The sequence below is a fragment of the Leuciscus leuciscus genome (genome assembly GCF_965113295.1).
Source record: "Leuciscus leuciscus genome assembly, chromosome: 14".
Classification (NCBI taxonomy): Eukaryota; Metazoa; Chordata; class Actinopteri; order Cypriniformes; family Leuciscidae; genus Leuciscus; species Leuciscus leuciscus.
The window spans coordinates 18,581,349-18,703,244 of NC_138738.1; the positions used below are offsets into that span (position 1 = coordinate 18,581,349).

Genomic DNA, 121,896 nt, shown 5'->3' on the forward strand with positions numbered 1-121,896 from the left:
AGTTTCATGACGTTGGTATTTTAGATGTCACTTGCAGCTAGTAATACTACAACTGAGTCATTTAGTCCAGTTTTAGATTTTTCTCATTTATTATATATATATATATATATATATATATATATATATATATATATATATATATATATAATAAATTAGGCGTACAACTTGATGCAATCGATAATGAAAAAAAATCAACAATGAATTTCAATATCGACTAATCGGGTCTGTGCACTGTCATCGGAAAACCACCATGACTTAACTTGACAACATTTTTATTGACAAAACGCATTTGAAAGATAGCAGAGAGAGGTCAGACTCGCTGCAGCGGGGAAGGTGCATTTGTCCAAAACATTTGAATGCTTTACAGTAAGCGGCGTGCTTTATTAAAGGTGGGGTATGTGATTTGCAAAACGGCCTGCAGATTTTGAAAATACACAACTCAAATGGTCCTACCTTCTTTCCTTTGACTCCACCCATTCAAAGAACATGGACATGGATGGGGGAGGGGGGGATGGTACGACCGTTTGATTGACGCACTTACTGTCCAATGATTCTAGGTGGTCTTGGAAATGATTGGCTGGAGTTTTTCAAGTCCTGCCCGTTCCACAGATGATTAAATTGCTTAATTTTTATTTCAGTGCTTCTAACTCAGTGGCTGTAAGTGGGTTAGGAATAGGATTTTAAGTGATTTTGAAAAAATGGCCAAAAACGAGAATTACATACCCCACCTTTAACTCATAAGCATGGTTTTAGGTGGTTTGCACTGTCCGGTGCTTTGACAAACTGCGTATGATGTTTACAATACAATGGAAACATGTTTTCTCCAGCGCATAACTTACATTTGACCCCGATATCCTAGTCTGAGACTGTAAATTGAGAAGAGTGTTTCCTTTTTGCCTGCTCATCCTGACGCGTGCCTGCGTTAAACTTTACAGAATTCGCTAAACGAGCGCCAGCTTTTAACAAGCTAGCGCTCATTTAGCGAATTCTGTAAAGTTTAAACATGTTTAAAAATAAAGGTAGCAATTTCATTTGAACAAAAAAAAAAAGTTGTTGGGGTAGATTTAAATGTAACATTTTTGTGCATTAGTTTTTCACAATTATTCACAATTTAGTGATTTTAACTTTTGCTTTAAAACTGGACAAGCAGCAGGTGTTTATATTTTAAACCATTTTTGCACATAACTTATAGCATAAACTACACAGAACCAATTAGGCCTACTATATTTGTTTTCATAGTCGTTTACACATTGTTTGACAGACATTGGACAAGATGACATTTTTCTTTTTCTTTTTTGTCCATAAAATACAGTGCCTCTGTGCAACATTAAGCTGTCCATAATTCACTTTTTTTTGTTTAAAAGTAGCTTCTGTGGTACCATTGAAGTGTAAAGACAGTATTATTTAAAGCTGATTATGTTAACATCTTTTGACCTTAACATTCCAGCTTGCCCAGTAGCCCAAAAACACCCAGATCCGCACAGCTGTGAGTGAGGGCTGCCACTGTTTTGGAACATGGGACATGTGACTGTTTCCCACAGGTCAGATTCTTAAAGAGAATGACTGAGTAAAACAGACCCAAAGCCATCATGAGTCATCAATGTTTTTGCAACAAGCAAAACAAATGCACATGTGTGGAGTATAAACCAGGCTTTTATCCTTTTAGCTGCTATACTCAACAAATAAATTTCACTCAAAACCATCCAACACAATTCTCCGTTTAATGGCATGTCTGCGCTTTCAGCCCTTTTTTAAGCCCTAATGCTGCAGGACAATGCCTTAAACCCTTTGTTTGACCTTTTGTAGTTTGTTTTCATTCCCTCTCTTTTTTCCATTATCCTAAATAGGACGATGATATAACTCAAACCATAATGAGAAATTGACCAGCTTTGAGGCCTTGGCTGGATATTTCTCTGTAGTGTCAAGGGCAGTGATCTAGGAAGCCCTGGCCCCAAACAGCATCCATGCAGAGCTGCAGGACAGCTGTAATCTCACGCTCTCCCATCTCTTTCTAGCCAAAAATTTGGAACAGAGCAGGCAAGCACCCTAGGAAAAAAGGCTTTTACTGCTGAGCTCTTTGGATTCAGCATGATCCTTCTTAGCTCTCGCTGGAATACCTCGGATCATCCCAATCTATCCAATAATGCGTCAGTTAGGAGTTCTTTGAAAATATGAATTTGTATTTTTGGTGTGCTTAATCCTGTTTGTCAGGGTTTAAGCTTATAATGGCACAAAACAACCAAGGCCCCTAATATAGCCAGTAATAGTCTTCTATTTCGTGAAGTCTTCTGCCCATGTTTGGTGAGGGGGGCTACACTGGAAATCTTTGACTTACTTTTTCCACACTTCTCTGGGGTGCCGCATCTCTGACTCATTTCAGTATATGACCAAGCTCAGAAATTAGAAACAGATTACGTAAACATGCAAACAAAGCTAAGAGTTCATTAAGTTTTTGAATACAGATGAAGAAATTTCTACTTAATACATTAAAGGGACAGTTCACCCAAAAATTAACACATACAATGACAAGGAATTGTGACCAGGGTCTACCCGCATATAAAAAGGGTCTCATGCATACACAACATATACAACTCATGCATTTTTTTTTTTTTTTAATCTTCGGAATTTATTGAAAGCATTAGATGACTAATAGACCAAAAAATGTAAGCTGTTATTCGCTGATAATCTCCCCCTCTGCTGTACCTCTCATTTGCACTTGCACATATTTGTGCATGGAAATGTCTCACACTTAAATTTATATTTCTTAAATTTCACTTAAATTTGACAGTTATTGTATGGCTTTAGAGGGTTTGGAATATAACAAATACTTTCCAGTGTGCTTTTTAAGTTTTGACAGATTTTAGTCTCCATTTACTTTCATTGTTTTGAAAAGAGAAGTGTGGACATTCTATCAATCTTTTCTTTTCATGAAAGAAAGAAAGTCATATGGGTTTGGAATAAAATGAGCATGAGTAAATTATGGCACAATGTTCATTTTGGGGTAAAATATTAAAAGTAATTTAAAATGTGAAGCACAATACAATTATAGTATAACGACGATGTGGTATATGTACTATAATTGTCATACTGTAATTTATTCATTATTTTTCTATGTTCTAATTAATAAATAAATAAAATTGAATATTTATTTTATTTATTAATAAGGCATAGAGACACAGTAAACAAATCAGTAAAAAACAAATCAGTGTTTACTGTTCAGCTAAATAAATCTCCATTAGACTAAATGAGTTCTAACTCACAATACGGATCTAAATGCAATATAATGATTTGAAAATAGCAACAGTGACTGAACACGAGTGAATGGCTTTTTTTTGGTAATTTTCTAGCCTTTGATCTCTATAAGATGAGAGTGGGGCACATAAAGTAGACATTTATTATTTTAGTTCATTCATTAACATTAAAGGAACTAAAGGACTGTTGTTTGCCATCGCTGATGATACAACTAGGATTCTAGCCAAACTCTTTTATTCCGTTTCACAACGGCACAAAAGGAACGGCTTGAGAACATCTATTGAATGAAAACTCCCACTCCCACTCTCACTCTCCCATATGAAATCATTACAGAGGTTATAGATGAGGACCGCTGACGCAGTCAAAGAAAGGTCCAGGAAAGTAAAACAAAATAATAGCGACTGCCAATTCTCACTAACACAGAGCCGGCGCTTGCATTTGACTCCAAATGATCCAAATAGTTTAGAGACAAAATGTTCTGATGAGTGTAACCGAGGAGCAGAAGCTATGAGACCGAACAAATCAGATCATTAAGCTCAGAGAACAAACCTCACACTTGTGAATCATTTTCCACAGAGACTATTCAAAAGAAGCCCAGAATCATATGGTTAACCTCAATGCAGCCAAAAACTTCTGAATGTTTATTAATGACTGATGACTCACTATTTCATTGGAATTCATTTCTGTGTAAGAAACTTATTGACTCTGTCTGGTTTGGCCATGTTCGAATCCACACCTTTGACCAAATATAATCTATGATAATAAAATAATTGATTGTGTGTGTGTGTGTGTGTGTGTGTGTGTGTGTGTGTGTGTGTGTGTGTGTGTGTGTGTGTGTGTGTGTGTGTGTGTGTGTGTGTGTGTGTGTGTGTGTGTGTGTGTGTGTGTGTGTGTGTGAGAGAGAGAGAATTTGGGGTCAGAAAGATTTTTTGGTAAAGAAAAGAGTACTATTATTCAACAAGGTTGCACTCAATTGATCAAAAGTGACAGTAAAGAATTTTACATTCTTACAAAAAAATTTGAACTTTCTATTCATCAGATAATCCTGAAGAGCACCAAATCAGCATTACAAAATGATTTCTCAAGGATCATGTGACACTGAAGACTGGAGAAATGAGTGTTGACAATTCAGCTTTGCTGTTTTAAATTGTAATATTTCACAATATTTGTGCTTTTTTCACTATTTGTGATCAAATAAATGCAGCTTTGGTGAGACTTTACCGACCCTCATCTCAAACTGGTTTCTTAAACATGACAATGAGTTCACTTTACTCAAATGGCTTCCACAGTCACCAGATCTCAATCCAATAGAGCACCTTTGGGATGTGGTGGAACGGGAGAGTCGCAGCCGACAAATCTGCAGCAACTGCCTAATGCCATCATGTCAATATGGACCAAAATCTCTGAGGAATGTTTCCAGCACCTTATTGAATCTATGCCACAAAGAATTAAGGAAGTTATGAAGGCAAAAGGAGGTTCATCACGTTACTAGCAAGGTGTACCTAATAAAGTGGTGAGTACATGTGCAAGAATATTCTTAAAATGATTAATTATAAATGTATTTTTTTAAATGTATTCGTTTTTTAACACTGGCGTGTTGTATCAAATGTGTTGTAAAATCACTATAAAACATGGAGTCTAATAGCTTACTGCTTTAATATGACTCCGTGACATTCACATATTCCAAGAACACTGATGTTGCTTTGAAAATAACAGCTGCTTTTGACGAGAGCGTCCTTTGCCAGACATCAGCTGGATGACACAGGGAGAGGGAGAGAGAAAAAAAATAAAAAGAGAGCGGGGAAAGAAGTGTCTACTGGCAGGTGTTGGCAGCACGGTGTGAGGGATAAAGACTTCCTGCCAAGTAGATGATTTGGGTCAGTAGGTAATTGCATTCCTGGATCACAGAGGGCTCGGTGGCAATTAATCCCGACTGTGAGCCACGTGAGCTGGGGAACACGTTCACTGTACAGAGGCAACTGTGGTCAGAGAGAGGGCCTGTCTGCTCCACCCAGGAAGCCGACATTCTTGTCCCCAGAAGAGACAGTGCCAAACACAAACTATATTCTTTGCATCCTCTTGTGGTAAGAGAGCACAGCAGGTGTGTGTCCCTCTCGGCAATAAAACTTTCTGACAAATATCATGCAGAAGGACAAACGATTGGTTTGTGTCCACCAAGTTCCAGAGAAAACAAATCAAATCAAATGAGATGAGATGAAGTATCTTTTCGTTTGTGAAATGCTTATTTAATAACCATTTCTCATTGAAAATTACAGCAAAAATAACTGGGCCAATTACAAATAAAAAAAAAAATATTTTTTTTTAAATGCTAGTGTAAGAATTGCATATTTAATGTATTTTTGAACAAATGAATGCACCATGTCATTAACCCAACTATATTATGATACACACACTTATGTTCAAAAGTTTGGTGTCTGTTAGATTTTATAATGTTTTTGAAAGAAGTCTTTTATTCTCACCCAGGCTGAAAAAATACCCTAAAATCAGCAATATTGTGAAATATTACAACTATTTAAAAGACGTTTTCTATTTTAATATCTTTTAAAATGTAATTAATTCCTCCTGTGATGGCAAAGCTACATTTTCAGCATCATTACTCCAGTCTTCAGTGTCACATGATCCTTCAGAAATAATTATAATATGCTGCTTTGGTGATCAGAAGGAATTGCTACACAAAACCTTAAAAAAATCTCAAATGCTTGCAATGACTTCCGTCACTATTATAATAGGAAGTTATCATGTTTTTCCACTTTAGAATACTGATCCAAGTATAATCCCTTCTAAAGGGTTTTGTAATACTTCAGTCATTAGTAGGGGTTACCATGATCTTCACTTCAGAATTAATTATACATTATGCATTATTCACATTAATTATGAACCTGTATATAGTTCTTAGTAGTCCTCTGGGAGGTAAGAAAAAAAAAAAGTAGTTACTGATTATCTAATAGTGAACTACTGCATTCAACTGAGTGCTATTATATTTACTTGAATATTAATAGTGCATTACTCATTTGTTCCTGTGTAGTTATTAATTAATGATGGAAAAGTATTTTAAGTATTTCCAAAGGTTTTAACTTAGCATGATTCCATCAAATGTATTTCCATTTTATAAGACAATACACCCTTTCCACGCTTTCCCTTCCCTATGTTTGAGACAGACCCCTACCAAATTCAATGGAAAGCCAATAATGGAAGGAGAATTAGTTTAAAATGCCAGCAATGGCAAATCAAAAGGGTCATTTTATTCTCTATAGACCTCAGAACACATTGCTCCTCTATTTAATAACTCATTATAGCTCTTTCTAATTCCTCTCTGGCTCCACTTTTTTTTTCATTGTACTTTGCAATAATAACACTTTCTATTATTGCACTTTAAGAGGTTTTTAAATCAATCCAAAGATTAGTGATTTTTGGGAACTCAATGTTAACTTTGCAATTAGAGAGTGACAGCAGACACTAAACCTGTGAATCTTAATTTATATTACATTTTTGAACATTAAAGGTGCTCTAAGCGATGTTACGCGTTTTTTTAGGCCAAAACATTTGTTGTCACATCCCGCAAACATCTCCTCACTATCCGCTAGCTGCGTGTCCCCTGAACACACTGTAAAAAACGTGGTCGCTGTAGACAGCCCAGGCTCCACAAACGGCAACAAAAAAAAACTGGCCCAGCCTTGGCCACGAAACATAACAAACAGTGTTCCAGCCAATAACCGACAAGAATGATTTGGGGGTGGGGGTTGGGGGGTTAGTGTGCGTGCACATGAAGGGGGGTTTGGGGAGTGGAGGAGAGAGAAGCATGAAGAGGGAAGTTAGCTAGAGGAGAGATGTCCTAACAACGACTAACGTTAAAATGGTATATTCTTGAGAATTTTGATATGGCCGACACACGACCAAAGAGACGACGTTCTGATGAACAAATAACAAAGAATAGGGAAAAGGACAAGGAACGTGTAGTCCCGAATTTACATCGAAAAGCATTCAAAAGGAGTTTTTTTGCTGGACAGGTGGATAAATCCAGTTTGTTTTTTCTAAATGGTTCATGACTGTTTCAGGAAGCACGGAAGGGAGGGGGAGGGGACAGGATGAGGAGGAGGGAGGGTCGAGCTAGCTTCCGTTTTGTTTTACAATACTTCGAACATCGCTTAGAGTACCTTTAAAAAAATAATTTAAAAAAACTATTTTACACCTGATATTAAGATGTGTTTTGGTTGATCATATCCCAGATGAGACACATACCTGTTTACACCTGGTGTTTTAATCTCTCTCTTTTTTCCCACTTTCAACCACTTCAGGCCTGATTTATTCGAGGGGAGGGTCTATGTAAATGTATGTTTTGTTTTTTCAGATCTTTTGATCTAATGGACGCAATTTACATGTGAATGCGCACGCTCTGATAGCTGCAACACCACGCTGAATGTGATGAGTGCGTGTTAGAAATCAGGAATGGTGAGAGAACATTGTGCTTGGTATGTTTTTCGTCCTCAAACAAAAGGGATTCAGGGATGTTTAGATGAATATAAAAGAGAGCTCACATATACACTTTTCTTGAAAATATTTAGCTATTAGGTCTATTTAAATGCTTCAGTTTGTTTTCATATTAAACTAATATAATATTAAAACAAATTGAAGCATTTAAACTAATCACTTTAAATACTTAAATTAGTTAAATACTTTTTACTATTTATTATATTTGATTAGGCCTATATTTTATTATATTATAAGCCTAATTGTTTAGGATTGTTTAGGGCTCCTTGCCATTAAAAAGTTTGAAAACCCCTGATAAAGAAAATATTGGAAATTCATAAGCAATAAACACTCATTTAATTTTGATGGTTTAATGCTGCCTGTAGCCAAATAATTGACTGTACAAAAACACTTTATTGTTCTCCCAAACCATGTCAGTGTAACTGCTTTTTTAAATTATTTTTTTATACTATATTATATTACTGTAAAGAATTGGACTGTCCAGCAGGAGATTTTGTAAATGATTTTAAATGATAAATAATGACTGGTACTCGAATCTGGTAGCCTACAAAATTCTCAGGTAACCTAAAATGTGCTTCATTTAATGACTTCTTAATTAAAAAATATGATTTAATACCACTAAGTTACATCAAGGGTCAAATAACATAGAAATGGCTGCATGATGAAACCATTTTTTTGTGTGTGCGTTTTACATACGCTGTACAGGTCTGGTATAAAGAACGTTTTTGCTCAGGTGGCGATAAATGTCCGCCCAATACGCTAAATGCACGAACGCTGCTGACGTATTTCCGGTAGAATCTCAGCCAGCGTCTTCTGCATAGCGCGTTCTAAAGCGAAGTGTACTAGCTGCAAAACTTTCATAAAATTAATTTTCTTAGAAACGGAGACAACGATTTTAGAAAACGATTCGCTAGTCGGATTTTGCATGATATGAGAGAACACTCACCCTCAAAGTTGTTGATGTCCCTTGAAATATATCATTTAAAGCCCTTCTCTTTCTTTCTCTTCGGTGTGACAGCTAACTACCTCACAATATTGTTAACATCATTCACGTTAACTGCTGGAAGTTCTTGTAAACAGCGAGTATAATTTGCCATTATCTCCACCGAATGCAAAAATGGCTTCCGACGCAGCACCGGATGTAACTGGGCGGGCTGAGACAAAATGCGGAAGCGATCGTGCATAGAGCCTATAGAGAAAAGTTTCGCTCAGCAAGAAAAAAAATTTGTGGGAACATTGGTCTTAATGCCGACAAAGTTTAAATCCCATCTGGCTAGCGCGCTACCCATAATATTTACGCATTAAGGCAGTAGGTGGAGAGCAGGTGGTCTTTTATGGCTTTTACGCTTTCGACCACATGAGCGAAGCAATCCGGTCGAAATGTGTTTTCGACTACCTCTGGAAGTGGTCAAAATTGGACAAGCTCAAAATGTTTTAGACCCTGTCTAAAAGTGTGTACACCTGTATTTAGCATCGTTCACTTGTGATCCGATCGACCGAAACGCATCTTAATACCAGGTTTAAACAGGGCCCTACACAGTATAAAAACCAAACAGATCAACACAGGATAAAATAAAGAAACCCAAAACAACATTTGATGACCATGAAACCTGTATTGTAACTGCATTACAGAATGTGCATGACAACATTGGTTAAGGTTATGAAAAAAAAGTACAATTTACTAAAATAAAAATAGTAAAAATAATTGTATTTCTATAATATTTTAAAAATGAATGAATTATTTCAAAGATTAATTGCCAGGGGTTATTTCTTTCAAATATAATTTTCAAGTTTATTTAGGGCTGATGTGATCAGTTTTAGCTCTTAAAAAGCCATAGGACTCATTTTCACACATAAAAATGTAAATGGTTGGTTCACATTTTTTCCACAGCTACAACCAAAGCAGTGAATTTGCCACTTTGTTTAGCTCTAAAAAGCTCCATATTTGTGATTTAAGCCTGAAAATGTTTTCCAGAAATGGGTCCATCTCGCTGATCCATCCTAAAGCCAATGAGGCACAGGAATGGCTGGCACAGTGCTGGTGCAGAAACAAATAGCACAGCTACTCTGGTTGCGTCTCTCAGCAAGATATCATTTAACAGGCCAAGATCTACCTCTCCTCTGAGGCTATGATCTAGGCTTTTGGGTTGCTATGTTTTTAAGCCAACAAGCCTCATAACAAAATAGCAGGACTAGTAAAATGGCATCTGTTAGTATGGCACATGCAACCTTTTGAGCCGGGCTCCATTAACATACAGCCTGTGCGTCAGAAGAAATTAATCTGCCAATGACCTCTGATACCAAAAGAACAGGGCTGAGGCTGAGCCCCGCAGGGGTGGAGGATAATGCCTTTTTTGGCAGATCACAAAACTGCGCTTTTGCAGCGAGGGGTGATAATGATGACTGTTAGATATTGGCACTTTTAATCTGACCTAAAGACTGCGTGGCTCTACGTCAGATTAAAAAGTGCTAATGGGCTCTATGATTATGACCTTTTGCTTTCTGTATAGTCCCACAAAGTATGTATTAAATATAAAAAAAGTCAAAAATCCACATGAGCTGTTTGATTAAAAATAGTATAAGTAAATAGGCCATAAGAGGCCATATGCTATCGTGATGTAACTATGTAACCATGTATTGTAGGCAAAAACCAAAGCTCTGTGGCAAAAAGCAGCTTTTATAAAAAAAAGTAATGTAAATAAAAAATTAAATAAATAAAAACATGGAAATATAATAAAAAAATAAAACAATTACAATTATTAGCTGTAAAATAACAAATAAAAAAATAACCTAAATGTAGCCCTTATAGCTCCACAAGCAATTAGTGCTTAAAAAAATCAAATCTGATGGGCCCGTAACATGGTTACTCTTTTAACACATTTGCACATTTCTTTTAATCGTCTTGCAAGGTGGTTAAACATAAACATTCAGCTGTAGTGAACAAGAATTTGTCATTGCCATGACCCCATAGCCATGTATGTATGTCTATGTGCGAAATTTTTAAGTGTATTGCATGTACAATGGAAACACTGGAATTCAGCTTGTAAGGAAAAGTATGGTTTTAAAGCAGGGCTGCCAACGCAATTGACACCCTTCTCATACTCATTCTCTTTAAAAGATAATTGCGACTTTTTATCTTACAATTCAAACTTAAAAAGTCTTGTGTCTTGTGAGACAATCACAATCGCAAGTTTGCATCTTGCAATTCATGCTTTTTTCTCGTAATTGTGTTTACATCCCACAATTCTCACTTTATATCTAATAATTCTGATAAAAGTCAGAATTGCAGGAGAGTCAGCTCACAATTCTGACTTTTTCTTACAATTGCGAGTTTATATCTCACAATTGACTTTATTTCTCGCAATTGCACGTATACAGTATATCATGCAATTCTGACTTTATAACTCGCAATTGAATCGAGATCGGGATTGAATCGCAAGCTTATGAATCAAATTATGAAATTCGCTTTACGTTTCAAAAAAGCACACCTATACATTCAATTCAATGCAGTTTCCAGCTAAACAGTGGCAGTAAAACACCCAAAAAATACACAAATCATGATTACAGGGGCATATTACTGATTAATAAAGACTTAGTTTTGCGTGGTTCCTTGCACAATACTATGTTATGACCTCAAAGCACTTCCACCAGTGCATGATTTGCAATCTAATACATATATATTGGCACTTCTGACATAGTGAACTTGAACAAATCACTATAAAAGTGCTCAAAGACTTATAGAAGCAAGCTAAAATGGCATGATTGCTTTAGCAAATGCGTTTTTATCTAAGTGTCGCAAAACGTGCAACAAGCAATTTAAAATCCTTTTTCAGAAATGTCACCACAGGCTCATATTTCCAATGAGCCTGGGTTGAAAGAAGTGTCATAAAGTAAATATTACAAATTTCTTGTAAAATAAGAACCTAACAACAAGACCATTCATTACGAGGGAGGTTCCACTCTTCTTTTAAAACAAATCCCCTGTCCGCCTTTTAAAAGGAAGGTTAGCAATCCAAACAATTCCAATGTTTAATGGAAGCACTTGTTATTGCCCTCACACTAATAAAAAAAAAAAAATCAAATGTTAACCATCAGCTAACAAGATGAGTCACCACACATTTCAGGGCATGAATGAATAAAACAAAAGTCAAGAAAGACTTTGGTAGTTGAGATAAAACAAAGCGATGATTTGTGAATAATAAAATGTTTTGACTGACGCCAAGTGCTCCAGCTGCTGCTTGCACTGGCTCCAAACTGAATTAAGACAAGACAACTCTGCCTGAAGCCAACCAGCACTGGATATGAAGACCCTTCAGTACTGTTGAGCGAAAAGTAATGAGATTATCACACCGTTCTATCATTAAAGTCGAGTTTATCTCACCTCACGGCTATGGAAAATCCCATTAAGGTCTACCTTTTCGCTGCCACAACTATGGTGTGGTACCAGAGGAATGTGAAGGTGTAAAAAGCTAGGAAGTATCTAAACTGTTGCCGTACTTTTGGTCAAGAATAAAGGAGGTGGGATGCTGTGTGATTAGACATTTCTATAAAACCGAGCAGAAATACTGGTAGATTTACCAACTGCAAAGTAAAATTCCAGAAGGTTGAGGCAGGGGTGTCCAATCCTGCTCCTGGAGGGCCACTGCCTTGCCGAGTTTGGCTTCAAACCCAATCAAACATACCTAAAACCAGCTAATCAAGAGCTGTCTCCAAAATCTCCCCCTATACCCCTAAATAGGGCACTATTTGAGGGGACAGCAATTTGTAGTTGTATCCGAAACCATAGCCGACTCTATCGAGTGCACTCATTCAATCCCATATTGCATCGCAATGAGTGTACAACAGATACACTCAACGGCTAGAGAATACCCAAAATGCACTGTGATGGTCACGTTGAATGAATTCCTGTGTCTCGCCAGAAGATGGCGCGTGAATCATCCATCCATCCATTTCCAAACCGCTGGTCCAATGAGGCTACAGCATAATATCATACGGCTATAAATTCCTTTTCAATTGATTATAAATTTGTTCAATTAAGGTTTACACATGCTAGTTTCCACGACAGAGTTCAAGATAAATGTTTTCATCACTACTGGAGCTGCCAGTTTGTAAAGTTTCAAATGATCCGGCGTACTCAGGCAAGCTGAGGCAAGTTGCAGCTACACTCTGCAGGACAGTGACCCTCCAGGAGCGAGTTTGGACACCCCTGGGTTAAGGCTTAAGGTTACTACTTAACTGGTAAGACTCCACAGATATGTTGTAATCCAAATGTGGTGACAGTGAGCTATGCTTCATTTGTATTCACAAATACCTTAACCAAACAAAGATAACCTAAATTTTTGGCGCAAGATATTATCTTCCATGAATAGAAAAGGATCCAAACCCATGCAACTTCCAGGATATGACACCTCTTTTTAACCTCTCTTTCTAACAACCAATAGAAAAAAGGGTAAAAAAAAAAAAAAAACACAGCCAGACAGCACCATACAAGATGATGGTAACACTTTACAATAAGGTTCATTAGTAAACATTAGTTAACTACCTCAGTTAACATGAACTAAGAATGAAAAATACTTCTTCAGCATTTATTAATCTTAGTTAATATTATATATATACATTTTGTAACTTCAGACCACTACTTTAAAGCCAGACCTGGTCTCTTAAAGGATTAGTTCATTTTCAAATGAAAATTAGCCCATGATTTACTCACTCTCAAGCCATCTTAGGTGTATATGACTTTCTTCTTTCAGATGAATACAATCAGAGTTATATTAAAAATAATAATATAATCTCTTCCCAGTTTTATAATGGCAGTGGATTGCAACCAACAGATTGAAGCTCAAAAATGTGCATCCATCCATCGTAAACGAACTTCACAACTCCTGTGGGTTAATAAAGGCCTTCTGAAGCAAAGCGACGAGTTTGTGTAAGAAAGATGTTCATATTTAAAACTTTATGAAGTAAAATAACTAGCTTCCGGCCAAACGAACATACGGATTCCACTTAAGTGTAAAGCGCAACTGATGAGAGTAATGCGATGTACTGCTGATATTTACGCTATGCCATGACGCACTACGCTACTTCTGACGTCATAAATTTCGTAAGTTGTGCATTTGGGGCAAGTATACTGCGTATGGTCGTTTGGCCGGAAGCTAGAATTTTACTTTGTTACGTGTTAAATATGAATATTTTTCTAACGCAAACTCATCGTTTTGCTTCAGAAGGCCTTTATTAACCCCCTGGAGCCGTGTGGAGTTCGTTTACGATGGATGTATGCACGTTTTTGAGCTTCAATCTGTTGGTTGCAATCCACTGCCATTATAAAACTTGGAAGAGCCAGGATATTTTTTTATATAACTCCGATTGTATTCGTCTGAAAGAAGAAAGCCATATACACCTAGAATGGCTTGAGGGTGAGTGGATCATGGGCTAATTTTCATTTGAAAGTGAACTAATCCTTTAATGGGACTGATACCTGCTTAATGTTCAAGTGAAAAATCCAGTTCATAAGGAAGGAATTACAATCTCATGCGTCATTACTTCACTAAACATGCAGCCAAGTATGCTAGGCTTGAGGGAGATGAGACGTTCAACTATGTCAAGCTATGTCTGTGCAAAATAACTGTACTTAGTTAAACTTCATGGTGGTAAAAACAATAGTATTTATTGTATGGATGACATATAATGTTAGGGGGCTAATGGTCCCCGGGAAGTTTGAGTATGTGACTCCTATAGAATAGTGGCCTATATAGAACGCGGTTAGAGAAACACAATGTCCTGCCTGTACAAATGCATTCCTTCTTAATGTAAATAAAACGTCCCACAACCCTGCATTTGAGCTTTTTAAAGTTTCCCTTTAAAGGAAGTATAGCTCAACATACTTGACAGTAGTTCTTCACACCATGAGTAACACATTCCACAAATATATCTCCTCAGCAAATATTACCAAACAAAGACAAGAGTCACATAACCATATAAAATGCAAAGCTATCTCAGAGCACAGCACAATAAAAAACCAATCAATAAAGCCCAGAGAGTTACAGTGAAAGCAAGTGCACAAATATGTTGTGCAAAGTACTTTAAATGAACTGTACATTTGTATATGACAAAATATACAGATAATTCAAAAATGCCACACAAAAAAATACCAACAAATACACCCAAGAAAATGAAGGCCATAACCAAAAGCCTCTACTGCTTGTTTAAAGATATACTTCCGCTGTGTAGAGCGCATCTGCAAAGGGTAGAGCAATGTGCCACAAGGAGAGGAGAGGAGAGGAGAGGAGAGGAGAGGAGAGGAGAGGAGAGGAGAGGAGAGGAGAGGAGAGGAGAGGAGAGGAGAGGAGAGGAGAGGAGAGGAGAGGAGAGGAGAGGAGAGGAGAGGAGAGGAGAGGAGAGGAGAGGAGAAGAGAAGAGAAGAGAAGAGAAGAGAAGAGAAGAGAAGAGAAGAGAAGAGAAGAGAAGAGAAGAGAAGAGAAGAGAAGAGAAGAGAAGAGAAGAGAAGAGAAGAGAAGAGAAGAGAAGAGTATACTCACAGCATCCCGTGTGTCTATGGACTAGAGAGAAGCCCTCAGTGAGGAGGACCTACAGCCAGGCCCTTATGCTGTTCAAATGACTCATAGTGCTTCTTCCTGCTGCACTGTGGAGTCATGAGGAGGTAAACATTTCCAAATATGGAAATAAAAAACGTGAAAGATTGGGGGCAAAATTTGATTCGGCTTGCTTTTTTCGGTCTGGAATGCCACTCTTTTTCACTGGCCAGAGTCATATAGAAGCCAAGTTTGTGGTTCGTACCATTTGCAGAATAACAATGATAATTGCTGTGAGTTATTTAAGAGGGGGGCTGACACACTTACAATGGCCTACAAGAATAAGACAAACCACAGTATCTAAAAGTAGTCTCGAATGCCTACAGTGAGGACAACACAACTGAACCACAAGACCCTCAGACAGCACTATGCTGCTGACCCACATACACAACTGAACTTGATACAATGCATACCACACCAAATCATATTTATGTATGTACGTGGAGTAAAATGTATCAATGAATATATTCATATTTAAATAGTTACAACTTTTTTGACTATATTAAAGTCACTCTGAAACAGAAGTGGTCAAATATATTTTCTTCCATATAGTGGCATACAAATGGGTGAAACAAATTAACAGGGAAAAAATGTATGACGGTGACTTGGTTCTATCCATCAGTTGCTGATTGGATATAGGTAGAACTGAATGCGAGTTTGCAGTTGATTCTAAGAAAGGAGCAGGGTTTAACGGACCAAGATTGGAGAAGTCCAAGATACGTCACCAGAACCAGAAGATCGAGTTACGACATTTTGATTAAAAATTATATTACATTATTATTTTTGTATGAAACATACATGAATGAATCATTCCCAATAGATCAATAACATGCATTAAAAAAAATGAATTGTCACACAGAGAGACTTTCCCTGAAATTTCCATCTGATCTATACACAAAGCTTTGGATAACTACTTTTAAGTGCATCCATTTTTTTTTTCCTGATGTAATTGTCATGAAAATATTGTCCCAATGCAAAAAAAAGTAAATAAATGAAATGTTTATTTTAATTAAAAATATATTATTATTTTATTATTATTATTTGTATTATTTTGTGGCAAAATATGAGCCTCCTTGTGAGATTCACCCAGATATCTCCTTTTGTGTTAGTGAAATGAGGGTGAGTAAGAGACAAACTATCCCTTGTCAGCATGGAATCACTCCTTTGTTTTATCAGCGCTCTGAGCAAAGGGATGGAATGGTTGTCCTGCGCTACTTCCATGTACAGAACATATTGCAGGGACTGACCAAACATGGACACTGGGAGTGACGCTCTGGATCTAGAGCACTTAGGCAGCCAATTTTTAAAGTTTTTCATAAAACAAAAACAAGCAAAACACCTGATTCCTGTATCACCTTTACAGAACAATCTTCGGTGCCACAACAGCTTTCTATAAACAAGAGATCAACATTCATACAGGTCAGTATTCATTGGGACTCACATATAAGCAAACTGAAGTGCATAGTGGTTCAGAATGAGTGCACAAAATATATGAGCAGTGAATGTCTAGCTTGAATGTACAACAAAGGACTGTCAGAACGACAGAGAGCTTCAAGTGCTCCATCCAAATCGGCTAAGAGGTATTGCTTTCCACTCAAAAGCCAAAAAACGATGTATCTATTTCACATCAAAAGCCCATTTTCCTGTGAAAAACGGTTGTTCATTTTCTGACAGAGATCATTATTAGACCTGTGAGTAAACCTGTATTCTGTGTAGTGTGATGATTATTATCATTATCAGCTTTTTGGGAGAAATACAGCATCCTGTTTTAAAAGAGCAGAGCGTTTTCTGAGAATGCTGTGTCGTTTAACATCTTCTGCTGATAAGCTGTAGCTGTGACTGTGAGTTTGGTTAATAAGGCACAACAAGACAAGACCAGATCTGACCCTATAAAGCAGTCAACACATTAACAGATAACTGGCTTATGCTCAACACACACAGGTCACGGGGAGTCACTTGTGCGCAGATGTTTCCATCCATATACCGTCGCCGTGCCAAGCTTAATTTGAAAGCCACAAAAAAAACTAGGTTACATTCATAGACGAATAAACAAATCGTGAAATTAATCTCACTGATTGCCTCACGTGAAGAGCAGAGCTCCGTGATATCACAATCATAAAAGATAGCATATGTAATTAAAACATATTCAAGCCCTGAATGTCTAATCTTTTGCAGACAAGAGAATTGTTTATACAAAACAGAAGTCTTTAGAAATTCAACACAAAGCAAATGATGGTTAGTCCAGGCAGAGAAGGCTGGTATTTCGTTATTAGTGCATTTCGACAGGGTTTCACTTAGCAGAGCTAAAATAGCCCTTTAATGCCTGAAACCACAGAGGGGATTGTAGAAGTAATAATAACCCATTTACGGGGGGGTAAACAGTGTCAGAGAGAGTGACTTCAGGTGATTAAAGATGCCTAATTAACTGTGGCCCAGCGCTCACTCAGAGGAGAGCTGGCCGGCACAACCCACAACTGAGCACATCACTGTGGGACTTGGATTATTTTTGCATATATTTTTTAGATGTATCCCTGTATAAAATGTGATGGGATTCCATGCTGATACAATTTAGGAATAGATACTTCAGGCAACATGTGGTCATTTGAGATTATCAGCTTTGTCCATTAGTCATGCCTGCTTGGTCAACTAACGGAAGCCTAAACTTCCGAGTGCAGATATCCTGTTTCTAAAAATATCATTTAATTGTCTTATACAAAATTACTTAAATGTAATAGTACATAATAAAATAACTTAAATGAATGAATAAATAAATAGTAAAAAAATTATTCTGCTCTTTTTCAGATGGACTTTTAGTATACAATATTACATAAATGTAATATTACATGTATGTAAAAAAAAAAAAAATTACTAAAAAATAAAAATAAACGTAAAAACATTATTAAATAAATGTGTTATCATTAATTCTTGATGCATCTCAGAATTACTCTGCCCTCTAGATCAACCATAGCAAGGCTTATTACTTAATGACTAAATAATTTGCAAATGTTGCGCTCTTTCAAGGAACATCACGTGTCTACAAAAAAAATAAAAAAAATTCTGAGCTGGATGAATCACAACAGCCAGAAAATCATCACTCCTATTGTGCTTACAAAAACAGCTTGGGGTGTCTGAGACTCCAACTACAAAGAAAAGCACACTAAGACAAAGAAAAGAGAACCTGGCCTGAAATGGAATGGATTTTTTTTAAAAGTTGTTTTTTTGTTTTGTTTTTTTTACATAGGAAGCAAACGTATAGTTTTAAGAATGTTTAGAAAAAACGAGACCAAACTACTGATTCCAAATTAGATGTAAATTATTTTTGCCTTCTGTAAGTCTGTAATATGGCCATATATAAAGAGGTGTCATTATCTTGCTGCATCTTAAGAGCTAGGCTAATCATAGCAGTTTGCATACGCTCAACCAAGTGTAGAAAAACACTTATCTAACTGTTATTAAGGATGTGAATATTTTTTAAATCAAGTCAGTGGGTTGTCAGAACAACTATAGTTGATCTGATCTAATAGTTCATAACACCCTCCTGATGACGAAAATTACATCACGTGGACGGTGCGCGGATCGTCGCGGAACGCGGACGGCCGAAGAAGACTTTGGACTTTAAAAACGTCAAGCTTCATAAAAGAATGATGACTTAACCCTTGTTTATACTTTCGCCTGGCTCCACACCGCACCTCCCTAACCGGACACGTGTTTATACTTGACACGCTCGCCGTTGTACTATTCTTTGATTACTATTCTTCTTATTCTTTTGACAAAGAATCGTGTAAAAGATTATTGTGACATTAAAACAAAATATATGGATATGAGAGCAAATGTATGTAACAAAATTAAACAACAAATAAATGAATACTAAATATTTTCTACTTTCATGAACAGATTTTTATTAAACTTGGACCTTTATTTTCAATAAAAAATAATCTATTGTATGCTAATTTTGTACATGCAAGCAATTAATTTAAACAAGCGCAAACCGGGTGCCGATAAGGTACAGATGTATACATGCTCAGCAAGAAACACCTCGAAGTTGTGCATCTACGGAAGCAGAGGTGCGCACAAATTAACAAAAAACACATAATTTTTTGTATCGCCACGCGATTATGTCATTTTTGCCGTGTGCACCTTCACGCATGTGTGGATGTAGCCACGCGATTATGTCATTTTTGCTGTGTGCACCTTCACGCATGTGTGGATGTAGCGAGTATAAACCAGGCTTCACAGGACAAGGGAGGATGCGGGCAATACATTCCTATTTGGTTGTCAACGGACAGTGGACCAAAGGAAATTTGAAGGTTCTATAAAAGAGAGAGATTAAACACTTCATCAAAAATAACCAGGACAAGAGTAACAGCGTTTAATCCACATAAATCGAGTAGGCCTGTCCGGCCGTGGTAATAAGCATACGATGCTCGTGTTTCTAAATGTGTGTGAACACATCTCAGCTGTCCTTCCTCTTATCGGCTCGCTCCTTCCTCTTTCTACCTTTGGCTAAAACACTGCATGTCCTTTTTACGGCTGCAGGTGTCTTCTTATCCTTGTATGCTAATGTGGCAATCTGTCTTTCTCCTTGTGAGCACTTGAAGGGAATGTGAGGAAGCTTGATTACCCAGAGTTCAGAGGGAGATCAAAGTCACAGCGCAGCTGACTTTTAGTCGAGCAGCGTTCCTTATACTGCTGTGTCAATGAGTGCAGTGAGAAATGAGCACAAGCCTGCTGTAAATCATAACCGCGCGAGCGACCGCTGCATCATCCGTCTCGCGGTCCGGAGCCGGTTCCACATCACATCCTAAAGGACAGAGTCACTGTACACTCATTCATCCACCTCTCATCCTGCATGTCTGTTTCCTGTGTACTTAAACTACACAGATCCGTCCTCACTATGCCTCTTGGAAATTGGAGTGCAACAGTAGAAAAATGGAGCAGAAGTGCAGCTGTTCTATCAAACTACTGAATTTGTCAGAGGACTGAGACACATTGGAAATTATAGCTTTGTTCAAAACTTGTTCATGGAGCAAATTACGCTTTCAGATGGAATACATTAATGTCAGACTCATTTAAACAAAGTCAAATCTGATTCAGCTGTAGGCACAAGGCCGAAGTTACTGTAATCACAGCAGTGCTGAAATCCAGGACTGGGATATTGCTTTTATACAAAAGTTAATATTCAGTAACTGAAATTACAGATAAAACGTGGCTAGTTATTTCACTTATTTGTGCTCCGCAAACAAAAACATTTCCAAAAGAACAAGGGATGTGGCAAAATCTCAATTCTGGCCAATTCAAGCTGACAATTATTTCAATGTTATGACTGAAAACGGATAAATGGCTGATTATTATTATAAATTAATATATATATTTTAAGAAAAAAAAAAAAAAAAAAAAAATTAAAGCAATATTTTTAGGCATCACAACATTATAATTTAAAGTATTACAGTTGGATAATCGTTTTGAGATTTGTGTAATTAAAGATTAAATATGAATAAGCAACAAATGACAGCAAAGGTCATTTAAATGTAAAAATAGTTGGCAATGAGCATCAAATATTGAATAGAGCTGCTCCACAAAAGTCTTCTGCACCATTCAGCTTGGGTAATGTTTTTAGTGCCCAAGAAACCTTTCTAATCATTAACGTTGAAAACAGTTGCTGAATACATTTTTTTTTTTTAAACAAACTGACCTTTGAACGTTGTAATAATTGTGTATTATATGTGCGATGCCTGTGCTTTGTCCTAGCTGTGACAACGCACTTCTCGTATGGTGTGTGTCCCTCTTTACAGGCCTATTAAAAATATTAGCTATTAAAACCGTCAGCACTTTTAAACATATTATTCTAAACAGGCACTGAATGTAGCTCCCAATAAATATTATTTTACAATGGAAAGGCTCTGGGGTCTAGGACTTGATACAATGAGTGAACTGAATTGTTCATGACATCAGGATTAACTGTTGCATAAATCCATTATATTATATGCTCACTATAATTGCTTTGTTTCTTTGTGTATTTATAACTTTCGGTTGTCACTCTTGCTCCAGACAGCACCTGATGATGGAGTCTCCATAGCAACAGAAAGAAGGCACGATATTTTGATCCTACAGTAACCTACAGTCATACGGCACAGAGTCAATATTCATAGAAAGTCTGCACTAATGGCAAACCGACAGTCAAAGGAGTGAGCATGGAAGACTAGGCTCAAAGGCAGGATTCATCTTTTAACTTTAAGCATCACTAGCCTGTCAGACATGTCCTCTTTTTTAATGCCTGCTGTTGGGTGAGATGTAGTTTGGAGTTAAAACTTTTTGGGGGGAGGATGGGGGGTGTCAGAAATTATTCAGTTTGATGGCTGGGATGCCTTGATGTTATTGATTAGAGATTCATATCAAAGTAGAATTCTGAATGTTGTCTTTGTAAGGAAACAGATAAATATTTGAGCACTTACTGTAGCTACTTTTAAGATGAACAATGTCTATATTCTAGACATTTTGGATGACTTGAAATGGAGATATTTGCTTTTCTGACAAGAAAATGTCTTTCAGGAGAGAATAATTATGTTCATACTATTAGTTGCACACAGAATAGCGTAGTCCATATTGGACTAAATGCTCAGATTACAGCATTGGATTTATGCTTTACCAAAAGATAAATCATTATGAACATCAAAATCACATTTACTTTCAAAAGTAAATAGAAACACATTCTATTTCAGCAATTAAACCCATGAATGAAGGATCAATCGGCCGCTACAAAGCGCAACTCACAACAAATTGCATATTCAACTGCAAATTCACAAGATTGTTTAAACACTGTCAACACTGGGTGCATCTTAACTACCTCCATAGTGTGGTTTAAGGAGCGGTTTAAAAACAACAGGCTCAAATCACCCAGACTGATATTCAAACCATCAAGTGTATTTCTGTTTCCACCTGCACCCAAATTACCAGAGCTTTCATGCTATGGTTTCAATAGCCTAATGTAAATATGTGAGTGTAAAAACCATAATACTGAAACTTGAGACATGGACCAAAATATAGATCTATAAAATAAAATTATCATTTGTGTGTGTGTGTGTGTGTGTGTGTGTGTGTGTGTGTGTGTGTGTGTGTGTGTGTGTGTGTGTGTGTGTGTGTGTGTGTGTGTGTGTGTGTGGACAAATATCAACATTTGCGTCAGGAACATTGTAACATTGTGTGTATGTATATATGTATGTGTATATATTGTGTGTGTTTGCAGAGAATTCAAGGTAGCCTACATCTATCTCGCAGAGCTACATAATCCATCTGTCCATCAATGCAAAAGACTTTTAAATCACAATATTGTCAATGTAACATTCAGGTATTCCCTCTATTAACCTGTAAACAAGTACACATAATCCGTTACAAAACTCCGGTGTAAGTTGTGCAGCATCACACTGACATTTGAATGTAACAACGCAAGCAAAGCACATGGCCATCACTAATCTTTCATATCTGTTGCTGTTGTAAGCAGAAGCCACGTCTCTGTTACAATCCGAACCCTCCTGCCTATTTACTTCCGCATTCTTCAAAAGAAACACAACAGCGCAAGAATGTTTCTGAATCACAACACGAACCCGTTTCAGAAGTTCATTTGCAACAAGTATCTACTAATCGTATTCAAAGTACGCCGACACTTTCTAAATGTCCGCTCAAATGTTACGGCTGCGATGTAAATACAAGAAACAGAGTTCGCCCCCTCCTTCTAGCAATCCCACGCCCTCCATTTCAATGGCACAGCTCGAATCTCTCACTGAAGAACATATAGTTGTCAAAAAAAATGTTCGAGCTGTGAAGCTCTCGCGCATTAACAACGCTGCGCTGTCCCGGGCCTGCGATCGGCGTTTCAGCGCATGGAGCCGCCCCTCGAAAGCTTTAATAGTTATCTTACCTCTCTTTCTAGGAATCACAGACTTTCAAATCCCCACTTAAAGTGAAACTTCTTTTTCCCAAATCTAGGAGAGTAACAGGCAGTGACGTCAGAGGGCGAAATTCCAGCCGGCAGCACACACACTTACACACAGTCACAGAAATTTGCCCATGTATGGCAGTCTCAGTCATGCAGCTCTCATGCAATATCTCTTCGTCATAACGGCCGGGTGTATTTACATTATTGTGCAAACAGTGTAATAACTGTGATTATTTATCATGTGTTGTGTCACCATTTATTAAAGCCTGGATGCTGTCCTCTTTGTGGCTGCTGCAAGCACTGCATTTAAGGGATCAGTGTTACATTTTGTTACAAATATATCAAATGAAATGCTTATTTTGATTCATTCAGCCAGCTGTAGTCTGAACAGAAAGACATTCAGTGGGCCAACTTACTGTAAAAACTTCAGAAGGGAGAATGCAAATAAAATTTGACTAAAATGTGTTAGAGTGGAAGCATTGTATATACATATATATATATATATATGTATATGTATATATATATAATGTATATGCGTGTGTGTGTGTGTGTGTGTGTGTGTGTGTGTGTGTGTGTGTGTGTGTGTGTGTGTGTGTGTGTGTGTGTGTGTGTGTGTGTGTGTGTGTGTGTGTGTGTGTGTCCTGGTAACATTATGGGGACAATATCCGAAATCCTTGTCCTTGTGGGAAAATGTTGTGATCCCAATGAGGAAAACAGCTTATAAGTCATACTAAATGATGGTTTATTTTAAAAAATAAAATAATAATTTATGTAAAAATAATGTTTTCTGTGATAGGTTTAGAAAGGGGATATAATATACAGTTTGTACAGTATAAAATCATTGTCTATGGAAAGTCCCCATAAAACATGAAAACACAACACATGCGTGTGTGTGTGTATGGGGGGATGGGGGGTTTATAGCTGTGGTTTGAAATGTTTATGTTAAACATTATTTTTATTCTTAAATAAGAATCATTTTAAGGTGTGTGTGTGGGGTGGTGTGGGGTGGGGTGGGGTGGGGTGGGGTGGGGGGGGGGGGGGTTATTCTCCATTATTCTCCTAAATGAAATGAAATATGATATTGCTATGATGGTTACCCTTTCCTTTTTTCTTTTTCTTTTTTGATGCTGCTAAAACTATAGCTGTTAGTAAAACAAGTGAACAGAAATGAAATCACATTTTATTAAGGCAAAGGTCAAAATATAATAAAGGGAGATTTTAACAAACAAAAAAATTGTTCTCAGGACAACAGTATAATATTTCATGAATTTCAGGTCGACTGGTTGGCAAATGTATACTATTTATTAATTACAATATTTGCAGGCACAAAGAAAGATTTGATGTTTGTTTATATATATATATATATATATATATATATATATATATATATATATTCATTTAATTTTGTTGCTGTTTTACGCATGTATTTATTTATTTATTTGCATTTTTATTTAACTTCAAATTGTGCTGAAAACCCACAGTGACAACTTGCAGTGTGACAACATGCCCCAGTGGGCCAATGTGTGTCTAATGAACTCTTATATTTCTTCCTCAGCAATATCGGTGGAAATCTTCAAAGCTATTTTTGCAGCCAAAACTTGTGCTTATACAGAAACGTGTGCTTATACAGAAACATTATTTTCTATATATGGCATTTGGGTTGGGACAAATCATACAAAGCATCAAAAAGCACTTCAGAGATGAATTTCAGAAATATTCCTGGGATAATGAATAAGACAAATAAAAAAAAAAAAAAATTATTCATTTAGTTTCTTTAAAATGGTTTAAAATACTTCTACTAGGGGGAGCAGAATACTCACTCATCAACCAGAGATAATAGTAGACACGTGTACGTAGTGTAATTCAATAATATACCTCACAGATAAGTCGATGATCTGTTTAGTCTAATCTCCTTTCACACTTCATTCGACAGGACGCTTGATTCTCTCAGACACAGCCTGCCCTTCAACACCCGCCAACACTCAACCACATTCTGCAGTTTGCATTCAAATCTGAAAGTTTGCATGTTCAGCTGTCAATGCAAATATCATAGCAGTGCTTCGCTTCTTTATTTGATTTCTTTCTGCTAGGGAATGTACCACAATAGCTTTGAATCATGATGACAGTGGTGTCCACACACGCTAAAGGTAACAGTTTGAGATAAACCTCATCGTCATCTGAATAACATGGTTCATCCAGACTTTCGCCAGAATAGTTTAAATGTAGTAATTTTGGGTCCTACAAAAGATAAACAAGATGAAGCCCTAGAATGGGACTATTGCAACTAGAGGGGTTTTGTGGGTGTGACAGAATCATACATTTGGTGTGAATTTAATGAGGGTCTCCTGGTTGTCTACAGAAATGGTGTTTCGGTAGAATGAAAATAGACTTGTGTTACACCACAATACAAACTTTGAGTCTAGAAAAAGGAGTCTTACCACAAAATAAACCCCAAATCCTCATACTGTAAATTCAGTGAAATCGGCATAGTTTCTATTTTGGCTGTTTTGGTAATGATTGGCTTCTCATCGTCACCAATAAGCACATCATAACTGGAATGAGAGTTGTGTTTTAGAAAGGGAAATATTGTCAGGCAAGGACACTGGTGGCCTGATATTTCTTGTACATAGAAAGTGGAAGTGCAGTCACTTGAAGCTCTTATCTATCTCTTCATCATAGTGACTCATAAATATTCACACTTGAGTTCATGATATTTGTTCACAAATAGTTAACAGATAAATAGTTCACAGTATTTGACACGCTGCTGACAACTTTTTGTAGTGAATATAACTACCATCCAAATGAAAATTATGATTTGCATCAGTTGGCAAACATGCTATGATCAAGTTAATGTAAGAACAGTTTCATGTTCTTAATTGCTTTGCGTGTTTTATTCTAAGTCTCTCATATTATCCTTCAAGGTACTTAAATATAAATAGCGCTGCTAAATTAATAAATGTAAATGACTCATTAAAAGGTTCTGTTAAGACTTAATCTTACCTTAATATATATTTATATATAGCTTGGTTAGAAATGACTGAATAAAAATATTGGATTCATAATTTATTTTTCTTTGTGTTCAAATGCAATTTCATATTTCATCATCAGTGCAGTGAGTGATGAAAATGATGCTACAACTGTGGGCCAAATTTTTTGTAAAAATATATACACTCAATCATTTTCACACAATAAATGTTGAAGTGGTTATTTCAATATTAGTTTAGATTAGTGTAGTTTTAGTTATCATCATTCATTTTTTATGATGGATTTTCATATTTTGGGTCTGGGACAAGAGTAAAACAATACATTTATACAGATAAAAGCCATTTGAAAAGTAGAAAAGGATGAAGGTATGACATTTATTTATTTATTTAGCGGCACTATTCTTTAGTTCTTTGCACACACACAAAAAAATATTTTAATTTACCTTAATTTGCTTTCTTTACAAAATGTTGTAAATGAAGTGGTAAAGTGTTTTTTGCGCAAACAAAGCACGCGCGTCGCTTCATAAAATTTAGGTTAAACCACTGGAGTCACATGGATTACTTTAATGATGTCTTTACGACCTTTCTGGGGCTTGAAAGCGGTAGTTGCGTAGGAAGTCAATGGAGGGACAGAAAGCTCTCCGATTTCATTAAAAGGATCTTCATTTGTGTTCCTAAGATGACTAATGTCTTAACGGTTTGGAACGACATGACGGTAAGTAATGATCTAACCCTTTAATGTGACCTTAAAAAAAACAAAAAACAAAGATTTAATCTGTTCATTTGAATAAAAATCAACCCCTGAGACTCCTGTATCTCTTCAACAATGAAAGCAAATCATCAATTCATCAACAAACTGATCGAGAAGTGAATAAAGAGCAGTAAATGTAAACAGTTTAGACAGAAATATGCAACTAAGTCTCTCTGTATGTGTACAAACTCAGCGCTGATGACTATAAGTGAAATCCCTGACTTGAAACACTGCGTCGACTCGCTTCAGAGGTTGTCTACAACTGATTAACTTGTGCTGCAAGCACTTTGTAAACTGTTTTGCACACCATCCATGAAAAACAGAGGCAGAAAGAACACAACCAGAAGATCAAGCGCTGAGATAAATCAGACGATTGTGCCTTGTTTTGCCGTGACTGGTTCTGCATCCCCCGGCGTGCAGGTTCCAGGGCACATTGGAAAGGTAATCTCATTTGTACTGTGTGACAGCTTATTTGCAACTTTGCTTACTGGCAATTTCCTAATGGGCCCCATGAGTAGTGTCTGGCTCCCTCTCCTTCTTTTTTCCTTCTCTCTCACTCGCTCTCTCACAAATTTGATCAAAAACACACTCTAAAACAAATCTGAAAACAATTACCCCTGCCCCAGCATGAAATCCCAGTGTTTTCCAGCTGTCAGTCAACTGGCAATTAACGTATTCGCCTATGAGTACACTTAACACTTTAAGTTCTCAGAATTACTACAAGTATGATAAGAGACGAGTTTCAAATGTTTTACTTTTGTGAGTCATATTACTACTTGTGATGAAAACAAGCTGAAATTAGATGTCAGTGCTCCGAAGCGTGTGCTACAGCGATACGGTGAGAGAGCAGATGCGCTGAAAGACGAAGAGGGGGGGGGGGGCACAAAAACAGTTTTTGTACATATTTAGAATACAAGCGACAATCTATCTTTTATATCACCTCTCGACACGAGGCTAACGCTCCCAGCGTCGGATATCCTGTTGTACACACAAAACGTTAGGGCCGACGCATTCTTCTTCCCGCACCACTTCCTCTGTTGCATGAGATAAACCTCAAGCAGCTGTGGAGGAAAGAGAGAACATGTTTTAGAATGTCAACGTGACAGTGACCTGCTTCGCAGCAGGCTGACCATGACAGAAACAGAGTGAACCTACTTCACCTTTTAAAGCTCACAAACGTGTAGCCGAACAAGATTTTCAGTCCTCGAGGAAAAAGGAAATTCTTAGAGTGGATTCGTAGGCCTCTCATGCATCTTTAATGCTGTCAAATTGCAAAGATGGTTTCAGGAAATGTCAAGAATGACAAAGGCGACTGTGCTGTATTTTCTCTTTAATAATGTAAAAATCCCACCGCTACGGCGAAGCTTCTGCATTAAGCCGGTTAATGTGCAGGTGCTCATTCAACTAAATCCAGTGTTGTTCTTAAATTATTCATCGTAATATGTCCGGTATGAAAGCATGTTACCACAGGATGATGTGCATACCTTCAGTAAACTGCAGCTAAGTTAGAGTGAGCGGTTTGGATCACACAACTTCAACCACAAAAACGAGCTTTTCAATTCTAATGGAGATGCTAATTTGAACACAACAGGCCTATCGTTTGCCAGACATTAGCATCAAAAGGCAAGTGTGAGAAAAGGTAGAAGGCCCACAAACCAAGCACAAAACCCATATCCTCAAGCAACTAATCAAACAACTGCACATGTAGATCTAAACCCAAGATTACACAAGATAATGAATTCTAATTTGAGTGTTTAAGCATGTAAATATTCATCAGGATAGCAGAAGCAGATACAAGCCTGCGGCCGTGGCTTTTGATTCTGAGCACAGAACAGAAGGAATTGGTGTTTGCTTTGGAGACACTTAGAGAGTTATATATATATATTTTTTAAGCATGGCAGATAAAGTTGCATTTACTTTGCAAAGTCAGGGCCTTTATCAAATCCATTTTGGGGCATGAAAGTTGCAGAATGCGGTTATTCGTTGGCCTCATTCTAAAAGATGGCAAATTAGCACAACAGATAAACTCCATAAGCCAAAGGTCTCCGGCAATTAAACAATGATGTGTCTAAATATGGATTTTGTGACTTTAAACCACAGGCAAAATCCAGCTTATTGTTAGCAGTAGTATTGTTTTTTGATTTATTAGACATATGAGCCAGGTAAACTAAGAAAAAAAAAAGAAGCACATTTTCATTTGCAAGTTATTTACTATGCGATAATTATGATATTGTTCATTGTCATGGATGTTTGTGTATGGCCAGCTTATGAGGAAGTGAATGTCAAAGATGCTTACTGATGAAAATTGTCATAAAAGGGGCCATAGGTGTTATCTCAGCCCACCAAATCTCAACAATTAACTTAAAAAAAGAACAAATTCAGTAAACTGAAACTGGATCTCACCAGTTGTTTCATCATAAGCAAGCATCATTGAAGTCGGTGGCTGACCCTGTTATTTCACTGTTGCAGTGAAACAAGAATTGAACTTGTGAACTCTTGGTCTTATGTGCAGCCCATATTCAGATTCACAAAAACTGAAAGGAGAAGGTGTTGCATCTGACCTTGGCTCTGTATATCAGTCAGTAAGGTGTGCATAAAAAGTAGTAAGAAAGTGTGCATAAAAAGTAGTAAGAAAGTACTATAGAACTAAATAATTGAAAGTAATATGTATGAAGTCTGCTTAGAAAACTAGTGTAACTGGAAGTTTGGCACTGTTAGCGTGGCCTATAAAAGAGTTGGAAGGAGAAAATGGCCAAAAAAAGTTTGAGAAAACCCTGATTAACTGCATTTGACATGCTTGTAGAAATGAAAAGCAGAATGTGGTTTGTCTGACGTGAAAAGAGGCAGTAAATGCAGCAGGCAGCGTGAGACACTGAGCTGATGAGACAGTGTGTCTGACAGTTTGTCTCTCTTTACCTTCTTTCAGCACATTACTCCATTTATATTATACTCACCTGAGTGGTTTTACCCTGCAAATCTGTGAAGAGTTGGTTCTGGATATTGCGAGGAAAACAAGACAGCACGTAAACCGAGTGAAGCCTTTAAATTTTGCAGGACAGATGCTGTGGTCAGAGCAAATGGCCTTCTGGTGATGAGATAAGGTCATTTCTTTCACCGTCTGATACGATTTTCTGAACAGCAAAAAGTCATTGATGGTGTTCCATGAGCTGTTTCTGAACAATTAAATGGTAATATTACTAAGAAATGACAACATAACTGTGATACAATTAAAAAAAATCTTTGTATGCACTACAAAATATTTCAAATATTGTCTAAATATTGGTGAGTTTCCGCCGCAATCTTATCAGTGTTCCTACTAACAGCTCCATGCAAAGACAGCAACAACATCCATATTATCTCTAAAACAGACTCACAGATAAGTGATAGGTTCAATGAACCAAAGAGAAAGGAAGAAAGAATATAGGTTTGTGGATAATTTTGGAATGTGTGAATGTGTGTTAGGAATGAACTCATATTCTCACCCTCATGTTATTCAAAACCCATAAGACTTTCTTTCTTCTGCTGAACACAAAGGAAGATATTTTGAAGAATGCCTGTAACCAGACAATTGATGTACCCCATCGACTTCCATAGTAGGAAAAAAAATGCTATGGAAGTCAATGGGGTACATCAACTGTCTGGTTACAGGCATTCTTCAAAATATCTTCCTTTGTGTTCAGCAGAAGACATAAATTCATACAGGTTTGAAACAACTTGAGGGTGAGTAAATGATGACAGAATTTTCATTTTGAAGTGAACTAATCGTTTAATTCATATTTGAAACACAAATGAAGATCTTCTTAATACACTCAACCAAAACGCTGATGCTTCAAAAAGTTCATAAAGAGATGGTAAAAGTAATGCATAGGGATCGAGCCATTTCATCCAAGTCTTCTGAAGAGTCACGATCGCTTTATATGATGAACAGATTTCATTTAGGCTTTTATTCACATATAAGCATGCCTAGAGCACATGGATTACATTTACAATGTTTTTAAGAATTTTTAGTGCCAACATTTTGGTTTCATGCATGAACATTCAATGGAGGGAGACAAATCTCACGTTTCATTAAAAAAATATCCTCATTTGCGGTTTGAAGGATAATCGAATGCCGCATGGGTCTGGAACGACGTGAGGATGAGAAAATGACAGAATTTTCTTTTTTGGGTGAATTACACATTTAATTGAATTAGGACAATAAAAAGCACAAACTGCCACAATAGCAATTCACCTACAAGTTAAGCATAAGCTGACAAAGTCATCGGTGAATGATTTGATAAAGGTCACTGTAGCACAGACTGCCAAATCTTCAGTCTGAGACCCGAGACTCAGAGGGAGGTGCTCCGCCCACTCGCCCTGTGTGATGTGAAGTCAACTCCCAGGCATGTGGGAGTGTTTATGACAGCACTAATTAGCGTCTCTAGACATGCAGCGTGCACACACAACATCTATATAGGGAGATAAAATATTTAAAAGGTGGTGTTTATAATGAGACACGACGGAATTGAGAGAGCCGTGCCTTGCCTGAGCAAAAAAAAGAGGGATATAAGCCAACAACTTTATCAGGAGCAAAACAATTTGACTGATGTTGTCTTTATTCACCATCTTACAGCTGCATAGGCTAAAGAAAATAGTTTTCTGCACACATGCACAGTTGCCAACCACATGGTTCGGCACAAATCACTAATGACACTTAATATTACGTAATTGTGACCGTCCACTTTTCCAGCATCCTTTGGTTTGGAAGTACTTTTCCAATTCCTTTTCCCATTCCCATAGGCATTCAAGAATTGATTTAAATCACAGCATTCGATTCAAAGCAAAAAAAAGTGCTTGAAAAATAGACAATGAATGACTGCGAATGACATGATCAAATCAGAAATGATGATGCAATATATTGGCTGTAAATCATTGATTATAATTAAGAAATACCATTTGAAGTAGGTGTTAGTGTCAGAATAGGAATCTATTAGAATGTAGGCATACTGACAATTCGCAAAGCTTTGTGGGATTGACTGCCGCGATTCCCACTTAACAGCAATTATTCTGATTGGTGGAGCCGCCACAGGATTGTGGGTAATGTATATGAATGAATCAAAAAGCATAAACCTCGGAGATCATGACAGGTTTGCCTCGAAAAGTTTATATGGTATCAGTGAAAGTTAATTTCTTTTGGGATAAAAACAATATTTTTTTTGTTGTTAGGTTTGTTTTTCCTAGGGAGTAACTTAGGAATGTAGAACTCTACAATCTGTTGCAAGTATCAATTTCCTCAAAAAAAATTAAAAAAATAAAAAAATGTGTCTTTTAAATGCTATAAACTTTAAAGGCTCAAGGATGAACATTCTTTACGCCTTACATAAAGGCTCCAGAACACCCACATACACACTTATAAATATATCATTATTTGATGATCATTCAGTCCGAGAGTAAATCTGAAGAAATGGGTCAAATGGTCAAGAATTGTTAAAACAAGACATGAATACACAAACACAACACACACACACACACACACAAAAGTGATGTCTAGAGAAAATGCATTCACAAAATAAGCATGTATGGCATAAATAAAAATAAAAAATAAATAAATAATAATAATACATAAATATGTAATATCAAGAACATCAGGTGTGTAAGAGATACAGGCAGCTGTCAGAACACATTTTGACATAAACCATATTTTCTGATCCCTTAAGCGCATCTGGAGACTTTGAACTTTGACTGAACTTTCAACCTCAAATGTTAAATGAATGTGAGCTCCTTCTATTGTGCAGCCACAGAGAAAATCTCACTGAAAGCAGGACAGCACTTTCTGTAAGACACTAACAGTGTTTGGACAACAAGCCTGAGGCAATATGTGTTGTCATTTTTGTAAGCTTATAATGTTAATGTGTGACAAGCACCATTCAACTTATCTTCTTCTCAATATCAATCAATCACATATGGGTCAAACTAATTTAAAAAGGGGTATGGATGCTTTTAAGAAATTTTTGTGTACCTGAAGCTCAAACAGTAGAGCATGGCACTAGCAACACAAAGGTCAAAGGTCGGCAGTGTTTAATGTCACTGTACAGAAAAACAATTCATAACTTTTATAGTAACTTTTATTAAGATCCTTACAATGCTTAACATAATATAAAACAGAAAGATACATAATTATCTTATAATTATGTTATAAAAATTATGTTATAAAAAACCAAAATTATGTAATATATACACACACATACATATCTTCTCCTCGGTGCGGACCCCCGGCAGGTTCACAGACCCCTGACTGGGAATGATGGCCTTTTGATTTGCAGTAATACTTAAAGGTCAATATCTTTAAGGTGTTGGAAAAGTGACATTAAGGGGATATTTCACCCAAAAAATAAAACTCCTGTCACCATTTACTCAGCCTAATGTCATGCCAAACTCTTGTGACTTTCTCTCTTCCATGGAACACAAAAGGAAATATTTAGAGATGCTCTCTTCCATACAATTTGTGAAAGTGGATGGGGACTAAGGAATGTCCAGCTCCTAAAAGAAGTCTTCTATAGCCATACAATAGGATATTAGTCTTTATTCACTGAAAATCTTGCCTTGCAGCTTTGGCCACCATTCACTTTCATTTAATGGAAAAGAGCAGCATGGACTCTGCTTTAAATAACTACTTTTGTGTTTCAAAGAAGAAATAAAATCGTACTGCTTTCAAAAGACACGAGGGTAAGAAAATTATGATAGAATTTATTTTGTGAGAGAACTAAACCTTTAATGTGTTGTAAAGTTATCGTCTAATTTTCAATCCCATGCAGACAAGATACTATTGTCTACTAGACACTGTATAGCAGGGGTGAAGAAATGTGACATCTGGAGTGATGTAATATCAGCTTCCATTGCTGGACGAGTTATAAAGAGCAATATCCTGTTCCGTGGATTGAGATGAGCTTAGGTAGATTAATGCTAGAGGACTGAAATGTTTGTTGTATAAAACCTCAGTTTATACAACAATGTGTCACAGCAGTATATGAAAGACTGTAATCTGGCAGATGGCCCGGAGCCCAAGCGCTGCTCCATATTAATGGGAATATCACAGGGTTTAGAGTTCATGTGACTCAATGAGATTTCAGATTGCACCTCAGAAAGAGAGAGAGAAAGCAAAGGAGGACTGGGATTATCTGTAGGGTTCCCCCCTCCACACCAAAAAAAAAAGAAGAAAAAAAAGGAGCACGCCCCATAATTTTAGCATTCAAGGAAAGTGGACCAAGTAAGCACCAAACAATGTACGCTAGATCACTGTTGGCCTATCAGCTTAGAGTGCCACTGATGCCCTGTGGACCTCTTCTGTAGCGCTGAGCACGCTCAGTCGACTCGCTTCAGATCTCTGCTACGCCGATCCTCCTCCACACACTCACTCGCAAACGCATCCAACAAGAGACAGCTTCCGCTCGCCAGGATATTCTGGGGGTCGCCGACAGCCTGTGAGACGAAAGAAAGAAGAGACTGCGGGAATCAGCACCTGCTTAGCCAATCCAGCCAGGCATCTTCAACATCTGCCAGCGTGTACGGTCTGCTCTGAGCCCCTCTGCCTCGTGCCATCTTTCCCGGCAATCCCAGCTCCGTCGCCCGCCGATCCTCGTGTTCTGCTGAAGAGCTGTCACAACCTGCTCCACTTTCTTCTCTCTCGTTGAATTCCGGATGTCCTCCGTTTCCCCCGAGGCAATCAGTGACATTTCAGATCTTTGACTGTTAAAAAAGAGACTTCTGCCTCCCATTGGCAACTTTTGGACAGACCAGAGGCGTTCCACTTCCTGCTCCAGAGATTGAGACGTGGTGAAGCTGGGGGTTCCTCGCTACCGCTGAGTAATCCCTCATCTCCCAGCATGCCCCACTCCATGCAGCAGAAACACGGTGAGAATTTTGTTTTACTACCTTGTTTCTTACCCTCCTGCATGACCTCACACTCACAGCAGCTCTGTGTTTTCTCTTTTTTTTCTGCTGGGGTTGCAGTAAAGTAATCCAAAGGAAATTAATAAAAAGCAAACACATTAACAGGGAAGAAAAACGAAAGAGATGCCAGCAAAGCAATTTCCTTATTTGACACGCTCAGTGAACCAACACTGAAACTCTAGGAGAGGTCAGGGTTCAAAATGATTGGTCTTTGAATTTGTTTCATAACTCTTTTTGTAGAGTTAGTAGAAATGCACTTGTACTGATTAATCAGTAGTTGGAGGTTAGTAATGCCAGATACCTGGTCACAAATGAATAAATAGCAGCTGCAACATTCTACTCACTTTGGTGCAATCCTTGAAAGCCTCTAAGGTCATGACTGCTAGATTAACCTTAAAGGGACAGTTCACCCAAAAATAAAAATAAATGACAATTTACCCTCACGTTCCAATCCAGTAGGGGTTTCTTTCTTTTGTAAAACCAAAATGAAAACATTCTGAAGAACTGTTTTTGCCTGTGCAATGACAGTCAATTTTAACTTTCATTGTATAAAGTGAACCAAAGAGACATTTTCCTAAATATATTATTTTGTTTTCCACAGAAGAAACTAAGTCATACAGGTTTGGAATGACACGAGAGTGGGAATTTTTATTTTATGGTGAACTATCCCTTTCAAAGAGAAGTCCCTGAAATGTACGCTCTGGAAAATTCACAGGAAAAAGCCGGAGCTTGCCCCATTACTCAAGATAAAATGAATTTTTAATATGATAAGAATGTAAAATGTGTGAGCAAAATGAGCAGGCACCAGAGAGGAGAGAGAAGCGGAGAATACAAAGAAAGTGCCTGAAGCTGTTTGGACTCGGCACCCTCTCTTAATCTTAGATCGAGTGTTTTCTCTTCTTGGCATTTGCTCAAACAGTCTAAACAGAAAATGCTTGACCCTCTTATTTATTCATTCTGATGTAATTCACAAGTATTTGACATCATTTTAAAAAGAGGCTCCCTCCCCTTACATATTTTCTGCCAAGTGTACTTTATTACAAGTGGGCTTAGACAAATTTCAAAACATCGCTTACTGTGATAAGGTAGCAAATCAAAACGCACAAGATCTGGGTGTCCATTCATTTGCATAGGGAAAAGATAATGCAATAACTGTTGGAAAAATGAAAACAACACGATTTGGTATCTGCAATAATAACAGCTCATGAATCAAGTGGAGATGTCTCAAGTTCCAGCAACATGACAGTGAAAGTCACAGGTAAGTGTGGGAGGAGGGAAAAAAATAATCTATTTTAGCTGTTGAATACATTTTTGAGCTCTAAATACATATAGTCTGTACATGCACAAGCTTCCTTAATTTGTAAATGATATTAAAGCTGATGTTCTAGCAGAACTAACCAAATAAATCAGACAGATAGTAAGCATGTGCACACATTTCTACAGCTGCATAACAACATCATCATAGTGTTTCATAAGCATCATTTAAACCAGGAATCTGTGTACATAGGTTATTATGTGCTTTGCAACATGAACTTAAAATAACACGGTTTTACATTAAAACACGAGCATGGTATGTGTCTATTTTTATATATAAATATGTATTTAATATAATGGACATAATGATAAAAAGAGACGTAAAAGGATCAGCTCTCAAGCTATGTCGTGTGTAAAACAACTTATGTTCTAGAGAAACATGAACGCAACAGCACTGAAGATGCACTTACTAATGTACAGTACGTCTGTAAGATCTCTCGCCTAATTCTCTGGACTGGGACAGTCACGAAGCTGATTAAAAGCCATGGAGGAAATGGTCATGTTTACAAGCTTAGTGAAAGCTCATTTTCCACTCATGTGCTCACATCAGAAACGCTGCTCCAACATGGTCTCATTCATAAAGACTTCCTAAAGGACCTTTGGTGCTGAAGACGACTCTCTGTTACGGTCTGCTGAGTTCACATGGTGGGACAAGTCCTCTGTCTGAATACTCTCAATTCTGACTAGTCAAAGTTCACTTGACTCTCTCCAAACAGCAAATAATAAGTGTTGGAGCCCCACAAGGCTTATACTGATGATTGTAGGAGTCGCAACCTTGATTTGCCAAGACAAATTTCTATGATAATAAACTAATAAAATAATTGAATTCTTCAGCTTATTTGCTTATCATCAACTGTAGTGAACAAATCCACAAGCAGCTGCTCATTGGACAAATAGCACTGATCTGACATTGATTTGATTTTTCTATGTTGGATAATCACTGTTTTGTCACTCTTTTGTCAGTGATATCAAGGCCAGGTTACTCAGAAAATACCTTTTTTTCGACTCACTTTTTGTACAGTACATGCCTTTATTTCTGTTTCTGTGTATAGATAGGCTGTTTCTGAGGCAGGCAGAGACCAAAGTGACATACATTCGATTTTAGGTATATGCTTTTTAATGCAAAAATCACAGTGTATTATGGCCATATATCAGCACGGCTGTGATTCAGCCACAGGCATGACCCAGCTAACATTAAAGTTTTGCTAATTTTCATATTAAGTTATGAAAATGTTATTTCTGAATGTTCTCTGAACGCTCAAAACGTCCACTTTTTTTGTTTGAAAAAAGTTTTTCCTCGATTATGCAAACATTAAGTCAACTTTCCATTTTACCATTTTGCAAACATCATGGGAACTTTACTTTTGAATGTTCTTTGAAACATTTAAAAATTGATAGATGAACAGAAACAAAAATTTGCCCTGTTTTGGGCTAATGAATTCAAATCAGCATGGGAACTTTTTCTCACAGGAAACTCCTGATTACACAGATTCCTATCCAGAATAGGAATTCTGTAGTGGAAGTAATTTTGTAGTGGAAGTAAGCAATCTTCTGTACGAGACGTCCGATTCATATAATGACTGAATGTAAATAACTAAGTATTACAACATATTTGCACTACAAACCAGTGTTTATAAATACGGTAATAAATTAAAATTATATGATAAAAAAAAATTGTAAGGGTGACTAAAAATAAGATGAAATTTCGACCGCTTTGTGACCGCTCTCTCTCTCTCTTTTTTCTTTTCTTTTTCTTGCTTTTAAACAACAGTTCAGTAAACAAGAACACTCTAAAAAAATTATATGATCAGTAAGTCAGCAACTTTATTACAGTACTTTAACTCATCAAAATATTTTAAGCACTTTAAAAAATGTTATGTTATACAAAATTCTATTGAATTTTTAATAGTTTAATATAATTTAAGTTTAAATGACTTTCAACAACAAACCAACAAACAAAAAAAAATGTAAGGCAGCAATTGAACTTACATTTTTAAGTTGAAATAGGTGGATTTTTTACAGTTAAGTTAATATTGAGTAACTTACATTTTAGACACAATATTGCTAAACGAAATTGTTGAGTTAATGACCAACACCACTCTTCCCACAATGACCATAGATTCTTGCCATAGCAGCAAACATGCCGAAAGAGCACAGCTTTACAGTGTGACATTGACTCTGGCTGATCTGTTTGCTGTAAACATTAGCAGGGCAGTTTAAGGGAGTTGGAGTCATATCCAGCGCAAGTGAGTGTTTATGGGTGGCTGGTTTCATAGCAATCTGAAAGCTGGCAGAACAAAATACATATGTTAATGCCATCTGGACCTCCAGTAGCTGCACTAAAACGGAAGAACAATATGTTCAATCAACCCTAACTCACTAAGTTCAGATCACTAACATGACTAGAGTTTCATAAACTCACCCTCATTTTGATAAGTTGACATTTGGGATTTAAGGGCAGCTAACAATTTTGTGTTCCCAGAACTTGGTTCCCAGAACGTTCCCAGAGGTTCTCTTAAGGTTACGGGAATGTTCCGGGGAATGTTCCTTTTAAAATAACCTACAGGGAACATTCCTAGAACATTCTTGTTTGGTTCCCAAAAAAATAACCAATACGGGAACATTAGGGGAACGTTCTGTGTTTGCTGGGGCACTCATTTTTAATTCACACATACAGAACACTAACCCAAAAACCATAAGCTTTCTAGATCTTCTCTAACATGATCATACATGATTAGGTGCTTTGAAACTTCTCAGTCAACGACCTGGTTTCACAGACAGGGCTTATATTAAACCAGGATTAGGCCTTAGTTCAATTAGGGCATTTAAGCAGCTTTTATAAATATGCCTTAGAAAAAAACATTGCTTTGTGAATCTTGAGACCAAACAATGGCAGTGACATATTTTAAGATATCTTAGTGCAAGTTGCTTTCAGTTAAAACAGCTTAAACATGCATTTTAGTCTGGGACTATTGTCTGTGAAACCAGGGGAACATGTCTAATATTGAAGTTCTTCAAGAGGTTGGAAATGAAATAGGCTACACTACCATATTACCAGAAAGCTGGTATTACTAGTTCCAGCAGAGATTTGTGAGGTTACCTGGCAACATAGAATGCATGCCCTCTGTTTCACATCTAAAATCTGATCATGTGTTTTACGAAAGTGATACCCTTATACAATAATAACAATAATCGAATAGTTTTTACAGTTCAAGCTGTCATAAAACTTTGACGTGCGAAAAATGATCCACCGTAGATTTTCCACTTGAGCACACTTACAAATAAATTTTTAAATATGTGTTTTTGCAGGGATTTTGTAACTCACCCAACAAAATATACTTCTGCAAATCATACCCCAAAATCCCATGTAAATTGATATGTTATTAAAAATTTCTGGAAATACATGTTTATCTACCTCTTGGGTTTTTAGAATTGGTCAAAGTTGGAGACCATCCAAATAAAATCAGGTTTTAGAGGGGCTGATTTCTGGGACTGGGCGGAATTGCTTTCATCCACGCCAAAAGCCCCTGCATCCATGTTATCATGGATTACACTCCATTTGCTCCCTCTGATGGATAGAGGGAGAGAGCCAAAAATAGGCAGCACAGAACCACACCCCTCAACAGGCCTAATGGATATTCCACTGAGGCATTTCGGACAGATTGGATTTCCTGATATCCTGACTGATTTAAGAAATGTTTGAGCAAACCAAAGTCTACACTTTAACTACAAGTAAGCTATGAAAAAAAACTGCCAGTGATGTTCAATAAAGAGATTTGGTGCATTAACAGGCAGGCTTGAACTGATAGATGAATGAAAGCATATTAAAAGCTTTAAATAACTAACGGTTACTTTTTCTTACCTTCCATATAAAAGACACTGCTCTCTGCATGCTACTAATTTTAGAATTACTGAAATGAATTATGGTAACCATGCATATATATATATATAATAGCAGAGAATTCAGTATTATCATGACCATCTGAATGATTAAAGTGGGAGAAAGGCCGCACTATGCTTAAATATATTTTTATTTTTATTTTTTTATGTTTCGGCGTGTGCAAATAAAAATAAAAATATATTTAAGCATAGTGCGGCCTCTCTCCCACTTTATGTATTATAATTATCTAGGCCAGCACTCTTAAAGTTGACAATTATACACATTGAGTGAAGCCTGCTCCTATCCACATTTACATCTGAATGATTACAAATATATATATATATATATATATAAATCATAAGGCTCTAATTTGAGCATGTACCTTTAGAATAGCTGCAAAAGGAAAGTAATATCATGAATAAGATCTCTTTAATATCTCAATAATTAAATCTAATAGAAAGTCAGAGGTTTCAGAATGATTGTGCAGAATGGTACTTATCAGATTCTTCAAGCCAAAATTTTCTTTCCATGTACAGTAAATATTGTAACCACCGGCTGCAGTACGCGAAAGTTGTCTTGTTTGTGCTTCTTTTTATTTTAAGAGAAACATCAGACAAAGTTGGTACTTAAATGGCGCATAATTGAGATCTCCATGAACTCCTCTGGATGAGCTCCAACCATGTAGCATTTTTATTCCCAGTAGCAGCAAGTTCCATTTTCACCAAATGATAAGAAGCACTCTCTTTGGCATAAAAATGTAGTCCAACATATTTCTCCAAATCCCAATTCTACAAGAGAGCATGATATCGCAAGCGCGATTCTTAAAGGGATTAGGCCGTTTGAGAAATTAGTCTTGCGCCACACTTTAAGGCAAGGTGTGGAAGGAAGAAAATAGCACACATTAAAATGAATGGATTCGAAACATCTTCTCCCTGAGATTAACGCCTCATTAAATCTGGAGGAGTGAGAATACATAACCTTAAACCACACAAAATGTAAGCCTTCAGAAATACATAATATATTTTTAAAGGCAACAAAAACAAGCGCATCTTAAAGGAATAGTTCACTTCAAAATTAAAATTCTGTCATCATTTACTCACCCTCAAGCTGTTTCAAACCTGTATGAATTTATGTCTTCTGCTGAACACAAAGGAAGATATTTTGAAGAATGTCGGTAACCAGACAGTTGATGTACCCCATCGACTTCCATAGTAGGAAAAAAAATGCTATGGAAGTCAATGGGGTACATCAACTGTCTGGTTACAGGCATTCTTCAAAATATCTTCCTTTGTGTTCAGCAGAAGAAAGAAATTCATACCGGTTTGAAACAACTTGAGGGTGAGTAAATGATGACAGAATTTTCATTTTGAAGTGAACTAATCCTTTAAAGCATGTGTTTGTGGCATTCGGATTGCGCATCTGAATGCTAAAGAGTACTGCTCTTTCTCTGATAATGATCAACCAGCTCCCTTGACACTTTAAGACAATGACAACAACAAATGGGCTGTTTCGAAAACTAGTTCATGATAGGTTTAGAGGGTGCTAAAGGGGTGGGATTATGAAAAAGGGAGTCATATTTTTGTACATTTTGGTGCCCTGCCTTCTAGTCCGCTCTGTGGTCTCTGAAGCACGACTAGAAATTAGAAAAGTATGAGTCATTGTTATTGCTTCAAATGGAGGCTTCAAAGGTTGAACGTGATCTATGTGATGTTTGTAATTGGAGGACAAAGCAGACGCTCTGAAGAATGGCTCAGTCTTAACCTACAAAGTGAACACAAATACAGAACGGGTGCGTAACTTGCACCAACTGACATTTCAGAGGTCTTTTTTTCACTCTTTTTTGCAATCCACCAGGTGGCGCCGGACTCAGAAAACATCCTGTACTTGAGGGGAAAAACAGAAAAATTCCAAAACACTGAATTCTTTCTCTCATTCTTGTGTTCGCCCCCTTTTTTCTTTCTGGCTCCTCATCAGCTCCTCCTTCCTTCACCCCATCTAGCTTTTAGGCTGCTATATATCTCTAAATTGCCCAAACTAGATGCACTGGCCCCGTTTAGACTTTTTTCAGTTGTTTTTTGCCAGTTTATTTTCTAAATAAACTAATAGAGCCAGTGTTGGCAAGGTTAGAAGCACTACTGAATGCAAAAGTGTGAAAGAGGAAGAGAATACATCGAAACACTTGATGGCATCATGGCAACATTATTTCAGGATGTAAGGTGATGCAGGTGACTAAACCCTTTTCCTGAAGAAGATTATGTGTAAATGCTGTAAAGACACCATGTTTACAATTTTAGAAACACACACTAACATCCTGTGCTATAACACGTTATATTCATCGCCATTCCGATCGCAAAGCTAAAAACTACTCTACACTAATGTGAAAAATTTCCACTTGAGTTTTGGCATACTAACCTCATAAACTAACACTCGAAAACTCTATTAGCCCTCCAAGGTGTGATGTAAACAGTTTCCTGCCTCTGTCTCTGAGTCACTAAAGATCTTTCCCCAAGTGACTGTGCTAATTTCCACGAGGACCGCTGCTTTTGTAGATGAATTTGTTCCTTCAAAAAGTCATTTTTCAAATCTGTGGAAAAAGAAGATGCCAGTGCTTGAGTAAACGAATCTCACAGTCACACTGTAACACACCAGCTTTTTTTCTGAAAAGGTCGAATTTCACTTTTTTTTTTTAAATCTTTAAAAGCATAATTGTTACACTGCTTATTCTGATGCTTTCATTCTCTTTTTAACCTCATAGATATTGTGTTAAAGGGATAGTTCTCCCAAAAATGAAAATTCTGTCATAACTTCCTAACCCTCATGTCGTTCCAAACCCGTAAGACCATCATTCATCTTCGGGACAGAAATTAAGATATTTTTTATGAAATCCGAGAGGTTTCTGAACCTGCCATTGGCAGCAACGTCATTGCAACTTTCAAGGCCCAGAAAGGTAAAAGACATTGTTAAAATAGTCCAAGTGACTACATTGCTTCAACCTTAATGTTATGAAGCGACGAGAATACTTTTTGTGCGCAAAAAAATCCCCAAATAATCAACAATCTCTTCTCTCCCATATTCACGTAGCGTAACAGCGCAGCACTTAGTTTCAGGTTCTACGTCAGAACGCCGGCTCATTATTGGCTGACGCTGTTCGCGTGAGCACCATGACACATGCGTTTGATGCTGATAATGACCAATATTGATATGTGAGTGTGTGTATATACATATACAAAATCATGCAGATTACCTCTTTTTACTGTGTAAATCTTAAATAAATTCATTGTCATTGTCATGATGAATCAATAACTACAAATTTTATAGCATGACACGCACGTCTTCAGCAAGTTGGTCGAGGATGCGTATGGCGTCAATGTGGCAGCTGTGTGCCTTAACCCATCCCCCAACCCCCCCCCCATGCCAGGCCTTACTTACAGACTGCATACCCACACATCTGTAATGTTACTGAGGTAGACAAAGCGGCAGTACCTCCACCACTCAACACCCCTCCTCCCCTCCCCACCCCACCCCGCCTACTGCTGTTTGGGCTGTGACATCCTGTGCTGATCAGCTCACATGCAAAACCTCGAGACGACATGGCCCACGCCTCAGTCTAAATCTGATCTGCCTCATATATGTCAGCGTTTGCATCTGGTGCATGAAACGAACTTACTAAATACAACTAATATAATTATTATTGTCTTTGAATATAACAAGAATATCATTGTGCCAACTTTTCATAAACTATGAGAATGTGAATGGTAAATTTGATGTGGGAAGAAAGTCGAAACATCAGATCCGACCACAGAGAGGCTGGTTTTCTCACCGCAGTTGAAGAGATGAGTATGAAGCACTGTAGGCGTTAAATACATACCAGCTTTGTCTCTTCTGGTCGAGTCTTGCTCAAATGTTAAAGAATGGCAAACGACTCAGTGTTTTCAGTCTGCAACCTCCAGACATACATCATATGAGGAAGCGAGGTTCGTCATAATAACCGGTACAATACTCCCAAGGGCAACTAAATGCTTATAAAGATTGAGGTTTGTTCCAGAGATAAAGTGTACTTGAATTATAGGCCTTGACACTTTAAATACAAATTCTTTGCTTTATTTGATTCTAAACATTTGATAATTCATCTTTGTAGGAGATGTTAATGGACCTGGTGATCAAATGTCATCCTAATATGACAAAGTTCAAATCTCACAGTCTTTTTCAATATCTGTTATAAATGTCAGTTAAGTATAAATTCACCTGAGCAATATTTGTAATTGTGCATTATGATAGTAGCTTGTGTTGAAATTATTTGGAGAAATGTTATCAAATAATTGTAGGCCATATTTACATCTTATGGAGACCAGTGCGGTTGTCATGGCTTTGTGAGCCAAGCGTGAAGTCAAACAGATACAAGAGTGAATGATAACAGTACCGACACTTCAGGGTTTCTTTCATCACAGCCAGGAATCTGCCAATCTTCTTTCAGTACAGTCAACTTAGAGCTTGGTTTACAGATTATATAAATTTTTACAACTTGGATTATGAAAATGTATTAAAATGTATACTTGTAACATAATTCCAATAATAGTAAGATATACCAAAATAACTACCTGCATCATTGAGCATAGCGCAGAGGGCATTAAATGATTGTACAACAGCACATTCATTCAAAGAGATACTATATTCTAATCACACTTTACATCAGTGTCACGACTCTAAACTCACAATATTACTCATATTTCAGCATATCATGTTGCAACAATAAAGTATATATTACTTTATAAATTACTATATATATACAGTATACAGTATATATATATATATATAGTAATTTATGGAAAAAATGCAGTAATTTTTACATGCGTATATACATACATGCACATTTATACATATATTTATACATATATATCCATAAATATCCAGTCAGCTGTGCTATGTAGATGATGCGATCGCTACCAAATGAGTTTAAGGACCTATCAGCCTGCGCTAGAGTTTCATGCCAGAACTTGGTATATATACACACACACACATGTGTGTGTGTGTGTGTGTGTGTGTGTGTGTGTGTGTGTGTGTGTGTGTTTGTGCATATTAATGTGTAAAGTAATGTGTTATATAAAGTAGAGTGTGATACCAGTAAGAACTAAGCCTTAAATTGCTGATCTTAAAAAGTGGTTGTCCATGTGACATGTCTTCTATTCTCTATGGAAATTTAGAAAAAAAAAGGCTTCCTTTAGAATTTTTATTCACAACCCAAAAGCAGTCTTTTTATATTAAAGAACTAAGAGGACCTCAGTGCACTTGCTAACAGCGGATCCGCACCGTGTTACAGCTCCGTTGCATCATTCCTCTGATGAACACGGTTGGCTCAAGACTTCGCTGACAATGAAGGCTGAAGATGGCAAAAAAAATGAAAAAACTAAAAAGTTGCTATCAGATGGGGGTAAAAATTTGCCGCTCATGTAGAAAAGACTGTGGGGCAGTTTCCGGCGCTCAGACTAATGTTAATGGGCAGCACATCGTGCCTATTCAGCATCATACGGTAGTTGTTTTACAACTTGTAAGTAAAAGTTGGAGCAGAACAGACGCGCACTGCTAGTAACACTGATTACTGTTCAAACTGACTGGAATAGTGACACAAGTCTCTCATATTTAAGAATAAGTATTGGTAATCTCTTACCTTCGCTAGCTCATTTCCCTTTCTAACACAAACTGAAATCACTCACATGGTGGTCTGGGAACAACCCAATGATGTCACCCTGACAATGTGTCTTTCGTGCCTGTTGCTCAGTAGCTGCTAACCGTTCATTTACCAAAGAGTATTGATCAAGGCTCCCCTACCTAATCCAGCTTTTCTAAGTGGGTCATTTATTTTTGTGTGGAATTCGTTGGCTAAAAGTTTGCCAAGGTTTTGCAGTAATTATCTCATGCGCATGTGGTTGGGCACTGCAGGGGGCCATGCTAAATTACACATTTCTCTACAAACTCCTGGATGATTTTACGGCCGTGCGTTATGCAAAACCACATCGGAGGGCCTTAAACAACCCTCCAGTGGATTGAAATAAAGTTGACGCTGCTCTTTGTTTTGAAGCTCAACATGCTCTTTGTTTGGCAGTGCTGAATCGGTGGTTGTTGTGAAGGAGGGCCTTAACTATTTAAGAGACTTTCCCCTGTTGGATCACGAACACCTGGGGTGTTTTTAGTGGGGCGCCGGATCCAGATGGGTGGATATCCGTGTGATTCCATTAAGGAAGAGATTTTTTTTTTTATGTGAAGGTTGAAAAAAAGTATCCAAGTGATGCTGTAAATAATTACCAACATAAATTGGCAGAAAACCTCAAATCCCGTTCCTCAGTTCAGGGTGAAAGCTATTTTCCATAACTATACACTAAAATAATGGGTCAATGGGATGCTTATTTTTTATTATAACTATTCATTTATTCATGAACACATAAAAATGCATTTTATACATTAGTCACATGTCTTCCTTTGTTCTGTTTTCCCGCCACTCCTTTGTATCCATGGTTACTGTCATCATCAGTTCAGTTTTGTCACCTGTTTAGTCATCATCGTCATTTGTATCACCTGTGTTCTGTTAATAAGTGTTCATCTGTGTTTGTATTTAAGTTCCATCTATTCAGTCAGTCTTTGTCCGATCTACGTTGTATTATGTGTGTGTGAACCCTCTGTCTGTCTTCTATGTACAAGCTTGATTTATATTGTGAGTAAAAGTTTGCATTAGAACTTTTGACTCTTCTTCTGCCTGCACCACAAGTAGTTTGGCATAATCTTAAAAAAATTATTTTAACTAAACTGTTTCAATGCTAAATTACATAATAAAAAAATATATATATATGCAAAGTCGAGAGATAGAGAGATCTTATATCAAAGAGAAGACCTCTGCATATCCATATCATGACCGTGAGTCAATAATTTGACTTTAAGGTTAGTTTAGGTTATAAAATGTCATGTGGTGTGACTCACAAAAACGTTAATAATAATTAATCGATATTTCTTTTAAAAAAAGCTAGTATAAGCTTTACTGAAAATAATGATTTGTAAAATAAAAATGTGTAACATTGAAAATAAGATGTATACACTCGCATGCATTCAAGGTGAATATGCTATGACTTTTGGTAACACCACGTGACATTTTTATAGGTCAGTAAATTGGTATGAATGTTTTTACAAACTATATGAAACCAACATGAATACAAAGAGTGAACAAGATTAAAAATGTCATCATGGACAGAACAATATTCTATACCCTTAAGTGCTTGACATCAGCTATAGAATGAATGAAGAATGAATCTTTGTTAAATTTGACCCGTTGTGAGAACAGCTTCATGTCAGAAAGAAATCTATCAAGATAAGTTTGTCTTAAGTATTCCTATTCCATCTTCAACAATTATATGTTCTCTAAACTAACACACTTGAATCAAAGCTGGTAAAATATATTAGTGGGTCAGAAAAATCAATTTATTACGTTGATTCAATTTTCTCCTCAGGCCAAAATAACAAAGTAGGTCAATCAGTGTTAAACTGAGGAAAGTAAATGACTTCTGCCTCTTCACAACACTAAATGCTTTTTATGTGGGTTGTTGTTGAAATTAAATTTTACATTGTGGGCTGTCACGAGAAGGTCAAATATATTCATGCTTTCGCTTTATGCTTCTATTATGACTGCCTAGGCATGATCTTCACAAGAAAGTATAGAGGCGTTCCATCTTGTGTGTCGGTTCCACCTCTGTTCTAAAAAATCAGCCCACACAATCCGGGGTACAACTAGCCAAGGTAGCACAGAGGCAAAACTATTTTTGGAACATGTTTTCCTGTCTTGTAAAATTCAACAATAGCGACACATTTCTTTCAGGGGTAATTATGAGGTAATCATTTCATCTCAGATTCTTTTGAGAAGGCTTGAATATTACTGCATATTAATGAGCAAAATTTTGTGAACGTTACATGTTGTAAGAGTAAAAGCACATTGATGATCATTGGCACACATTTCAATATTCTTTGTGTGAGTATATATATATATATATATATATATATATATAAATCCATCTCTCTCTGAGTATTATTGTATAACATGTTATATTACTTATGTATATTAGGTGAAGATTCATAGTGGAATGAAGTCCAAACTTTTTAATAGTCTTTGTTTTGAAACAAAATTCCAAGAGTAAGAAAGGAAAACTAAATGTCAGGTTCTGTCACTTTTTCACTTTCTTGATCTGATCTCCATCTCACTACTTTGCGAGATCTTCTTCCTTTGAGTCACGCTATGGTGTCACAAGAGTTCAGCTGTTTTAAAAAAAAAAAAATTTCTTTTGACGTTCCACCATTTCACGTAGCCAATGAATGCAATGCTGACAATCTTGCTATTCAGCTAATGACAACAACAACAAAAAAAAAAAACACACTCACAATTACATCAAATGCTTTGCTATGCAAAGCACGAGTCAAGACTAATGAAACCCAAAAAGATAAATATCAGGAAGAACGATAAGAACAAACCTGAACTTCTTCACTTCGGGTCATTTACAGTTTGATTTGTTTACAAAAAGAGCATACCCTAGTCACAAAAATAGAAAAAGTTATATATTTTTAAGTACAGACATTTTTTTATATTAAATATATTTATTATACATGTTCTACCCTGTTGCATAAATTTATAAGGAGTGTCCTTTTTTGTTGAAATATAAACGGCATACATGAATGTGCATGGGCCTAAGAAACAGGTAAACAACAATCACAAAAATGAGGTCTTAAAAAGTCAGATTGTATCAATAAAATCCAATAATAAATAAGTTACTATCCAGTACTTGATGCATAATGTGCGTGTTGGTCTTCATGACAATCATTAAGTCTGTAAAATCAGTTGTTGTTTTTTTTTTCTGACTTATAATCAGCAGAATATTACGGAATATTATGGCTGCAAAAAGTACGGAAACACCAACTAAATCCAGACCAAAGCATTTGATCTGTTAAGGGGGAAACATGTGCACTGATATTCTTCCTTTTTCCACCACAGCCCAACAGATGCTCCTTCTGTGTCAGGGTATAAATGGCTCAAGGGAGAACGGACCAGCTCCCCCAAGCTGGAGCCACAAACGGAGTTACCCAGGTGAGCATGTCAGAAAGTCAAATCACTCAGCAGTCAATGCTTCAAACCAAAAAGTAAATGCAAAGTGAATTAAGTCATCAAGATTTAAGAAATCCAGTTAGTAAGTGGCTTAATTTGTTCTTCCCATCATCCATTTTATAACAGTATTTGGTTATGCACTTTGAAACTTCTACTTATTGCATTTCCCCACTATTTCCCTTTAAAATAAACTACTTTATACACACACACACAAAAAAACAGATGTTCCTGATGACATTTCTCTTGACTGCTCAAGCTTAAAACTACAGGTGAGAGTTGTGTAAAAAGTAGTAGGTCAGAGTTGTCCAGTTACAGTTAGCTTTACAGAAGTATGAGAACAAACGTGATTACGGCACATTGAACTCCTTCTACATTCACTATTCAGCTCATATTTTCTGATTATGCATTCACATCTCAGTAGATTGATGCCCACACATGTACATGCCACAAAAGAACAAGTAAGCAAATCAAAGTCTTGACATCAATATTTAAAAATATATATATAAATATATTTTATTATTATTTTCTTCGTCATTATGGATGAATTCCACGAATTTACAATACACAGAAGCAACAAATATAGACCATATGGTTATTATAAATACTTATAGAAAAAAAATCAATGTGGAGCAAGAAAGGGGTTTTAAAAGTATATAACTTGTTCTAAGCAGTTAATGCTGATAGTTTTTCCACAGTAACAATTTAACAAGCAATCTACATCATGACTAATGTAAACTCATGATGATACACCATGAAGCATGAAAGGACATCATCTCAAAACATTCTCCCTGTGCTGTGCTGCAAACAGGCCTGAAATGTAAAAATGTCAAGAGCAAAACAGATTCCAAGACTACGAGCCAGCCAAAATTTACAACCCAGCGGTAAAGTTCCTTGCATTCCAGAGTCTGTTATATATAGCCTATATTACATACTAATATAATTAATTGCAGTGTCAATAACAAAGTGAGATTATAAACTGCCCCAGGGAATATTCACATATTAAGTTCATGTTGTTGAACAGTATTGCTCAGCACTTTGACTTAAATCACCTGAAAGCCAGAATATGTCTAATAAATTACAGACGATATAGGCTAGGCTATTTGCTCAAATATAGGCTAATGTTAAAAATGAGTGCTAAAAACAGAACATTAAGTATTTATTTCTCACACAAACATCGAAGTTAGTGCTCTATATGCCAGTGTTAGCTGAACTTTAAATATCTGACGCTGCTTATCCATTATATCCGATGGATCAAATTAACTACTTTTTTTTATTTTTTTATCAGGTACTCTAAATTTGAAATGATATAGGGATACTGCAGAAACTACTGCTGTACCTGAAAGTGAGAACTCAGGGAACGTCACATAGACACTTTTCGAGTGTTTTCTGAAAGTTGGATGAAAAACACGACGCCTGATGTGCGTTTGCCCCAGCATTGACTGTACGCGTTTAGTGAAAAAAAAAAAAAACGGGACACATGCATGCAAAATACCAAAACAGACATGCCGTCTCCTTATGCTTAATGACAGACGATTCTTTAAAAAAAACACCTTCTTACCAGATGACAGAATAAACCATGTCCATATAATAGCACTAATAATAATAACTAACTGTAAAAAAAAAAAAAAACGAGAGAAACTTTGAAGAGGTAACGACCAAGATGTCAAAATATGCAGAGCTTTTTAAAACCCCTGAGTAATTTTCAAATAACTAAAACTTCTCCTTCTCCATTTTTGCAGCATTGTTTCTATATATATATAAAATATATCAAATGCATTCTTAAAAATATGATGTGTGGCCTAAAGGCTTTAATGAAAGGAGGCCCGAGGTTAATCGGTGATCAGGAGCTGTCATTTCGGTCTTTGCAGCTTAATTTCAATGGACGTGTTCAGGTTACCAGTTTATAGAAGTTTCGACACTTTAGAACAGTAGTTCACAAAACTGTATTCAACTTTTGCTCAGAACATAATTAAGTACAACGGAATACCGTAGTAGGTTAACGCATAAAAATAAATTGGACAAACCACGATTAGCCTACGTATCGTGAAGCAAAAATAACATCATATTCGTGGGTATAAACAACAAGTGTTTGTACGAACTGTTGTTTTTGTGTGCTTCTGTCTTCTCTCGTGGCGGATATGGATACTTTACCAGTAGAGAATGCGGCATCAAATATTATAGAAAGCGCGGCTCCAAAAGCATGGCTCAGTAATGCGGAGTTGTGCGAAAGAATGAGATTAATTCGTCAGTCAGTTGTTGCCTGGCATCTTCACGAGACAAGAGCTCGCGCAAAGTGCTGTAAGGTTCACCGCCAACTGACAATTAAATAACTAATACTGCTCAATTCCGAAACAAAGTGGCTTTAACAAATATTTATCTATATTCCTCTGAAGCACAACCACCTAAACACGTTTATCGACGTTATATGCCAAATAACCGTTCCTAAGGGTATAGTTCGTCAGTAGCATGTCGCTTATAAACAGACAAACCAGGACGAGAACAAAGCAGTTAAGAGCCAAAGTTTACATTTTCTAACAAATTAACGATATTCCAGTTAAGCCAGCATTCAAGCACAATGTCTCAATGTTCATATACAGTATATAATCCCGGTCAAACAAACCCTTGTGCACACTGGCCAGCAGGTCCACAGATTTGAAGAGGTAACATAATAGGAAAACGATATCACTTAGAGAGAGAAAATAACACAATAAATCATAATAAAAAAAAAAACACTGTGTCCGTGTGAATAAGCGATCCAGATATGTTCTGTAAAGACTAGGTTATGGCCGTGGGTTTAATACAGGGAAAGGCAACGAATGGACACTTTGCTTATGTCATGGAATAGTAAATTAGTTCTGAGTATTTTGAGGCTGGGCTAAAGAGACAACGTACGTAAGCCACTTTCTCTGGCCACGTGACCGTCTCTGTCTGGACGCGTCCATCAGAAAGGAGAAATTAAACATTGAATGCAACTATTTTCCTCAATCGTAACGGAAATATGATGCTTTAATTTACATTTTAAACATCGAATTTAGAAACACTGTAGTTTATTATTGAAGTGCAATAGTATGAAATTTAATTATTGACGATAACTAAAGAAATACAAACTTAAAGCAAAATCTTACACACCCCTGTCCTCTAAAAATGGTATGGTCGCCAGCTCAAATTCCGAGAATTGAGCTCTCCTGATTCTTAGAACTGGGGTTCTTAGAAGTGGTGATGCAAGAAGTTTCTAGGAAAGCACTACCAGGTGATTTTTTTACATTCTTTTCCTTCTGGCGCGCTGTTGCCATTACTCACACATGTTCATTAGGCTGTTTTATTGGATTTTATGGTTAAATGTTTATCTCGGCTGATTTGAAGGTGTTTTTGTGGACAGTTTCTAGAGCGGAGTGTTTATGTAGTGGGTCTGTCTGGTGAAAATGCTTTTGACAGTTCAGGTCGTCCTGCATGAACAGAACCACACTGCTCTGTCAGTCCTCACTGCGGAACATTGGGGTCGTAAATAGGACGTGCAGCAGAGGGTTGAACATTTAGACGCGGTACGCGTTTTTTTTTTTTTTTTTTTTTTGCCCAAGCGACCAAACAAGACTGCTTACAAAGTTGACTAAATAGCACATGGGGGTTAAGATAATACAGTAGAGATTGTGCACTGCGTGGTTAAAAACAAAGATAAAAGCGTTAACGAAGACATCCGACGATTTCACTCCTTTTTCTCGGCGCATGTTTTAAAAGTAGTTTGCACTCGCGCTCGCTCTTTCTCTTGACGTCTTGGTTTTGTTGTCCTGTGCCAAAACCTGTAAACATTGTGATTTCAGTGTGTGTATGCTGGTATAAATCATATCCTAAGCTTAGATATGGTTTCTGATTAATTGTAATGTGAGGTCTGTGATCAGTTGTTGAGGCTATTTGCTCATTACTGTCATCACTGATATTGCCATTATTGTTTTTTTTTATTATAATTTTTTTTTTTATCTAAAGTGCACAAGCGATCAATATATATTTAAAAAGTAGCAGAGACTTTTGAATTGTTACTTGTTATCGTGTTTTAATAAGATCCGTCAGTGTTTGTCGGTAGAGATGCAATAGAAAAGTTTGCATCGTTCGGTTCGCTGTCACTTTGTAGCAGCACGAGCATAACAGTCTGCACAAGTTTCTCTCTTTTCATGTTTCTTTTCTTTGTATACATTTGTGTTTTTTTCACCAGTGTGTTGTGCGTTTCATTTTAAAGTAAGTTGTAATGTTCTCGTCAGAAATGCAACAAAATAGAAAGATGTAGAGATGTATATGGATAAGACCGGTTTTAAAAAGAAATCGACTATATTTAAAGTGGTCACAAAGTGCTGATTGACATTGAGCAGTGCTTATAAATCTTGCCGCTGTTTGTGTGTTTTGGATCGGGCTCTATTCCTGGAGTGAGCACATTTAGTGGCGTTACATCGAGTAAAAGTGTTAAATAAGATTTAATGCTTAAGAAGATCTAAACAGAGTAAGAATGCGCGATATGTGAGAGCTCAATTAACCACGAGCGCGTGCGCTCTGCCATACGACACTTCTCTGTGTTCGTGAGAAGTTGACGTTCTGTTTATACGTTCTTAGTGATTTAAGACAGTTAAGTGCGTGCGAAATTGCCAAATATGACTTGATATGCGAGTTGCAGGTGTTGTCGTTTAGTGCCGCTGAACTTCAAAACGGTTACTGGGTGACATCTCGTGGACGCCAAACTTTTCTCGGAAAACGGATTTCTTAAACAACAAAAGTAAAAGTAGTTCAGAACGTGCAATCAGAGTGGCTACAAAAGTTCTGGTCTACAGAATACATCTTGTAAAGAGCTGGTGTATTCAGGTGTTTGTGGTTTCTGTGTGTATTTTTTTTATTTGTTTGACTAGTGGTTAAAATCCAGATCCCTTTCCCGGTCATGGGTGTTTTGCCTCCTCACACAGAGCATTACAGCTGCTTTGGCATCATGACAGCGCGCGGTCTGGGATATTGATATTATGTAGGCTCAAATGGAAACGTAATCTCTAATACTGAATGTTCAACATGTGAGAAATGTTCGCCTAACTATTTAAAGGCGTCCAGTGAAACTATATTTGTGTCAAGGCGCCAGATGTGACTGGGAGAACCGTCTGAGGTGATGCGTTCAATGTCTGAACGTTGGAGAGCAGAATGTGTTGTCTCAATTAATCTATTAAAAAAATAAACTCTTCTACAGTATTAACATCATTCTTTGTTTTGTGTTTGTTGTCTATTCCACTTTGTCTGTTATTACACCCATTCCTCAATAGTGAAGTGTATCGGTTCACAGTGTTGTAATAAACAACCTAATTTTCCCATGACTCATTCGAGTTTATTCTCCTCCACACATAAAGTCTTTAAAATCGCAGGGAAAGCAGCTATTTTCTTCAGAAGGCAAAAGCTGTGTAAATGCACACTTCAGTGAACTAGGGACATAGCAAGATAAATATGCATTTTCCGAGAAAGTGAAAACTTGATTAAGGTTCCTATAAATGTGGTCAGATAAAATATATTTTTTGGTAGGATGAAAAACGATTCTCAGACGTGACAAAACCACTGCACGTGGATGGACGTCAGAACTCTAACTAAATATTTTCATCATTTGTCGCCACCTACCGGAGAAAGAGAGAACTATAAATGTAATTGATTTTCAGATTAAAGGGATAGTTCACCCAAAAATTATAAGTCTGTCATCATTTACTCATCCTCGTGTTATTCCAAACCCTAATGGCTCACTTTCTACAGTGGAACACAAAAGGAGTTGTCAGGCAGAATGACAGCCTCAGTCACCATTCACTTTCATTTTATGCAAAAAAAGTTGCAATCAAAGTGAATGGCGACTGAGGCTGTCATTCTCCATAACGTCTCCTTTTGTGTTCCTTTGTCAGAGGAAAAGCAGAGGAGGTACACATTGACAATATTTTTTTTGGATTTTTTTCTTTTTTTTTTGATGCATAACATGATTAAAGCTATATTCTTAATAGATGTTTTGACATGCCTCCCTAAAAAAAGCAAAGAACAACAGCAATGCCTTTGTTTCTAAAGTTTCTAACAGCTAATATAAGCTTTAAAAGATTCCTGTGATGTTGGAATAATACCCAACTTTTCTGATTTTAGCACGTTGTTCAGTGAGCACCGATTACATCATTCATGGTTCATTGTGTTTCCCAACAGATCTCGAAAAAATGGCTTGTGCAGCCGACAGCTGCATCCAATTCACGCGTCATGCAAGTGATGTCCTGCTCAACCTGAACCGACTGCGCAGCAGAGATATCCTCACAGATGTCACAATTCTGGTCAACAGACAACAGTTTCGAGCACACAAAACGGTCCTTATGGCATGCAGGTGCATTTGAAGACTATTTGTATTTATGTTACATGCTTGCCTATGGTGGAAATATGTTAAAGTGTGACTAAAACTAAAATTATTTCTTCACAGTGGGCTCTTTTACTCAATCTTTACTGATTCACACAAATGTAACCTGAACGCCATCAGTCTGGACCCAAAAGTTGACCCAGAGGGTTTCGCAATCCTTCTGGAGTTTATGTACACTTCACGTCTCGCACTGAAGGAGAGCCTCATCATGGCCATCATGAACACAGCCATCTACTTGCAGATGGATCATGTTGTTGACACCTGCCACAGATTCATCAAGTCCAGGTATGTTTTGCTTTGTTCATAAATGACCCCTTAGTGCTTAAAAATACAGAATGCTAAACGGAATGTTAAATAGTTTTTTGAGAGAAAACCCAGGTCTTTAATTTGCTCAATATTCCCATGCAGTGACTCCTCCATCAAACTTCCCAGAGAGGACTTTCTGGTCAGCCCCCTGCTTTTACCTCAAGACGTTCACAGTTACAGACCCCACGAGGTGATGGATAACGTTTCTGGACGGGCAGCGACATTCAGAGATGGGAGACCCTATGGCGTCTGCATGTTTAACGGGGTCAACGCTCCCAACAACTCATACCTGTACAGCCAGTTTCCCATGCAAGGTTTCCCCTTTCCTCTTTGCAAGCTTACAGACACCAAGAACACTTTCTCAGACTTCTCAAAGGGAGGCATCATCCATCACAAACACTGCTCTCCGGTCGACGGTAACAACACTGTGCTGGCCGACTTCACCCGCAGCGCCACCGTCGGGAGCTCAAGCTCCGCTTGCCATGCAGGCTCATACTCCTCAAGGGAGCTGGGAAGAGATGCGGAAATGAAGCAGGAGACCTTGGAGGGAGTGGTTCATTCGATCGGGATGAGCTCCAGGAAACATGGCTTTACCAGTCTGGCCCAAGAGCAGCAGAGGGAGACTGGGAAAGAGCAGAGTTCCTTGGCAGAGGACCATTTGAACCACCAACACTACTCCATGGGCATATCCTCCAATGGACGCAAAACCTTGATGAGCAGCCCCCAGAGCCCCCTCAAATCAGACTGCCAGCCCAATTCCCCAACAGAGTCGAGCAGCAGCAAAAACGCCGCCCTCGCACAGGCCTCGCAACCTCCAACCTCTCAAGGTACACAAGACCCTAAAGCTCGCAACTGGAAGAAATACAAGTTCATTGTACTCAATCAAAGCTCCAAGGAGGAGGAGACCAATCCTCGTGACCCTGGAATGCACTCCCCACCGAGGCCGGGCTTGTCTGCTTTCCTTCACCACGTTGACTCTGAACATCCCGACTCGAAGGCAACGACAAAAATTAGCGAGCAAGGCGAAGACTTCACTGTGCCTCAGGCCAGTCGCCTGAACAACATCATCAACAGGTGAGTTTTTCCAAAGGAAATCTGAAACTCTTTAAGGTTTAAAGTGTCATCCTGTAGTATGTGTACAGAAACAGATTAGAAGATCTCGTTTCCTAATGCAGTAAAGTTTAGAACTGCCGGTTTGTGAGTATTTTGTGAAACTGTTCTCCACCCACCACCTCCACAAAGCCAGATTGAATTTTTCTTCATCCATTCCAATCCTCTTAAAGCACACAGAGGATTTACCTCTTAGCAGGAATGTGTGAAATTCATTCAGTATCCTATAAAAATTTGAGTGAATTCCTCTGCATAAAGACCTAAAATGTGGTGTTCTCCTCATCAGAACTCTGGAGGGATCACAGAGGAACAGCGACAGCCACTCTTCTCTCTATATGAGCCATTTAAAATGCTCGTCTTGCGGCTCCCAGTCTCCACAGCACTCTGACATCTGTCCCAACACGTCGGCCTCACGTCTGGCCGAGGAGATGTCTGAGATGCACTCTGAGTACTCTGATTCCAGCTGTGGTAAGAAACTCTCCAAAATGGTTTCCTAAGAACCTGTTTGTGTCTTCCAAAACCAACCTAAAACCATTATTCCTTTGCCTCACAGAAAATGGAACCTACTTCTGTAATGAATGCGACTCCAAGTTTGCAGAGGAGGAAGCCTTGAAACGCCACACGCTTCAGGTCCACAGCGACAAGCCATACAAATGTGACCGTTGCCAAGCAGCATTCCGCTACAAGGGAAATCTTGCCAGTCATAAAACAGTTCACACCGGTAAAAATAAACAGCTGCTGCTACAAATGTAATTTTGGCTTTGACGTTCGATGTTTTGCTTAACCTCCTTTTCATTTGCGTTGCAGGAGAGAAACCATATAGATGCAATATCTGCGGAGCTCAGTTCAACAGACCAGCAAACCTCAAAACCCACACACGGATTCACTCAGGAGAAAAGCCATACAAGTGTGAGACATGCGGCGCTAGATTTGTGCAGGTGAGTGCTTCGAGTTAGTCAATTGTAGAGACAGAGAAAAAGAGATTTGAAAGAATAACATAACCTTTTTTTGAACAGGTTGCTCACCTTCGGGCTCACGTTCTGATTCATACCGGAGAGAAGCCATATCCATGTGAGATCTGTGGCACTCGTTTCCGCCATTTGCAGACACTGAAAAGCCACCTGCGAATACACACAGGAGAAAAGCCCTATCATGTAAGAATACGTACAGCCATATCATAACTAGATCTATAAAGTGCAAAAGCATTCATTCTCGTCCTAAATTCTGTTCTTGCATTTGTTTTTCAGTGTGAGAAATGCAACTTGCATTTTCGCCACAAGAGTCAGCTGCGGTTACACCTCCGGCAGAAGCATGGCGCGATCACCAACACCAAAATCCAATATCGCATGTCCTCGACAGACCTACCGACTGACTTGACGAAGGCATGCTGAGCAGGCACTTTGGGGCAGACCTGACCATGGCATTATATGACCTGACTTGTACAATCATTCAAAATTTTAGTGCCACACTGTGTTAATCGGACAAGAAGAAAAAAAAAACTGGCATGAAATGCCAGTCTAAACGGGTTTCCTCTACATTTGAACATAGAACAACAATATGATCTCTTGTAGTCACTTTATTGTTTATATTTACATATGAATATATATTAATGTTGGGAGTGTTTTTACAATTTGAGTTATAAAAAGCTTTATTTTGTTGGAAGAAGGATGGAATGTAAAACATTTAAATCTGGTTTTTGAAAATACAGTATTTTCTAATGAAAAAACAAAACATACTTTTCTGAAGGTATGGGGGATTTTGATCGAGGTTGGAATATTTTAAGTCAAACACATTTCTCGCAAAGCAAAGAATTGTGTGTCTATAGATTTTTATATATAAATGTACAGGTTACACTATGTTGGAACAACCTCTGACTTGTAAGAGGATCTCCTAACTGTGACTATAGCATTGAATATCTTACTTGGTTTTTGTCGTGTACTTTTGAGAATGATGGCTGCTCTCTCAAATGGAAAACATGCATGAGGTGGGTTGCCACTGATAAACTTTTACTATGTAGGAAACTGCATAAATATTGTGACAAAGTGTAATTACTTTACATCAAGATTGCTCTCTGCTGGCAGAGCCGATCTGGAATTACATGATAACATATGCATTCAAAAGTAATAATGATAATAATAAAAAAAAAGAAAAAAAAAAAGGTACTGCTATGTTATGATCAAGGAGATATTTTGCTTCAGATGTATTTGTATAGAAACGTGACTTTTTATTTCTTTTGGCAAGTGAAGGTTTACAGTTTTGTTGTTGTTCTAGAAGCTACATTAAAAGGTTATACTATTGTCTTTATTTTCTTTTTGTCTGTGTATACACTGTGTACTCAAGGTGCCTTTCTCAATGGTGTCTGAATTTCTTTTCATTCAGCCCAGCTCTACTAAGGTACAACTGAAGGGCAACATGTGTCCTTTTTTTTTTCTTCCTTTTTGAGTGTGTAGACATGCAAGAATGTGTGACAGAAGGACGCTGTGACTGAGTGTGTGTGCATGTGTGCTTTATAGATGCTTTTCACACACTTTATGAAAAAAAAATGCAAATCATTGCGTGAGCTATACATCTTCAGGACTTGTTTTGGGATTGGGCTTTTTTAAATAAAAAAATGCATTAAGCTTATTGTAAAATATAGATGTATGAATGTAAAATAAAAGTATTGGATTTCTATGTCTAACACTTGTGTATAGCCTATTTATTTCATTTTCAAGGCAACATGAAAGTAAAAGACAATGAAGACCTTTGTCAAGGGTCATTTTTTTAAAACCAAATTTCAAGTGCATTCACCATTCTCGAGATAATTTAATCATCTAATATTTCCATTTTATATATATATATATATTCATATATTTTTAAAAGCTTAGCATTATGGGAATGCTTGCATGCTACAACAAAGACCGAATTGTTAGAGAGTCGAGACAATAAGCAGGGAACCAAATCACCACAAGCTTGGGGTAGTGAAAAGCAACACTGGAAGCTCTACACCTCTGTAGTATCAATTCCTTTTACAGGACTAGAGTACTATGAAAGAATGAACTAACCCCAGTAGGAGTGAAACACTACAAAACAGTTGGGCTACAGAGTTTGTTTTTCCACAGACATTTGCTTTAATTTACACCAGTACTGATTCACAGTCAACAGGTGACAGCTCCATCTAAAACACAACCAGATTTACACCAATTCAACATGCTGATATATAATGTACACATCATAGTGCACTACATACTGCATAGCAGCATCATACAATGCAGGTCTGCCACATAGTCATTATGAGAGATTGGGGAGGGGGATCAGAAAACTATCCATTACAAACCAAAGGTATTAGATCCTCTTGTGTTACTCTGGAACAGGTCTGAGATTCTTTTGCTTCCTTCTTAAAAACCAATAAAACAAAAAAGCAACAATATAGCCCAGAATGCAACGCATGCACGTTTTTTTCTACTATGGTGGGGAATTTCCATTGACTTCTGTAATTTTTATACTGAGTAAATACCTTTTTACTTAACTAAACCTCAGTGCCCCCAAAATTAAGTACACAGGCACTTGTTTCACAAAGTAAGGACATCTAATAAACTACCATTGTTTTTAATACCAGGTTAAACATTTTTTATCACCTAATCCAACTCACCCCCAAAACATAAATCTAGCGAGGTCACTAGTTACCGTTCAACAGTTTTCACTATATTTTTAAGGACATGTTGAATGGCAAGGAGTCAGACACTTTGGCCCTCACAAACAGTCAAGCCTTTACAAACATATTAAACTGAATTTTGTCAAACCTGATTTACAACAAGCGATAGAGGGATCTCTCACTAATAGAATTTTATAGTAGCTTGGCTATTCTGGGTCTGCATTAATAAGCACAAGAACAGAACACAAATATATTTACTTTATTTTCAACAGTTTCCTATTAGCTGAAGTCATTTTTAAAAACTGAACTTTCACCTGCAACTTTTATTCACAGGTGAATGCACAACCATGCACTGATGCAAGGCTCACGCTGCTTCTTCTAGATCAAAATCATGAACAAGAGTGTCATTGGGATTCTCGGGGCCAAGTATCCAGTGATTTTTCTTCTGAGTAGAAATCTAAAAAACACAGATTCAAAAACGGATCACTTACTTACACACACACAAAAACGTAACTAAAAACCCTTTTCTATACAATCCTACCTTTTCTTCAAGCAGCTCTTTGAGTATAGAGTTTAGAGCAGAACCTTTACCAATGCGATCGTCCATCTAAATGACAAAACAATATCATGAAAAACTAAATTGGTCACTTATTGTTCTTAAAACTTTAACCGTTGCAAAATGTATGACTTCCTAGGTCCTTCTCTCAACTTACTTTGCTGTGGTGCCGCTCAGAGCAACACTCCTCCATGTGGTTCTCCTAAAAACACAGATGAACACCACTTGAACTTGTCTGGAATTCTTTCAGTACGAAATCCATACAATTCCCAAATCATGACTTCAGTGACCCATTGTGCTAGTCAGATGCCATGTAGAAGTAGTAATAAATAAATCTCTGTGATAAACACTGACAGACACCTGAAATTGACCAATTTAACGTCATAAAATCAACTACTTATTATTCACACTTAAAAGCAGTTAAAAAAAACGTAGGCCTATGTTGTGGAAATCATGGGAGCGTTCTGAATCAGCTGAGCTCGAAATGAATCGGAACGCGCCAATGATGAAGTATAGCCTAATACTTTCTAGAGATCACACAAGGTATTGAAATAACCATAAACAATTTTATGGAAAGGATGAAAATCACACCTACCATTCCCATTAACTGTATGTGTAACGTAAGCGTTGCCCGCGAGCGTGTCAGCAAGGCCTAAAATGGAAAATTAATAAACGGCTGGTAGCAATTTCTGTTGTTTCACACGGTTCAACCAAATTAACAAATTTCAAGTTCATTGGTGAGCTAATTAACAAATCCTTCGGCACTCATGAAACGGCTATTGTGACGTACATCTGAGTGAGAAACGGCTACTTGGGCAAGAAAAAATGTAGGGCGGGATTTGATGTAATCCATCGGGAATTGTTGTACAAGTTTGCTATTGCTGCTATACCGTGTGAGTGACAGTTTGTTCGGCCCTCGCGCCAAGGAACACGTCACTGGAAGTGGGAAGGGAAGTTATTTTTGTGGTGCTGAAGACGAATCTATATTTCATCTAGTCTGGGAATGCACATATACAAATCTGTTTTGGAAGGATTTCTGTATCTTTGTATGCACATTTTCATCACAGTTTTTCTTTGTTATATGTTTTAGTTGGTCAGCAGCACAATTTTGATTTAGATGTAAAGGACCAATATTTTTTGATAAACTTATTTATTCTTCTAGCGAAATTTGTCTTACACAAATGTAAATTCCAGGGTGCTAAGCCCTACTTTTTCTTTTTGTAAGGAACTTAAATCGTACCTGGACTATACATCCATCAACTCTAAAGCCCTTAAAACTGTCACTGTGTCATTTGTATGATATTTTCCTGATTTCGTAACCTGCAATTGTACTCTCAATTGTATTTACCCCTGGCATTGATTATGTAGGCTATGTTCTTAGCAAAAAAGTGACTTTACTTATAACACTTGCAGTGCTACTGCTAACATAGTCTTAATTTGAAACTGTTTAAATATCAGTACTGCAAAAGTTTAGTGATTAGTACTTCATCATACAATAAATGTCATAATTAAAAGGTTTAAAATGAAACAATGCACTGCTATAGCCAAATGCTGTAATATATATTTCTCCTTACTTGTATGTACAGTACATAATGATTAACAGATTTAGGTAGAAACTATTTAATAGTAAGAAATGTCATAATTAAGAGAATTGTTCTGTAGCCCATCTCATCCACTGACCCACCCCGGAGTATTTGCAGGGACTTCATTTGAAAACAATGGGTGTAAAATAAGTTGCAAAGTGATACATATGAATAAATAATCATTTGAATAAATTATTCAAAAATAAATCTTACGACTTGTCATAATGATGCCAAATGACTTAGCTTCTCGACATTTTAAATAGCCAAATATCTTTACCGCACCACAGAGAGGAAAAATTTATTTAAAAAACCTATGCAGCCCACATTATCCCTATTCAACAAATCATATCGAATAGTACCTACACCTTACCCAGTATATCAACATTTAATGCTGTGCAACAGTTTGCCAATGGCTTAACTAAAAAGAAACAACACAAGCTTTTTCATCAAAAAGGAAGCGATGAAAGAAAATACTTTATTACTGTATCAGTAGGCCTGAAAAACAAAGAATTTAGATGCAGTACAGAACCTTCTTAACTTTCATTAAAAGGCACACAACCACTAACTGAAAAAAATGTCAAACCCTCTCAACAATGGGCCTCATGACAAAAGAGGTAAAGGAAAATTACAACAACAAACTTTACATAAAGTTTCAGGTAAAAAAAAAAAAGATGATAATTTAACCTACAAAACTCCATAGATGATGCGTGTGAACAGTCCAACAAAACAACCTTTTCTCAAATGGAAACGCATTATTGTTTCTGTTGCATAGCTTCTTTGCGTGCGGCATCCTGTAGTAGCTGTGTGTCCACTTCATCCGCGGGAAGCTGTACATACCGCACCACCGATCCACGGATAAAGCAGTTCTTCACCGACAACTAAAACAATACAAAATATTAGAGTAATTTCTATAGATGGAGTTCTCCTTAGAGTGTTCATCAGTTGAGCACCTGCTCAAGATCAGGTTCCTGAGCTTCCAGGCACAGAACAGATTTATACCATATAATTACTTCTCTTTTCAATCTATTGACTGATTATGTGGTTTAAATATTGTGCACACCCACACAACACTTCCTAATCTATAACAAACAACACACTTGACAAGTTCTCACCATGTGCGGATATTTCTCTGGATCAGTGACACTGATATCTGTCAGTTTGATGTTCAAATACTGTGAAGGGAGAACAAGTTTAATTTTAAAATCGAAATTCACACAACCTTTGCTTAGATTTCAACAAAGCAGGGTTTGCTGCCATACCTGATCAACTGAGTGTAACGTTCCACATATGCTGCAAAGTTGAAAATCAGAATGTAATGAGTTTCCACACACATTACACTGTGCACATATTATATTTTAAAAGTATGACACGCATACAAAGAAAGTGCTAACGTACCTCAAGTCATTCTTGAGCTCCACCACAACATCTTTGCCGACCAAGGACTTGAAGAACGAGTAGAAGAGCTGAGGAATTAAATGTTTGAATGTTACATTATGCTCTCACATGAAGAACAAGAATTGATTACACGATATTAAAATGTGATTAAACCTGTGAAATATAACGTTACTCTGTCAGACAATGAGAGAAGTCATTAAATTGCAAACACTGAAAGCAAATTTCACTAGCTCTAAAATATCGAACACTATTCGACCACATCAAATATAACGACATACATTAATGTAAAATTATCAGATGTAAATCATAGTTGCTTCTAATAGGGATTTAATTAAAAGAATAATACTAATTTGATTGAGACAGGACAGGTTTATTGGGCTATCCAGAGAGCTAGCCGTTAGCAGGCTGCGGTGATTATTAATTGCTCGCCAACGCTGGTGAACAGTAAACAATAAAACATGTTACATATTGCAAAAGGATTTATTTGGTCTATGCAAAAATTATATACGGTTTAAAGGTAATAATCATTGCATGTTATTGCTAAATAACAACACTTACCATTTTCACGCGGTTTTGTGCTTCTGGTCACTGACGTCATCAAAAAGCTGCCGTTTTTTTCTCTTCGTGCTTCTATTGGCTAGAAGAATTCAGACGTAATGGTCCCATTGGTGGAGAGATTTTGCGTCTTCTGTACGCATCTCGGTAAATCCCTCACAAACACCGAATAATAAATTGTCTAATCATGAAAGAATCTTAAAGATGCTTGTTATTTGTAAATAAAATATTTTTTTATAAAATTAAATAAATGCCAGAAGATACACTTTTACTTTACCCACACTGCTTGATAACCTGCTAACATACATCGTCCCTCCTTTAATAAGAGAATCTCTAGCAATTCCCCTCTATCACCAGCAGATGGAGGCACAGACTATAGATAGAACTTATGTCAGGTTCTCATTCTCTTCTATATTGAACTGTCCCTTGTTATTGATCAAACTAAGAACAACTATTGGTGGCCTAAATATTAAAACTCAGTCATTTAAAGTGCGTTTTCAGACCCAAAAAAAAGCCAATAACTGTACAACACTTGGTTTTATTAGAAGATTACAACTTTCTCCTTTTAATAAAATATTAAACAATATGAAATGTTGAAACACAGGTTGATGGAAAGATTGCTCTATTTATGACTATATGCAGTAACATTCAAACTGTTAAACATTCATAATCATTTTAAAATCAATATCCAAGTTCCTTTTATTTTTTATAAACTTATTAATTTGAGTACTCAGAGATTAAGAAGCTTATGGCTTTTGTCCAGTACAGAGTCTAAAGTATGAGATATGAAGATCACACCAGCGCTGAAAGGTCTATTGCCATGGCATACCAATAGAAAATCATTTTAAAGGCCGTCCCATCTTCAGAGGTTGCGACGACTCATGGTGCACTGAGGACAGATGTTGCAAATGAAAAAGAAGGGAAAATTAATTAAATAAATGTTGAATGATTAAATATATTACAATTACATAAACCATAAATAAATGCTTTGTAGTATCAAATATCTAATTCTTAATCTAAGCTTTTTATTAGTTACACTACCAGCCAAAAGTTTAGAATAATTCAGATTTTTTTTTATGTTTTTGAAATAAGTCTCTACTAAAGCTGGATATATTTGATCAAAAATACAGTAAAAACAGTAATATTAATATTATTACACAAAAATATTATTAAACAAAAATATTAAGCAGCACATCTGTTTTCAACATTGATAATAATAATAAATGTTTCCTGAGCATCAAATCTACATATTAGAATGATTTCTGAAGGATCATGTGCCACTGAACACTGGAGTAATGATGCTGAAAATTCAGCATTCAGCAAAATTCAGGAATAAATTACATTTTAAGATATACTCAAATAGAAAAAAGTTCTTTAAGATTGTAATAATATTGCATAATATTACCCTTTTCTAGGGGTGGCCTTCTATCGCTTGTCAACAATAATTGCGTGTCAACAACTCTATACTTTAGGTAAAGACAATTCATATCCATTTATATCAAAAATAGTATTTAAAAAAGTATCAAAATATGGACACTTCTTTTTTATGATGGTGTCAAGTGCCCCAGTACTGATGAAAGGCTAGAAACGCCTCTGGTTTGTACTGTATTTTTGATTAAATAAATGCAGCCTTGGTAGGCATATAAGAGAGTTCTTTCCGAAACCATTACAAACAGTGTTATCATGATTATTTTTTAGCCTAATGGGTTGGATAAGATCCCATTATAATCACTGGAGCTGTCTACATGCACCCCTTAAAATACGCTTGAAGGATGAAGGATGAGATTGAGAGCCCTGATCTACAGTCTTCCGCAAGGAAGTAATGTGGAGCATATAGTTATCATACCATCTTTGGGTTGGCCTGGTCTGGTTTGTGGTCGTATCTTGGATGGGAGCTCTGAGCTGTCTCTGTAGTCTCTAGGCTTTGGTTGAAGCTCTTGTGGCTGACCAGAGCGAGACTTCACAGGAATCGGAGGTCTGTTAGGCCCAATCATGCCCCCTTCAGAGCGAGAAGGCACCACAGGCTTCTTGGTGACGATCTGGGATTGTAGACCGCTGCTCGTGGTGTTTGTGGCTGAGGATAACTGAGGTTTGGTTTCTGAACAGGTGAAGGAGCGATAGCGAGGGGTCGGAACAGGAGCCTGACGGTCAGTGTCAAGGTCTGTTTTGGGGAAGGAGAAATGAGGATCTGGAGGAGAGAGATGGTCTTTCCCCCCTCGTGATCCACTCATTGAGCCATAAAGGGGATTGTCAAACATCTCTGGAGGTTGTCCATCCTCAGATCTGTAGCCAAAAACAAATATGCAAAATTTGATTTAATCACTTTAAGAGATGCAACCTGTCAGGTTGAGAAGTATTCATTTGTACACAGTTTTTTGTTTTGGTAATCAAAAACAATATTTTAAATAACAAAATTCCAAACAAAAAAATTATATAAACATTCATTTAAATGTCACAAAAATATTAGGAACGAACCATAATAAAACCATAAGCTGATAATTTTTTTATGATGGCTGACAAACCAATAATTGGCAGATGTTAAAATTCTACACTAAAACCTAAACCTGTTATCATTGTTTAAATGATATGAAAAATGTATTCATTCTGAGATCAAATTTAACTGTGTTTTTAAACTAAGTTATTAACTTTGAGTGTTACATGACATCTAAATGTAAAGAAGGGGAAATGATCATGCACAAGTATCCAACATAAACTGATTAATAAGTTGAAAACTCGAATTTGCCAGATAACCTTTGAATAAATCAAAGACCTTTGTCAGATGACATGATGGATATACTGATGAGATAAAGGAGATAAAAATGTGAGGTCACACTTTAATTTAGGGTCCAATTCTCAATATTAACTATGAACTACAACTTTTGCCTCAATAAAGTCCAATTACACCTTATTAATAGTTAGGTAGTTATTAATAGGTAGTTATTAAGTTTAGGTATTGGGTGGAATTAAGGGATGTAGAATATGGTCATGTAGAATAAGGCATTCAAATGTGCTTTATAAGTACTAATAAACAGCCAATATCCAAGTAACATGCATGCTAATAAGCAACTAGTTAATAGTGAGAATTGGACCCAAAACTAAAATGTAAAACCTGATCTCAAAATATACTTACATAGGGGTTGATGTCTTTGTAGTTGGGCTGGATGTAGCATGGTCATAACTAGACTTTTTTGGGGAGAGATTGCCATGCGTCATGTCCTTTGATGAATGTCCAGAGGATGGTCCTGTTCTAGGGGACATAATGTTGCTGGCGCCCCTGTCTGCCTGGTTATTGCTCTTGTAGCCTACACCCATATAACTGGGGTTACTTATATCAGAGGCGAGGACTGAAGAAGATCTGTCAAAGAATGTCAAAGTTATATATTTGTACAAAAAATAACCAAATCAAATTTTTGTAAAGAATTGTGAATAAGAAAATATAACGTCATTTTGAAAAAGTAATTCAATAATAACAACACTTTGGATATAAGCATCTGCTAAATAAATAAATGTAAATGGCAAAGAGGGAAAATGCGAATATTTTACATTTTGGTACTCTCTCCTGATTTCCCTTTACCAGCTCCTGGGTCATCTCCGACTTTAATGAAATCTGGAATAAAGAAAAATAACCTTAAGGAAAGGAACATAGCCTCGATACTCAGGAAGGAAAGCATTACATCACGATCGTGGACAGGTTGTGTCAGGCATTGCTGTACAGAAACACATTGTGCACTCACCATACAGCTTCTCTGCCTGTTTTCCTTCAGATTTAGGGAGTTGAATGCCACCTGTTAGATGGCCTGTGTGCTCTCCATGATGAGTGAGTTTGATAGAGAACTCAGTGTAAGAGCTTTCAGCAGAACGCAGAGCAACACAGCCCTCACCTACAGACAGAGCACAGCGTTATTGTGTTTGAATGCATACGACTATTCCAATACTAATCAGAATATGGTCTTATTCTGATTATGTAAGCATCATGTGCACACATGCTATAACCAGATAAAGTCAATATTCCAGTTTTTAGAAATCCAATTGCCATATGCCATCATGTTCATTAGAATTTTGAGTCACGAAAACACCTTATTCGGGATATTCACCATGACTGAACTATCTTTTTAACATACTACATTTATTCAGTTTATTTGGAATATTCCAATAGTCGTGGTGCATGTTAAACATCGTTTTCTTAATAAACTATGAACCTTAAAAATGAAATCAGAAAATGATGTGCTTGCAAGCCACTAAGCCAGCTTAAATTACGAGCATGTGAGTACTAGTAAACTTTCACAAATTTTAGGTAACCCTTACCATATGACTCATCACAATCTGTAGATTTAACGCAGATGAGGATGTGCTGATCAAGGAGGTATTCTGGGTCTGCAATGATGGGCGTGAGCTGCAAAGTGATTTCACAAAGATAAGGTAATGTGTGATGGCTGAGCTTTCAATGTATAATGTGTTTTTTTAAACGTTTTATCAATAGAGTTTTTACCTCAACTTGTCCCCCAAATCGTACTTTTATTGAGCCCTCTGTGTTCTCTTGGTTTTCTCCTTCAGGACTCTTCACAAACTCTAGAAAATTAATAGGAAGTATTTGACTTCACTTTTGTCTTTTTGCAGTAGCTTAAGTGATCTTACAAAGAAAAAGGTGTGGGATTCAAATGATTTGTGATCATTTAAGACATAAGAGAAAGTAAAAAGGCTATAGCTCCTCACTCTCCAAGCAGCTTGAGTGATACTCAATGAAGAACTTGGTCTTGGATTTAGTCAAAAGAATAGCCACACAGTTCATGATCTTTATAGCACCTTGAGCATCCGTTGACAGATCTGTAGAGAAGCAAATGAGTTCATAAATAGTGCATTAGCACAATGCACAAGACAGCTGGCCGGGATGCAAAGTTTCTCTTTTAAAATGGGGTTGTTGCCATAGTGAAATATTTACAACATCATACCATTTTTTGAGACAAACTGAGAAGTCACACCAACATCAAATGTGGCAAATACAGGGGAATGGTCACTTGTCATGATATCATTGGTGCATCCTAAAAAAAGATAATATTGGTTAATGTAGTGATGTCTTTCATCCGCATTATACAACCTCCATTTTAAATATAATGAACTAACCATATGAGTTGCAAACCACATGCACCATAGGGTAAGACTTGCGAAGCACACGGTCACACCATGAAGGCAAGTTGTATTTTGTCTGTTTGTGAGATAAAATATTTATGTAAAGAGGATTTTCATCATTAAATTCAATTTTATAATATATCTGCTGCATGGGGAAGGTTGTTCAGATGTATGGTGGCTTTCACGCTATACCCCAGTGGCTTTGGCTTTAGTGTAGGCATATCTCTCCCGTGTGTCTCTCTCAAAACGATACGTGGGGGCAAATGTAATCTCCTCCTCCACTGTAAAGTAAAACATAAGAATGGAATGGAATCTGATATTAAGCACGCTTCTATTCCTTAACAAATTTGGCATAACATACCTTACTGACATATATATGGATACTACGGTGCAAAAGTTTGGGGTCAGCAGGATTTTTTGGGGGCAAAAATAATACTTTTATTGAGTAAGTATGCACTAAATGGATCAAAAGAGACAGTAAAGACATTTTAAAACTATTCAGTAAAGAATCCTGAAAATAATGTATCATGGTTTCTACTTAAAAATATTAAGCAGCACAACTATTTTTAACAATGATAATAATAAGAAACATTTCTTAAGCATCAAATCAGCATATTAGAATGATTTCTGATCATGTATCACTGAAGACTTGAGTAATGATGCTGAAAATTCAGCTTTGCCATCACATGGATAAATTCTATTTTTTATAGATAATAGAATAGAAAACTGTTTTTTATTGTAAAAAATATTTCTATTATTATTATTTTTTAAATAAATGCAGCCTTTGAGCATGAGAGACTTTTATCAAAAACATTTTTTATTTTTTATCTTACCAACCCCAAACTTTTGAACAGTAGTGTATGTGTTTCTTCTAAATTGAGTGTATAGTACCTTATATAGTAGTTTGATGTTAGGCTAAACCCCACTGGATATGCAAAAATGATAATACAACAACTATCAAAATAAAATCTGGTTTGGATTAAAGTTAGTAAACCTCCAGTGAACAGCCCTGAGGTCCTAAAATTTCTAACTGATTCAAAGCTGAGGTGTGTGAGTTTTTGTTTTGTTGATAATAAAATACTTTCATATCCCATCGCATCTGTGTAGAGAAACTATAAGTGAGCCATTCACAAGTGGAAGTGTAAACGAGTGGGGCGATTTCAACATTGCTCTATTTGTTTGAGGTCTTTTTGTAGCAATATTGTCTCAACTAAAGGGTGTTTTGGCTATGACTACCTGTTTGGAGTAGGGATGGACATTGAGTAACTTTGTAGTTGAGTAATCAGTTAGTCCAAAATTTATTTTGGTAATCAAAATAATAGGTAAATTATGCACAAGTGCAACATCACCAATAATAGTTTCAAAATGAAAAAAGCTAGATTAGACAAATAACTTAAAAAATGATAACAATATTTGTATCATTCTACATGTTCCTATTCTATGGGCACAAAAGCGTATATGTTGTGGTTAGAACTGATTCTGTGTATCTGCAGTGAGTTTAGTTCAATGAAAGAAAGGTGGCTTCTCACCGTATTCTAAGAAGACCTTTCTCTCTTCCCTCTCTATGCTCAGCTGATCTTTGGCCAGCAGTTCCTGATACTGCTGCTGTTTGATCTTCATCACAATGTTCTCAGCTTCCTGCAAAGAGCAAACAACTATGCAAAGCTTCTGTCTTTTCCTGTCAGTTGATGTCAGGAGCTGCAGTACGTGGCAGCTCTTTTCTTAATAGAGGAACTGCCTGTTCATATACATGAAAGCTCTCTAAACCACAAAGGCACTTCATGCCTCAAAGTATCATAATGTGGGTTAGGGTTAACTGATGCATAATTTGTCCGTAGACACCTTTTTTATCAACATGAAGAGTGTTTAAAATATATAAAAATGTCTTCAATAGATCATTTTAAACGGTTCTGCGGTGTGACAAAAGAATTCTCTCACTTCATTTGAACTCATGAAATATACATGCATAGTAACTATAAAAACAAAAACTTCATCTTAATCTGTTAAATACAATTAAAATGAATTTCGAATCAAATATGTTATAAAATGACCTCTACAGTGTTTTATTACTATTATCAGATAAACAATAGAGTATACAATACAATATAGTTAACAATAGAGTATACTTAGAAACAATAATTACAAAATCTTTATGGAACTCAAACAGCTTTATTTCACCCCAGTTGCAAAACTGTACAATCTAGGTATAAATTCCCTCTTTAATATAAAGTTTCCAAATGAAAGAATCGTCATCCTTTACCTAGATGCATTTACTGGAAAAAGCATGTTTGCTGATGAACATTCATTTGAACCTACCTGTGATGGTAGGTCAACCCTATAATTCAGATCCCCCAGCCAGAAGAGGTGTGTGAAGCGATGTGTGATGTCAAAAGGATTAAGTTTCTTATCTCCCAGATTCAGAAAACGCAGAATACTGATGTAGTTCTGGTTTCGCCTAGAAAAGGTACAGTAATCAAGTTACTAAATGTGTTATTGTATTACTTATTATTATTATAATTATTCATGTGTATTTTATGTCGATGTCTCATTTGTCACACTGGCAGATTTTTAGGTTGTGGCTTACCTCAGTTTCTTTTCACTTCCTGAGGTCAGGTGACTGTTGACAAACCCAAAGGAGGTTCTATTAAACATAAAAGACACCCCCACTGCTCCTTTATTCCCTTTAAACACACATACACACATAATTAGCTTTTTTTACATACAATGAAGTAGATACAAAGCTTGCTTTGCATTTCCTATTAAATTTTTCGGGGAAAAGGCTATAAACAAACCCAGAGCATTAGCTATGCCAGTCTTAACACTATCAGAGAAGACGTGAGAGAAGCGGTTCTCATGTTCCGGCTTGGCTAGAACCACAATCCGTATACTCCACAGTGTCTGAGTGGCTATCTGTTAAAAAACACATAGCTGTCATTATTTAGCTTCTATGCTAGGCCATTTAACACATTCATACACATTGTCAGGAGTAGTCATAAAATAGATATGAATAAACTATTTAGAATAAACAATGAGCAGATGTAATACGCAAACCAAATAAGGCACCCAAAGCCTTTTTGTTGGGTTTTGTGTCACTTACTTGTTTGAAGCTAATGTTGGTTATATCCCTAAGGGCTCCCCTAACGGTTTCTATCCAATCCTTCTCTCCCAGTGGGTCCTCCTGTGTCCCAATTACATAGATATCATGTGGGATTTGATTGGCTGTGTCATCATGGGTTTTTCCCTGACCCTTTGACTGCAACCAGGAAGTGATGTTTTGTGGTGGATTTGCATTTCCTGAATGGACAGCACAAGTTCACTTCATCTAGTTAGTGCACATTTAATCTCTTATACCAAAAAACTGTAATTAAAGTTATAATATAATATTAGTGAAATTAATAACCACTTATGTGCACTTAAAGAGAGCACACTTTCAAGACTGTGTAGCTAATGTCAAATTAATGTCAAATTAAAGGTTTTACTTTAAAGTACATTTTAAATCATTTTGTTTTAATAATGCTTTGAAGTACTTAATTTGATGTCTTGACATTACTTTTGATATTACATTTAAAGTTAATATATTTTAAATGTACTAAATTGCAACTTCATTATTACAAATGTGTAATTATATGATGATATGACATAAAAAATGACATCAAATGACATTTAAATATATTTTACTTTACCATAAATGCGTATCGGTACATTTGTCAGTTCACTTTAACCATATTTCAGAGACAATAGAAGTAATTATGAAATTACATATAAAAACACTCTGAAGTCCTTGAAAGTGGGTAAAGAAAACACTTAACTTATTGCAATTCATAAAAATTCTAACCATTGTACAATTTAATTTAACTGTAATGTTGAAAACATTACATTCAGTTCGCACTTAAGTATCTTCTTTAATATTATATTAGTATATTATTTATGTAATAAGTTTAAATATGCTAAAGTGAGATTATAAAAAATAAAATAAAAAAACCTTGTACAGCACTTAGATCACACTATTTGTGCTTCAGCTCCAAAAATATCTGAATTGAGGAGACCTTGAGAAGCTTTTTTGGACTAAATAAACTGAAATGTATACTAAATGTTAATAGGCTAAATGCATCTTACCCATGTTCCATGTGCCAACAAAGATGGTGATCATATCCGGCTCAGGTTTTCCTGAGTGCTTGTTCTTCATCTGCTGTAGAAGCTGGCAGAAGCCTTCTCTTTTCTGAAAATGTGTTTTGAGATACTCATTTACACACAGGAGCACATTAAAAACTCACACAAAAACATGCAAACTGTATATTATTGTTCATTTATGTGACTGCCTAAAAAACGTCCATACAAAAAAATGTCCTCGCTACTGTGACAGTGGGATTTTTACCTTTGTGTCATCAAAGACGTAGTCTTTGCGCTGAGTTTTTTCCTTCTCTGTCTCGACCACCAATGCTAGTCTGTTATGCATCTTCTGTGACTTCACCAACTGCAAGACTGAAAATTAAGAATTTGGCTAGTTAATATGTAATTTCACACATTTTGGTTACATGGCTCTCGGGAATACTAGATTCTGATTGGTCTATCACAGAATTCATCGGTCAAATATTTAGTATAATGACCACCACTGTACTGTATATTTGACTATTGTGACTGGCAACCGATGTCTCTTGAACCCAGTGTTTGATTTACATAAGAAAATAAGTTAAAGTAAACAGGATAATACACATTATCGCAACCCTTCAGGATGAAGACTGCTTTGCGTTTGGGTCCTGATAATCCTATCAAGGTTTATTTTTGCAATGAAGGCCTGCGGAATTGTCAATATTGGAAAATCGTAATCACATTCAAATGTATGTGGTTATGTAAGTGATGAAATGGTTCAGCATACTTTTATTGTGCACAAAATATTTATCCTCAGGTCCATCTTTTGACTTCTTGAAGTAAACCTTCCCGCCTTCCACATCTACTTTGAGGTACATTTTGTTTGAAATACCGAGGGAGTCGCATTTGACCTGTTAACACAGAAAAGGACAAGTAAAATTAAGTTCAGCATTTCTGATGTGACAAAAATAGTTATAAAGATTATCTATGATGGCAGTGTGCAGAGGCAAATGTCATCGCCTATCGCCACATAGGCAAACATAACACTAATTTGCATGTGGTTTTGGAGTGCAAAGCAGTCGCAATGAAAACCTCCATGCTTTCATTATTATGACATCATTACAAGCAGGAAGAGGGTTACAGGTTATGACTTTCACTTCGGATACAGTAATCAAACAACATGAATTTATATACAGTATTTATATTTATTTATATATTTATGTACTAATCAACTAAGCAATTATATCCTTTATTGAAAAAAAAAATAGGTAACACTTTATTTGATTTGTCTAATTTGTTAACATTAGTTACTGCATTAACTAACACAACAATAAACAAACTGTTTTACAGCATTTATTAACCTTTGTTAATGTTAGTTAATAAAACATTTTTTAATCAATGTTGAGGTTAATATAAACTAAGATTAATAAATGCTGTAGTATTGTTCGTTAACTAATGTTGTGTTACTATTAGTGCTAACTAATGTTAAGTGTTACCAAAAATTGCTTATTTATTGTTGAACTGAATTTCTTACTTCGAACATCACAGGAGGAATAAGTGACTTTCTGTGCCCTCCATCATATCCGACAAATTCAAACACAGCATTCTTGGTCTGTAAATAAGAGGGTATGTTAGTCTACATTATCACACGGCTCTGTGGAATGCTTGATTCTGATTGGTCAATCGCGCCATCCAGCGGTATGTTATTCCCCGATAACAACCGCTGAAAACAGATAACACAGGCTCATCCAGGTTACTGAAGTCAGCAGCGCTATACGCTTGCTAGGAACGTTTTTTCTTTGTGGAAGTTATGTGTTTGGTGAGCTAATAAAATATTAAAACTCGGTCAAATCAATATTTTTTGTACAGTTATTTAATTATGTCATACAGTATCATGGACTCGCTCTCTCTTGTTTCATACAAATGCAGCTAATCAAAAATCTCAAAAGCTTTTAATCTTTAACAGTTTCATCTCAGATCAATATCTCTTATCCCCATAATTATGTATGTGGTGAAATGCCGTGTAATAAGTGGTATGACTGTACCATATCTTTAAAAATGTCCATCTAGTTCGAACTTGCCGTGCTAGCAACTGCTCTCTCCGGGGATTCTTTGCGTTTAAAGACCATATCAATTATTTCAACTCAGATCAATATTTCATGTCTAATTATTTACTTGTGGCAAGTATTTATATTACTATGTGGCAAGTAGCCGTGTAATAAACGGCTAATAATAAGCACTTTGCGTCGGGGTCCTGATCACCCTGTTGGGGTTTTTTTGAGATAACAATAGGCTGGATGTACATTATCCCTGAATTAAAGTTCCCAACTTCCCAATAAGATTTTCATTTCTATGTTTGCTGTCATCCATAAATAAAGAACAGTGTTACCTTGTCTTCTAGTGAATATATAAGCTTAGTCAGTTGCTCCAGTCTGAAAGCCACAGACTGATTTGCATCTCCAGAAAGCTGGAAAAGAGCAAAAACAGATATGAGAAAAAAAAAAATGTAGTAAAAAAAAAAAAAAAACTCAACATACCACTTTTTTGTACATATTATTGTCGTTTCTCATTTCTTTACTTGTCTGTATAGGGGAAACAGCAAGTGTTTCAACACATTTTTTGGTCCTAACGTCTGTAACAGTGGTTTATTGCGCAATGTGTCCCAAGATTGATTGTAATATTCTAATATCTGCTACAAATAAAAACTACTTCGAAATATACTATTTAACCCCTAAATCATGTAAAGCAGTAAAAAGTCAGTTACAAAGAGTACTGTTGTTACAAGCTATGTCTTTGTACATTTTGTGCATGAAATTGAACACTTCCTGGTTTGATTCATGCTTACTGACCTGACTCCTTAGTCTCCCAGCTCCAGGAGACAGCGGTGGATCCAAAACTTTCTGCAGTGCCTCAAGACTCGGAAGTGTGCGAGCAATTTCACTACGAGCAAGTAGGAATGTCAAATAATGTTAATAAAATGCACAATAAATAAAGTGTCAATACCAAAATAGTCATATAAGGGCAAAAAGGTTTCAGAATTCACACATTTTTCAGAAAGATTTTACCTGTTTAGGTTTTTGCAGATACTCTGTGTGAGCTTTTTTAAGTGGGGAAGAGTCGGGTTGCCATTCTGCACCTGTTCTGCATCCAGACACACAGATGTGCGGAAATACTCCTGAATTGACTTCTGGTGGTCCTCTGATATACTGGATATTTAACATCAGAATCATTAGCACACCAGAACAAGGCTACTCAGTAATCACTCTGAACTGACACAGTTTAAGTAATCTTGCATCAGATAGAATTAAATCATAATGTATTTAACAAGAAATTGTTCTTATTAAGGTAAGACAGATTAATCTAGCATTGTAGTAAATTGTACTAAATAAATTGTACTTTGATATGTCGATTTGCTGCAAACGCTGGAGATAGGTGTCCGAGATAGAGGGACGGGCAAGCTCTGTTCCCCTATCGGTTCCTCTGGACGAATCACTGTGGCAATCTTTACTTTCATTACCTGAGATATTCCTGGGTGGCAACTGAGGCGGCAAACTAAATTGTTCTGTGGAAATGGAGATTTGACCAAACAGTTTCCTTGAAATTAATGTAACCAATAACTTCAAAGCTTACATTTTATTACTGTCACATAGTTCTCAAAATTACAGTGGGGTCAAAAAGTCTGAGACCGCATTAAAATAATAGAGAGAGAAAAAGAAAAAGAAAAAAAAGATAAATGATTTCGTTCTTTAATCCAGTGGTTCCCAAACTTTTCTGCCATGTCGCGTCACAGACAGCATCACTGATTATGATGGGTTATGGTGCGTTCAAGTCATCTCGTATAGATCGTATTTACGAGTTGAATGCACATGAACGCCACCACAATGTCGTAAATACCAGTGGGGAGCTCGGGATTTTCTTTAAGCCCCGATCTGTACGAGTTGGGGGCGTGTCAGTGAGAAGCATGGCGGAATCAATGAATGCAACGTCTGTAGTTGAGCAAAGTGATAGTAAAATATAGCCTATCACTTACAGGTTTAGCAGTGACATTGTAAGGCTTTTTCATTTATAACAAAGTAAGCTCTCTGCACAAAATATGATATAGCCTACTTGTAATATAACAATTAACTAATTATATAATGATACAGTTAATTTACATTGGCCTCATAAGTTAATTAAAAACATAAAAAGAAAAACACACCCGATGCGCATTCTTTGTTCTTCATTTTCTATAAGCAGAGTTAACAAAACTTGCTATATTTTCGTGTTATTCATTAAAAGAAGGTACACCACCATCTTGCTCCGACGAAACTGACTTGAACGCACCTCACGTCGTCAACACGACTTCCCACCTCGTACGTACGAAATTCCCAGGAGGACTTGAACGCACCATTATATTAGCTTTGTGTCGACATGTTGCTTTGATAGTAGTGACGTTTGAAGTAGATTCTGCTTTGTGTTTACCTGGCACTGGCAATCCATTCACAAACTTGTCCATGCTTAGTGAGGAACGATGCAGCCTCATATTTTTACACATCTCGCTGCAAAACTCAATCCTGACTCTTCAATCGCGACGTGCCATCTAGTCTGTTATTCCCCAACAGCAACCACGACCACTAACATACCGCTCAAGCGGGTCCTTAAAGTCCCCCTGTTGTCAATCATTTTATCCCTTAAAACTCATCTTTGATCATCAAAATTAAATATTAAAAAAAAAAAATTCCTTGAAAAAAATTATCATGCCTTAAAATAGCTTGAATATAACTCTACACCTTTGCCTCATTTCGTATGCGCAGTTATATGAATATGCAAATTAGCCCCGCCCCACTCACTCACTCACTCACTCACACCCTATGCTCACACCAGCTCAGAGATACACTCGTTGACGTGATTGGTTACAAGGTAGTTTGTGATATCAGAAACACCAGCGATTTCAAACCATGTTTTTGAGACTGTCTTTGGTTCACTGCAGTTTTAAGGACAAAATACTCAGCATATGAATGGTGTTGACTTATGAATTTGCACATGGTTTGTCTTAAAGCATATTAAAAACACCACATAGACATACAGTATAAACACCATTTAAAGCTTGATTTTCATCACAGGGGGACTTTAAGGTAATAAATTATGCCAAAATAATATTTTCTGTTTAATCGTTTACTTAACCAATGTGGCAAGTAGCTCCATAATAAGCAGGATAACTTTGCAGTGGGGTCTTGCACCCTAAACAGGTACACTTTCTGTACACTTTCATTTAGCCTGGCCGTGCACCCCTTTTTATAACTCCAGGCCCCCCAGTTTGGGAACCACTGCTTTAATCAAACTTTTCACTCAAATTGTTATGCTAATAATATTCTCTGTACTAAAATAAAATACTACAATCTACTAATATAATATAATGATAGAGTTTTTAACAAAAATAAAATGAGAAAACCTCAAAACAGAAGCATTTTTTCTAGTGGTTTTGCTCTTTAGGTATGTACATTATCATGGTAACAGCAACTATCAATGTGTTTCTGAAACCATGGACAAAGTTTATTGTAATTGACTTACCTGGTTCCTCCTCCGGCTCCTCCTCCTTCTCCTTCTGCACAGGATACTGAAGGTGTGTGACCAGACCCATGTTCTCTTTATAATATGCCTCCACCAGGTCTGGCAGCAGAGTGAAGAACCGAATAGGCACACCCTCTGATGCCTACAAAGCAAAGTATCCAGATGAACAAGAAAAATTCTGAAGACTGTGTTCAAATGTTCAAGATGTATGGCATTTTACGATATACAAAATCATTATTTGCATAAACATGTTCAGCACTCCCAGCAATAATCCCAGTGACTCTCTTAGTTATTCTTCCTTTGTCCGAAACCAATAGCGGTACATTGCATTTCTTCATTTTGCATGGTTTCCTTTAAAAAGTGACAGTCGGTGCCAAGTAGGGTTTATAAGCCACTTTTTCCAAAGGACTTTGGAGTATAAGCTCTTAGTCACCTGGTCTGGCTTACGTCTTGATGCTCAGCAAATGTTTTGACCCAATTATATGCAATACTATACAAAGTAAGAACAAATTCTAACCAAATATTTATTTTAAAAACTTGATGTGTATGATGTGGAAAAGCACACGATATTCAGAAAAATTCAGCACATACTGTATAGTATGTCCTCTGTCAACAACCAAAATGCCCCTAATGTTAGCTCAAATTCACACAGTCTTAATACTTTTGGCTATGGAGAAAATGAAGGAAAATGGCAGCATTTTTAGCATTGCGCACAAAATCATCTCAACACGTCATGCATCTTAGCGTGGCTAATCACAAGATGTCCGACTGGCAATAGGAAACAAGCGTAATCTCTGCATAAAAAACTAATTCTCGGTGGTTTAAGGTCAGCACAAACTATGAATTTCAATTGAATTTTGCAAATCTAATTAAATTAAATGGCATGAACACATTTTTGAAACTTTCCATTCAAGGCGAGGTGCAAGAGGAACCCTGTGGCTTGCTTAACACCCACGCTGATGGATAATTTAAAACTGAGGCTGTGCTGCAACGCAGGCTTGAAAGAGGAAGAACTGTGGTAGAGAGACATTGAAGGGCATTGTACAACAGTTCTTGGTTTAGCCCCGTCCCTTGAGTGCAGGTTACTTTGAAATGTAACGCCAAGAGAGAACAATGCAAATTATAATCAAAGGTCACCCGATTTGCTTTCATTATTTTGTTTGTCACGAGAATAAGAGTTTTGTACAACTCGAATAAAACCACCAATTGGTTTTTGCAGCTGCACTGTCACGCTGGAAGACCAATGGTTGCTTTAATGCAGAGGACATAATAGATACTAGCTTGACAGACAAGACGCCCACACAACGGTCTCAGAGAGTCTTTGGCAGCTGAAGAACCAACTGTCACAAGGTCACACATTCATTACCAAGTACAAGATAGTAAATGGCTTGTAGGAGGCCAGATGTTCTGTGCAACTAGTCATAAAAATGAACAGTGTTTTGTCAAGTGACCAGCAGACTATGAGCGCAACACGTAATTAGCAGATGATTGAGTATATTTGCCTCTACTTTTTGTCTCATCGTGGTTCTATTGTATTTGTTGTTGTTTTTTTGTTGTTTTTTACTTGACCACCATTTTAGTGCAACAGGAAAATAAACAGCGTTGTAGACAGATTAAAATTATTAAAATAAATGAATAATGCATATAGCGTGAACAAAAAATCCATGTTTTTCATTTACAATGGATACAAATATTGCACAATAAAGAACAAACACTTTTCTTGAGCAAACAATTTACAGAAAAAGTTTCCGAATTACTAACCAATATATTTAATAATTAAATAAACAATATATAGTTCAAAATGGAGGTCATTGAACATGTTCCTGTAATGTGACGAACTACACTTGTGGTTCACCTGTGAAATTCAGTGGAACAATATGTGAAAAGTTAGTTTCAAGGAAATCTCTAAATGTTTGCAGATGCCAATGTTTGATATTTTGTACCTAATGAATGAGATTTTATGGCTGATTAATGTGTCCAAATTCTTTTGGGGTCCATCAAAAAGCTTTACTTTTACTAAAGCGAAAAAAAAAAGGGAAAAAAATAATAAAAAAACATTCTGGTGACTTTCGAATACTTGAAGTCACAAGCAGAAGTGTCTCGGTGCACATCTCAAAATAGTCCCCCAGCACACACAACACCTGCCTGTGCGAATATGAAAGCAGAGCCATTGCAGGAAGCTTCAACCCCAAAAAAACCACTGCAAAATATTCTCAACAGAGGTCAGTAACCACTGCCATTTCCAAATTTGGGATTTTCTTACCTGGACTGATAGTTTTTTGTCCTCATTTGGTAATATTCTGTAGGTATACACACAGTTCTGGTACCTGCAAAAGCAAAGATTGAGAAGAATAAAAACATAATGCATATTAAAGAAATTTCATGTAAAATGTCACAATTCACACATAAAAAGTGAAAAGGGTCATTTTGCTGAAAGCAGTAATAATGGGAAACCCCTCACCGACTTCCTTGAGTCTCAGTCAACACTGTTTGTTAATAATTCAAGATATAAGGAATCATATTGGACTTATATTTTATTGCATTCACAAAGCTCACAATTTGCAAGGAAACAGGCAAACAAATAGGCCTCTGTTTTGTAAACTGATTCCAAGAATGATATACATTTTCAAAGACCTTTATGTATATATATATATATATATATATATATATATATATATATATATATATATATATAATAAGGTTGCAGGGCCAATGCCACAAAAACCAAGCATGTTTTATATTTATGACAGACTCAAATGTTACCTCATGCAAATTAATTGACAAACACACTGCAAATGTCACATTTAAACCACAGTCCAACTCAAAGCACTCAAACGGTCATGTTTCATCTAATATTAGGGGCAACATATGTGCCCTTTCACCTGAGAGGTACAGCAGCAATACTCACAGAACACAGAGGGCATACGCTCCCTGTATGGATTCGCTGTCCCGCAGGAGGAAGCTCCCATCCTTGCCTGCTTTGGAGAGGAGGTCCTCTGCTGTGGACCGAGTGATATTGCCATGGTACCATGGCTGGTGGGAAAACATCCTTTCCAAAGACTTCTCCCTTCCTCCGTCTGGAGACACCCAGGTTATTTTGGCCCCGGCAGTTTTCAAGAGGAGATCAACATGAGGTCAGCTTTAGAGTCTCACGGTCTGCTTCATTTCGTTGTTACAACTGATAGCCGCTCCTGCTCTGTCGGGCTCTAGGCTCGCTGCTTCTCTCTCTTCCTGTTAGAGGGGCGAAAGCTGCAAAAAGGAAGCAGCCACAAACACAAGGGTGAACTTCCTCATTCTGTGCACACAGAGTCTAAAAACTCAGAGAGAGTGAGCCAGAGAGGAGGCCGAACAGAAGGCTGGTTCACACGTTCACATGGCTCCAACACCTCTTTTTGTTTTACCATAAAAGAGATGAAAAAGGTGTATGTGGTATTGCAGGAGTTCTCGACAGTGCGTTCTTTCACATAATATCAATGATTAACCCTGCTAACCAAAACTATGAGGAGGACAACCCATGAAAGTGTTAATGGCCAATATGCAAAGTAGAGAAATGTAGATAAACAGTAGTGTAAAAGGCTCTTATATATGAGTTTATCTTTTTGACTAAACCACTGGTCCTGAAAGGGAAGGGACTTGTGTAGCACACTTGTAACATATTCAGTTATATTAAGGGTACTTCCCCTGTAAAATGCTGTTGTGTCCCTAAGGCAAAATATTTGCAAATCTTTTTCTGACCGTATACAGTCACTCTATATGTTTTTAAAGGGACAGTTCCTCCAAAATGAAAATTCTGACATTTCATCATATTGTTCCAAATCTTTCCTTTGGACAATAAAAGGAGACATTGGGCAAGATGTTCAAGCTGCACTTTTCCATGCAAATGCAAGATACATGAGAATAAAATGACATTGACTTGCCATGTTTGAATATACATTCAATGAGGTTCGAGAACTGCATGGGGAAACAGATTATCAGTGATTAACGTCTTAAATTTGCATAGCATAAATTTGCAATGCTTCAGAAGTATAAAAGAGAGGTTTTTGTGTGTGTGTGTGTGTGTTTTGGGATCATACTGCCAGGTATTAAACTTTCTACTTCTTTTGAAAGAAAGGTTTAAATTGAAATGATTACTGTTTTTGTTTTGTTTTGTTTTGTTTTGTTTTGTTTTGTTTTGTTTTGTTTTGTTTTGTTTTGTTTTGTTTTGCTTTGTTTTGTTTTTGTGTTTTGCTTTGTTTTGTTTTGTGATCATACTGCCAGGTATCAAACTTTCTACTTCTTTTGAAAGAAAGTTTTCAAATTAAATGTTTACCGTTTTTGTTTTTGTTTTGCTTTTTTTGTTTTTGTTTTGTTTTGTTTTTGTGTTTTGCTTTGTTTTGTGATCATACTGGCAGGTATCAAACCTTCTACTTCTTTTGAAAGAAAGGGTTTAAAATAAATGTTTACCGTTTTTGTTTCTTTTTGTTTTTGTTTTGTTTTTGAGGATCGTACTGCCAGGTTCTCTTGAGTAATCCTGAGTAATATACACTGCACACACATTACTGTCCTCTAACTCTCTCTCTCTCTCTCTCTCACTCAGTGAAGCTGCCTTGTTACGTTAATGGACAGGAAACCTTGCACAAATATGAGGAAAGAGAAGCAAAGACAGAGAGACAGAAAGCGAGTCAGACGCACAGAGAGAAAATAATCTGCTGACTGCTCACAGTTTGAGTCACATGATGTGAAAAGAGAACCTGAACAGTGCCACAGTCACTTCAGCCTGGTGGTTTCCATCTTGCGTCTTTCTGACATGCACACAGCTATAAAGAATGCGGTTATGTTCTACTGTCAATAAGAGCTCAGCAGTGACGGCCACAGTGTGATGGGACAGAGCATGTGCGATGCATATACTGTAGATAAAGGACGGTTTCACAAGATTCTGCTTATTGTCATTAGCAGCTGTCACATGAGATGATACTCACAAGTCAAGTGTTATAAAGACTAACGAGAGCTGTATGAGATGTGACAAAGTTCTTTGTCTCTTTGGTGATAGTGGGGTTGAGAATGGGGGGAGGGGAATTGTAATTGTAATCACCTGAATGCATCTGATGCCTATAAAAAGAAGAATCAATAACCATTTGAGGTTACATTTATTTATATTTATTAAGTTGACTTAAATGCATTTACAAATTGATTCATGAATAGATCTTACTTGAGGAATACAGAAAAATTAATGATATAAGTATAATAACCACAAAAATACAAAAAATATATATATTTACCAATTGGTTACAGTAATTAAAATCATATAAATAAGGATGCATATAACAACATCTTTTGAACAAATGAAAACAAAACCAGTATTTCATGCCATCAAAGAAATGTGTAATTATATACCTTAAACATTAAAAGGTACGTTAAGATATGAATTGACTAGTGTGAAGTGCACATTCACCTAACAAATAGCCGTCAAGGAATGTAATAGTAGTATTCATTTCGACTCCTCGCTGGTTTGTTACCCTTCGCACATTCTTACCACAGCTTGAGAGTGTTATAACCAGAAAACCCCCCTGAAGACCGTTAAAAAAATTATTATAAGTAGCCTATTGTTTGGTACCAAATATGAAATGAATTAGCTTCACACTGATTTCATTAAGAATGTGCACTAAGGAAGTGCTCACAGTTTACAAAGAACGAGTCAAAGCGTGTCATTAGCAAACAGGTAATATGCTAATAAAGACAACATTAATTTAAAAAAGGCAGTACACAGTCTTATACATATGTCTTCTTGAGCCTTGATGGAATCCTCTATCAACAGTGATCTGACAACTGACTTAAGCATAACAGTCACTAGTACCATCCCAAATAACTTTCACTTTAACATGTCCAAAACACATGCTTGGTGATGCATAAGGCTGTTTGAAGTTTCTGATCTTTAATTGAGCATACACGATCAGGAAGTGTGGGCCGAATCACTTAAACTGATGAAAATAATTCATTTCAATGGCTCGCTCAGAACTCAGACTTTGCGCTCATAGAGCTCTCATGTGTCCCCTTCAGGTCCCCACTTGTAGCGCCGGACCCCCCTGATTTGTCTCTGCAGAAAAGCCTGCGAACGCTTCCCCTGAACTTCTCAGCCGCAAACAGGTACACCAGTGGATCCAAAGCCCCGTTCAGGCAGGTTAGAGAGGAAGTGAGACGGTTAGCCAGGGCTAGCCCTCTTTTAATTTGGCAGGATAGGTCTGGGTGTCCGTGACCCAAGATAAAGGTTGCACGGCTTAAGTGATAGGGTAAAAAGCACACTATGTAGATGAGCATGACCAGGCCGATGGTGCGTAGAGCTCGGAGTTTCAACACCGGCTCCAGCCTCGAACCTTTTCGCAGACTGTGCACTATCAGCAGGTAGCAAGAAAGGGTGGCAATGAAAGGCGGCATGAAGGCTACGGCGAGGGAGACGAGCGCACGGTGTGAGGCCTTTTCTCTGTACAGCTGCAAGCATACGGTAGAGCCATTGACTTCTGCGGTCTGCTTGGTGACCAGTAGGGGCGCCATTGACACTATCACCAAAGCCCAAAGCACAAAACTGGCAATGTGAGCGTAGCGAGGGCGCCTGACCTTGAGGGAGCGTACGGCGTGCACCACAGCAAGGTATCTATCCCCTGCAACACAGGCCAGGAAGTACAAACTGGCATACATGTTGACATAAAAGAAGAAGCCTGCGAGACGGCAGGGGATTTCACCAAACGGCCAATGTCCCCCCGTTAAATGATAGGTGGCCCTGAGAGGTAAAACAAAGATGTAAAAGAGGTCAGCCACAGCGAGATGGAGCAGGAAGACATTGGCTGGAGAAGAGTTGGCTCTCTGGCGGGCGAAGATCCACAGGGCAAGGCTATTGCCGTTCAGCGCAAGAAGGAAAACTATGATGTAGTAGAATCCAAAGATCATGTTCTCCACTGTATTATCCACAGGTAGACAGCTCTCCATGGATCGATTGGGCAGCAAGGTGGGAGCTTCTGTAAGGGGGAACTCCATCTTTGTAACTGCAAAAACAGGAAAAGAAAGATTTAAAAAAAATTATAAATTAACTTTAGTTTGAATTCACTTGTATAAAATAATCATAATATGGTTTATATTTAAATGAATGAATTTAGATAAATATTAAACTGAATTATATATATATATATATATATATATATATATAAATTTTTGTCGTGTGTGTGTAATCCGAGCCAGTGTTGTTTGTTCTGTTTTAACTTGAACAATCTTTAAAATAAAGTATATATATATATATATATATATATAAACTGAATAAGTAAATATAATAATTTAAAATGTATTATATTAAATGATCTATACTCTGCAAAAAAAAGAAAAGAAAAAAAGAAACGTCATCCCACTTTCAACTGCTGTAAACTGTTGGTGTCAAGGACTTCTCCACAGGTGCATGTCCAATAACTGTTCACAGTTCACTGAACAAGTATAAAAAAAACATTGTTTAAACACTTCCCAATAAAAATCTGTAAAGCTAATTTGTATTTCTATTAAATTATCTTTAAAGTATACAGTATTTAGAAAAAGGGACTTTTTTGCTGAGTAGGCCTATGATCCAAAGTTTGTGGCCACTACGAATTTATATGAGAAAAAAAAATAATAATTCAGCCAAGATGCATTTAATTGTGACAGTAAAGACTTCTACACTGTTACAAACCATTTTGTTTCCAAATAAATTATGTTCTTTTAAACTTTCTATACATCAAAGAATCCTGGAAACCTATGATGGTTTTCACAATAAATATTAAGCAGTTCAACTGTTTTCAACATTGATAATAATTAAAATTAATGCATCAATGCAATCTTAAGCATCAAATCAGAATGATTTCTGAAGGATCATGTGACACTGAAGACTGGAGTAACAACGCTGAAAATGAATACATTACAATTTAAAACATATATTAAAATAGAAAACAGTTATTTACAAAATTGTACCTTTTTTATTAAACTTTACTACATTTTGAATCAAATAAATGCAGCCTTGGTGAAGCTCCTTTCAAAAGCATTTTGAACAATATAGTTCAAATAAGATTATTAGATATTTGCTATCTATCTATCTATCTATCTATCTATCTATCTATCTATCTATCTATCTATCTATCTATCTATATATATATATATATATATATATATATATATTAGATATTCAATATAAAATATAAAATTAATAAAACTTCTTTTTAATCTTATTCTTATATTTACTTTTAATACATTTTATAAACTGCACCAGCGTATCAAATATTTCTCACTATTTCTAAATAAAAAATGTAACTTTATTATTATAATTATTATTAATTAATTTATTTCTTTATCTGAAGAGCTGATATGGTGCCTCTTATAGAGCTGCTGCCCTTGACTAACTGCCTAATCTCCATGTAGGGAGCAGAAGCCATGCTAAGATTTCAACAAAAAAATCATCAAAAACTAAGATCAACAAAAATATATGTTTGGAAAACACTTCCATCACTCATCTAAATAAACCTATGGCGCATTTAAGCATTTCAGTTTTGCTATAAGAAATAATAATGTATTAAAATCTGAGAAAAGAAAAGAGCAAGTTTACATCTGCCTTTGGGAATATGTTTCCAAACTCCCCTGTTGTCAAAACATGTTTATAAAATGGAGCAAAGGACACAGCAGTGATGCACCAAGTAACACTTTTTATTCCAGCCGCAGTAAATATTTATCCGCCACTAATTCGAGTAGTGACTGAGGGAGTGTTACAGCTGCCTGGCTGTTTGGCTGCACCTCAGCTCTATATCTGTCGTGTCTCAGGAGAGGCAGTTCTCTGCACCTCCACACACGCCGCATGGAGGCGTTGTAGTGCATCCGGTGGCCACACCTTTGTCACGACACCCCAGAGTCACTCCCAGCTATCTGCTTACAGTCTGACCCAGCTGTCCTCACGGCATTCTTGTTTGTCAAATCATTGGCGGGTGCCCAGGACAGCCTGCCTCACATTCACTGAGCAAACTCAAACAGTTGCTCTATTAATAATCAGGCCAAATGAAGCATCTGCAGGGATGAGATGAAGACCTTTTTAAGAAAGGTTCAAAGTATAGGTTACTACTTGAGCTATAGCTGACAATATGGATTTTTTTTTAAACTCTTTGCGAGTATGAATATATCATAATATAAGGTTGATGTTTCAATAAATTTATATTTTTTGACAGGAACTACTTAAAAAATGTATTTCATGCATACAATGACTTACAATGTCTTAATACACATCTTCAATTATGTTTTTCATTTCTGAATTAAAATTAATTGGGGTGTGCAAGGTCACAATTGGTTAACTTTATTTTAAGGTGTCACTGTTACAGTGTAATTATACATTTAAGTACTGAGTAATATTAATTAACTACATAAACTTAGGGTTAGGGTAGGATTAGGATTTGGTTGAGGGATAGTTGCATGTAATTATGCATAATTTACTGTTATTACTATGGCAAGTACATGTAACATAATGTAACACTGTTAAATAAAGTGTTACCTCACAATGATATTACATGGAATGATGATATCACAATGTATCACATTATATCATAATGTTAAACAAATCTGCTTTATTACTAAGTAAAATCAGAAAAAACATTGTCTTCCAAATAAAATAAAAATAAAAAAACAGAAAAAACAAAAAGAGGAAATTATAATAACGATAATTTTTTCTTTGACTCAGTCCAAATGCAAAAAAAAGTGAAAGTGACATGTGAAGGCCATGTATGGTAACCCATACTCAGAATTTGTCCTCTGCCTTTAACCCATCTAAGTTATGCCGGGGACACACTTAACGACTAGCTGAAACATTCTAAGACCGACTGAACACACTTACAGACTGTTTCCAATGACTGGAGCAGATTTTAAACTGAATGAATTTAACTGTCTCTGACTCGGCACGTTTGGCCAGTCGTATATAAAATTACATTCATAATCGGACTTACAGTCATTAAGTGTGTCCCTGGCTTTAGTGCACATACATTAGGAGCAGTGAGTAGTATACACACACAAACAAACCGTGGACACACACCCGGAGCAGTGGGCAACCATTTTTGCTGCGGCGCCCGGGGAGCGATTGGGGGTTCGGGCACCTCAGACATTTCCTGCTGGTATTTAGAATGGAACATGCAACCTTTGGATTACCAGTCTGACTCTCTAACCATTAGGCCACGACTTCCCCCAATCAAGGTCAGTGGTTTGAATTTAAAGATAATATATAAAACACAGAATGGAAAGGAAATTGATTACTGAAATGAAAAGAAAAATCATATTGTACTTCCACACATATTGTAGTTCCACACCTTTTGGAGTACATCTCTGGAAGATATTAAAATTTGGCTTTTCCCAGTTGTATTAAGAGCAAACAGCCTTGGTGCTAAAATCTGCAGCCAAAACATTTCACAATAACCTCTCACTGGAATTGTAATAATAGGGAGACTCTTTATCAATATTTTCAGAACAGTACAGACAAACACAAAGTGGGTGTGTACAAAGGATTGTCTCAAGATCCTGCTAAAGGAAAATGCTGCATGATTTGTAATTGAGGGGGAGGAAATTCTCAAGTCCCAGAACATGCCAAACCCTCCGAAAATTTAAACAGATAAAAGTAGAGAACTAAAAAACGAAAACAAAAAGCTGTCCTGAACTGCAGCTGGAGTCAAATAGGTGTGATTGCGATAGAGAAATCCAGATGTTAATAGATGGCTCTGGTAGTTTTCTGGTGTGTGGTATGAAACTATATAGTGTGTTCCAGGAAAAATACATTTCCTCAGAATAAATTATGAGAATTTCTAATGAAAAACTCCAAATGTATGTCCAAGTGCTTTGTGGTTGTCTTGGAAAACATGCTGCAAAACCAAAAGCTTTGCAGAACAAGGCACCTCTCCACAGGCTGCCAACAATACAAAATCACTTTTGTGTTAAAGAAATAAGTAAGGGTCAAGCTGGGGTTGCAATGTGACACTAATGCTCCTATACCATATTCACAAAAGAAGCAGAAGTAATAACAGGCGTGAGGCGCACTACAGATTAACTAAAGCTAAACTGCAGCTCAGTGTGGGGACCAACATGCTTACAGAAACTCACGGTGAAACTCAGCTGTATGAAACCCTTCTCTTTTTTTTACAATAATACACACATACATGAAATATGACCACGTGAAAGCAAATGCGGTACATGTCCAATTACATTTTTTATATCTTATCCCCTGAAGTGATTTTGATTGATTAATCTTGGCCAAGTAGTTTTTATTTTATCATGCAGTGCTAAAACGACCTTCCAGAGACCAATAAACTCATAAAATTGCCTTGATTAAGTCTACTATTAACATGCACATTTAGATCCTGGCATACATTTAAACAAGGGAAATGCAATGTATATAAATTTAAATTATTTTAAACAAATATTTTAAAAAATACATTAAAAATAAATAGTTGAAATGGTATGCACTAGTTTAGGCATGCAATAGTTTAAATGGTAAACTGGGAAAACGCAATATAGTAATTAGATAAAAAATTGTAATAAAAAACATTCACAGTACATAAAATAAATAGTTTAAATGGCTTGCATAAGCTACACTGAAATTATTTATTGTTGGTTTAACTGAAGTTAACTAAAGTAAGTTACCTGGTTGCCTTAAAATTTTGAGTTCATTGAAACAAAAAATGAGTTAATGCAACAAAGGAGATTTTTTTACAGTGTAGAAAACAATACAGTCATTTTATTAAAATTCTTGATTTACAATAGCTATTCTATGTAAAAAAAAAAAAATCCAAAATAAAGTACAGAATAATATAAAGTTGAAATGGCTTGCACTTCAACTAGGAAAAGTCATTCTATAAAAAACATTAAGGTTTCTATAAAAAAAATTGCAGACACTGAGAGAAAGTATGAAGTCTATAAAAGAATGAAATGAATGAGAGACTCACCAGAGATGTTGATCCCTCAACAGCCCGTGCAATAGTGAAGGAGTTGAGGAGAGGGAGTTCTACAGCCTGGACTCTCTTACAGCTGCCTGAAAAGCAAAAGCAAACCAGCAGCTTCTGTTCAGAGGCTGTGGAGTTCAATAGAGTTGAGACTCTGCTCTCCTAGGCTGAGCTGTATTTGAGATACGATACTGTGGCTCTTTTTGTGTAGCCAACAAATTTGATCACATAAACGCAGTTTGCGATGGGAAGGCTCTAATGTGACCCTTGACCTCAGCCTTTCTTTGCAATGGTATTTTCTTCTGAGGGCCACTTGTGCGCTCCACAATAACCCGAGTCAGAAGAAGCGGCACATCTCGACAGGGGGAGAATAATGGCATGCCTTGGTCGCAATGTGGAGCCGTTGGGGTACCATGGTAACGAGGACTAGCATGCCTTTAGGTTAGAAACCCCCCTCCTTCAACCATATCAATAAACAGAAGATGAACTGAGCGTTTAACAGGACAGTTTATGAATAAAGACTAGAGATTATCCATTGCAGACTGTGGAAAGCCAGACAGGCGAGGCCCCTTGGAACTCGGAGAATGAGAGAGAAGAAATCTGAGCAGGAAACACAAGGGCGAGTGGGACAGAGAATAACAGACTGGGCTCCTTGTTTCTCGGGTCCCTGCTGTGGACTATTGGGGCATCATACACTGGAGCAGCAGAGGCCAGAAATAAGACCATGTGATCCTCAGACAGATGTGCAGCCCAGAGCGAACAGCAAGAGCAATAATCTGTCTTTCATTCTGGGAGATCACAGCTGTGTAGGACACACATCATCTCTTTTTCTTCTGTTTGGGCCAGTCTTCAACGATATGCTAATATAGTTCACTTTACTGAATGCGTCCACTATTTAGTCTACGAGAATAGGCTAAATAATATAGTGCCAAGTCTTGATTGGGACGTCTCCAAGCCTCATTATATGCTGCCCCTCGAGACTTTGTTGCCCTGGGGCAAAACACAGCATAACATGACTGTTAACCAGAGAATAACTCGTCTTCTGTCAGATTCAAGAGCTGAAACAGTTTGATTTTAAACATGACAAAACAACAGGCGTATGTAATTTCATTTTTGAACCAACACCCAGAAGACATTGGCCTCTGTGATGAGTAATAAACGTACAATGCTGCGAGTTACGCCTCAAAGTCATTTATTTAACAATTTTACATAAAAACTTGAAATACATCAAAAACTAAGTATGATTCAAAGACCATGATGATTCATTTATATCATTAAATATTAGTGAACCAGTTAACAAACTAAAATTACAGTCTTCTTCAGACATTCTGGCATTATATTAAGAAAAAATAGGCATATCAGTTGGCATCACACATTTTGCAAGATATAGCATATCATATTGAAAAATAAAATCAGACAAATATTCAGTTTGATAAATTAATAACATTGGTTATTATAGCATATTATAACAATAACGAGTATATGTCATTGGCTATGTTTTCCATATGCTTTTCTTGTGCTTGTTGTTATCTTTAGTCAAAGTGCTGATTTCTTCTTTGTCCTTTCCTCTCATTAAGATACATGTTGACGTAGGAAGTCAGCAGATCGTCTATTTTATAGCCCTAATGAACACAGAATTCTGTTATTTTGAGATCTGAAAAATGTTAATAGGCAGAACATTTCTTTGACTGGAGTAAGCAACATCTGTGTCACTTACCAGGGAAGTTTCACACAGGATTTTGTTCCCTTTGACAAGGTTTCCTACAGTCATGTGGAAGTATGTGCTTCCACTGCACCAGTTTGCAATCTTGTTGTATGGATGCACTGCCAGAATGTCCTTGAACAGAAGAAGAATTCAATTAGTCCAACAAAATCAAAGCTGGAGACAGAGTTATGATAGATGATTCATATTTTAAGCAGACAATGCAACTTCACTTTGAAGCTTACAGTTTTACCACTCATCTGAGGTCTTACATAAATACTTGTTTAAAAGCGTTTTGATCATTTGATGATACCTTTGTTTTGGGGTGAATGATAGTGACGCCCTGTTTACTGATGGCAATCCTCACAATGTCAGGGAAATTGGGCTCTGATGTTTGCTGTAATATCAAGCATCATATTATGCACAGTTTTTAAAAGCAATATTAGCAAAAAAATTATTGTGATACAGACTCAAATTGCTTACTTTCACATCAAAAAAGGCACAGCCAAATGTAGGCCATTTATAGACAATCTTTAAAAAGCCAACCATTGCCTGATCCACAGACGTGCCCGCTTGCTTATTGTACTCAGCAAAAATGTGCTGTTGAGGAATGTTTGTGTATAAGAAAAACTTTAGAAACATAATATTACATATATGCTGCATTAATTCATAAATATCAATGCTTAGAAGAGCAGTGTACTGGAACTGACCTTCTTCCATTCATCAGCAGACATGGCTTTAAGCTGGTCATTAGGCACCAGGTCTTTCAGCATCCTAGGAATCATGGGAAACTGAGTTTTATCATTGTCCACTTTCACCCTGAAGAGGAGAGCGCCGAGAGCCACCATTTCTTCTTTGGTACAACGATGATAACCTCTCAAGTATTTCGGCAACTCCTAAATAGTGTGAGAAAAAGGAGAAAATATAATATACACTGTTTTTTTCATGCTTTTGAAAGTCTCATATGCTCACCAAGACTGCATTTATTTCATCAAAAATACAATTTAAAGAGTAATATTGTGAAACATTAATACAATATAATATTTCCACAGCCATTCCTCCAGTCTTGTGTCACATAATCCTTCAGAAATCATTCTAATATGCTAATTTGGTGCTCAAGAATAATTTATTATCATTATCAATGTTGAAAACAGTTGGAATGGAAACCATAAAAATTTTTCACACTTATTTAACAGCATTTATTTGAAAAATAAATCTTTTGTAACATTATAAATGTATTTACTGTTTCTTTCGATATATTTAATGTATCCTTGCTGAATAAAAGTGTTTACAAAAATCGTATTGACCCCAAACTTTTGAATGTTATTGTACCTACGTTACCAATATACAGTTACAGCTACATGGGAGTCCATACATTATCAAGATGACACAGATTGCCAGTACCTGTGGGAAATGGAAGATCAGATCTGCCTCCACATCTCTCCCAGGGATAATGTTGAACCATAGTTTTCTCATAAAGAAAACGGTGTAAGGTACAGTCACTGGACCCCCTGCTGTTTAAAACAGTGTCAGCAATGTCAATAGTTTAGAATTCAGTGACTGACTTTTGAATAACTTGTTCTACTTAATCAATGATCTACAGTAGAAAAACACAGAATAGTTTCCACCTATTGAAACTCACCTTGATTCGCTCTCTTAGCTCTCTTGGACCAATCAGTAATCTGTCTCAGGCTGTCAAAGAAGTAGTCCGTTTCAGTCAGACTCAGAACCTGACAGAAAGAGAATGCCGGAATAACATACAGAAAAAAGCATGTGTAAAAAATGCAGCAATATAAAGGAACATGGGATCACTGATCGTGTCTTCCAATAATCTGATAGAGATTTAACAAAATGTGTTTTTAAGATTCTGAATACGAGGTTACAGCCATGGCTGTTAGTTATACATCACGGTAGCCTGGGTACAAACCTTATCAGGAGTTTTCACGAAGAGGCTGAAACCTTCAGCGGAGGACAACATGAGTTTTTTAGAAACGCTCTGGACCAGGTCTTTTATCTTGGTGTTGGTTGCCACCTCAAAATTCTTTCCAGAAGGGCAAAAAATAAATAAATTTGATTTAATGAATAAGATGCATAACTTGCATTTGGCAACAAATTCACTGTAGATTTCATGTTTATTCAACTGCAATTATTTTTTTATTTTTTTTACCATTTTGAACTGTACAAGAATTATTGTGATGCAAACTACTAGCACAGAAACACACACACACACAAATAGACAAAGGCCCACTATTCATTGTGAGAGTCTTAGGCCAGATGACAGAACGGTCACTTGACGTTTTGAGCTAGTCCTGCATTGCCACTGAAAATGTTAAATCTTTTTAATCTTGTATATCCACTTTTTATGACTTTTTATAAACTTAAACGTTGAGATGTTAAGTTTTGGTGACGTATTCCACATGGTTGTCCCTAAAATAATCTTATATAACTGGCTTACATCCATGAGGCTTTGTTGAAACTGCAAAAATGAATTGATAGTCCTGAAAGCATCAGTCAGAATGTGTTGCAAACAACAAACCAATCAGGAATGTTTTGCATTGTATGCCATAGCATAATTTCTTGCTTGTTGCAATATTTTTATAATTAATAATAAAACACAAATTTGACTAAATAAGTGTAGCTAAATGATATATACAAATATATACTAATTATGTCTGTTCAGCATCTCTCTCTGTCCATTAACAACGAAGCTGTGAGTTTAATTACTTTGGAATAGCGATGTAACCCCCTCGTTGCTGAGAAATATAATATAGCGATTCAGTAGCAAAATTACAAGTTTCTGTGCTTCTGAATGTTTCTGTGTGTGTGCAGCGTGATCTCCACTCTCTGTGTGCAAATGACGTATGTGTGTGTGCGAGTAACGTGTGTGTGCGAGTGACGTATGTGTGTGTGCTTCGATGAAAACAGTGCATTAATATCGAATAGTGCTTCAACTCACTTGGAACTACTTTTGCATTAAACTGTTTTATTACCTTCCAGCCAATCAGAATCGAGTATTCAGACAGACCACGATATAAATATATATATATGTTGTATATATATGTTGTGTTACCTCTTGAGTGTCATTAGGGAACTGAATTTTGTGGAAGATCTGGGTGCTGTTCTGCTGAATTGCATCAACCTCTACCTGGTGAGGTGGAAGTTTTCTGGGCTCCATTCTAGCACAGAAACAATGACAAATGTCGTCTTATACACAGTAAACATTTATATTATCACACCAAATCAACAATGCAATTCTCATCATCTGTGACCCAGCTTGTGGACTCATTTCAACTATAGGGCTGCATCATTGGACCAAATGTCTTTGAACAGTTGCAGTGGCAGATGAAGCCGCTGTAAATTCTGTACTATCCCATTACTTTCCTGGCATTTGCTCCAGTCTTCCAAACATGCTAATAAAAGGAGAGGTGTTGCTGTGCAACAGTGTGCCATTTTCAAACACCGATAATCATCAATTATCATATGTCAATTATCCATTTTGAATATGGAAATAAGTCAGGCTTGTTTTCAACATGCTAAACTGCCAGCATATGCTTTACAGTATAGCAGTCCAGTAATATAACACACATGCTGTTTGAGATGAGCTCCAATAGGTTATGGCTCCCAGGTAAGCCAGCCAAAGTTCAAAGAGTAAAAACAATACAAGCATTATGCTCATGAACAGTGACTTAAACATTAGCTTTTAGTGATTCTATAACTTAAGTCACATGATATGAAACTTCGGAATGTACAATCAATTCATTTCAACTTTAAAGTCTGTTTATTCATTGAATTTCTTCTTGTTCTTCTACCCACAAAGCCATTTAATCTCATTTGTAAAGATAAAAGATTGGGTTGAAATGAAACGTGGTTAAGCATATGTCATACCTCCGAGCCCCTTGCAGTCTCTGGAGGCAGTCTGTGGCCAATTGCTCTCGTTTGCGTGTCTCAATGAAACGCTGGGCATGTTTTAGCAGAGAGTTACTGGGAGTGAAGAGACCACAGCACAGCCACAGCAGCTGCCAGCCCTGCTCCACACTGTACCTGATTCACAAACAACACTTGGACATGTTAATTTACCGTTATAATCTACCATTTATTTATTATAAATTAATATAGTTATGATAATAGCATTTAAAATTCCATACATATAAATACATACATAGCATATAAACGGCACATTACTATCTAATGTCTAGAAGTGGTTTAATATCGGCATGAAACTAAAGTTGTGACTATCCCTATTTTGACATAATCTGAGTGAAACAGCTTCTCGAAATAGAAAAATATTGGGCGGGACTTGATTTTGTTGATCGAATTGATCAGATCCTTGCTATTGCTGTGATCTCATGTGAGTGACAGGTTGTCCCGCCCTCGCACCGGTAAATAAGTCATCATAGAAAGGAAGAAATGTCGCTGCAAGAGGGATTTGAATTAATTTTGATTAAAGATTATGAGGGTACATGATGTGCATGGATAACTTCAATCGGATTTAAAATCAATACTGCAAAATTCTATAAAAAAAACTAAAACAAGAAATGTCAGATGTATTTAAACGAAAATGATGGAAACTGAATCAGTTCATTGAAACTGATGCTTGTTGATTCTCATGCACAACAGACAGAGGAATTCAAATGAATTATTTGCTAATTCTAATTGCTAATAGAATTGTATTTCTAAGACTAATTCTATGCAGGACCAATTTGACTATTTAGGATTTATTTCTTACTTCCAAGGTATTATGGCAGCTAACAGGAAAGTTTACACAATTCTTTCCTGAAATACACATTGCTGATTTAATTTCATAATGATACACAACATTTTGGCACTTGAAACAGTGTAAATTATGATTGTTTGGTCCTTTGCTGGAAAGGAAATTGACTGGATCTCTTGGAACTTTAACTTTATAGCAGTAATCTAAAGCTTCTAAAGCTTAATGCCATCTGAATTAAATATACTGGCAATAGTTAAGCATAACCAGAAAAGATGATTAGGTATGAAAAACAAAATAACATACAAAAAAACACTACTGTAATTAAACCTAATTCTTGAATAAATTATCAAACTTAAAAAAAGAAGACGCTTATTTTAAAAAAATGGTTCGCTGAAGGATCTAAGTTAAAGTTTGCATAGTTTCCCCTCGCCATTATAAAGGGCAAGTTGACTATGGTTCAACAAAAATCCCAAAGGAAAACTGCACAGAACTATTGTGAAACTGTGTCACATCTTTGTACCAAGTTCAAAAGAGCTTATGATATCAGCAGACATGACTTTTTTTTTAAGGAATTAATGTTTCAATACTTTGATTAAGCAAGTATGCATTAAATGGATCAAAAGTAACAGAAAAGACTTCTGCAAAAGATTTCTATTTCAAATAAATTCTGTTCTTTTGAACGTTCCATTCAGTTATTTTCTTTCTATCTGAAGTAATGGCTGCTGAAAATTCAGCTTTGCCATCACAGGAATAAATCACACTGTTCAATATATTAAAACAGAAAACAGTTATTTCAAATTGCAAATATATTTAGCAAGATTACTGTTTTTGCTGTATTTTTGATTAAATAAATGCAGTGTTGGTGAGCACAAGAGAGTCCTTTTTTTTCCTCTTTTTTTTATCATACAAACCACAAACATTTGAATGATAATGTACAGGCATTCACAAGGAAAGAAATAGAATATCAACTTCAGTTTTTTTACCGGTTGTTATTGCTGGTCATTTGTTTCATGATCTGGCAGTAGATCTCGTCTCTGAGTTCCTCATTTTTTGTAGGTGGACCGAAGATCTGGTCTGTGAGTTCCAGAGGGCTCTGAATCTGTCTGGTAGGGTAGTCACCCATATACTTCAGAATAGGTGCACACTATATCAGTCAAGGAATCAGCACACACTTAGGGTTGTATCCTTCCTGGATAACCAGGTCAGCTGGTAAGTCTAACTCATGGATCAGTGCTTATACGGTAACACTTAACTTGAAGGGGTGTGCATAAGACTGACATGACAGCTTCATAATCATTACATGACACATGTCATGAATATGAAGGAGGTTTTATGCATGTTAATGACAATTGTCATTAAGTGTCATTCGCTCAATTATGTCATTTTTAATGCAAAGATGACATTGTTTGAGATGTCTTTGTTATGACAACTTGACATAAACCAATACATCATAACCTGTCAGTGTCTTTGTCATGACAACTTGACAACATAACCTGTCATAAATATGTCCTAAACATGACATAACAGATTAATCATCAAACTTAAGAAACTACTTAGCTTTCTTGGTTAACATTACATTATATTTCTGACCACTTTTTTTTCCAGTGGTACAAATCGAATTTTTCATTAAAATATCATTAAGTGTTAATACTGTGTAATTATTTTATAACTAATACTGGAATACTGGAAGAAAAAAGTGGTCAGAAATATATTCATGACACAGTTATAATGGCCTCATGACAGCCAATGTCAAAACCAACCACATGACAGTTTAATGTAATTTTAACCCATAAAGCTAAGTAGTTTCTTAAGTTTGATAATAAATCTGCTATGTCATGTTTATGACACATTTATGACAGGTTATGATGTATTGGTTTATGTCAAGTTGTCATAACAAAGACACTGACAGGTTATGATGTATTGGTTTATGTCAGGTAATAACAAAGACATCTCAAACAATGTCATCTTTGCATTAAAAATGACATAATTGAGCGAATGACACTTATTGACAATAATCATTAACACGCATAAAACCTCCTTCATATTAATGTCATGTCAGTCTTATGCACACCCCTTCAAGTAAAGTGTTACCGCTTATGGGTACTCTACATCAAATTACAATAGTTGTCATATCATTTGGATATGTATTAGGTAAATAGTAAGGTGCCACTTTTCCACTACTGTGGCAATAATCAAGGTTCATAATAACCAAAATATGTGTGGAAAAGGATATCAGTAAAGGCCTGGCAGGCCTGTGGGCTTAAATCTGGATTGCCCACTAGTCTCTTCAACAGGGGCTGTCTGATGGGTTCTCTGGAGTTTGCCCACAGCCTCTCAGGTGCTGCATTCTTAGCGATCACTTGTCTGTTCACATCCTTGACAGGCTGCCTGCGACAATGACAGAAACAACACTGTGTTTGCTTCTGAAATACTTCAGAATGTAATGTAATATTGTGGTCAAAGAGTTGCTGCAAGTACCTGAAATATTCAACGGAGAACTCTTTGAGAGTTGAAGGAGCCACTCTTTGAGTGATGGTTCCTTTTGAAGTGTTGTCTATGATGGTCTTTCGCTGATCTGGGGACAAGCTGACCAGGCTCTAAAAAAAAGTCAGTATGCAAGGAGCTTTTAGAAATATTTGATTAGATATTATAAATTATATTATAAATATAAGCCAACATGATCAAGACATATTCCATAACCCAGACCTTCACAGATCTAAAGTACTTTTCAACTCAGTAGGAAAGCATGAAAAAAATATAGCCGCGAGCACAAATTTTCGGGGTTCAAGCGGTTTAAGGCCTTTAAGCACATGCGTAAAAAGATGTTATGTTTTATTTAGCAAGGCTGTTACCATCTCAATCATGGAAATTACCATTTACAGCCAATACAGGAAGTTTACCGTAGGAAATATATGAATTTAAAGTTTTTTAACAGTTAACAGTAATTAATTGGCCGATGGCGGACATGTTTTTTTGAGATATGTCAATGTACGCATATACAATCATGACAGCTCGGACAAAGACATGGCATGCCAATTTTCAAGTCAATCGGACTAGCGGTGAAGTAGTTATAGCCGTTTACATGTTTTGTTTCTGTTATAGCGCCACCAAGTGGGCAGTCACCGCATCCTTTTCAAAGCGACCACAGAATGAGCTCTCACATAGGTCCACTGAGTATGGTGAAAATATCTCATTCCATTCACAAGTTATAGCCATTTTTAGTAAAAGTGGCTCCTCCCACTTTGAAAATGTTGGCGCGCCCTTAGGGACCGTGAACCGTAATTTCTATTTTTTTTAAATAACTATTGACAATCAGACTCCAGAGAATCTTGCTGCACTGGTTCAGTTCCGATCGGGCCAAAAACCTAGGACTAGTTCGCAAAAGTTTTTTAAAAATAGTCCAAAACATCTGGAAATTTTGCAGAACGACAAGCAAATCTGGGGCATGCATTTTGCCCGCTTTGAGCCAAGGATTCTAATGATATAAGACAATTGAGCCTACGCCTGACAGTTTAGGAGTTATGAGCCATTCCATACTTTTGGCCGCTGTAGCGGCCCCGTCAGGCCGATCGTGGCGGGCCTTGGTGATGTTGTAGGCGGTGTGAGTACGACCAGCCCTCAAAGTTTCAAGTCTCTAAAACTTACGGTTTGGTCTGCCCGATCACTTTTAGGGGAGAATGCTGCTCCTTGGTAAATGTAACAATTACAATAGGGTTTCAGCGCTATGCGCTTGAACCCCTAAATATATATTCAAGCTCTTACCAGGAGTTCATTGGTTGGCTTCGTAAGAGTTGGAAGAATCAAGACAGCATCCGCAGGGACTGCACCGATTTCTCCCGTCCGCTCATTCTTACCCTTCAACCAGCCACGGGCAGCAGAGAACTCCTCATCCTGAATGAGGTAGATGAGCTCTGCCTTCTTAAAGCTGAGAAATGTTCGATCATCTTGAAAAAAAAGCCAAAGGATTTTTCATCATTAGACAACAACAAAGTCGAACGACAGATCATGATAAAAAATATATATATATTTTTTACTGAAATGTCTGCAACTTATTGTCTCTTCTGACCTTGTCTGTTAACCTCCTGTAGGGTCACAGCAAATTGTGAACGTTGTATGAGGCCTGCCAGAAACATGGCTACCAGATCAGAGATGTCGACGGCCTGAATTGAATTCAGAGTGAAGTCTCCTTTCATAGTCAGCAAACACACACACTTCCTTTCTCTGGAGGTGATGAGGCAGGTGGAATTTATGGAATTTAGAAAGGAAAGTATCACTCATATTTATTTCATTCAAAAATATTATATTTAAAAATTGTAAATGGCAACATTATACAAGCCCATCAATCATTAACTGGTGTCCAGCCCACCTAATAGCGTTGACCCCAGTGAGCTCTGGGTAAGTCAGCACCAGAAGATTCTTTTCTCGCTCATCTAGACATGTTATTCCCGTTGAATTTATGGCAAGGATGAACTTGTTCTTTGGTAGAGGAGGACCTGAACATTGAAATGACACAGAACTAATCTCATTCATCAAATTATACAAAAGCTATTCTTGTGCATTAGTTGTGGAAATGATCTAACTTGCAATGTACACTACCGTTCAAAAGTTTGAGGTTGCAAGGCTGCATAAGATAAATATGAGCAAAATACAGCAAAAAAAGTAATATTATGAAATATTACCACAATTTAAAATTACATTTTTACTTGAAAATATTGTAAAATATAATGTATTCCTGTGACGTCAAAGCTGAATTTCCAGCATCATTACTCCAGTTTTCAGTGTCACATAATCATTCAGAAATTATTCTATTGATGATTTGATGCTCAAGAAACATTTCTTTTTACATCATGATCAATGTTGAAAACAGTTGTGCGAGAAAGTAAAAAAAAAAAAAAAAAAATCTTACTGACCCCAAACTTTTGAAAGCTAGTATAATGTAATACTGATCTTAGCATGCAATGCATACCAGATATCTTGGCAACTTCAAAAAACTTGGAAAAGTACATGGGCCACTTTTGACGAGCATAGTCAACCACCTCTGCTTTCACTTTATCAGCCTTGGTCCGAGAGTTTATGAATGGGCCCTAGTAGAAAGAGACAAATGCTTGTGACATACTAGTGGAAAGTGTCTTTTTATTATTATTTTAACATAAGCAGCATAAGAAACATCTCTACTTGCGCATGTGCTGTGTTGACCATCTGGATCCACTTGTCTTCTGACTTGGCCTCCAGTATTTTGGAGTAAATGCACTCCTTAACTACAGTCTTAGTGTTCTCCATACTGATGTCTGATCCAAACTGCACATAGAAGTGCTTTGCTGCAAGTGCAACATAGTCTTCCTCCTGATAGAAAGGTGAAATACCATGGAATGAATAACACAACATGGTCACCTCATGGGGGCCACCATGTTTAGATCATATCATCAGCAAAAAACTACTCCTTGTATTCCAATAACCCGCTTTATCGGTCACTTTCAAAAAGTTTAAAAGACACTTGATATTTAGTAATACTATCACTGACACTATTGGATGAGAACAAAACTTGATTGAGCTGGATAATGATAAGAGCTGTAGAGCTGCTTTATAGTAGAATACAATTTGTCTCAAAATTTGATGAACTGCAATATTATTGAACTAAAGTGAACAACACTGAACTGACCTGAGATGAAAAATGACACTATTATCTTCTGTAGAGCTTATAGTCGAACTGAGTTCGCTTCATAACGAATGAGCTTTGCAACATTCACACTGTTATTGAACTAAACTGAATCAACATTGAACTAAATTGAGCTGAATAATGACACTATGGTCTTTTTAGAGCTGCTTTACAGCTGAAATTGTTTTCATTTCATAACTGAAGAACTTTGCAACATTAATACTGTTTATTACTGTAAAGCTGATTTTAAATAATCTGTACTGTATAAAGTTATATATAAATAAATGTGACTTGATTTGACTTGCTCCCACTGGAATAAGTAATCATGGCTGACAGCGAATAAAACAATTCAGCAATTGCATTGATAACGGAAAAACAATTGCATTTGCTTGATGCTCCATCCACACCACTAAGTGTCAGTAAATCAGCTAAGACGGCTGAGACAGCTGCCATTTTAGTCAGCACAACATAATAAAATCACGAAATGTATCTTTACAAATTGTGAGATAATTGCCAAAAATTTGTAAATTAGTAAAAAGTATTTCTCTTTTTTAATTAAAGCTGCAGTCTGTAGTTTTTCCTCTTTGTCGCCATCTCTGTTCGAAATCTGCAACTGCAGTTATTCGTGGAATTATCAACTTTACGTGAGATGAATCCACTGTTTTGAGGAGAATGTGCGGCTGTCAGTCACTGTGCGTTGTGGATACTGTCATAATTGCGCTGATTAAATCTAACGATCGCTTTTCATATCACGTCAAACGTGCAAATTATACTTTGTTCTCAAATTGTTAATGTTAACAACATCAGCGTTGCGTGACTACATTTAATGCCCTTCCGATATTTATCCTTGTTTTCGCATGGGCCGGTTGCAGTCTCTTTTTTTCTGTAGCCACTCTGAAGTCCAAAGTCTTTTGCATTTTACAACGGGTGAATCTCCAGTTGTCACTGGTGATTGTCGTTTGAACCTTTCTGGATCTGCCATCAAATTGATAAGTTTAATTATATCAAATGCTGTGAGAAAAGGCTATAAATCTCCAACATCCTCACATGCAATATTGCCTAGCCGGGACACCTTCTTTATGTGTACAGATGTGACGCAAAGATATGCTAAAATTTCCCACTGAAATCCACCAGTACCACTGGAATTAAAAACATTATTACAAGCTTACCGTTTTGAATCGAGCTACAGCAAGCAGATAGTTTTGAACACTGGCTGGTTATGTACTTTCTCAAAAATTTATTTTGGATCATTTTTAACCCAAACAAGTTACGGACTGCAGCTTTAATTAAAAATAAAGTCCAACATCAATTTGCTATTTAAGGAACTAAACCACTAATATCATAACTAATACAAAAAAATGACCTCAAGCGCACCTTTTCACACTGGTACTCTCCATATTTCATGCCTCTGATGACCTGTCTGTAGACAAGGTCTGTGCTAACGTTATCCTGGCTGCAGTCATGCCAAGGTGTGAAGATCTCTTTACGGAAGTAGAGACGCCACGGGGCGTGTTGCTCCTGCCCACCCTTCCTCTTCACTTCCTGCTCACACTGAGAGATGGCGTCCATCACATGCTCACGACTACTACCTAGAGACCACACCTAGAAAGAGAGAGTACCATGTCTTAAATAATAATCATACTGGGTAACCATGAACAAAATCTGACTTAAACTCTTAATTCAGTCTGAGGGCTTCATACCTTGTCATATAAGGCCATATATAGTGAGAAGCCAAATGTGTCCTGAAGTTTGACCTTCTGTGAGAGCATTTGGCAGACCTCTTTAGATGTGGATGCAGAATCTACAGGCATACTGATAGTTCTGCCATCCATCAAAGTCACTGAGATGGCCATGGGTTTCTTGGATTTGGTGGCCTGTGATTGAACAGAGAGGGCTTGAACAGTAGTGTCAAAACTATAGTAGACATATATTACATTTTGCATGACCACAGGAGAATAAAGACCTAAGAGGTTTTCACACATACAGCAACGGAAGCTATTATTTTTTATGAGTAGCCCATCGTCAATGATGATATTCAGAAAAGTGTAACTTTATCTAAATAAGCAATGACTGAGTATCAATGAAAACATTGAAGCACACATGATACGTCTCCTGTGAGATACTGTAGTCCAGGGGTTTTCAAGCATTTTGATGCCAAGGACCTCCAATTATTATAAACTTTCGAAAATTTTCATCTATAAAATCCCATATCCCATATTATAAAAACTAAACTAAATATATGGCTGTTATATTGTCACTTTGCTAAAGCAAATATTGTCTGGAAAATATTTACTTGTTATTAAGACCATTTTTTTCTGCTATTTTACAAAACTATATGCAGATTATTTTTCCCTTACTCATAAAAACTAGGGTTGTCAATACAGCACAATCAGCACAATTATTTTATGATTTCTGACCAGTCTTTGGAAAGCAGAATGAAAGTCCTAAAAATAAATTTTGTGTCATTGTTTTTTTACTCCTAAACATGCATTTGCACCCCGGGTTGAAAACTGGTAGTGTGGTAGTGGCGCAGTGGGGTGGTAGTGGCGCAGTGGATAAGACACATGCCTTTGGTGTGAGAGACCCGGGTTCGAATCCACTGTGAGACACCAATGTGTCCCTGAGCAAGACACTTAACCCCTAGTTGCTCCAGAGGCGTGCGACCTCTGACATATATAGCAATTGTAAGTCGCTTTGGATAAAAAGCGTCAGCTAAATGAATAAATGTAAATGTAAATGTAAAACGCCTGCTGTAGTCCAGTATGATGGAGAAGTTTATGTTACTGTGAGTGACATGATTAGTCTCTGCCCAAATCCATATAGTAAAAAAAATGATGCATGGAAAACTCAAGCATGCACAGCTGCAATTTATAGCAGCAAGAAACGGGTCCCTTTTCCAAACTGAATGACATCTCGTTTTTACCAGCAATTCATCTCATTAGTGATCAGATTTTCAAAATGGCCAGTTCAGTTGTGTAGTCCAAAAATCACTTTTTGTGTGAACAAGGCATAAGTGTCTTCACCTGGAGCTCCAGCCAGCTGGGAGGCTCTCCACGCACTCCGTTGGCAACAGTACGCCTCAGTCGTTCAGCGCAGTAAGGTGCGTATCCCACGGGACCAAAACGAAGAAAACTTTGCAGGTACTGTGAGGACGAGAACAGATGAGATATGTTCAACACAACTGAATACGTTTAGAACTACTTAATTTAAATGTATTACCCCATGAAGCAAGAGTGAAATGATGCATCAAAGAGTTTATTAAGGAAGAATATTCTTCAATCACCTTAATGAAGTGCTCAGTAGGAGGGAAGATGCCCAAACAGATGGACAAGAGGATCCAGCCACGGAAGAAGCTACCACGGTTTGAGTTCTCCTGGAGCTGCTTACAGATCTGGCAGTAGATTTCATCCCTAACAATGAAAGATTCTAAGGACTTAGAAGCAGAAACATTTGACCAACTAAGCAATAGATTACCAATGGTATTGAATAATTAACAACCTGAGGTCACGTCTGACAATGGCATATCCAACAATGATATGCAACTTTTCAAGAGATGTCATTGGCCGGTCCAGGGTGAGTCCGTCTCCGTTGATTTCATCTTCTTCGCTAATAGTTTGCACAGTGGTTTGTTTGACAACTTCAGACCCATCTTCTGCCTTAAAATGAAGAGTTAGTGAGTTAAGACTATAAATTCAAAGTGTCACATTTATCTTTTAGTTGAATAAAAGAATGGTTTGTGCAGGAATACACAAGTTTTAAATATTTGAATTAATGACAAATTAATTCAACGATAGTGTCTACGATAAAGAAAAGAAAAAAATTATTTTGAAAATCTAATTTAAAAAACGTGCTAAGTTCCTAAAAATCTACTCTTTGTATTCATGTCGGTTTCATATGGTTTTGGAAAAACTTTTAGACCATTTATATATATATATATATATATATATATATATATACAGTATATATATATAGAATATATTATACAATCACGATAAAAATGTCATGTGGTGTAACTATCAAGTAACATTTTCCTTAACTCTAAATAAATGCGTGATAATTATTTTCTAAAACCTTTTAATAATACAAATTTTCAAGGTAAAAGCATTTCTTACAATAATCAAGAATTATAAATTCATTACTTGTTATGTGCGTGGGGGAGGGATGTCCCACCACATGACATTTTACAACCTGAACTAACCTTGTCTTGTCATAAACAGGTTAAGTTATCTGATACTTTACAAGACCTAATGACATTAACAAAAAGTCTAAATTAATTAAATAATTAATACATCTTTTTTATATATATATATTTGTTGTCCTATATATTTAATCAATTAAAATAATAGATGAGTGCCACATCATTGACCAATTTATGCAACATTTATGTGTCTCACCTCTTCTGCTATAACAGATGGTTTTCTAGTGGGTCTTCTGTTTGATGGCAGTGCCTCAGGAGTTGTGGAGATCTTTCTGCTTCGGGACATTATATCAGTGAAAGTTGAGGTCTTTCTGTTTTTAGGACCCTGCTCTGGCATGGCAGATAGTTTACGGCCTGGAACACCCTCTACTTGAACAGATTTTCTGTTCCGGGACAGTATGTCTGTGAAAGTTGAAGATTTTCTGTTGCGGGAAGCTTCTTCTGGACCTGTAGTGACGTTCCTGTTCTGAGCGTTTCTTGTATTTCTCATTCTCTGAAAATAAAGAGAAATGAACACTTTCAGAACATCCCTTGCATATTTAAACAAAAGACTGCTGATTGCTTTTCTTACATTGAGAAAAGGGAACTATGTTGACAGGTGTCCAGAATCCTTGAGTATTCTTATTATTGAATAATAAACCTGCTTTTCTGGTCTTAGGTTTAAACTGGTCTCTGTCTAAGCTGTTGTTAGCTGTGCAGCCAGCTGGTCAGACCTGCTGTTTTTCTCAGCAGTGAAATATGTAATGTAATGTTTCCTCACCTGGTCCAGGCCCACCATATGGCTGAGGCGTCTATCCTGTCTGGAGGCCACATCCTGCTGCACGGAGCGATCAGCAAAGGCTGGTCCACCTCTCGAGACCCCCTGAGCCTTTGGCTCGGGAAGATCACCCATAAATCTCAAGATCATCCACCAAACTGTTAGTGAAGCCTGTGGAGAAGAGGAGAAGGTCAGTAGTAAGCTTTCTTTTTTTTTATTGTGACTCGTCAACGTAACAAAAACTGTGCCATGCTGCGGATAAATGACACAACATAAAACAACCAAAAGCTGGTCAAAGTCAAAGGTGACTTTACCAGGACGTCATTCTCGTCCTCATGGTAGAGCAGTGGCTGACGTATTCTCTGCCGAATATGTGTGGGTGTGGCGGCACCCTGGAAGGACATGGAAGCAAACTTGGAGAAGGAGTACTCATCCAAATCATCGTAGTCTTCCTCTGGAATCTCCATCATTGGAGCATCATCCAGATCCACCTCTTCAAGCACAGCCCGCTTTCCCTCCAAGTCCTAAACACACACACACACATTTTGGTATCATTATGAGGGCATTACATAGGCATAATGGTTTTTATTCTGAGCTAATGAAATTGTATAGCCCCTAACACTAAACCTACCCTCCTAAACTTCCTTTTTTTACATTCTTACATTTTTAATAAAAAAATAGTTTAGTATGTTTATTTAGTGTTTTGAATTATAAGGACATCAGCATGTCCTCATAATGTAGGGGGCATGGCCTGAAAACTGAATACACGCTACAATATAGGGACTTTGGGTCCTCATAATGTAGGTCAAACTAGTACACACACACACATATTTGATACATCAGACTTTTATGGCTAATTATGATATAGGGGAATATAGAGCTCATACTCAAAAAAAAAATGTGGAATGTGGAATTTGATGCAGATGTTATTTATATGGCCGGAAAGTAAGATGAAACTCTGATAGTTTGCCATGTAAATTAATGAGATCTTTATAACAGTATAGCAGACTACTTACAATGTATAAAAATATAAATTTTCGCTCTCTCTCCAAATAATATGTCTTAAGATGATATTTAAATGTTCAGATTTATAATCAAAACTCTGTAGTTTTCAATGTGGGTGGCAAAACATATAATGTACTGTGATACAATGATGATTGAGAGATGTACAAATAAACATTCCTCAAAAGCCTGATATATCATATTCGATACTAACCTTTTATAAATTATTTTCTCTAAACAATGATGTAATAATAATCAAATAAACCTAAGTTGCTTCAGTTCAGTACAACTTCAAATATTACTAACAATATAAAAGTTATTCTTATGTTTACTTTATATTTTTAGAATTATAGTAAAAAGTATTTTACTTGCTAAAAAAGTAATCAAACTATCAATCAGATGACAGAAGGCATTTAGAAGGTTTACAACAGGTATTTCAGCAAAGCATTGATCATGTTGATAATTTAGAGGCCTTATAAAAGTTACAGTAGTGTTAACATCATGCTTCTTTGAGTAGTTTGATCTCTCACCTCAAAGCCCGCAGGCGCCTGGCCCTCCTGTCCGCCAACCATGCTAGGCAAGAAGCCAAATATATCATCCACCATTTCCTGGTCAGTGATGGATTCAAACTGTTCAGCTGCCTCTCTTTCTCTTTTCTGCTGCAGAACTTCTTCAAGCCTCCTCTGTCTTTCTAGAGCAGCAAGTTCTTCTGCCCTACGTTCCTGAAGTGAGAGGAAAACCTGCAAACAACAGGGAAAGAGGTAGATGATGACATGTAGCTTGAGATATTAAGCAAACTGTGATCTAAACATAGTTTCTCACATCTCTCTTCTTCTTATTGACAGCTTTTCTGGCTAGAGTTCCTCTGGTGTAAGCCTGCAGGAGGATCACCGCCTCTCTCTTTCGTTTCCACTCCCTCCTCGCCAGATATCCACGAGTCTGAGTCTGAAGCACAAGAGTTGCCAGTCGCTTCTTTTTATACTGCCAGGCCATCTGACGAGAGCGCACTTGAGCCCGCAGACGGGCAAAACCCAACTGGACCTACAGAAAGACAAGTGAAACTCTACAAACATGTACAAGCAATGACTATCATCTAGTCAATCGGCCGTTAAAGGACAACTCACCACTCTGTAAACTTTTCTGACTTTGTGTCCACGCCAGGTTTTCTGTATGGTCAAAGCTGCTCCTCTCTTTCTCAGGAACGCTTTCCTGCAAGAAAGTAAAATGGCGAGTGGTAAACCAGCGTAAAAAAAAAATCTCTACAGACATAGGAGATTATCCTCAGTCTTTTACCTGTATTTGTAACCTCTCAGGACTTTCTGAATAAGAAGTGCCTTGTCATTCAGAGCCTTATCTCGTGCCAGTTCCAAAACAGTATCATGGAAATCCTGACGCAAAATAAGCAGCGTGTTAGAATTGATCAACTTTAGAAATGCTGTACTTGTAAAATTCACCTCATTACCTTCAGAAACACTTTAGTCTTGCCGATCTTCCAGTCATCTTCAGTCAGAACGTTCTCACAGATGCTTTCAGAGCATTTCTTGGCACTCTCCTTTAATATTATAGTTAATATTATTTAGTTAACATTAATATTCAAGGTGCTATAATGCAAAAAAAATACTTTTATGCATCTAAAATTCCCATCTAAAAATTCTTGAATAAAGATCAATTTACTTGAGAAGCAACACAGCAATTTATTTTGGCTTATTATTTTAAGAATATATATTTAATACTAAAGTATTTTGTCTTATGGCAACATACATTGGCACACTTTTAAACATGCTCCAAGAGATTTTAGCCATTTTGCTAACCTCCGCTACACTTAGCTATGGAATTAGACTGCCCACATCCCTTCATCCACAAAATCCTGCCATCCAAAAAACCGTCAGCAATCTGATGTCAGTAAATGCCAGCATGTCAAAGGAATTCTCTGATTGGCTAAAAAAGGATGGGCCATGCCCAATATTTATTTATTTTATTTATTTATTTAACTCAAATTAAAGGGATAGTTCACCCAAAAATGAAAATTCGGTTATTAATTACTCTTACAGGTTCGAAACGAAATTAGTTTAACAGAATTTTCATTTTTGGGTGAGCAAACCTTTTAAGGCAAAAATACTTGTTTTGAAATACCACACATAAAATACCCTTAATACCGGATGGAGATCACAGAAATGAGCCATGAACTCTGCAAACAACAAATTAGACTGGCCACCCTTTTTAGCCAATCAGAGAGCACTCTATGCCTCTCTGCCCTTTATATACTAGTGTTTTGCTGACATCAGGTTGGCTGACATGTCTCTGTGGGGGCAGGGTTTGGTGGATGAATGGTGGCCACTCATGTGGCCGGTCTAATTCAGTGGCAAACTATGTTGAAGTTAGCAAAATGGCTAAAATCACTTACAAAAACTTCAAAAACTGAACCAATGTATGTTACAGAAACAACTGCAACACTGAATCATGTCATACAACACAAAATCAACATAATCTTCATAGTTTAAAGAATCTCTCACAGTTTTGGGGTCACAAACACTGGATCTGAGCAGCACACGGTAGCGCTCCAGAAACTCATCAAATGTGTGGCGGATGGGATAGCCGGCCTTCCTGATGCGGATAGTCTCCATCATCCCAGAGTAACGAAGTTGACGGATACACAGTTCCCTGTCAAAGAGCTGAAAAAATTATGGAAATGTCGGTCATTGAGAGAAAAGTCAGTTCATGTACATTGAGGGAGAATGGAGAAATGGATGAACAACCTACCATAGGCCTCTTGTAGTCATTGGGTTTAATACAGCGAATGAAGAACGGCTGGCACGCAGCTAGAGTCTTCATTAATGAGTCTAGCGACTGCCGAAATTGACCAGTTAATGTAGGCACTCGCTTCTTTGAGTCTGTTGTTTGCTAAAGATGTTGCAAACAAGAGGGGAGGCACATGAAAATCATTTTATCACCTTTTATCATTGTAGAAGAGTGGAAGCTGTTAAGGAGGTCCAGCTCTCTCTCGCCCATGACTTTGAAGTAAAATGCTCAACGATTACATATAGGTGTGGTGTTGTTCTGTCACAAACTTTTGTCTATATACTGTTCCTGCCAGTGTACAGCGGATGTGTACACCCTAATAGCCTTTAGCTGGTGTTAACTTACCCGCAGTGAGTTTTTTGGGGTGACGATAGTGTGGTTGGTGGTTTTCGCCTCTGTGGTGCTGAGCTCACTGTGGAATATCTGTTTTAGGAGCTTATTGGATGATGTTTGCATCAACTGGATGACATCACTACTCAGAGCATCTCTGTTCTTCTCAAGGAAACCTATATTCAGAGTAAATTTCATAAACCATTTCCCATTTTTAATGCCAAAGACACTAATGGGAAAGTACTTTGTGAGGAAGTTTGATAGCCTGTATTACCTTTGGAGTCATAGAAGACAACTCCAGCAAAATGGCGGATTCCAAACTGTGTGTCGTGATTATTTTTTGGGGACATGTAGATATTACCCTTCCCATGAACTTGATTCATCTTGTTGAGCATGGTAGCATCAGTGCCCTGTAAAAAATTTAAACTGTACATAACTGTACATATAACTGTAATATAACTACTCCACTACAGATTGTGATTACAGATGTGGTTTTGAGATAACAATACATACACATCGATCACACATAGCATGATAAAAAAAAAAAATCACCTTAGGGAAGTGACTTTCTTCATCAATCAGAGCGAGAATGTTGAGAGGCTTTATGGCGAGCACATCAAGCGTGTTCTGGTTGTCGTTAAATTCAATGTTCTTCCAGACTATGTCTTCACGAGCATATTCCTGTTGTTCAAGCTTGAAGATGTGTTTCACAAAGAACTGCTGAAGCTGCTCGTTGGCATAATTGATGCAGAGCTGTTCAAAGCTGTAGGAATCACAGACAGAATTAAGATAGTTTACATTCAAATGAAAAAAATTAGTGATCATTTACTCATCCTCATGTTGTTCCAAACCCTGTAAGACTTCCTTTCTTTTTTCAATGGAACACAAAAGAGGAATTTCTGAAGAATATCCTGGTCGCTCTTTTCCATATAGTGAAAATGAATATGTGTGAACATGAATGACTCATGTGCAGCATTATTTACTGAAACTTGCCTTGCGATAGAGCCCTAAAATCAATTATGGTGGCTCTGGTTGAACGTCAATAGCATTAAACGTCATTGCTTCAATTGTCACTGACATTTCAAAACTAATGTGACAAAATTAGGTGAAATTTATTAGGAGTTCTCAGTAAACAACAATTTATATTTCAGTCTATTCATCACACAACTATCATATGGCTTCAGAAGACTTGGCCTATAGCACACAAGTTGTGTGGGCTGCTTTTTTATTTTTTTTATATATAGATTTATGTGTTTTGGTCTCCATTCATTTTAATTAAAAGGGAAAGAGCGGACAGGGTATTCTTCAAAAAATCATCTTTTGTGTTCCAGAGAAGACAGAAAGTCATACGGTTTTGTAATAACATGAGAGACCTCATGTATTTACATTACAACATATTTATATTACAAACCTGTTGCTTTTGAAGTTTTCAAAGCCGAAAATGTCCAACAAACCAATAGAAAGTCGGAGATGTTTGGGGTCATCAGGAGGTGGTTTGAAAATGGCACTGTTGATTTTCGACACAACCCACACAAACAATCTTCCATAGATGGCCTGCACACAGATAGAAGATGACAGCTCTATATTGGAGTATATAAGATCTGACAAGCCCAAATTGGCTAAACACTAAGCTTTTAATCGTCTTAACCACAAATTACTGGTCAGGAAATTAGCAAAATTTAAGCAAATGCACTACTTGAAAAGCCATTGCTGCCTCAGAAAAACAGAATTAAGTTATTGGCAGAATATGGGAAGTTCTGTGTGGAGTGATGAGTCACAATGATATATGAGTTGCATGGTGAAGCTCCAGAGCAATCTGCTGAGAAATATAATAATAAATGCATCTCTACCACATTGAAGCATGGAGGAAGAGGTGTCATTGTGCGGTGAGACGGTTTTGGTGAGCTACTTCACAGTGAAAAGTAATTTAATGCTTTGGAGTAAAGGAGAATATTGCAGAACAGTTATAAAAAGAGGAATGATCAGATGTTATTTTTCAACAAGACAATGCTCCTGCCCAAATTGCAAAGACAACCAAGAAGTGGTCCAGATTTGAACCCTATAGTGAACATTAAATTAAAATGAACTGGGAGACATTTTTCAATTACTCATTACTGTTTGAAGTCATTAACAGTATTTGTGCTATTCTTGCTAATTTCCTGACCAGTAATTTGTGAATAAAATGCTTAAGATCATAAAACACCATCAAATATTTTGCCATTTTTGGCTTGGCCCATTTTCTTTTTCTTTTCTTTTTTGCCCAGTATATTCAGTACATGCACAACCTTTACAAAGGCGTCTCTGCCATCCATTGCTTGTGTTAAAGTCAGAGGTTTAGTCACACTCTCCCTGTTGGTCATCAAAGAGCGCTGTGTCAAGCTCACATCCAGGGCATCTGTGGCCACCTGCAAAAAACAACAAAAAAACAGATCTATGGGCTTGAGTGTGCTACTCAAAGACGAAATTGGTTTCAAAATTGGTCTCAAATTACCTCTAATAACTGTGCAGCCATTTTGAAATGTGTAGAGGAAAGAATATCGCAGCCCTCCATGTTGTTCATAATGGTGTCTTGAAAATTGAAAATGCAAATAAATATCAAATGAGTATTTCCTCTTACATTGGCTCTTAATTACTCCTTACCTTCAAAGTCTACATTCCCCAAGTGTAGGATGGCAGCCAGAAGCTTGTTAATTTCCCATGAGTCATTCTCTGTGAACGTCAGGATCTTCATTGCTGAACGGAAGCTTGCGAACTCTTTAATATCATCCCGTCCTTCACATGTAGTGCACTGACCCTAATCCAACATAATCATGTTTAATGTAATGATAATTAAAGGGATAGTTCATCCAAAAATTCAAATGGTTTCATTAATTCATCCTCATGTCAGGAACACAAAAGAGCATTGAGGGTCCAAACTACATACATTTTCATTAAACAAATCATCTATTGTGTTCTAAAGAAGAAATTCTTATGACAGAATTCTCACTTTGGGGTGAATTTAATGTAACATCATTCTTCTCGCTCCAGAATGACTGACAAAATATATTTGAAAAGAGAGAAGAATTCAAGATATAGCCTTTATTATGAGCAATACCATGGTGAGATAGTTGTATTCCGAAGCGTTTCCCAAAGACAGGATCTTCTTTTGGTCAGGAGACATTCCCATGAGCATGCAGTAAAAAATGTGGTAGTTTCTCTCTTGTGGGGCCTGTGCCAAAAAATACACTATTATTTATTGGGCAAACAAGCAATTCTACATTTCAACTGCTTTGTCTTGCCCTGAAATATTTCAACAAATTACACAATCTAATTATCAGGGTGGTTTACCTGGCGACAAACACGTGATTTCTCAAGTAGGTACTGTTCAATGCGGGCGCCCTCAATTGCTCCACTTTTACTGAAGTGGATGTCAACGTATTTTCCAAAGCGACTGGAGTTGTCATTGCGGATGGTCTTTGCATTACCAAAGGCTACAAAATAAGAATTGATGTTAATACTGAAATGCTTACCCGAGGAACTATAAAGTTGAGTGATGCAGGAGCATCCTATAAGTGACTTTACCTTCTAAGATAGGGTTTGCTTCTAGAATCTGCTGCTCAATCCAGGAGCGCTGCCCACTCACTGCCGCAAGAAACTGCAGCATGAGTTTGGTACTCTCTGTTTTTCCAGCTCCGGACTCCCCACTGACAAACACACCACATACAGATGCTCTCAGAACACATCAAACAACAGAATGCAAGACAGCTGTTGGAGTCAGTCCGACTTTTTGTCAACATACGGGCCCAGTTTGTTCTGGGTGTTTGCACAGCTGGCACATAAAACCTGCCATTTACAGTATAATATTGTAATGAATTTTAATAGCTTACTCTAAAATGAATTCTATGTCATAATTTACTCGTACTTATTTAGATTCAAACCTTTCAAAAGGTACACTTTTTAAGAATATCCAGGACACTTTTTTCAATATAATGAAATTATTGGGGACTGGGGCAGTCAAGCTCAAAAATGCAATATAAAGCACCTTAAAAGTGTCATAAAATTGGTTCAAATGTAAAGAGAGAGAAACTTAGGTCGTTATTCACTGATAATTCTCACCTCTATAGATGCTTTTAAATGGACTACAAAAGAATATAGCACACAAGTAATATGGACAACTTTTAGGGAGAGTCTATTTACACCAAGAGCAAATAGCACACCTTGTTGGCAGAGGATATTTACACTAAAGCCCCAGGTATACTTCGTTTTCAGCATTCCGCTTCGTTGCATGGTTGAGTGCGCAAGCCTTTCAAAATATATTCCTTTGGCTATAAGTGCGGAAAATATAGTGGACTTTATTTTCAAGCGCTTGTCGTGGAAATTTTAAACTGTATATTAAACTAACCATGTTTCTAACATCTAACCTTATAACTTTAACATCTAACAATTTGAACAGGATGTACTGTGACAAAACCAATGGAAAACTTTTACTGTGTGCTTATGTATGTATGTATTAATAACATAGTTTGGGAAATGAAACTAGACAGTTTGTTAGAATCTTGTGATTAATGAATGAAGTCATCATTAAAACAGTTTGTTTGTGCCAGTGACAAGAGGAAAAAGGTTGGGGCTTTTGAACCAATTGAACCAATCATATTGAAGGTGACATGTTAGTCTTATTTGTTTTCTCGATTCTATAAAAACTGTTGTATATGTGTTTTACGGTGGGATTTCTCAATGGAATTTGTCTGAGATCCTCCGGCCCTTGCTTCTTGGGAGAGATTCCCTGAGAACTGCTCGGGAAGATCTCCTGGCCGTGATTAAAGCATTTAGAGGACATTTGCTGATGTTTGTCTGTTAATTTCTGCTGCGCAGCAGGTCAGTTTAGGGAAGCAAGTAAGTTAGGGTAAGAGACTCGGCCAGTTGTCGACGGAAGACGCAAAGAGCTAGAGTATAAAGGTTATTATGTGTCGATTTGTAGACGCTCTGTGTCGATGAGTAGACGCAACAGTTTTATTTATTAAGTGTCGACTTGTAGACGCTCTGTGTCGATGAATAGTTGGGTTTAGGGAAAAATCCACTACACGCTCAAGTCACTCGCACAAAATTGGACACGCGGACAGTACGTGCAGACGTCCACGGACCCTCCTGATGACGAAAATTAGGGACCATCGTGGAATGTGGATGGCTGAAGTATACTATGGGGTTAACACCGCCCAGCATTATCTGATTATCTGAGCCAGACAAAACTACAAAAGAAATCCCGCTGGTAACTTGACCCAAGTTCAAATCTGCATTGTTTTTTCAAACTCAATCTTTTCCCTTTTCCCATTGCATATCAGCTCGGAGAGACATTTATTTTAAACAAAAGTTAGGAACATACTCAAAGTGTAAATAAAGTGGCAAATGAGTTTTTAATAGTGGGGATAAATTGTTTAACGGATAGGGTCAGGGGTAAGCGAAGGGGGCGACTTTAGGGGTATGGACAAGTAATGTCCCAATAAAGCAGCCACCATTTATGATTTTAATAAATATAATAATATACGCTGAATATGTTGTTATTATTACATTCTATTTAAGAATACACTACAATACACTGAGGTGCAATTAATATATGCCTCTTTTTAAGTATAAATAGCACTAAGTATAAATAGCATCTAACAAGTGTTTACATTAAGTGCAAAGAAAATACTACTATCTATCACTATTTGCACTTAAGAGTAATTCATCTATTGCTATTTGCACTTAGTGGCCCCACTTTTATGATAATTATAATAGTGCTTTTTTCTGTCATTTTTAGAGATACTATCTTCATATGGAAAAGAGTGGCCAGAATATCCTTAAAAAACAACAACATTTGTACCACAGATGAAAGAAGATCAGATGGGTTTGTAACAACATTCGTAAATAGAGACAGATTTTTCTGTAAAACCATATAGTTTTAAACTGTACTACAAAATGTCAGTTTCACCCAAGTATGAATGCCTGAATGACCTAATGATGCAGCACTGGTCTTTGCGGTTCCGGCGCATGTTGAAGAAGCAGCTGTCTGCGATGGCGAAGACATGCGGGGGGAGATCACCCAAACGCCGGTCTGCGTACTGCTCCACCTGCTCCGGAGTGTAGATCGGCAGCAGCTGGTAAGGGTTCACTGCCACCAGAATCGACCCTGTGTATGTCTGTCAAATCAAACAAACAAACAAACAAATATATATATATTTTTTAAAAGATCTATGAAAGTCTATGAAAGTTTTTGCAGTTGGATGCATAATACACATGATGTAACTGCGCTTAGTGCTATGAACTGTAAAGTTGGTAGGTCAGATTTACTATATAATGGGTATGTCAGTGTTTTATAACAATATGATCCGCTCATCAAACCTGGAACTATGGAAACAATCTTGTTATTAAACAGGAAGGGCAAAGAGCAGCTGGTGAATGAACTGAACTTGGTGAATTAAGTAAACAATTCAGTTCCTATTCGGGCTATTTTGGGTTGATGGATCTTGAAATTGAAAGCAATTGAATTAATATTATGTTAAAAATGTATTAATAAAATTAAAAATTAAAAAGATTGATCTGATGTGGTGTTTAAGAACTCACATAGATGGATCCTTCTTTGTAGCGCACTAGAAGGTTCCGTAACAGTCCAGCCTCATTTAGGTCACCCAGCCGTATCATATCATCCACACCTTTCACCGATGTGGGATGCATGGGCTTCAGAGAGTTATCCTTCTTAATCTTGTGCTCCTGGAAATCATGCCAAAGAAGACATCAGCTACACTTCTAGAGAGTCAAGAGCAGCTGTTCACCATCAGCGGGAAAGACTGGCTGGCTTACCTTTCCCTCATCGTCGATGAGCTGAAGTTGCCCAGAGTCTGAGAGTCTGACTTCAGCTCCGATTTGCACCCCATCACTGCAGTCCACCCACACATAATCTCCCTAAAGTGGTTGATCAACATTTTCAAAATGAAACATGAATTAAATATTAAGAAAATATGTTAGATTAACTGAAGATAATTCACTTCATTCCATTCCAGCTTTTTGTACATGGAACATGGTAATACATTTAAAGCACCTTGAAATAGCATATATATATACTGTATATATATATATATATATATATATATATATATATTTATATGCTATGCATATGCTACTCCAAGGTGCTATATATAAATATAATAATACATATATACACATATATTATATAAACACAAACATTTCTTTTAGAATATATGAAGAGTTCAGATGCAAAAGCCTCTAAATGCCATCTGAAATTTTCTTATATAATGATCATTTTTATCAAGCTTGTGTATTTAAGTTCAGTAATTTCACTTATAATACAATTAATAGGTAATCTTCATTGCCATTTAAGGGAAATTATTGAATTTAAATATACAAGCTTGATAAAAATGATCATTCTATAAGAAAATTTCAGATGGCATTTAGAGGCTTTTGCATCTGAACTCTTCATATATATATATATATATATATATATATATATATTAGTGCTGTCAAATCGATTATCACAACTTATCAATAGATACAGCACACAGTAAAATATTTTATAAAACTATTAAATTAAGGGTAGAATCAAATTACATAAACCTGTAACATAGTCCAAATAGAGAGATGATTCTTTTTTTTTCTTTTGATGTAAACAAACAAAACAAAAAACCTGTGTGACTGACTTTGTAGGCCAAGAAGTATATTTACAGAATGACATTTTGTTTATTAATTTGTATTAACATATACAATTAAATAAATAACATAGAATAGAATAGAAAGAAGGCATCATGGAAACGCCACAGTATTCGATTAGTTGAAAGTCTCAGCAAATACATTAAACAATTTACCTTCCTTAAAACCACCATGACTGAGTCCTTCTGTCCCCCAGCCTGAATATTAAAACAAAGAGAAAGTTATAATCAATTATTCCCAGGTTAAATTAATAAGAGAGGCTCATGAAAAAAGACAAAATGGCGTCTAAAATACACGTACGCCTTCCCTGAATCATATAATAGTCTTATCCATCTATATACTAAATAACAAAACCATCTACACTTTTAAAACATTAACCATAACAAATCCAATGCGAGCAACTTTTACCTGTGGATATTTTGTGAAGTCTCCTGATCAAGAAGTATTTTCTGTTCCTCTTCTTTGAATTCAGAATTGATTCCCAGTGTCAGTGTTTCGAAAGAAATGTCCTCAGGCTCCTGCTGGGAGACAACAGGTGTTTATGATACTTTGACTTTGCTCCCTGACTAACGCATCCATAATGATAGATACAAGGAAGCTCTGCCCTCCATATCAGAAATCTTGAACAATGACAAAAAAGTTATTAGTAGATTATAAATTCCACAAAACACATGAGATCAATAATAAGAAAACAAAGCTTCAAGTTAAAGTGTCTTGTACAATGAAAGCTTATCAAAACTCAACAGAAAGACAATGTGAACCTGCACAAACACACCAGTGATGTAAATACCAATCTACAGAATGTAGATTTGTAACAGTGAAGTGCTGGACCTTTGGACCCATGTGACGGCATATGGAGGGCTGAGCTCTGATCATAAGAGGGCAATCAAGTTGTAAATAGCATAGTGTCATAGTTACTTAGGGTGGAGCCATTCTGGAAAGTCATATTTCTATCGTGCAATACTAAACTCTATTGCAAGAATTGAATGTGATTGTTCATGTGGTGTGTTTTCAGAACAGTTTTTACAACAGGTTCTCTGGTCCCACATTATATTCATATGTTATATGTCTTTAACTACTAGTATGAACTAACATTTAAATTAATGATTTGAAACAATGCACTTATTGAATTTATGTTTTTACATTGTATTGTTAAATAATACCTGCATGTAAATAAAGCAGTTACACCTTACCCCACCCTTAAACCTAACCATACCACTAAACCTGTCCATAATCTTACCCGTATCCCATCTCATCTCAATAGCAGCAGAAGTGTTTTGCAACACAATATGAACACAATAACTACATTGTAACTAACATGTTTTTATTTTTACGCAAGTACATAGTAGCTAAAGACACCTAATATAAAGTGTGACCAGTTCGCTCAACAGAGTTGACCCTATGGTGCTCTTCGGTCATTTTTGACTGGAAATTTTACGGAATAGTATGAAACTTGGTAAAGGTTTTCGCATTTGCTATGTGAACACACACACACACACACACACACAAAAAACATGGTCATGATTCGAAAAGGTTAAAT

At 36.8% G+C, this 121,896-nt stretch overlaps 6 protein-coding genes and 2 long non-coding RNA genes across 10 annotated transcripts in view; 3 read left to right on the forward strand and 5 right to left on the reverse strand.

Moving 5' to 3' along the window:
- Positions 1 to 23,448, reverse strand: part of lpp (LIM domain containing preferred translocation partner in lipoma) — a 192,281-nt gene extending 168,833 nt beyond the window's left edge. The window contains exon 1 of one of the 3 annotated variants that reach the window (XM_082190220.1): positions 23,266 to 23,448. The gene's annotated coding sequence lies outside the window, so the exon portion shown is untranslated. Of the gene's footprint in view, positions 1 to 15,296; positions 16,224 to 23,265 lie in introns of those variants that run through there. The other 2 variants (XM_082190218.1, XM_082190219.1) reach the window with 2 other exon arrangements.
- A 29,002-nt stretch (positions 23,449 to 52,450) lies between these two features.
- Positions 52,451 to 59,764, forward strand: bcl6aa (BCL6A transcription repressor a). The gene is made up of 9 exons (XM_082190210.1): positions 52,451 to 52,524; positions 55,467 to 55,638; positions 55,732 to 55,953; positions 56,077 to 57,048; positions 57,371 to 57,552; positions 57,638 to 57,805; positions 57,892 to 58,022; positions 58,101 to 58,238; positions 58,332 to 59,764. The coding sequence occupies exons 1-9, from the start codon at positions 52,494 to 52,496 to the stop codon at positions 58,473 to 58,475; spliced, it is 2,160 nt and encodes a 719-aa protein (XP_082046336.1). The 5' UTR covers positions 52,451 to 52,493; the 3' UTR covers positions 58,476 to 59,764.
- On the forward strand, positions 52,531 to 55,219 carry LOC309514095. Its single transcript, XR_014211603.1, has 2 exons — positions 52,531 to 55,052; positions 55,138 to 55,219. It is a non-coding gene; the product is annotated as an uncharacterized lncRNA (long non-coding RNA).
- Positions 59,765 to 63,296: 3,532 nt separating the features above from the next.
- Positions 63,297 to 64,963, reverse strand: smx5. Its single transcript, XM_082190229.1, has 5 exons — positions 64,811 to 64,963; positions 64,253 to 64,320; positions 64,117 to 64,147; positions 63,970 to 64,029; positions 63,297 to 63,735 (listed from the first exon to the last, which is right to left on the reverse strand). Exons 1-5 carry the CDS (start codon positions 64,811 to 64,813, stop codon positions 63,610 to 63,612), a joined length of 288 nt encoding a protein of 95 aa, XP_082046355.1. The 5' UTR covers positions 64,814 to 64,963; the 3' UTR covers positions 63,297 to 63,609.
- A 362-nt stretch (positions 64,964 to 65,325) lies between these two features.
- inpp5d (inositol polyphosphate-5-phosphatase D) lies at positions 65,326 to 82,984 on the reverse strand. The gene is made up of 27 exons (XM_082190204.1): positions 82,482 to 82,984; positions 81,837 to 81,900; positions 79,574 to 79,715; positions 77,420 to 77,585; positions 77,089 to 77,229; positions 76,873 to 76,963; positions 76,413 to 76,490; positions 75,558 to 75,635; positions 74,811 to 74,934; positions 74,310 to 74,416; positions 74,051 to 74,153; positions 73,032 to 73,228; positions 72,727 to 72,844; positions 72,519 to 72,615; positions 72,251 to 72,389; positions 71,464 to 71,572; positions 70,127 to 70,215; positions 69,929 to 70,010; positions 69,757 to 69,846; positions 69,521 to 69,631; positions 69,297 to 69,376; positions 69,113 to 69,200; positions 68,542 to 68,688; positions 68,351 to 68,414; positions 67,938 to 68,162; positions 66,654 to 67,090; positions 65,326 to 65,696 (listed from the first exon to the last, which is right to left on the reverse strand). Exons 1-27 carry the CDS (start codon positions 82,619 to 82,621, stop codon positions 65,647 to 65,649), a joined length of 3,357 nt encoding a protein of 1,118 aa, XP_082046330.1. The 5' UTR covers positions 82,622 to 82,984; the 3' UTR covers positions 65,326 to 65,646.
- On the forward strand, positions 77,592 to 79,430 carry LOC309514089. Its single transcript, XR_014211598.1, has 2 exons — positions 77,592 to 77,845; positions 78,422 to 79,430. It is a non-coding gene; the product is annotated as an uncharacterized lncRNA (long non-coding RNA).
- Positions 82,985 to 83,885: 901 nt separating the features above from the next.
- Positions 83,886 to 91,734, reverse strand: gpr17 (G protein-coupled receptor 17). The gene is made up of 2 exons (XM_082190224.1): positions 91,525 to 91,734; positions 83,886 to 86,589 (listed from the first exon to the last, which is right to left on the reverse strand). The coding sequence occupies exon 2, from the start codon at positions 86,579 to 86,581 to the stop codon at positions 85,562 to 85,564; it is 1,020 nt and encodes a 339-aa protein (XP_082046350.1). The 5' UTR covers positions 86,582 to 86,589; positions 91,525 to 91,734; the 3' UTR covers positions 83,886 to 85,561.
- Positions 91,735 to 93,006: 1,272 nt separating this feature from the next.
- myo7ba (myosin VIIBa) lies at positions 93,007 to 120,933 on the reverse strand. The gene is made up of 48 exons (XM_082190063.1): positions 120,765 to 120,933; positions 120,512 to 120,553; positions 119,493 to 119,594; positions 119,256 to 119,402; positions 118,647 to 118,831; positions 116,238 to 116,359; positions 116,004 to 116,146; positions 115,771 to 115,884; positions 115,317 to 115,470; positions 115,168 to 115,244; positions 114,962 to 115,081; positions 114,088 to 114,230; positions 113,229 to 113,439; positions 112,951 to 113,086; positions 112,692 to 112,852; positions 112,308 to 112,448; positions 112,061 to 112,219; positions 111,010 to 111,099; positions 110,841 to 110,935; positions 110,672 to 110,756; positions 110,370 to 110,588; positions 110,078 to 110,287; positions 108,860 to 109,069; positions 108,549 to 108,716; positions 107,985 to 108,281; positions 107,089 to 107,246; positions 106,874 to 107,000; positions 106,614 to 106,733; positions 105,291 to 105,464; positions 104,965 to 105,192; positions 103,110 to 103,277; positions 102,901 to 103,018; positions 102,301 to 102,427; positions 102,001 to 102,155; positions 101,697 to 101,878; positions 100,413 to 100,531; positions 100,168 to 100,322; positions 98,918 to 99,071; positions 97,109 to 97,264; positions 96,294 to 96,399; positions 95,151 to 95,264; positions 94,866 to 94,953; positions 94,628 to 94,737; positions 93,934 to 94,119; positions 93,707 to 93,823; positions 93,537 to 93,620; positions 93,239 to 93,358; positions 93,007 to 93,143 (listed from the first exon to the last, which is right to left on the reverse strand). Exons 2-48 carry the CDS (start codon positions 120,527 to 120,529, stop codon positions 93,054 to 93,056), a joined length of 6,663 nt encoding a protein of 2,220 aa, XP_082046189.1. The 5' UTR covers positions 120,530 to 120,553; positions 120,765 to 120,933; the 3' UTR covers positions 93,007 to 93,053.
- Positions 120,934 to 121,896: the final 963 nt, after the last annotated feature.

What these genes read in the sequence shown, in the direction of transcription:
- smx5 (XM_082190229.1), bottom strand. An exon ending in GAGCTCAAGAATGACTTGAG is followed by an intron (nt 64,148 to 64,252) that starts GTACGTTAGCAC and finishes TCAACTTTGCAG; the next exon opens with CATATGTGGAACGTTACACT. An exon ending in CGTTACACTCAGTTGATCAG is followed by an intron (nt 64,030 to 64,116) that starts GTATGGCAGCAA and finishes CTCCCTTCACAG; the next exon opens with TATTTGAACATCAAACTGAC.
- inpp5d (XM_082190204.1), bottom strand. Translation starts at nt 82,621, where the DNA reads ATGTTTTCCCACCAGCCATGGTACCATGGCAATATCACTCGGTCCACA. An exon ending in CCAACATTAGCTTCAAACAA is followed by an intron (nt 72,845 to 73,031) that starts GTAAGTGACACA and finishes GTTTTTTAACAG; the next exon opens with ATAGCCACTCAGACACTGTG. An exon ending in GGAAGTGAAAAGAAACTGAG is followed by an intron (nt 72,390 to 72,518) that starts GTAAGCCACAAC and finishes TACCTTTTCTAG; the next exon opens with GCGAAACCAGAACTACATCA.
- myo7ba (XM_082190063.1), bottom strand. An exon ending in AATCACGTGTTTGTCGCCAG is followed by an intron (nt 115,885 to 116,003) that starts GTAAACCACCCT and finishes TTTTTGGCACAG; the next exon opens with GCCCCACAAGAGAGAAACTA. An exon ending in GTGTTTGTGACCCCAAAACT is followed by an intron (nt 111,100 to 112,060) that starts GTGAGAGATTCT and finishes ATAATATTAAAG; the next exon opens with GAGAGTGCCAAGAAATGCTC.
- bcl6aa (XM_082190210.1), top strand. Translation starts at nt 52,494, where the DNA reads ATGCAAGAAGTTTCTAGGAAAGCACTACCAG. An exon ending in CACAGATTCATCAAGTCCAG is followed by an intron (nt 55,954 to 56,076) that starts GTATGTTTTGCT and finishes ATTCCCATGCAG; the next exon opens with TGACTCCTCCATCAAACTTC. An exon ending in TCATAAAACAGTTCACACCG is followed by an intron (nt 57,806 to 57,891) that starts GTAAAAATAAAC and finishes TTTGCGTTGCAG; the next exon opens with GAGAGAAACCATATAGATGC.
- gpr17 (XM_082190224.1), bottom strand. Translation starts at nt 86,581, where the DNA reads ATGGAGTTCCCCCTTACAGAAGCTCCCACCTTGCTGCCCAATCGATCC.